The sequence below is a fragment of the Astatotilapia calliptera genome, chromosome 4, assembly GCF_964374335.1.
Source record: "Astatotilapia calliptera chromosome 4, fAstCal68.1, whole genome shotgun sequence".
Taxonomy (NCBI): domain Eukaryota; kingdom Metazoa; phylum Chordata; class Actinopteri; order Cichliformes; family Cichlidae; genus Astatotilapia; species Astatotilapia calliptera.
Genome location: NC_137425.1, coordinates 28689572 through 28833750, shown reverse-complemented (window position 1 = coordinate 28833750; position 144179 = coordinate 28689572). Strand labels below are relative to the sequence as shown.

The window sequence follows — 144179 nt, the reverse complement described above, 5'->3', positions numbered from 1 at the left end:
ACAGGGAACGCCGAGAGCGGGGCTGTGAGAGGGGTGATAGCCGGGCCGAGTGAACCAGAGGGGGGTGGAGCTCCAAAAGGGGTCGAGACGGCGAAGCTGATGGTGAACCAAATCTCAGGCGGACAGGTGGACAGGTGGACAGGCAGGTGGCTCGAAAACAAAAACACGCCGAGTTGTGATCTGGGCACACAGGGAAAAAAACAGTGTTAGGTCCGATGGAGAGTTTGTCATACGAGTTCTTTTCCCGCAGGCGTACGTTACCGCTGAGAGGTGACTACGGACTGGCGTGGAGCAGCAGGTAGGGCAGGATTAAATAGTCCACCTGGTGATCGCCTGGGATGGGATGCAGGTGTGGGGTTAGCAGCCACGCTCGTGGGCGTGGACATCCCAGCAGCACCCCGGACGCCGGGCCGCGGACCATGACAGTTTGTGTGGACGAAAGACCCAAATGCACAGAAAAGGCTGCGTTTTCAAAAATACCTTGTGTGTGTGGATGTAGACTTAGACTTGGGTTTAAGAACCTTTGCCCATGAATGCCAAATCATCTGTCATAGTCATTGTTTTAGGTGAAGTGCCCCTTACTTAACTATTATCTTATTCAAGCCCAACTAATACAGATATCTACAAACAGATACATACATTTGTTCAATGGAGCATGCTCCCAGCACCCCAAGAAAAGCATGGCCAATAAACAGTGGTTCTAATTGTCTAATTAAGTTCTGGATTGTGAATTTTCCAATACTGTCCAAACAAAAGTTACAACCTTTCTGGGGGTTTTTTTAGTTTGTGTGGAACATATGTGAGCTGCTTCTCAAAACATTATGTATAAATGAGCAAAAGATTGGCACTTTAATGTTCTGCTTGTTGGGAATAACTTTTTTTAGTAAAAGTTAATGTTGTATGTACGGTGGCTGGGAAGTGCAAAGCGCAACAAATTAAAAAACCGCAACAAATTAAAAATCCACAACAAATTAAAAAACCGCAACAAATTAAAAAACCGGCTAGCTGGCTAGCGTGTACGGGCCGAACTGGGATGACGACTCTTTTATAGCTAAACTTTTCTCTTCACTTCCAAATCTGGAAAACTATCATCTTATTATTGGAGGTGATTTTAACTTGGTTCAGGACACTCTGCTGGATAGATCGTCAACTAAGGCCTGTTCCCTGAATAAATCTGCTAAAACCCTAGAATTTTTCAAAACTCAGCTGGGGATTGTGGATCCATGGCGACATGCGAATCCCACTACTAAGGCATTTTCCTTTTTCTCTCATCCCCACCGTACATATACACGTATAGACTTTTTTCTTGTTGATATTAGGTTTCTCTGTAAAATTAGCCATTGTCAGTATCATGCTATCGCCATTTCAGATCATTCACCAGTTTCTTTTGATGTGGTATTAGCGACCCCGTCTCGACCCATTAAACATTGGAGATTTAACTCTAGCCTGTTGATAAGGGATGACTACACACATTTTTTGAGATCACAGTTCTCACTTTTCCTTGAGTTGAACGATTCTACTGAAGTGTCAAGAGGTGTATTATGGGAAACGTCGAAAGCCTACATGAGAGGCCAGCTTATAGGATTTGTGTCAAATTTAAAGAAGAAAGAGTTAACTTACACGTCCAGTTTATTGAATAAGATCAAAGATCTAGATGGCAGATATGCATCAAACCCAGATCGTAACCTCTATACAGAACGTGTGAAAGTTCAAGCCAGTCTCAATTTAACCACCACCGCAACAGCTATGGTTCAATTAATTAAGACTAAGCAACACTTTTTTGAATCTGGCGACAAGGCAGGGAAACTTCTGGCTTATCAAGCCCGTGCCGAAGCAACCTCTAAGCTAATCCCAAAGGTCAAGTCTGCTGCTGGTGACATAATATCGGACCCAGAGGGAATTAATGAAGTATTTGTAAGTTTCTATTCCAATCTATACACTTCAAGTTCTCCCCCTCTATCAGAAGAAACTCTCCAAAATATACATTTTCCAAGAATAGATAGAGATCTGACGAAAGGATTAGGGGGACCTATCACTGTAGTAGAGGTACAAGAAGCCATTAAATCCTTAAACACAGGTAAATCGCCGGGCCCTGACGGTTACTCTGCAGAATACTATAAAGTCAATTCTGATCTTATGGCACCGTTGTTGAAAGATATGTATAATGAAGCCTTTTCAAAATGTCAATTACCCAAGACTTTGTCCGAAGCTACTATTTGTTTAATCTTGAAAAAGGATAAGGATCCTTTGTTGTGCAGTAGTTACAGACCAATTTCTCTTTTAAATATTGATTTTAAAATACTATCTAAAATCCTCGCACTTAGGCTACAACGTGTTCTGTCACAAATTATCGCCTTTGACCAGACGGGGTTTATGGCCGGCAGGCACTCATATGACAATTCAAGACGCCTCTTGAATATTATCCATACATCGTGCAACTCAATTCCAGAGGTTGTGGTATCTCTTGACGCGGAGAAAGCTTTCGACCGCGTCGAGTGGAGCTTCCTCTATGAGGTGATGGATAGGTTTGGCTTGGGGGCTGACTTTATTCTCTGGGTTAAGCTACTATATTCCTCGCCATCCACCTGTATTCGTACTAACAACAACTTGTCTTTGCCTTTTCCACTTGAGAGGGGCACTAGGCAAGGGTGCCCTCTCTCACCCCTCCTATTCGCCATTGCTATCGAGCCTCTTGCAATATGGCTGCGTTCAGAGGATAGATTTAAAGGCATTACAAGGTTCGGTGTGACTCACAAACTCTCCCTTTATGCAGATGACTTGCTCCTGTACATTTCTGACCCTCTAAACTCATTCCCGGTGCTTTTTGACATACTGGACCAATATGGTACACTGTCAGGATATAAGGTCAATTATCAAAAAAGTGAGTTGCAACCCCTTAATTCCCTGGCCAGAGCTCTTCCCCACTCAATAGTGCCTTTTAAGTGGACAGAAACCGGATTTAGATATTTGGGGGTTTTTATTTCCTCTTCTATACATAAAATGATGAGGGAGAATTTTCTATCCCTACTAGAAAATGTTGGGAAAGATTGTGACCGTTGGACTTCTCTACCATTGTCAGTGGCAGGGAGAGTTAACCTGATAAAGATGAGTGTCCTCCCAAAATTCTTGTATCTTTTTCAACATGTCCCGATTTTTCTTACCAAGGCATTTTTTGACAAGTTAGAAAAGATTCTGTCACATTTCATATGGGGAGGGAAACAAGCTAGAATTTGCAAGTCTATTCTTCAGTCCTCTAAAAGTGATGGTGGTCTTGGTTTGCCCAATTTTAGACACTACTATTGGGCAGCTAACATACAAAAACTTTTACAATGGGTTCATAACGACCCCCCTGTAACAGCCTGGGTACAAATGGAAACTGCATCTAGCTGTTACTCATTATCATCAATACTCAGCTCACCACTCCCTTTTTCTCCAACCCTTGTTGGGGATAATCTAATAGCTAAGGAAACAGTAACTATTTGGCGACAGTTCAGAAAATACTTCGGGCTACTTGGACCGTCTTTGCTAACACCTTTATCAAAAAATTTTAATTTTGCACCTTCAAACACTGATGCGGCCTTTAGTAGTTGGAAAGATAACGGACTTAGGACTGTTAAGGACTTGTACAGTCAGGACACCTTTCTATCTTTTGCTGACCTATCGTCCAAATACGACCTGCCTAACTCCAACTTTTTTCGCTATCTTCAGGCTAGAAATTTTGTAAAAACGCAGTTCCCTCACTTTCCCAATCGGCCTCCAGAAACAAATCTGGATATCATCCTGCAGACGAACCCTCATCAAAACAGACTGATATCAGTCTGTTTAGATGCTTTGGTCCCCAAATCCATTTCTCATATTAAGCTGAGATGGGAGGAAGAGCTTCAGACAACCCTGCCAGAACAGCAGTGGGATCGTGCTTTGAAATTGATTCACTCGTCTTCAATTTGTGCTCGTCATGCTTTGATTCAGTGCAAGGTGGTCTATAAAGTACACTATACAAACGCAAAATTATCTAAAATCTATCCAACCATCAGTGATGCCTGTAGCAGATGTGGACTATCGCCTGCCAACCATGTCCACATGTTTTGGTCATGTTCAAAACTGAGTGCATTTTGGAGGAATATATTCGACACACTTAGCCAAGCATATGGCCAGACTGTCCTTCCTAACCCACTCTCTGCAATTTTTGGCATTCCTCCTGACTTGAACTTATCTGGTCCCCTCAAACAGGCCCTAGCCTTTACCACTTTACTGGCCCGGAGGCTTATTCTGTTGAAGTGGAAGCTTCCCCACCCCCCAACTCATGACCATTGGGTGAGAGATGTACTCTTTAACTTAAAGCTGGAAAAACTTAGATTCTCTCTAAAAGGTTCTATTAGGGAATTTAATAAAATCTGGAAATCATTTCTCTTGCTGGTCGACACTATTACTTTACTTCCTGAGTCTGCAGTGAACTGAGCGAAGCTACATTATAATGTTTTGTTTTTTTTTTAATCTTATTTATACCTTATCTATTTGTTTTTCCTTTTGTTTTGCTTGGTCCTTTCTCTGTTATTGTTTTCTCTGTTTTTGTTTTGTTTGTTTTTGTTTGTCTGTTTGGTTACGGGGCGGGGGGAGGGGGGGGGAGTTGTGGTTGTTGTTGTTTTTTGGGGGTTATGCTTGTTATGTGTATGGGTCCTGAGGTGTTGTTGTTGTTGTTGTTGTTGTTTTTTTTTTTTGTTTTTGTTTTTATTTATTTTTTGGGTTTGTGTGTGTGTGTGTGTGTGTGTGTGTGTGTGTGTGGGCAGAAACTGGTTTTCTGCAGTGTTTTGTCTATTGTAGACCTGGTAGGGGGAGAATTTGGGTTGGGGGGTTGGAGGGTATAATGGACATACCACTGTTCTGAAATCAAGATGGACTTAGCTGTTGCTAACTTTGTATGTCATTGTTGAAATTAATAAAACAAAGTTGAAATAAAAAACCGCAACAAATTAAAAAACCACAACAAATTAAAAATCCGCAACAAATTAAAAATCCACAACAAATTAAAAAACCGCAACAAATTAAAAAACCGCAACAAATTAAAAATCCACAACAAATTAAAAAACCGCAACAAATTAAAAATCCACAACAAATTAAAAATCCACAACAAATTAAAAAACCGCAACAAATTAAAAATCCACAGCAAATTAAAAAACCGCAACAAATTAAAAATCCACAACAAATTAAAAAACCGCAACAAATTAAAAATCCACAACAAATTAAAAAACCGCAACAAATTAAAAATCCACAACAAATTAAAAAACCGCAACAAATCAAAAATCCACAACAAATTAAAAAACCGCAACAAATTAAAAATCCTTGACGGAAAGGGATTGTCTGAAATACCGGAAGTGGCACAACGATTAGGCTTACTCCATATTTGTAGCTCAGAAAAGTGATTCGGGATGTCAACAAACGTTGAGAAACTCACACCTCACAGCGCTTCCTTATCACCCTGACGGTGCTTGCTGCACTACATAGAGAACCGGAAAATGTTTTGCCCGTTTTGTGGCGTTAGCGTCAGCCTGTTCACCCCTTTTTGTGCTTCCTGTGGACGGTCTCTGGAGCTTTTGCGGGACACAGACCAGGCTGAAGGATCAAACTCCCCGGGGACATCAAAACAAACAGAAAATTCTGAACAAAGTAATTTTGATATATTACTCACTTTTTGTTCTCTTCAGACAGTCTATGCTATTTCAGTTAAATAGCACGTTTATTTACCATTTTGGCTCCGGTTTCTGTTTCTGTTTCCTTATACTGTATTCTCGTCTACGTTTAGTAATGGAGAGTGCTAACCCCGTTTTGATGTCAAACGTTTTTCATTCAACCAGAACAAACATGTCCGTCATACAAGCAGTTCATGGAGTACAAAAAATCAAAATCCAAAGAGCGTCAGGCCTTCAGCTGTGGAGCAAAATTAAAACTCAAGCAACAGAGTAAACCTGTCAAGGTAAGCCATCACAGGTAACTTTATAAACGAGGATTTGGCAATTATTCTTAAAGTGATCTGGCTTTTATTATTTGTTTGTAGATCAATATCGGATTTATGGTGTCACAACAAACCGACTTAAAACCGCTAAGAGGGAAAACACTGCCCTTATTTATTACCCCCGAAATTACAGCCCCTGACCTCCTGAAGCAGGCTGTAGAAAAAATGAGAACATTCAACAAGGACTTGGTGGAGAGACCATATGTCCTTTTGTATCCTGACTGCACAGAGGTGATAAATGTGCCTGGGACAGAAAGGCCATTCCGATTGGCAGACTACAAAGAGGAAATAGGAAAGAACTACAACAGGATTTCTCTATTCATTTGCCCAGAGAGCCACTTCAAACGAGGTTTGTTAATTTTATATTTTGATGTGTTTACATATACAACAACTAATAATGTGTCTACTTTCTCAGCTCTGATTGCAGAGGATGGTACCTCAGACTCGGACCCTGAGATTGTGATTACATCAAGAAGCACAGCTGAGTTCAACCAGGCAGACACATTGGTGTGTACTTTTTTTCCCTCTCCACCATGCCAGAGGCCTGTGAGTGGCCCTGGCAGAGGTGCATGTCCTCTGAGTGCTCTATTTTTTTTCTCTATAATGATCATAATTCTGTAGCATCCATGGGTCTATTATTTTCATTGTGTGATTATATGTTCTTTAAAAAAGTTTTTTTTTTAAGTATTGATGAACTATCTAAATGCGATACGAAGTTGGTGAAAGCTTTGAAAAGTGCATGTTTTTCATCTTAGGTTTTCAAACCACAAGACCAGAGTACCCCTAATGGTAAACATGCAGAGAAGGAGTAAGTTATTTAAGAGCTTGTTCTGCTATATATTAGAGTTGGGCAATACAATATATGTCTTTGTTTTATTTCAGGGAATATTGATCACGATATAAACCGCTAGATTTGTACATATTAAATGTGCCGTTGCTCATGGTAAATGGTAAATGGCCTGTATTTGTAAAGCGCTTTATTAGTCCCTAAGGACAAAGCGCTTTACACATCCAGTCATCCACCCATTCACACACACATGCACACACTGGTGATGGCAGCTACATTGTACCCACAGCCACCGTGGGGCGCACTGACAGAGGCGAGGCTGCCGAACACTGGCGCCACCAGTAGGCAATGGGTGAAGTGTCTAGCCCAAGGGCACAACGACCAAGACTGTCCGATCCGGGGCTCGAACCGGCAACCTTCCGATTACAAGGTGAACTTAAAATTTCACATAAGTAAGATGTGAAATCCTCAGAAGCTTGTTTTGATTTAAATATTTATTTCCTGTCATAAGTTCAGACAGACGGATGTATTAACATATTACATCCGTTTCAGATAACTAAAAAAAGGTACATGTTAAAAACTAAATCAAAAGTCAGGGATAAAGATTTCCAGTTTCAAAAGACAACAAACACCAGATCACTCAATTGCTTGGTCAATTACATTTAAAAACAAAAAAGAATGATTCTAAACATAAATCTTAGTTTACAGTAAGTTTTACAGGAGAACAGACATAAAATTGACAAAGTCTTTGTCAATATCAAATGAATAAGCTAAGAAATAAAAGCAAATTCTCCTAATCTCTCCTTGTATATTTATTTTAATGGTTGGTTTAGATGTAAATGGTGCCCAAACATCTCCACGGGTGGCGCTGCTACTTCACTGTGCTGCAGGTAACAAGTCACCCTAACTGGACATGATGCTGTTCCCAGAGCGATTGGTTGCTGCGCTACTTGATAAGGATTGACTATTCTTATGTCAATGAAAAAAAAGAGTGATTAGAGGAATAAGCAGCATATAAAATGGATGGATGGATAGCTCTATTGCAATAGTCTCATATTTCCTTTGAGAGAAAAGTATACTGCAATACATATTGTTATTTTATTGCCCCGCCCTAATATAAATATTTATTGGTTTCATAGCCTTTTTATAATGTTGGTATCATAAATAATATTGAACTGTATGAGCTTCTTATCTGGACATTTTAATTCCAATACTCTTATTCTGTTTCAGACATGCTCCAGGACCTTCATCTATCATACAGCCATGTCAGGTATTTGGGCAATTTATGTCAGCATGACGTTTTTTGCTATTGCTGAAATAGTACAAAGCTATGTATGTTTATATACAGTATGCAATTTTTGTTCTTTTTTTTCCAGATTGTAATATCTGATACAGAGGATCTTGATCACCAAAACGAAACGAATCCAGTCATGAGTCCCTATAGGTAAATAAAATTGTGTCTTATATGTAATTTTAAATCTGTAACTACAGTACACGTTTGGGTTTGTGAAATGGGTAAAGATAATTAAAGGGTGAATAGAAGTTATTCTAATGTTGGAATTATAATTTCTCAACAGTAAATATGCAGACCTGTGTGCCCCCTACATTGAGGACGAGGATGAAGAGCTGGTTGAAGTTGCTTCACCGATTGATGACAGAGCACTGTAAAATATCAAATACTACTTCAAATAACAATGCTAAATTGTATAGTCTTGCATTCGGTCTTTCATTTTTGTGATTACAGGGAAGACGTTAACATTAATCTACCTGACATCATTGCAAACTTATCCAGTGCTATTCATCATGGAAGTGTCAGCAGATTCAACATCTCAAGAGCAAATGTCTGGGATGGAGCAGTCAGGGGTTTCAGGCGGTTGTCATACTCTGAAACCAATGACATGCTGGTTAAATTTACTGATGATTCTGGCATTCTAGAAGAAGGACTTGATGCAGGTGGCCCAAAACGAGAGTTTTTGAGTCTGCTAATGAAACACATGAAAGATCGTCCCATTTTTGATGGACCCGAAGGACGTCGATTCCTCGTCTACAATGCAAAGGGTATGCAATGATCAGATGTTTGATAAACTTAATTTAAAGACTTTTTTGGACTTTTAAATCAATTTGTTTTTAATTATTATCAGAAGCAACTCATAATAATTTCTTGGATTATTTCAAAACAGCATTAGTCTGTCTATCTGATCGATCTATCTGACATCGATCAGATCTGATCGATCGGTAGAGAGAGGTGTGTGTGTGAGAGAGTTTATCATTTACTGTATTCATTCACAGCTGTAAGGGAGGATGAATACTACCTAGCAGGAAAGATGATAGCCGTGTCAGTTGTGCATGGTGGTCCAGGGCCCCATTTCCTGTCAGAAGAGCTGGTACATTATCTTGCAGGCCAGACTTCAGTAAAAGCAACAGTTGCCTCAGTCACAGATGACGACATAGGGAAAGCTTTACAAGAGGTGAGGACAGCGCAGGATTTGAATGCAGGATAGAACTACAGCTTCTTCATCTGTATGACATTAAAAAATTCTTTCTTTGTGTAGGGAAAAAACAGGAATGAAAATCAGACACGTAAGCTTACATTGTGTATGTCCATTTTTATGGGTTTTTCAGATCGACAGTGCTGGTTCAGTGGATGTCCTGCGTGACTGTGTCATAAAACACAGTACTATGCTACAGGTGGCTGGTTGTCTAAGGCATGTTTCCACAGTTGAGGAAAAGAAAGACATTGTGTCTGACTATCTCCGGTGGTATATAATTGCTCGAAACTCATCTGTAATTGACAGGGGAGACAGGTGAATTATTGTTATGACAGTGTTGTTCATAATTTCCGACTGAAATATTTTACATTCTCCAAGGTTTCCAAAGTTCACAGTTTGTCCATAGTTTGTGCATGTACTATGAACTGGTAAATGACACAAAGTTCTCCTCATTCTTTAGATTTAAAGAGGGTCTTTCAGCACTTAATTTCCTGAGTGCACTCCAGCAACACCCTACTTTGCTTTCCCCGGTCCTGTGTCACATGGAAAAGAAACTCACAGCCCTTGAACTTGAGAGACTTTTCAAACCTGACTTCAGCCCATCTGGAAGTAACAGGAGACGTCTGGAAAGTCAAACTGTGGGCTACTGGTCAGACTATCTGCTGGACTGTGAAGGTTTATACCAGTATTTCTTTTAGTACTCATTACAAGACAATGTGTTGAATTCACATATACATATATAATTTTTTTTTAAATTTTTTGCAGAATCACAAACTGCTGTGTCGTTGGGCGATGTTCTGATGTTTGCAACTGGGCTAACATCACTGCCACCTTCTGGATTAGATCCACTACCAAGCCTACAGTTCCTGGATGACTCTTTATTCCCGATGGCAAATACATGCTTAAACTTATTGAAACTACCAATGATAACTTCATATTCCTTGTTTAAATCCAACATGGATTTTGGAATTCAAAACTCCCCAGGATTTGGATGTTTCTAGAATGTCTGGCCTTGTAGTTCAAACCTGCTGTTGATTTATTCCTCAAGTTTTTAAGTCAAATTTTTTTTAAAATATGTTATGAATAGGAGAAGGTGGGACATACTGGCGGTACAGCACAAATCCATTATAGTTTACCAGGTTTATTGTAGTTTTATTAGATAACCCAGTTACTTACAGCTGCTTCTTCTTGGCATTACATTGTAAATTCTGTAGGTTTTTTGCTACGGGACTTATCCAGAAATCTGTTATGTATTTGAGCATGTTTTTTTTGTTCTAAAATGTAGGTACATCTGTTCAAAGGAGATTTAAAATGCAATCGCTAGACTTGATTTGTTCAAAGTTTTGACAGTGCTATTAAAAGTAAAGGCATTTAAAGGTGTACTGTGTTCTACTCTTAAAAGTTGTAATAAACACACAATACAGTGCAAGATGTGATTTTGATTTGATTTATTATTTATATAAATGTTCAGGACTGTATCTCAACTTCCATCAGCTAAACAAGGACCAGAATTATCAAGACATTCAGTAAGAATATGCTTTTACAAACACAAACTTAAACTTTTGGCGTCTTCAGCCAACTCATGTAGCCTAGTTCAAAAAAGCAGCATATGCTATAGGTTTTGGTAAAAACAACAAAAAGCCAGGTTTTTGTTTTTTTTTAGAAATTTGCAATTTCTATTAACTTCATGTAAAGTTCAGTGGCAGACTCCCAGCAGACGGGCTTTTGAAAATGATTTTGCTCCATTACAAAATTCAGATACTCCTGTATGTTTGAGTCCCCACATACAACTACTGACAGCCTAGACTCAGGAAAAGCGTCCAGTTCAGATTGTTGAATCAGGAATCCACAGTCTCTGGAGCCGTATCTGTGATCAATGGAAGACAATTGCATTAATATAGGTTTACACATAAAGTAATTATTTGATCATTATTATCCGTTACCTGTGGGGTAGGTAGTACAGTTCATTTGGCACACCTCCTGGACATGAAGCTGTTCTTGAGGGACGAATCCGATGAGTGTTCCACAGCTTCACACATTCATCAAGATCCTTCTGAACAATGACAGTGAAGCAAAATCTCAAAAGGCACTGATGCTCGTGACTTCCATTGAAGTGTCCAGCATCTCGAAGATCCGCAAACAGCTCCAACCAAAACTGAGCCCTAAAAAAATTGTTTAGAGATAGTTTAGTTTGTTTACATGGCATCGTTTCACAACACGTCATCGCATGGCACTTTACAGTTCATTTTAACTGAATCATATATAGACTCCAGTCAGTTTAAATGTTTTCTATCGAAAGGGATTGCATACAGGCAAAACTCTAAAACATTTCAGTAATGTGCAAAAGTTAATTTATTTTAGGAATTCTAATTAAATGTGAAATTAGCGATACTGAGTCATTACATACAAAGTGAGGTGTTTCAAGTATTTCTTACAATGTTAATGATTAAGACGTAGAACTTATGAAAAACCCAAATTCAATGTCTCTAACAATTTGTATGTTCTATTTGTTTGGGTCCTTTTTGCATAAATTACTGCCTCCATGCAGCGTGGTATGGATGCTATCAGTCTGTGGATCTGTTGAGGTGTTATGGAAGACCAGGATGCTTCAGTAGCAGCCTTGAGGTCTTAGCCACTACACTATGTTACACCCCTTTCATCCACACTTACATTAGACAAAACTTTCTATTAATGTGCTTTGATAGTCTCTGTGAACATTCAAATTCTTTTAAGGTGTTCTTTATGGAGGGTGTCAATTATGTTTTTTTTCCCACAGCTGTCAGGACAGCAGTCATGTCCATCCTGTGAGTCCTCCTGAATTAGAAAGACCATTTAGAGGCTCAGGAACCCTTTGCAGATGATTTGAATTAATTAGCTCATAGTAGAGTGGCACTTTAAGTCTAAAATATTTAACCTTTTCACAATATTATGGTTTTGAAGTTGGGTTTTTCTTAAGTTCCAAAGCATAATCATCATAATTACTAAATGGGCTAAAAATGTATAGTTTGGCATACAATGAGTATTTAATATCGGTTTTACTTTTTAAGTTGAATTACTGAAATAATAATAATAATAATAATAATAACAACAGTGGATTGCATTTATATAGCGCTTTTCGAGGCCCTCAAAGCGCTTTACAATTCCACTGTTCATTCACTCTCACGTTCACACACTGGTGGAGGCAGCTACAGTTGTAGCCACAGCTGCCCTGGGGCAGACTGACAATAAATCAACTTTTGCACGACATTCAAATTTGTTACGCCTTTAAATATCAGGCAAAATTAAATGTTATATTTACCTTCCTTTTCGATATATGGACCACCAGGACTCAATTCGCTGGTTATTCGTTGATGAACCAAACATGTGACTGGACTCTCCGCTGAAGTGGTCATCATGATGGTGACGTAGTGCGCACTGAACTGCAGCCATAATGCCGTTTTCTGTCCCACAGTCAGTTCTCAGTCTCATCGGTACAACACCAAGGCTCCCAACACATGACAAGTAATAGTAAGCTATAACCACTGGATTATTATTGGTTGGTCCACATTCTAGCCACAAAACCTTGCGTGAAAATCCATCAATGCACCCTGAAATGGCCAAACCGAATGGTTTGAGCTTGTCATAACCATCAGCATGCCACATGTAGTTGGGTCCCAGCGAATGATAGGTTCTCCTAATGAATCTTCTGCGTGTTCTCATCTGGCATCCATGAGGATTAAGCTCCCGGAGTATTTTCATCACATCATCCCTCTTCACTTTAAGATGATGCTTTTGTTTAAGTACCTGCCACATTGTTCGATACCCAAACAATCGCCCAGGTCCTTGAAGCTCCGCTCTGATTGCGTTAATGATCGTTGTTCTGGAGTGAAAATATTTTCTTCGGTAAAGTCCAGCATTATTAAGTTTACTTTTAAGACTCCTTAAACTTATCTTTACACCATGCAAACTTAACATCATGTCCATGATAACACTATATGAGTGACCTTCGTTGAAATATTTAATGCAGTACTGTAGGGTGTCTGATCCTTCAGCCTGGTATGTGTCCCGCAAAAGCTCCAGAGACCGTCCACAGGAAGCACAAAAAGGGGTGAAGAGGCTGAAGCTAACGCCACAAAACGGGCAAAACATTTTCCGGTTCTCTATGTAGTGCAGCAAGCACCGTCAGGGTGATAAGGAAGCGCTGTGAGGCGTGAGTTTCTCAACGTTTGTTGACATCCCGAATCACTTTTCTGAGCTACAAATATGGAGTAAGCCTAATCGTTGTGCCACTTCCGGTATTTCAGACAATCCCTTTCCGTCAAGGATTTTTAATTTGTTGTGGATTTTTAATTTGTTGCGGTTTTTTAATTTGTTGTGGATTTTTGATTTGTTGCGGTTTTTTAATTTGTTGTGGATTTTTAATTTGTTGCGGTTTTTTAATTTGTTGTGGATTTTTAATTTGTTGTGGATTTTTGATTTGTTGCGGTTTTTTAATTTGTTGTGGATTTTTAATTTGTTGCGGTTTTTTAATTTGTTGTGGATTTTTAATTTGTTGCGTTTTTTTAATTTGTTGCGGTTTTTTAATTTGTTGCGGTTTTTTAATTTGTTGTGGATTTTTAATTTGTTGCTGTTTTTTAATTTGTTGTGGATTTTTAATTTGTTGCTGTTTTTTAATTTGTTGTGGATTTTTAATTTGTTGCTGTTTTTTAATTTGTTGTGGATTTTTAATTTGTTGCGTTTTTTTAATTTGTTGCGGTTTTTTAATTTGTTGCGGTTTTTTAATTTGTTGTGGATTTTTAATTTGTTGCTGTTTTTTAATTTGTTGCGGATTTTTAATTTGTTGCTGTTTTTTAATTTGTTGTGGATTTTTAATTTGTTGCTGTTTTTTAATTTGTTGTGGATTTTTAATTTGTTGCTGTTTTTTAATTTGTTGTGGATTTTTAATTTGTTGCGGTTTTTTAATTTGTTGCGGTTTTTTAATTTGTTGTGGATTTTTAATTTGTTGCGGTTTTTTAATTTGTTGCCGTTTTTTAATTTGTTGCGCTTTGCACTTCCCAGCCACCGTATATATGTGATGGTGGCATTTTTTACTTTTATGATTACACATGTCTGGAAAATGAAGTTATATTCTTGTTATGTGCAATAACATCAATGTTATTGTATACGTAGATTAGCATAAAGAAACAAAATAAATCTTCAATGTTGGCGTCCAATTTTAAGTGTGTGTGTGTGTGTGTGTGTGTGTGTGTGTGTGTGTGTGTGTGTGTGTGTGTGTGTGTGTGTGTGTGTGTGTGTGTGTCAGATCTCTGAATCTGACGTAATCCTCTGGATATTGAATGAGCTGACTCTTGATTATCTGTGTCTTACAGGGTTAGGTGGTGCTGGGAATGTGGAGTTGTAAGGGGTGCACAGAAACGGTATCAAGTCGTTCCAAGCTTTTGCATCACTACAGATTAAAACATCCACATTTTGGACGTCGTTCTCACTTTCCATGTACATACCTGCATTGTCCATGCACCTTTAAAACGTGGAATGCCCTTATTGTCCATCAAAATAAAATCCACAGCACGGGGGTCACTACTAAAAAAAAGGCGATTTTCAGTTGCCACCTTTGCGAATGCAATGATTTAGCATCAGAGCGTGATTATTTTGCTCACATATATGCGCATCTTAAAAGAAATGAGACACTTACTTGTATGTTTCTAGGCTGCAACTTTAAAACAAACATTTACTGTACATTTAAATCACACAAAAACCGTAAACACAGACATTATACACCAGGTGATTTTAAACGAGGTATAGTAAGAACAGGAATCGCACCTACAAATGAATTTGCGGAAAATAGTCAGGAGTTTGTAGATCAGTTGGATACTGTCATTCCTTCACATGGTCAGTGTGATACTGAGGACTTGCAAAAAGTCATAGAGCAAAGTTTTGCAAATACTCTGCTAAAGCTGGAGCATTTGGTCCATGTGCCAAGCACAGTTATTGATGTATTTTTAGAGGAACTCTATCATTTGATACGGTCGGCACCTGTACCATTATCCTGTGATATTGTGACGAATATCTTTAATCAAAGAAACCTCCCCATTGATAAAGATCTCATTACAGAAACTATTAATGCAGTTTTTTCAGGTAATCGTGTACTAACGTCCATTCAAAAGGGTGGTCCGCTAAGCACAGCATATCTGCGTAAGCAGTATTACAAGGAAAATTTCTGTGTTTTAGAACCAGTTGAATATATACTTGATGCTGAAAAGAAACACAGTTTCCAATATGTCCCATTGCTGAAATTGTTACAGCAGCTGTTGAGTAGAAAAGATGTTGTTGATGAAGTTGTGAAATGCCATAAACAACAGGTGGGAACAGACTACTGGGTCATATCATTACAAGTCTTCAAGTGATGGTTCCCTATTTAAGGAAAACTTTTTCCTTTCTGGAGAAAATCTAAGGATTTCCCTACGTTTTTATGTGGATGACTTTGAAGTCTGTAACCCCCTTGGTACCTTATCGTCCATCTACTTGTCAGTGTTGTGCAAAACCACTGACGTTAAAACTTATGGTTATGACAAAATCTTGGAACCTCTTCTACAGGATCTGAAAACTCTTGAAGAACATGGCGTTTATGTTCCACTATTAGGAGAGTCAGTCAAAGGTACAGTCGTAAGTGTAATCGCAGATAACCTTGGAGCACACAGTGTTGCAGGATTTATGCAAAGCTTTTCTGTAGAATACTATTGCAGATTTTGCACAGGGAAGAGCAGTGATATTCAGCTGTATTCTGTAGCGTCTGGTGCTTTCACGCTAAGAAGCAAAGACCTTCACCAAGTCCATGTCAAACAAGCCCAAGATACAGGTACAGGCTGTTGTGGAGTGAAAAGAGAATGTGTCTTCACCAAAAATCTGTCCCACTTTCATGTCATATTTGGTTATCCGCCTGATCTTGCTCACGATGTTTTTGAGGGTATAATCCCAGTAGAGTTGGCTCATTGCTTGACAGTTCTTATATCAAAGAAGTTTTTCACTTTAGCCGACTTAAACAATGCGATTCTGAAGTTCCCCTACAAATGGGAAGATAAGACAAACAGACCTCATGTAGTGTCACAAACTTTCTCTAGCACCAAAACAGTAGGAGGAAATGCGCATGAGAACTGGAGCTTGCTCCGGTTCTTGCCTTTTTTAGTTGGATCACTTGTGCCTGAAGATGAGCCTGCATGGCTTGTTCTCATGACTCTGAAGGATATCACAGAACTTGTCGTGTCCCCTGTGCATAGTGATGACTCTCTGGCTTTTTTGGAAAGCAAAATTATAGAGCACAGACAGCGATACCAGGCACTGTTTCCTGATGTTAAGCTACTACCAAAACACCATTATTTGGAGCACTATCCACAGATGATTAGGTTTTTTGGTCCAGTTGTTTGGCTGTGGACAATGCGTTTCGAGGCCAAACACAGCTTTTTCAAGCAGGTCATGAGACACACAAGCTGCTTTAAGAATGTGCCTCTCTCCTTGGCCTCAAAGCATCAGATGATGATAGCTTACCATCTAAGCTCCCCATCTCTTGGCAAGTCTGAACTAGAGGTCTCGGCTGTATCAACTTTTCCAGTGGATTTGCTTAAAGAGGAGATGGCTAGAGTCATTAGGCAAACATTCCCTGACATTCTAGAGATAAACCTTGCACAGTGTGTGACAATAAAGGGCATAATTTATAGGAAGGGAATGGTACTGGCCCACAGGGCAGCTGGTGGGTTGCCAGAATTCTGTGAAATAAACCACATCTGCATTGTAAACCAGAGCATATTCTACATTGTCAGAGAGCTCGGTGGCTGGTACAGGGAGCACTACAGAGCTTTTGAGCTCAACTCAGTATCTGCAAGAATATTCACTCTTGTTTCACTCCGTGAACTCCTTGACACTTATCCACTGGTTGACTACAAGATCGGATCAGTCCGCATGGTGACTTTAAAAAGGCATATAGAAATAAAAGGTGTGCAAATATTTGTAATAAGTTCAGTCACATGTATTTCACTAGATACATTTTTTTTTTTTTTGTATATCTGACCTTTTATAACTGACTGATATGTATGGGTAACTGTATGAAGACTAAACTGAAGTTATTCTTTCTGGGTGTCTGATGTATTGTTGTTGTTTTTTTTCGTCTACAGAATAGCTGCTTGAAATGGGGACCCCTGTGATCCTAAAGATCATCTTGACTGATGGAACCTGTCAAAGGCTCATTCTCTCCAATGGACCACCTGAATCAATTGAGGATCTCATTGTTGAAGTCAAGAGACAGTGTGGTCTTCAGGGCGATTTCAGACTTCAGTTTATGGATTCCTTGTTTGGGAATGAGTTCCTTAATCTTACCTCAGTTTCAGAAGTGGCAGACAGAGGGACTCTTAAAGTTATTGACATGTCAAGACCCACCACTATGCAGCATGAGGATTATATCATTCTTGATCCTGTCCAGGACTCCGAAGCCCTCAGCTGTTCCTCTGTTAATGATTCTTCGTACCTGTCTGGTGGATCTGTGGACACGGATGTGTTGTCATCAAGTGAGTCAACAAGCTCACGATCTTCTTGGCCTGCTGTCTTTTATGTGCCCAAGTTTTCGTATGATGCTGAATTACAACTTCAGCAGGCAAAAATTGCGTACAATCAGAATGGAACTGCACTTATTCCAGATCCCAAGTTGAAGTCAGCCATCCTTGAAGGTTTGGTGCAGGAAATTGTGAAGTATAAAGTGTATGTCAGTGATAAAGAAATGGATCAAGTAGCTCAGAGTCTGATCAAGAAGCATCCCTGTCTAACTGAGACAGGCTCCAACACTGGATTTGGAGGATGGAAGACCAGTTTAAAATATAAACTCTCAAACTATCGCACCCAGCTACGAAAACTGGGCTGCCCAGAGGTGACTGTAAACTCTCTAAAGAACAAACCTGTTGGAAGATGCAGTGCAGCCTTTGGTGTCAAAAAAGCAAAGAGGGCAGAAGTTAACTTTTGCCCAACATACCCACCAGAAGAAACTGAGGAGAGCCTGGAGGCAATGCGGAAAACTTTACTCTTGGACATAAAGAAGAAGAACAACAGAGAGTTGGTGAAATTCAAGATGGAAAAGACTTTTGCCTACAGAAGACATGAAGTTGTTCGTGATGCACCAATGGTAGAGGCTTTCATGGCAAGATGGCCTGCTCTATTTGATGTCCATGAGGTAAAGTTTGACTCACACCGGGAGTTCTTGGAAGAGGTGTTAAGCTAAAATACTTTAGGCACATTTAACAGCCAATTTCTTCAGCATTGGTGATTGTGGCCTTCTTCCTGGTGTTAAACATTTGAAGCTCACTCTTTTGTGCTGATGTTTTCAGATCAATGCTGAGTTTAAAAGAATTACCACAATCCCCCTTCAATCAAAGTTCCTGTCTCAGATGGATCTCCACTTAGACAACCTGGTGAAGCTGTTCAAAAGAAGAGGAGGACAGCTTGGACAAAGACTGAAAAAAGTTGTGGCACAAATGGATAATGTAAGTGATAAAGCCTTAACACAACTATGACCCCTTTTGGACAAAACTTTTAATTGGTTAAAAATTGTAAATGTTTTTCCAATGATAAATGCTGTCATCTTGTACTACTTTTACATCTGCTTGTTTTTGTTTTAATCTACTTAGTCAACTTTATTAGTATGTGTGCCTTTACTTTGAAAGCATTCGTGTAAAGTACAGTACTAAAACCTAAAATCAATGAGAAGGGCTAACTGAAGATACTAATCACACAAATTTCATTTCAGTGTGAAGATGTTGATGCTGGACGTGAGTGTGTCATTAAGGGAGTGTGTATCTACATGGGTGAAGATCCTGACAACCTTATCCGGGAGTATGTGGTAAGTACTTGGGGTATTTTATTTTATTTTTTGGGGGGGTGACTTTCACCAGTACATCATATTGCTCACTTGCCATGGATTGAGTAACATGACTTTTATTTTATTTATGTATTTTTTACAGGACATGGATGAAGACGCCATCAATGAGGCCATTGAAGACACCACTGTTGGAATTTATCTTAAAGAACAAGCTTCAGCAGATGAACAAGAAGACATTGGAGTTGTCCTTGAAGGCATCAGAGTGGTGAAGAATTTGGATAATGTAGCATTTGCTGTGGTAATGCTATTTGGACTCATGTATGCACTAAACCTTGCCTACCCTGCTGACCTCCGCTACACCTTTGAGGTTTTCCAGAAGGTTTTCATGGAACTAAACTCTCCAACAAAGTTCTTGCTCTCAAAAACCGTCTGTTTCACTGAAGGGTCAAAGACTGCACTTCAGCAATTCTTTACTGAACACAAAAGAAAAACTGCAATGTTATACTGCTGATACTGTTTGTTTGGGGTTTTTTTGTTGTTGTTGTTGTTGTTTTTTCTCATGTGACTGCACTTCGAGGTGACACTTTTTTTCTTTTCTTCCTTTTGGTGGTATTGTATTGCGAGAAATGTTTACAGAGGTTTTTTAGCAATGTGCTCTGGGTCAACCTTTACATCCTGCTTATATGTTCAAAAGGAAGATTCCTTTAGGTGTTTGGTATTATGTGACAGTGTCATTTAAGCTTCAATTTAGTAAAAAAATTCTGTACAGCTAAATACAAAATGTGACATGTATGAAGATATATCTTATCCTTAATAGCAGCTTGCTGCCTCTTTGAGTTTTGGAAGACCAATTTAAGCTGAAGTTGTTCTATATATGTACAGACTTGATCATTCAAAGCAGCTTGCTGGTTTCTGTCTCTTAAACTCCAGGTAACAGGAGTTGTAGAAATGTTAAATGCAAAAAAAAGTTATATTTGTGTAAGCCTGTTTGTTCATGGATGCTTTTTGATTCTTTTTCCAAGTAGGCTTAATTTAGTTTCAAACTTTTAATTGTGAAATTAAATACAAATATGTGTAAGATGACAGGATCATTAATAAGCACTTATTTGTAGCTTTCTTGTATTGCTGCTAAGGTCAGTTTTGAGGGGAAATATTTACAAATGTTTTAAATCTTTCTTTCAGTTATATCTGCAGGCAATCGCTAAAACTGTGTAACAAGTTTATATGCTTGCTGTTTTCACTGCTGTTAAAATAAAGGTGAACTTTTCAGCACTCCCATTTTTTTTTTGCCTTTTTTGTCAATAACATTTAGTTTATATTTACATTATTATATTGTACATAGGCAAGAAACCAAGGACTGAATTTTTATGAAGTTGACTTAAAATAATTAAGTAGGATTTAAAGCCATAATTTGTGTTGCAGGAACATAATTATAATGCCTTTATGTTACACAATTTCATTAAGTACCACTGACAATCAAAAATACGTTGGTGTTAAACTTTAAAATATATCAACATTACGTAATACATTGATATTTTGGTAACAGACAAACAGTATGTACATTGAACATGATTTTTTTTTAAGTAATCTAATGTGAATGAAATACTTTGGCTTTACAAGTAATTATTACTTGTTGGAAAGTGGAAAATTAAGTCAGTCATACTTATTCATATTATGTGGGACCGATGTACACAATAAAATCAAGTAAATTGAAAGAACTTTTTTTTTCAGTGTACCCCTTTCATGTAAACATCCAAGGGAAACCCTGGGTCAACTTAAAGAGTTAAGGTTTGTGTCACCACTTATTCTAATAGACAATGTTAGGGTCAGTGAACAAAGATATCCTGGATTTGTTGAACCCGTAGTGTAGAGCCCACTGGGGTATTCCAGGAAGCAGGTTTAGATAACAACTCCATGTTTGTTAACCCTGAAATGATGGAAACACGGGGTGTGTTCCACACATATGCAGTACCTCTCTCCTATTCCTCGGTAAAAGAATTGCTAAGGACTTACGAAATGAGAAGAGCTATTTGCTGAGAATTGGAACAGCCCTACACTTGTCTCTCCTTAACAATGTGATGCCAGATGTCCACCGTATTGAAACTACAGAAGATGGACTACCTTACTTTGCTATGATGTGTTCTAAACCCGGTGTGTTATGGAGGTCATGAAAAGCCTGTGAAAAATATCTTCATTACAAAGGCTGATGTTCTAAAGAAGGAACGTTTACTAATGTCTGCAGTTGCATGAAACCATCGTCTGATCTTAAAAAGTTGCTGGAATTACTAAAGAGGCTCAGAGTCAATTTGTGACTGACAGTTGTGAACAGGGCTATCTTTGCAGCTTGCTTAATGGGATATGGATTTGTAAGCTTTTCACTTCCAGGAGGAGACTTTACACAGTTGTATGCAAAGCACTGGGCACCCCTGATAATCTTCACGATTTTCCTTTAGAAAACATTGGTTCTTTACATCAGCAATTTCATTTAAATATATCAGCAGATGACCACAATGATATTTGACAAGTGAAATCAAGCTTTTAGGATTTACAGAAAGTGTGCAATAATTACCACTGTAACTTAGTCACATATAATTTGTGCAAAATCTGACGCCACGGGGGGGGGAATCAGGCTTTATGCCTGTTGTTTTACACGACAGTAAATAATGTTTGTCCTGTTCTGCATATGTGATTGGTTAGCTGTTCCACACAGATTTCAGGTTCATAGAGTGGAAGAGATTGTAATGATGCAGCTCTCCTTTGGATAAATCCTGAGCTTCACCTCACAGCCCCCTGATCATTCAGTGAGCTAGTTTAAGTCATTGTACCGTTTATAAGGTTGGGCAAACCTGCAGTCTGCTGAGACTGAAGAAGTCACCTGGATGATGATGAAATGTTTCTCCCGCTGAAAACGTCCAGATGAACAGAATCAACTTTTTGGGATTTACTTACCTGGATGATTGAGCATGCATCAAGACATGTGAAACCATGTATGTGTCACAGTTAATGTTAAGCTACACAGCATAACATTAACTCTACACAAGTGGAGGTACACAAACTATATTACAGACATTTTATAACCCTACATTTAGAGAGTAGTAGTAGTGAATGCAAAAAAGTGGGAGGAGCATAGGATGATGTAGCTCAGCTTGCCACAATGCTTCTCTAACTACAGCAATCTTATCTCAACTGGACTACTGTAATTCTCTATATGCAGCTGTTAGCCAGTCTTGTCTAGCACGGCTCCAGCTGGTCCAGAATGCTGCAGCTCGTTTCCTGACACGTTCAAAGAGACACAAGCATATTTCCCCGATCCTCGCCTTACCTTACCTCGCCAAGCTTTAACATTCGCCAAGTTAAAGCTTGGCGAATGTTTTGAACCATTCGCCAAGCTTTAACAGTAGATAATGTGAGTGGGTTGCTACAGAACATCGTTAAGGTCTTAAGTTTTCCCACAAAAAGCAAACTTTTCAAAGGGAATTTAGACATAGAGCTCTCAATATCCAACCAGACAGGAGAAGGCTGTTGTACCCAATCGGCAGCTATACGCATATGGGTGCTCAGCTGATACTTCCTTATATCTGGGAAATAAAGGCCCCCTTTTAAGGATGGAAGACATAACGTGGATATTTTAAGATGAGGTTTCCTCCCTGCCCAAACAAAGGAGCTGAACCAGCCATTTAGAGTTTGGATAGCTTTATGTGGAAAAAGGGTCGGAACCATCTGTATTGGGTAAAGTAGCCTAGGTAGAATATTCATTTTCAGAAGAGCAATACAACCGAGCCAGGATAACGGTAAGGACTTCCATCTCTCTAGATCTAGTTTGACCTGCTCAAATAGGGGGGTAAAGTTACTTTTATACATCTGTTCAAAGGTGTGAGTAACCCTAATCCCCAGATACGTAAAGCCCTGTGTGGACCAAGTGAAGGGAAATGGAGAAGGGGCCCATAGTTTTTGTTTCAGACTGCCCAATGGCATCTCTTCTGATTTATTGAAATTAATTTTATAGCCTGAGATTTCACTAAACTTATTAATAGTTTCAACCAGAGAGGGGATTGATGTTTCCGGCCGAGTCAACACAACAAGTACATCATCAGCATACAGAATAATCTTATGCTGTCTTTGTCCTACAGATAGACCATGTATGTCCGTCTGAACTCGTACTGCCTCTGCCAATGGTTCTATGGCTAGGGCAAAGAGCAAAGGGGAGAGGGGGCAGCCTTGTCTGGTTCTCTTCTGTATCCGGAAGTTGGAGGACCGCACCCCGTTTGTAAGAACTGCAGAGCAGGGATTGTTATAAAGTAACTTAATCCAGTTTATAAAGTTTCCACTGAAACCGAATTGATGTAGTGTAAAAAACAGGTAAGACCATTCAACACGGTGAAATGTCTTCTCGGCATCAAGGGAAATTACCACACCAGGCAGAGATTTTTGTTGGAAGAACTGGATCATATTCAATAACCTACGCATGTTATTATATGAATTGCGCCCTTTAATAAAACCCGTTTAGTCCTCATTAATAAGCGAGGGGAGTAAAAGTTCCAGACGTTTTGCTAATATCTTGGAGAGGATTTTCAGATCCACATTCAACAAAGAGATTGGCCTATAGGAGGGACAATCTTCAGGTAGCTTGCCCTTTTTAAGTATAAGGGATATATTGGATTCCCTTAAAGAACTGTGCAAGAGACCCTTTTTAAAGGAGTCATTGTACATGTTCAGCAGCGGGCTAGCTAAAATTTCTCTGAATTCTTTATAAAACTCGGCACATAGTCTGTCTGGTCCCGCTACTTTGCCAGCCTTCAGCTCTTTAATAGCGTCTAATGGTGTCAAATCCCATCTTAAAACACGTTTTTACTCATTGGCTTTCAACACCGCATGAGAGTTACCTATCTATCCACCTAGTCATCTGTTACCAGGTATTTGTTATTGATGTTATTTGTTACTGTGTAATTTTTGTTTTTTGGGTTTTCTTTTTATCTTTGTAAAGCACTTAGGTCAACATTTTGTTGTTATTAAATGTGCTATATAAATTAATAAAAAAAATAATAAAAAAAAACAGCGATGAAATAAAAGGAAGGTGTACCCAAACAGAGGCTAACCTGGAGTCTTCACACCTCTCCTGCACTTTCCTGTCAGCTTTGTGACAGCAGCACTCAGTAAATCAGCTTAAATTTAACTTCCATTCCACTTCCAGCAGCCAGCATATGTTCATTCACAGGTACTTGTTACGTTTCGGTGTTGTCGGTGTGTTGTTTTTGGCGTGACTGTTATGTGTTTCCTGTTTTACTTTGAAAGTCTGTGTTATCTTAGTGTTTTCAGTTTACGTTTCCCTGTCTCGTCAGTTCTAATTTGCCCCAGCTGTGTTTCCCTCCTGTTGTCCATTTTCCTGATTGCTCCCTCTATGTATTTAAACCCTGTGTTTCAGGGTGTCATGGTCGCGATCTCCCCCGTGTTGTAAATAGTTTGGTGTTTTGTTGTAAATAAATAGTTTGTTGTAAATAGCTGTAAATAGATTTGTCGATACTTTCGTTTTGGGATTTTGGTGGAGAGCCTTAGTGGGGGGGGTTTTGTGTGTTTTTTTTTTTTCTTTATTTTTATTTTTTTCGTGTTGCACTCCGGTTGCCTAGGCCGGGGTGTAACACACTGGTACTGGTGACCTTCAGCGAGACAGTGAACCCTTACTGCTCATCATTGTAACAGCTCTAATGCTAAGTTTGTCTGTAATCCATAAAACAATAGCAGCCAAGAGTCAAAATATTTGTTTATAGTTCTGGATGCATGTCCACATCTTCTGCACAGGAGCCAACTTGCAGAGAGCATAATAAGAGTTCTATATTTTCTTAGTGGAGATTTATATCATTTACATAAATTTATGAATATTCCAGCAGATTTGTGAAAATTTGTAAATAAAACTAAAGGACATTTTAAATTACCATACATTATTTTTAAATTGTTGACATAACACTAAATATCTTGATTTAGTTTAAGTTTTCGTTTTAGCTTAAACCAGGAAGGTATGTACCATGAACTCAGTCCAGACTCTATAAAAAAGATAGACTTCAGCATATGTTAAAATTCACATCATTGGTTACATTATAAATAAATAAGTGGCCAATGATAGTTGTTATGAAGGGGAAAGAAGCCACAGAGACCAAAACGTTTGTACAATGTCATACATTTATTTGCTTGATATGGACATTTAAACATGCACATTGACTCGCCTTTGGAGACAGCCTCCAGTCCCCACTTAAGGGACATCTGTGTTATCTGAATATCCAGGGGCATCCTCTTCATATAAAACTTCATATAAAACACGGATGTAGCCACCCATTGCTTTTTGGACACCTCAATTTGAAGCTTCAGCTGACAGGCTACAGTTTTGGGCCTTTCTTTTCCGACACGGACGTTGTTGCTCAGTCCAGGCATGACACTCAAGTAGACTTTTTTATTTTAGGTCCTACTTAATTATCTAACTTGATAGAAAAAAAGAAAAATAACTTTTTCCAAGTTCTACCAAGCAGCTGGTAGAGCTTTGTTTTTTTTTTCTAAGTGGAAGTTTAAAAACTTAAACTTCCTTCATGAAAGTTTAAAACAAAATAATTATCTTAGGACAAATAAATACACGGCTCCTTTTTTCAAGGATATAATAATAATAACAGTAATAATAATAATAATGTCATCAACATTATTTTTAAGTAATTAAGTATCCTAAGTTTGGTAAAAAAAATAAAAAATAAACAAACAAATAAGTAAAAATCATGACAGTTTAGGTAATAGTAATCCCATGGTCAGATGGATTGGTGTTGCAACTACAGCGATGCGGACGCTGTACCGGTCTGTTGTGGTGAAGAGAGCTGAGTGTGAACGCGAAGCTCTCAATTTAACAGTTGATCTACGTCCCTACCTTCACCAATTGTTACGAGCTGTGGATAGTGACCGAAAGAATGAGATCGTGGATACAAGAGGCAGAAATGAGCTTCCTCCAAAGGGTGGCTGGCCTCTCCCTTAGAGATAGGGTGAGAAGTTCGGCCATCCGGGAGGGGCTCAGAGTTGAGCCGCTGCTCCTCCACATTGAAAGGAGCCAGTTGAGGTGGTTCAGGCATCTGACAAGGATGCCTCCTGGGCCCCTCCTGGGTGAGGTGTTCCAGGCATGTCCCACCGAAAAGAGGCCTAGGACACGCTGGAGAGGTATCTCTCGGCTGACCTGGGAATGCCTTGGTGTTGAACCGGACAAGCTGGAGGAGGTGGCCAGGGAGAGGATGGTTTGTCCCATGTTAACAATCTCACATATGCTGGTAAACATGTTTCTAGCAATACATCATTACATGGTTTGTAATCACATTTTTAGTTTAAAAAGTTAAAAAAATAAAATAAAATAGAGCTAAAATGAAAAGCCTGAATCATTTAATAAAAAAATCTGTATTTATTTGTATTTTTAAGCGTGTTTTAAGCCAATATTAAAACATGCAAGATTTATTTAAAAACAAATTACTGATTAATATTATTATTGCCCATGGTAAATAAAAAGTGCTAAGAAATAATAGTTCTATTATTATTTTCTTACAGAGAATGTTAAAGGGTTAATGTGGCTACCATGGTTCTACGGGTCTAAATTTGCACACCAAGTGTGCTCTTCATACCCAGATCAGACCTCAGGAAGGTTTGTATATTTTCAAACTGCCAACTTGATCCACTACAACATTGAATTGTCTTCTGTTTCCAGGACTGCTTTCAGGCCAGCACATGCGGCACTGCAAAAAGAGTGCTAGCTGCAGTGGTTCCAACTATAACATATATAATTTCTTAAATGTACAAATGTTAGTTTGATTCTGAATGAAAGAAAACCTATAGTGCTTGATGAAAAATAATATGCAATCCATGTGTGTTTACTGAAAAGGAAATTGTGGCCTGTGAATGCTTTCATTTCACAATTAGATTGGACTATCCACTTCAGTGAGATGGGTAATGGCCATACAAAGGTTGGAGTGATGCAAAAGACTCATGCAGGCTACTCAAACCGTTCCTGGATCAAACCAAGAACCAATCAAAAATAACCTTTATGTACATCTCTGGTGAAAAGTGAGCTTACAATTGTTTTTTAAATAAAAATGAAAGGTCAGATCTTGCTGTTCTCCAAGTGAGAGTCAATGTGTTTGATGAGGGCATCATCAGGGTAACTGGTTGGGAAGGTCAGCTGGCACAGAGGGCAGCTCCGAGCAGCATTCTCTTCCGATTCCATCCATAACTGTGGAGATTAGGAAGAAAAAAAAGAATAGGTGTCAAATTGCTTAACCATCAATAATGGTAAATCCTTCATAAAGTCTTCATAAAGCTTCAATCAAAGAGAACACAAGTCCTTCAGCACAGTTTCTCGATGATGGAAAATTGTGATATGATGAAGTAGAAAAGCTTCTTATAGCTTGGATTATTAATTGTTTAGATCAAGTATCACAGAGAATACTTTTAAATATTTTAAGTTAGCCTCGCCCTGGCTCACTCAACAAAATGCCAGTGAGACTTTTTAGAATAGCTTTGGAATAGATGATTTATCCCAAAAGAGCAGCTCACTCTCAGACTGTAGGCTTAATCTCTAAAAGTATAAGTGGGTGGAAGAGTCTCAGCAATCAAGCTCCTTTCCTGTAGAGCCAACTCCTAGTTTGGGTTCAAAAGATACACAACCTATTTAAAATTGCTCTTAAAACTTTCCTTTTTGATAAAGCTTATAGTTAGGGCTGGGTCAGGTGACCCTGAACCATCCCTTCCACTGCTATTGGCTCAGGCTACTGGGGGACTTCCCATAATGCACTGTGGATTTCTTCTGCGCTGACCTCTTTTCACTCCCATTTCACTACTAAATCTCCATTTACAATTTTACGTATAACAAAAAAAAAAGCTATGCAATATACAATATACAATATTCAAGTTAAGGAGGCATAGTAGTGCAAATAGGCAAATAGTGCATTGTATTTATTTAAATTTTTACTTTTTAATTATTTTATTTGCATTTTTTAATCACTAGGGTTTGAGAGTAACGAAATTTCTATTCTCTGTATGTCCTGTACATGTGGCAGAATTGACAAATAAAGTTGACTTGACTTGACTTGTTTTATATGCCGCTACTGCACATCAGCCTTTGTCTTCTCTTTCATATAGTTGAACTTTATTTGTTAAAATAATGTGCAGCATAAAATCCTTTTGCATGCACCAAGCAAAATTTAGTTTGATGAAACTTATGTGACATAAAATAAAATAAATATGGATCATGAATAAAATATGTGTCATATTTGGTAAAAGTTTTCCTTTTCTTGCCCTTCCTTGCTCTCCCTTCTCGTCTACAACAATTTTGCAGCCACCATCACCATGCTGGTAATCCTTGCAGGGCATGATCTGATCTGAGCCTTGTTCTGCTGGTGGTTTCTTCCTGGGCGATTATGGCTCAAGAGTTGGGAGTTCACCTTGTAATCGGAAGATTGCCGGTTCGAGCCCCGGCTTAGACAGTCTCGGTCGTTGTGTCCTTGGGCAAGACACTTCACCCGTTGCCTACTGGTGGTGGTCAGGGGGACCGGTAGCGCCAGTGTCCGGCAGTGTGCCCCAGGGTAGCTTGCCATCACCAGTGTGTGAATGTGTGCGTGAATAGGTGGATGACTGGATGTGTAAAGCGCTTTGGAGTCCTTAGGGACCTTAGGGACTAGTAAAAAATAAAATAATTTCCCCCACGGATCAATAAAGTATTCTGATTCTGATTCTGGGGCCTTAGCACCTACGAATCTAGAAGTTGTCTGATCTGGCCCATATTTCCCTTCTGTCCTCATACTGCGGTTAAAGGTAATTATACTGCCTATACTATGTGCAAAGAAGTCTAGAAGTAGCACTAACAGGTCTTATATGCCTGTTAGGTTTATATTGTTGATTTGTCATTTATGCTTGGAAACAATTGCTCATATATGCTTAGAGGTATATAATCAATTGTATAATGATATAGCAGTCTGCAAAGACTCTTTGTGCCCCCAGAGCACTCTGGCATATGCACACACATCCTAAGGTCATGAGAGAAGTCGTACCTTCTCTTACTGATTTATGGTATAGGAGGACACCTGCTCTGTATCTGTTTTAGCATAAGAGCCCTTTGTTTAGGTGGACCGCTGGGCTCCTAGCACCAGCTTTGGGGAGTCGTTCACAGGGTTACATCTTGACCACACACACACACACACACACACATACACACACACACACACGTACTCTTTGTTCATATGTATGTTAATGAACCTATACATATTCATGTAACCACAATAAAGAGAAGTGCTACGGGGGAGCTAACTGAGAGTGACTGGGGTTCAAGTGGAAGGAACGGCGCTCGTCATAGTTCTCTCCGTCGTGCACGAGCAACACAAAGTGCTCTGGTGACTTGCGTCTTGCTTTTGCTGTTGTAGTAGAATTGTCTCGGTGTTCCAGCAGTAGGCCTGTGCTACACAGACCTATCAATGCCCACTACTAGAATTGCACCACCAGTGCTACACACACATCTTAAGAGAGATTATGGCACACTCCTTTTTACATAGTCTTTAAATCCTTTAGGTTTCTTGGGTGTCACATGGCAAACCCAAAGCTTTAGCTTGAGAAGAAAATGACACATCACAAATTTAAAAGAGCTTCAATCAGCCTAAAAATAGCTTGTTGCTCTAAAAATAGAACCCCCTCCTCAAAGCTAGAACATCTTACTGATCACTGATTCAAGAAAATAAAAATAAAAAAGTCTGTTTCTCTTCGACATGGTAGCCAAGCTGACAAAAAGTCAGAGGTCTGTTGAGCCAAGCATTCCTTTAATCTTATCTAGCAATGTCTTCATGATTTTCTCCACAAATAAAATTAGATTCATTGGATAAAAATGATTCAAACCCATCATAATGTCCAGCCTTTTTAAATATCATTGATATTTTTTAGACCTGTTTTCTCAGAATGATCTTTCTGAGTTAACTTCAGGAATTACTAGCAGACCCATTCTTACAAGACTTCTCTAAGAAGTCCAACTGTTAGTTAATGCTTCCTCAAATGTGATCAGCTCATCTCTAATAATCAGTTACCTACCACAAATCTTTAAGGTAGCAATAATTAAACTATTACTTAAAAAGCTATCACCTGACCCAGCTACCTCAACTAATTATAGCCCAATGTCCAAGCTTTTTTTTTTATCTTAAAAATACTTGAAACATTAGTTAAAGGATTTAACTGATCACCTGCAGAGAAATGGTTTATTTGAAGAGTTTCGGTCAGATTTCAGAATTCAGTACAGAGACAGCGTTACAGTTTACAAATGATCTTATGGCTCATCTCATTTGTGTATGGACAGCAAAGGAAGAATTTCATTGCACAGAGAAATGCTATTTCTTCTGTACACATGAGAATAAACTCTTTGAATCTTGAGTCTCTGCACTTGTCCTGCTAGATTTGCGTTTTTTATTGTTGACCACAATATTTTATTAGGAATTAAAGGGGCTGCACTGCAGTGGTTTGAATAATATCTGTCTAATAGACAGTAAATGTTGTTCATGTAAATGGGGAGTCCTCTTTACACACTTAATTATGAAATGATACCCAACCAGACCTGACTCGTCCGGCCACTACGGCGGCTCAGTGGTCCTTGTTGCTGTACTGCTCACATCAGTGTGGCCCCGGCTCTTTCTACTCATGTTCTCTTCGCCTTCGTCAATACTGATTCTACTGATAATAGATTCTACTGATTCTTCGCCTGTTTCTTTGTATATAGATTTCACTGTCCCTGTTTCTGCCCTGGATCCCTGAAAGTGAGTTTGGAAGTTCGAGTGTGTTTCTGGCAGTGTCTGACTGCAGCGGAGAGTGGTGTCCTCCTTCTCTCCATAGCACTTGGCGGTTGTTGTAAATAAGCCATGAAATTTCAATTCCAAACTCACAGAGTCCTGTGCTTGACTCTGTGAGTTTACTGTGACAATCTTAGAAATATGTTATCTAACCACATGCTTACTCTGGATGGCATTACCTTGGCCTCCAGTAATACTGTGAGCTGACTAAGACATATCCTTCAGTGTTCATATTAAACCAAATGTTTAAGGACTGCTTTCTTCGATTTGTGCAACATCTCTAAAATTAGAAACATCTATCTCAGAGTGACGCTGAAAAACTAGTTCCTGATAATAATAAATTACAGTATTCCAGCCTACAAGTAAAAAATGCATGTAGTCCTAAAACAGTCATTCTCAAACTGTGGTACACGTACCACTGCTGGAACGTCTCAAAGACTTTTTTAAGATCAAATGATTATTTAAAATGTTAAAAACATTCAAGATCACAAAAATTGAGTTTAAATAAAGTTTTGTCTTTTTTGAAAAAGGCATATTCCTTTTTAAATCAGCCAGTAGGCAAGCTTACTAGGCCGGCCTAACAAGTAGCTAAAAGGGTTGACAAACTAAGTCGTCATGGCAAGTGGAGGAATGAAAAATAACGGTTCAAAAGCAATGCAATCCTGGCTCCAAACAGGAAGTATCAGAAGGAGAACTGTACAGAATAGCAGACAGCAGAAACTTTGGACTTTTGAATACAGCTGTGCAGGGAATACCCTGCACTTTCAGACAAGGCGATGTGCTTTCTCCTTCCATTTACGATCACGTATCTACACAAAATACAGAAGCAGATTGGATCTGAATCAAACCTGAGGCTGAAGCTGACCTCAAATGACCAAGACATCACAGAACTGTGTTTACAGAGCCATGCACATTCCTCTCATTAGGTATGTAGGCTAAGTTGCAAATAACCAATGAGTTGATACAGAGCAGTTAATAGCCTCACTGAGTGTTTCAGTGCAGTACATTTGTTATTCACTTGACGTGTTTTTCAGTCAAGTACAGTTATGGCTGTTTATGGCAGTTAAATATTTAGCATTCATATAGGAAATAAAATTATCTCGTGTAAACAGTATATGTTGTTAAATAGGCCTATATCTCACTCTTTTTTTCCCCCTCTCTATCTATTTTGTCTTTTCCACACACGTATTCACACTCCAATAAGCACATCGGAAGCAACTCAAGCTTCAGTATCTTGCCCAAGGATACTTTGATCCTCTGCTGCTCCATTTGGCATGCCAAACCACCAGCCTTCCGAATGGCAGATGATATGTGCTATTTCCTGATCCACAGTCATCCCATTAATTAAAAAACTTGATTTAATTGAACTGAAGCTTTCGGCAAGCTAATCTCAACAAGCTCATAACAGTTATATGATTTTAGAAGAGCAAACATAATGAAAAGAAGCAAAACGATAATATTTGGACACTAACAAAGTGTGTGTCTTTGTTTAATGTGATGACATTCAGTGTCTTATTTAGCCGCTTGTGAGCAAACCAAAACGTAATTCATGAATGGGGTGGCTATTTACTTACTTCAACATTTAGAACAATATAATGAAAATATTCAACATTGCCAAAGAGTCAATGTCACAGATATTTATCAGAAATGGTGTGTATCTGTGACATTAAATTTCTGAGAAGATGCTACTAATTACTAATTTTTTGCAGAGCTTCAAATTACATTGGGAATTTTTCACATGCAAAGTTTGATTTTTCTGCCTTCCTTGCCAGCTCTGTCCAGTGTTGCAGAGTGGAAAGCTGCTTTTGGAATGCTTCTAAAATGACACAGTTGGTGAAGTTTGAATCACTGTAGGCTGCCTGTCCAGGGTCTATCCTGACTCTTGCACTAGACAGCTGGGGTAGGACCCCAGCTTCCTGCAACCCTGAAATTAATAAGAGCAAGAAGATGATGGATGGATCATTGTCTTGAATGGGCACAATCTGCTCCATTGGCTGCATCAGAACCAGAGCTTGGTAAAGTTTGAGTTAACCAGAGACTCTATTCGAGCATCTAACAAAACCTCATGAAGAAAGCCCATCTATGCCAGGAGAACTGGAAATACAAGTTGCTAACTTATTTCAGGGTTTAAATATTACTTTCTCCTGTATTACAGAGTCTTAAGAGTCTTAAGAGTTTGTGCAAGTGTCTGTGAGAGTGTTTTTCTTTTTTTTTACCAAGTTTAAAAGAATATTTCAGTGTCTCATCTTTACTGCACAAACTAAACAGGCAGATTTATTTCTCTGTGGCATCAGCTAAAAGGAATACAGGAATGTCTTTTTAAAGCAACTTACATTTTTTTTCCATACACAAATTATACAAACATAATCTTCAGCATGTTAAACAAATTAAATTACCCGAGGTAACAGAGGGGTTTTGTGCTTCAGTGGGACTTCTTTTGAGCTGCAGCACTGAGCGTGTTGGGTCTGCAGGAAATCTCTTAATAGCTTCATGTAATCCCCAATATTGTTTTCTACTCACATTAATAGATGGCCATGACTGAGCATGCTCAGTGTTCACGTAGGGAGGCAGATGGCATGAGAGCATGGTAGGGCCCTCAAGGGCTGAGAAAGAGGGATGGTGGGACTGTTTCCTTGGAGACTGGAAAGAGGAGTGAAGGGGCTGTTCCCTAGGTGACGATGAACCAGTCCCAACAGCACCAAGAGTATGAGGTGGGCTGGCAACGGGCGATGGATATGTACATACGTCCTGTAAATTTACATAGCACACAACCCCACACATCTTCAATATGACCTCTAACTCTAGATGAAAATCAGTAAACATCAGAATCATTATCATCACCTCTTCATCATCTGAAGACTGAGGTGGTGTTACCAGTGGCGTGGGTTCAGTTGGCTCATCAGTGTGACAGAAGTGGTGAATCTTCATGAGAAGAAAAGTAGGGTTAAGTAGATACTGTAGTTTGGCAGAATAGTAGTCATTTTTGATGTAACTATCATGTTACATCAAAAATGACTAAATGATTATCAGAGTGATTACTTTTCTCTGATAATCCACTAGCCAAAGGCAGCTTAGAAACGAATCCACTATTTACTAAGTTGAACAAACAACCAGTTCCTAGCACAACACAGACTCCATTAGCTAGCTGCTACATTGTGCATCAAGCCATTTGTCTGCATTACCAAGAATGTTAGTGCTAGCAAACACTAGCAATAGGTCAGCAAGTTTTATCTAGTGAAGCCAAATAGGAATATGGCCATCAGTGGAAGACTACTTTGAAGCCCACTACATCTAAAATATCAAGGGTAACCAAAAAGAGAAAATTTGACACTAAAATACCTCATCTTGATTTGTCTAACTCAGCATGCTCAAGCGTCATAAAATCTTCAAATAAACTATGGACTATGGACTGGTAATGGCCAGAGCACCCAGCACTCACTGCTAAAATGGGTTACAAACCGTTGTTTCATCATAACATCTGAAAAACAAGAACTAAGTGAATACAAGTTCTACTTCTCACCTCAGCAGCCACAGGAAAGTCCAGGTCGAGAACACAGTGACAAGGACTGCTGCTCAGGCTGTTGTCACCACACCTTTCTACGCCCCTTCCTCCTCCTCTCTCCACTCCAGCTCCATGAGCTGATGCTGGTCTGACCAAACCCACCAGTGAGGTACAGAGCTGACTTTTGGTTTGACCGTAAGCCTGCATGTCCCCATGGACGTGCCTGGGTTTGGGAAGCGTAGATACTGGGTCCCTTAACAGATGAACTGGGGGCTTTTGGTTGACTGATGTGTTAGATACCTTGGAAACAGGAGGCAAGGATCAGTACAAAATAAAATACATAAAAATATTTCACAAAGTAGTTGTCATTTTCATGTTCTACTAAAATGTGTAACCTAACCTCTGAGTAACTTCGGCGACCCTGGAACTTAGCTCGTAGGCGGCTGCTAGTCTGCTGATGGGAATAGGAGATGGACCCTTCAGTTGAGGACATAGGAGATGGGGGAGTGGGGAGGAGTCTGTCAGGGGAGAGTGAGGCACGCTGGGAAGAGGTTGGAGAGAGATGCTGAGGAGCTGTGCAAGAGCAAGAGAAAGATGAATGAAGAAAGGAAATAACAGACCTGAAAACAACTTCTGCTTAAATGTGTAAGAATTGCAAAGACTATCAAAATCAATCAAAATCAATAGCTAAATTAGTGACTATAGGGTTTGTCCCATAGATAGTTCACTTAAGTTTACTGTGGGTGCTGACATGTGTCCAACAAGTTACTGCATAGCTTCCAATCAAGTAGAATCCAAGTAGAAGTTGCAGTGGTCACGGTATGGTCATCTATACAGAAGGCTGATTATACCTCCTGCAGTCTGATGTAAACAGAGGATGTTTGAACTCTTTCATCATGATCCAACAACTCCACAGCTAACATGAGTTGCTATAAACTATCAGCTATTGACTAAGATGAAAGAAAGATGTTTATTACTGTTTCACAGTAACACTTGAGCCTCAGTACAAAAACTGTTCCAGTAAGTGGGTACAGTACATGCAATTAAAATGAAAAACTTTCAAGCTGGTAGAGACTTTTAGCATATCTACAGGACAAGTCTCTCTGACAAATATTCTACCACAAAATCCACAAATTAGTCACTCTTTCAGGTTGCTTACCAGGCTCCTGTGAGACATGCTGCAGAAGGTCACTCTGCTTTGCAGCCAGACAGCGAACATGACCCAGCTCCTCTGTGAGCTCCGTGTAAGCTAATGCCAGGTTAACCCTGGAGCACACACACACACAGACACACGCATAAGACAATGAACTATAGACTTCTATTTAAATATTCTTTGTAATTAGACTTACTGTTCATCGCCGGCTTTCTTTATCCATTCTACGTCACAGTGTTCACAGTGAGAAGACAGGTCCTGTGACTGACACAGACACACAAGGATCTGTGGTTAGAACTACCAATCACTGAAGGAAAACACGAGATGTGACTGAAAATGATAAATGTTTATAAATTAATATTATTATAAATTAATATTTGGGAGTATGTAAAATAAAGCTTAAAGTCTATGCATGGGATAAATGATTGAAAACCTTTCCTCAGTATCCTCGTATTATCGTATTCTAACAATTTCTGAAGATTTATTCATTTATTTTAATTTAAGGGTTTTTTTTTTTTTTACCACAATAACTCTGAAAGACTGCAGCAAGTGAAAGTCCAGGAGTGTAATTTGTTTGTTGAATTTGTTTTAAAATAACCTGACATATAATGGACAATAGTGCAGCTTATAAGCTTTAACGTTAAAGCGTGGCTGCATGGCAGCACCTTAGTCATGACTGCCTAAGTGTGCTTTGTTGACCCACAGCAGTTGTGAGATCACAATGTCCTGCAGTCCATCTGTACTTGATCATGGCCAGTTAAGCATTTAAAGCAATTGAGAGGTACCTGTCTTTGTGCTTCCCGCAGCTTTGCTACCTCATGCTGCAGCCTCTGGACCTCAGCCCTCATTGCCTTCTCTCTCTGAAAAGCCCCCTCAGCCTGGTTCTGCGCACCCTCCAGCTCAGCCTCCAGCTGCTGCACCTTCAGGTCCAGAAGGGCATCCAGACTGCAGGAGCTCTGCAGTGTCGGCCCTGGACCATCTGGAAAAAAAAAACAAAAAAACAAAAATGAAAAAAAGAAATGACAGCTTCACATATATCTCCCTGCTCTGGATTTCGCAGTGTAACCCAGTTTGAGCAGCGTTAGCAAGGAAATGCTGTTTGGCAGGAAGCCACAGGGGGTGCTGGACGTCATTAAAGAAAGCTGGGAGCAAGGTCCAAGCTCAGGTAAGAATGAACTTCAATATGTTCTGGACCTAAAAGCAAAGCTATACACACTGGGGAGGTTATCATGGGAAAATTTGCTCTAGGCCGAGGAACATCAGCAGCACCTAAGATAATTTTTGCTGGGAGATAAATTGCTTGTATTGCTCCCTTCATCCAGCTCACCAAGTGGAGCTGGATGAAGTGTGTTGGTAACACATGACAAGTGTTACCAACACATTGACTATGAATTGGTGCTGTTGGAGCAGAGTGGAGCCACAGAGTTCCCATTGTTGTTTATTGTGTCTTATGTGTCATGTTTCTGCTCTGCCTGGTTAATGCTGTCATGCCTGTGTGGTGTCATGTTTTCCTGTTTATTTTGAAAGTCCAGTTTTCATGTCGTTGTGTTTTAGTTTACATTTCCTGTGCATCATTATGTTCATCCGAGTCAGCTGTTTCCTCATGTGTCTCCACTTCCCCTGATCACCTCATGTGTGTATTTAAGTCCTTTGTCTATTACTGTTCATTGTCAGGACGTCTGCCAATTTTCCTCATGTCATCTAGTCACAGTCATAGTTTTACCTTTTGTTATCATGGTCAGTCATAGGTTCAACATAATTTATCATAGTTATGCTTGGTGTTTCATAGTTTCATGTTTTCAGCCGAAATAAAGGCTCACCTTCAGTTTGCAAACCAGCTCCTTGCCTCCAGTGTCTGCTTTTGGGTCCGCTCCAACAAACACACCGGCGCACCCCGCCGTGACACTATGTCACCAAAACCAAAAAGGAGATGAAGCAGTACTTGGGGCTGGCTTGTTATTACTGCAGGCTCTTTTAAACTTTGCTTAGCTGACCAGCTTCTGACCTCACCCGAAAGTGTGTTCCAGAACTTTGTGGGTGGTCAACTCTGTTCGCTGTTACCTCCTGCTGTCCGGATCATGCCCTAGCAATTGTTCCATTGCAAGAAAGGATTCCTTTGATTTTCAAAGACATAATTCAACAAACTAGGAAAGGACCGAACAGGAATCCGAGCAGAGAGCAGAGTTAATTCCAAGAATGAAGGTTCAAGTTGGTCCTTAAATACCCTCACTTTATTGTAGCCCTATGATGAGCAGGTGTACCTAGACCACAGCAGAGACCAGCTCCGCCCCAAATGGAGGAGAAAAGGAAAACGTGTCTTCCAAGGTTGGAAAAAACAGGTCTCAAACTCCCCAAACATCCACACTATGACAGGCAGACCAAGGATGCTTGGCAGCACTACTAAGGTGTTTGACTAACGAATGGAAGAACAATCGTAATCATGAAGGATCCTCAAAACGGTCCAGTACCATCAAACCTGCTAATTGCCTGCATCTTCACAACATAGAAGCTCCACTAAGGCATAGCAACCAAGCTGAATAGGCACATGAGTAAACACATGAGCGCGGAGTGCATACTAGAGGGCCATCGCCCTCCGATAGTGGAGAAGACCAGACAGCATTGCTTGGATTGACTACAAGACAGACTATGACCCAATGCCACACACACACTGTACAAGGCTAATAGTGCTCTATAGCATTCATCAGGAATGCCCCGCCCTGCTGTTGGTACAGAAGAATAGCGGGAATAGAATATGTAAAGCAATGAATTTGTGAATGTGACAGATTTTAAATAAATGGAAATCCTGAACTATAACTATGACAGTTACAAACAGTATAGTTTTTACTTGCCCTTTATGGATTAGGATATTTCTCCTACTGCTACCATAGACATTTATTTAAGCAGATGTGCCCCTGATATATAAAGAACCCACCTCTCGGTATGTCTAGACTGGCATGGAGTTGAGACTTATGTAAGTCTTTGCTGTGCAGCTCAGTGCTGAGTTTCTGCAGGGAACTATCTCTCTGCCTGAGAGCTGATTCGAGGATGCGGATCCTGTCCACGTGCTGCTCCACTAGAGTTGTCTGTCTCACACAAATGGAAACACAGCAAATTGCAACTGAAACCCAATCTGCTAGGAAATACCTCAGCACAAAATGTGTTTAACAGTACAAAACACATTATTATGTTTGTATGTATTTACCATTTTGTCTAGGTCTCTCTGGACATTGCTTTTCTCCAGGTGAATCTTCTCGTAAGCTTGGATGACTTCTTCCAGTCTCTCTTCTCTCTCTTTGCTCTTTTGGAGCTGAGAAAAATTATTTCTAACAATTTCAATTAATTCCAAATGAAATACAGTATACTACAGGTATCTAAATTTCAGAAAGATATGTTATGATATAATTTTACATTTTAAAAGGAGAAAGGTTTCTCCCATTATGAAGGCCTCCTAGTTACTGAGACATTTGCCATGGCTCAAATCTGTGTTATTGCTTTGCGGTTCCAAGAGGTAACCCCTAGGACTTTTTTTTAGCATTTTTTTTTTTTCAGTCTGAGGATCTGAAGTATGTCAATGGTATGTCATGATAGTTAATCAAATCTGAAAATGAGAGACTTCCTGAACAGTTAATGTAATATTTCTCTTAAACTCCTTGAATTAGAGCTTCACTGTGCAAGTACAGTGCTTGTGGTCCTGACTGCTGTGCAACATCATAACAGTCTGGTATGTGTCTCATCACTGTTTTGCCTGATTCTCAGCTGTGTGTTCACTATTTGTCAGATTACAAAAAATCCAAACAAGGCTGACAGAGAAAAAACCTCAACATGATTCACATAAGAGACTTGACCAGACACATCTAACTGGTGTACTGCATGTCAAATTTTACCTCCTGAGTGAGGGAGTTGATCCTCTGTTGTAGGTTGGTGGTCTGTGACTGAATAGTGCTGGTATCTTTGATGATGGGCTCACAGGAACAACACAGTATTGTCTCCTCTCCAAACTCAGTAATCATAGGGAACTGGGGGACAGGGCACAAACAAAGCATTCCCAACACAGAAATGTTACTGTATGCTGTTTTGTGTATGGGGTCTAGGATGTGTGGATATGTGTGTGTGCCTGCTGCTCTCCACCTTGACTTCGTAGTGTTCGAGTTTCCTTTTAATGCTACTGTTCTCCCTCTCCAGACTGGCTAGTCGGAGCTTGATGTCATGGTAGGCAGCAGCCAGGGCCAATCCAGACGGCGGATACATGTCTTCTGGCAGACGACTGGGTGGCCAGCGGATGCCATGCGCAGCCACATCATCTCTGAGGCCCTCTCCTCCTCCCAGCAGCCCCAGCTCCCCTCTGCTGAACAGATCCATCATCAGTTAGCTACAAGGGAAAGAGACAAAATGGGGGAGAATTGTAGAAATTCTTCGCTCTGTTAAGTTACAATAAACTGATCCGTAAGGCCAGTAATGTTAGGTTAGCGCTGTTGACGTCCTGAGTTCAATTCCACCATCAGGCCAGGGGCTTTCTGTGTGGAGTTTGCATGTTGTCCCCATGCTTGCATGGGTTCTCTCCGGGTACTCTGGCTTCCTCCCACCGTACAAAGACATGCAGTTATTGGGGATAGGTTAATTGATTAATCTAGATTGCCCATAGGTGTGAGCGCTGTAACCAAAATAATTTCCCCTAGGGATCAATAAAGCATTCTGATTCTGATTACTGCAACAAACTGGAATGGGTGAACAGACAGAAAAACTAGTAGCCATGTGACCTCACCATGCTCCTCCACACCCATTTCACACAACAGGAGCACTAGCAGCAATAAATGTATAAAAGTCTACATCCTGACAGAAGTTAAAGCCAGTGTGTGTGCAGCCAGGAGTTTATATGTTTCAATGAGGTTGGAGAGTAGAAAAAGATCACTACCTGTAATTTGATACATAGAAGTGGGGCCTAAGACTAATTGATGGGAGCTAACCAAAAATACTGCTGAATGGTGATATATTATTCCATCGTGATCCATCATTATCATCAGTTTTGACATCCAAAACTTTGAGTTACAACATCCAACACTATTGTCAGAAATGCAGCCATGACGATGCCTTTTGGTACTCTCTGTACAGTCCATACCTGTTAACAAACAAGAAACAAACAAACAAGAAATTGAATTTGGATTCATCACTCCACCTGCTCCAAATAACGTCCAGTCCAGTTTGTGTGTAATTTTGGTTACTTATCCTTTTGTTCCTATTTCCCTTTATTAGGAATAGCTTCTTGAATGCCACCATTCCACTGAGACTATTTCTTCAGCAAGTAGTAGTAGATCAAGTGATCAGCCAGATCCATCTCTCATCTAGTGTGTCAGTGTCTCCGATTCTGTCTGTCTGTTCTATTATTTTTTATATGTAGATACAGTACTGTTTTGTCTCTTGTGGTGTGTGCCTTTTTATGCTTAACTGATTTATATATGACGGTGGCCGAACAGTTGCCTAACAAACAAGAGATTTTGTTATGGTTTGAAAGGTCTTCAAAAACCCCGGAGAGCAACTCCACCAGAACATCTCCTTGGAAGCAAAATGTAATGAGGGGTGGCTCCCCACTGTTTTCACAGTACTGTATATTTTATTGATTGATTGATTAACTGCAAATATCCATTCCAAATATCCTTAATGGTATACAGTTTGCATATGGATCTTTAACAGACCAACAACAGCTCAGGACAGTTTGTGGAACAGAAACAACATGTAATCTATTGCTTGTGATTCTGGATACTGTTCTAATGCATACTGATTCATATCGGTTTACTTGAAATTAATATTTTCAAATAAAAAAAGGAAAGAAAAAGGAATGGCTGGCAGCAGAGAGTCACTCAAACATGTGACCATGGTTAAAACCACACATTTTGTTCATGCTGAATGTAACAAAAAACATAATTCCAATGCACCCCCTACCACCCCACCCCTCACATCAAAGTCTCTGCCTCTCTCACACACATTCAGCCCACATACTGCCTGTGTTTGTCGTCGTTTTCCCCATTTTGGCTCTAAATTTTCAAATCAATTCACTTAGCTGTATTATTAAGGGATTTTTACAGAAGCACAATCAGCATCAGCCAAGGACAGACCAGAGCAAGCCCGTATGTATTCATCACCTGGTTACCCCTTCACTAAAACACAAACACAGTGGAGTCTACATCCATGTTATCCACACACTGTTTCTACTAGGGCTGAACGATATATCGCATTTGCGATAATATCGCGACATGATCAAGTGCAATTTTCTAACCGCAAAGGCTGCGATTATACTCTGGACATGTCCAAATTCATGGGCTGCATCCTCCTGAGGCCGCATTTGTAGACCGATTACGTCACAGCGACGCGCCGAAGGCTGTCCAAATTACTACCATATCCCAGAATTCATAGCGCGGCCCAGCCAAACTCCAGTTTCCAGCAATGGCGGCCGCTACTAAGTTTTAAAATTACTCATACTAATCTTTCTGGGTCACAAAATAAACTTTTAACATATTTTCAGGCGAGAAAGTAGTTGTGTAAACATCAAATATCTGCTCGGTTTATCAAGATATCCCATATTTGCAAAAGTGCTTCGACGTTTTCAGAGGCGTCTGCTACCCACCAGCTCGACAGCTAGCCAGGAGCTCGAGGGTTACTGATGCGGCCGAGAACGGCACAACTCCCGGCACATCATTTTCAGATCACCGCGGAGTTTCGCTGCTCGGGTTAAACGTAATATATAAGTCACTTAGACGACCTAAAAATGTTATTGTTGGGCTTTTTTCAGTGTTTTGTTTGTTCGTGAGTAAATCGGTTTGGCTGAGATTAAAGTTATTAGATTAGATAAAATAAAACTTTATTAATCCCCCGGGTGGGTTCCTCCTTGGTTTTCACACAGCTGACTAAACGTCAAACAGAAAACTTATTAAACAGAAGTATGAGACAGTCGAGAATTTACACCAGTGTCTGGTTATATTTTAGATAGCAAGAAGCAGACGGCCGAGTTTATTAAACTCCACCGAGACAGCGGTGACGCTAATCAGAAGGCTAGACCGTCCAATTTCACGCCTTTAAATTTTAAAGGCGTGTTTGTGTGTGTGTTTATACAATTGCTATTATGTTTGCACTTTATGTGTAATGTTACTGACTGCAGAGATCAGTAAGATGTGTGCATTTTTTATTTATTAGTTTTATTTATTTAATATTATTTTTTAATTGAATGACTGTCTAGTAGTTCACAGATGTCGAAAAACTGAGTGTGGTAAAGCCACTGATTTTTTTATGTATATTTCTGCAATCTGCACATTGCACTGACTTTCATTTTAATGTTTACACCAGGGTTCCTTGTCAGCACTTTATGCTCAGATGTTTGTAAGCTAAAAATAAACTATTGTGTATGTTCAAATATACTGTTGTGATTGAAGAAGTTAAATAAAAATGTCAGTCATCAATTCATGCATCACCTCATGTCATCATAACAGAGGTCTGTCTTCCAGGAAAGAACAGTTTAAAATTAATGTAATATAGTATTGGCCATACTATATGATGTATTGCTTGTCTTTGTTTAATAATACAGAAGACAAAGACCTTAAAAAATAATCGCATATCGCATCGCAATCGCAATATTGGGGCAAAAAAAATCGCAATTAGATTATTTTCCATAATCGTTCAGCCCTAGTTTCTACTCTATACTTGAGTTGCTCTTTGCTGATGACACAGGCTTAACATCCCACAAGGAAGACACTTGAAACAGCTTGTTACTTGTCTCTTCTATGCTTACAAGGAATTCAGGCTTGCTGTAAGTTTAAAGAAGATGCAAGTCATGGCACGGGGTAAAGATCACCCCCCAAAACATCGCTATAGATGGGTACAACCTACAATCATTCTTTATAGCAGTGAAGCCTCGACCAACTACATGAGGCATGAGAGAAAACTTCCACCTGAGGTGCCTGCAGTGCATTCTGTGGATTCAAAGACTAAACAAAGTGCCCAATTCAGAGGTCCTGAAATCCACAAACATGGACAGCATGTTTGCCCTTCTTTGTGAGTGGCACCTTCATTGTCTTGGCCACATCAGTCAAATGGAACTTGGCTGCATCCTTGAAGGACCTGGCGAGTTGATGAAGGGCTTGCGACCAAGCAAGACCAAGCACCCACGGCTGCACTTTAAAGATGTCTGTAAAAAAGACATGAAACTGTGCAGCATAAATACCATGGCATGGAAACCCGGCACACTTGATCGCTCAGTCTGGCGCCTCACTGTCAGGAGGGGAGCAGAAAAGGCAGAGGAAAACAGGGCTGCACACATCTCTGAAAAGAGAGCCAGAAGGGAGGCAGACAAACACCAGCCTCATCAGACGTCTCCTTGTGTCTGCGACGCATGCGATTGAGACTGCCACTCATGGACAGGACTTCTCAGTCATGCACACTGATGCTGGCATACCTGAAAGAACACCTGTCTGAATGTTACAACATCACTTCTTGACACGGAAGGATGCCGCCGCAAAAACTCTTCTGATTATTTATTGGAGTTTATATGATATGTGGAGGCGCGTGGTCTGCGGTGCCGCTGCATGGACCACAGATGCACCTGAGTGACATCTGCAATCACGCCTCACCAGGTTTAAAGTGTGAACTAGGTTTAAAGGTTCTGTTACAGACACCTTTAATTCTACTACATGAAGTTAATGCTAAAATTACTTCTGAAGTATGATTAAATATAAAAATCTATGGGGTTCTTTGAATAAAAATACAAAGATTATTGTTACTCTTGCCCCAAATAAGTAGAAAAAACAAAGAAAAGAAATGTCACGTTTTTTGGTTTTTTTCTTGGTCTGGCTTCAGTGGGATTTATCTCCTCTATTGGCCAACTTATTATTCCAGCTGGGTATCTGATGACTAGTGGGGCATATGTATTGAAGGTGAGTTAATGTCTTACTTGAAGTAGTATACAGCTTGATGTTATTCATGTACACAAGGTATCTGATGGTCATTCTAGTCCTGAATGTATATTCCAGTCTCTTCCACTCTTCGTGATGAGCTGGCTTAGGGGGTTGAGGCCTATGCGGAATAGCTGCAGGGACCTTGGTATATTCTGCACTTGAAGGTAGATAGTGCCTTGGAGTTGGCCTTCAGTGTTGTCTTCCACGTTCAACACTGAGTTCCTGATGAATGTTATAAGTGCATTATTAACCTTGTATAGTGCTAAGGACTCCAGTATCCATGTGCTGTGCATTGAGTCACAGAGTGCCTTGTAGCCAATACAGACAATGCTCGGGTCTGTCTGGTCAACTGTTCTGTGAACCAATAGCTGGGGCTTTACGCCCTGTTGTTGTTGTTTTTTGTTTTTTTTGCAATATGTCTCTGAAGTGTGCTCATATCTCACTCATGTGCTTATTCAACTTGGTTGCTATGATATCTGAGAGGAGCTTCCATGTTGTGGAGAGGCAGATAATTGGCCAATAGCTTGATGTTGTTTTACCCCTTTGATAGCTATTGTTCTGCCCTGTGTTGGACAGTATGAATGAGTACATACTGTTAGCAGACATTTTATTTGTACTGCAATCCATAGATTGCTATTAGCTTCTTCATTCAGTAGTTGTGGGACAATGTCTGGTCCTGGTGCTCTCCAACTCTTCATGCTGTTGTTGGATACCTTCCTTTGTGAGGTTGCTTTTTTCCTACTCTTAGGCCCACCAGCCACTTGGCATTGGTGTAGTGGGACACCTTTTTCTCTCAGATGTTCTTCTAATATTGCTTATTTTCATTTCTGGGTAGGTCTGCCCTTGAAGCTGACAATACACCATGGATGGATCTTTGGAGACCAGGCCATTTATTCTTTTGGCCTCTGCTTCTCTGGTATATCTCTTGAGCTAAGTGACCAGAGCTGTGAGTCTCTGTGTGGCATATTCCAGACCCTCTGTTATGGAAACCCTGTTGTACCTCTTTATCATTAGTTAACTAACATCCTTACTGATTTTGGCTTCCATTCTTCTTTTTCTTTGTATCTGTGGAGTTTCATCTTATACCGAAGTGCTTCTAGGATTAATGTGGCAGTGATGTAACTGAGTTAAATGGTTTTAGTAACACTGTTAGTAAGAATCTGGTTAGATACCATATTTCTATGATTTTCAGGGCCAAGTACAATAACCTCAGTTTTATCTAAATTAAGAAGCAGAAAGTTAGCGGCCATACAGGTCTTTATGTCTTTAACTAATTGCAGTTTAACTAATTGGTGTTTGTTATCTGTCTTCATAGATAGATAGAGCTGGGTGTCATCAGCATAGCAGTGAAAATGTATGCTATGTCTTCTAATGATACTGCCTAGGGGAAGCATGTATAATGTAAACAGAATTGGTCCTAGCACTGAACCCTGTGGAACTCCATAGTTGACCTCAGTGTGTGAAGAGGACTCTCCATTTACATGCACAAATTGGATTCTATTAGATAGATATGATACAAACCACTGCAGCGCAGTACCTGTAATACCTACAGCATGCTCTAATCGCTCTAATAGGATATTATGGTCAACAGTATCGAACGCTGCACTGAGGTCTAGCAGTAAGGGCACAGAGATGAGTCTACTGTCAGAGGCCATAAGAAGATCATTTGTAACCTTCACTAAAGCTGTTTCTGTGCTGTGATAAGCTCTGAAACTTGACTGAAACTTCAAATAAGCCATTCCTCTGCAGATTATCTGTTAGCTGTTTGACATCTACTCTTTCAAGGATTTTTGATATGAAAGGAAGGTTGGAGATTGGCCTATAATTAGCTAAGACAGCTGGGGCTAGAGATGGCTTTTTGAGTAAAGGTTTAACTACAGCCAGCTTGAAGTCCTGTGGTACATAGCCGATTATTAGAGATTGTCATGGTCCTGGGTCGGTGACCCAGCGTTTTGTGTTTCCTTTTGGTTTCATCTTGTGTTTTGTGTTAATTCTAATTTTGTATTAGTTCTCAGGGTTTGGTGCTTCCGTGTTTTATCAGCCCTACCTGTGTCTGTCCTCTGTGCTCTGTTCGTATCCCCGAATTTGTGTTGTAAAACAGTCTGTGTGTTTCCTGTTTTACTTTGTAGGTCTGTGTCTCGTCTTGTGAATTAGGTTCGGCTGTGCTCCCCTCCTGTGTGTCATTCCCTCATTACCTTGTGTGTATTTATAGTGTGTGTCTGCTCCTACACCTGCTGATTTTGTCTCATGTGTGCCAGAGGCCCCCATGCCTGCTGGTTTTGCCTCATGTGTGCCAGAAGCCCACGTGCCTGCTGGTTCTGTGACTGTTTTCGCTGGGGGGTCCGAGGAGCCCGTCCAGCCATAACCATCATTGGCAGCTTCTGCTGGGGGGTCCGAGAAACTGCTCCAGCATCCTGCTTTTGCTGGGAGGTCCGAGGAGTTGCTTCAGCTTGCTGCTTGCTGCTTCCAAGAAGCCCGTTCGGCCATCACCGCCGTCTATCGCGCCGTCGTCTGCAGCGCCACCGCCTGCGGCTTCCATGCCATCGCCTGCAGCGCTGCCTCAGCTTCAGCTTCGCAGCATCCTCATCCACGCCTGCAGCGTCAAGCATCCTCATCCATGCCTGGTCCAGCCCCAGCATCAGCCTCGCATGGTCCAGCTTCAGCTTCGGCCTCCTGAACTGTTAACGCGCTGCCACTGCCTTCTGCGTGGTCGGCCTTGACTTGTCCAGCGCCGACGGCGAAGCTTGTCCAGGGGTTGGCCACGTGGCAAGCGATGGTGCAGGTTCCACAATAGAAGCTCCTGAAAGCTGAAGGCTCTGCCTACCATTATACTTTTAAAGAACCACAAGTCACCACTATTAGGGTGAGATGGGACTAGGAGGTCTTTACAATAAGATGGAGCCTGATTATTGAAGTGTGTCAGGAGAAGCATTTTAAATGTATCTGTGAAGGTTCTCAGTCATCCAGGTCATCGTAGTCTAAGGAGCTTGGAAATAAAAGAGTCTGGACTTCTTTAAGTTTTCTTGAAGACGTTTCACCTCTCATCCAAGAAGCTTCTTCAGTTCTAGGTGCAATTGGTTGAGAGTCCCAGATTTTAAGCCCTATGGGAGTGTCCGCAAGAGGGTCATGGACCCTGTATCGATCCTCTACCTAATCACACGAGCCAAGGTGTGAAAACGGTGTGGGACACAATCAGCCATAGTGAAACCTAGCCCCACCCTATCATGTGATTTATATTATTTATTGAGGTCAAATGGCCCAGGATGTGAGTGCTATATGTTAAGGTGTCTGGGAAGGGATCTCAAAAGCTGGATTATAGACATCAGACTGTTGGTGTCGTAGCCACCTCCTCTTTCACTCCTCTTTCAAGCCATCTGTTTTCTCTATCCAAAATTTTAACATTGGCATCCTTGAAAGAGAGACCTTTAGACTCAGTTGTACATCTGCATCTGAAGGATAAATGATCTCTTTTTTAAAATCCAGATAACCCAGGGGGGAAAGCTGTTTGTGAGTCTGGAGGTGTGAGAACCTTATAAACCTAAGATACCGTCTGGAGGGCAACGGGTCAAACAGGTGGCAGGCAAGATGCAAGAGGCCACCTGTGATGGCCCTTGTTTTCCTGAGACAGGAGCAATTGACGGCCTCCAGGGTGGCGGAGGACAGCTAAAATAAATAAAATAAATAAAAAATAAAGATTTTTTTCAGCAGTGTTACCCTATGTGCATGCTTCCTGTTCTCATCTGTGGGCCAGACACCCAGGCAATAGGAAACCATGCTCTCCAATGAGGTGCGGTAGACAGTCAACAGCAGCTTCTGGTCCAGGTTGTTCTTCCTGTGTTTACAATAAAACTTGTAAAAACCTTAACACTGCTCTGTATTGTGTCTGTGCTTGAATCCACTCATAAGTAGAGATGGCACGATACCACTTTTTTATGTCCGATACCGATACCGATATCATAAATTTGGATATCTGCCGATACCGATATGAATCCGATATAGTGTTTTTTAATCACCAAAACTGTTTTTTAAATATCTTGCTGCATTTTGTATAAGTTCATACTCAAGTTTAAAACAACAACTACACTAAAGCTATTCTGTTATACCTGTATGCAAAAAAAAATATTTCATAGTTCAGCAATACTGATCAATCTAATAAACTTAAACCTACACCATCCTCCCTATTCTGGTATTTTAAAGAGTACTTAGCATATATATTAAGCAACCTAACTAATAGAGTTCCAACTCCCAGCAACAATAAAAATAAATAAATAAAAAATAGGGAACCACCCCTCACGCTCCACCTCATGATGCTTAATCGACGTAATCAACCTTAATTTGATGCAGTGTGAAAAAAAAATGCACAGAAATCAATTATTTTTCAAGAAATATTAAATAGATTCAACATCTTTCTTCAACAAAATTGCAGACTGCACAGATGGTACCTTCCCAAAGGAAAAAGTACTATAGCTTACTAGGGTATATATATTAGACTTAATAGTTACTATATACAGTAATTGACTTCTATTCATTTTACATCAAATTAAAACTTTGGGTGTCAGATAATTATTTATTAAAAGCTAGACATTTTAAATGAGAATAAGAAAGAAAAGTATGTCTTTGTGCCCCCTTTTCCCTGTTCATGCCCTATCGGCCCCCCTGGCTAAACTTTGCTAGATCCGCCCCTGCACAGTTACCAGCGTCAGCTAGTAGAAAAAGATCCTCGAGTAGAAAGTAATATTAAATAAATTCTAACAACAGCTGATCAAGCTTAAACGTGCTGCTGTTGTTCAGCCGCTGGTTTCCTCTTTCTGGTGCAAAGTGGGCCAAAAGCAAACTAGAGTCACGGACTCGACAGAAAAGCCGATCAGCTGATCGTTAAGCAGTTTCATGATTGAAGTAGCAGCAAGAAGAGGCAGTCGTTTGTTAAGCTTAACGCAGGAATGCTTTACAAACATTCAGAGATGGACTTACACACTTGCTTTACTTCTCTCGGGATAACTTTATCGGAGATGAAATGCCGGGTTGCTAGCGAAGCTCCACATGCTATCCAGACCACTGACAGGTCCCGCATGCCACAGCCGCTCTATCACGTGATGCATACTGCTCCGACTGCTAACGTTCTGAGGTGAGTTACGGCGTGTTGCAAGTTTTGTGAGGTGCTTTCGTGATATTTAATGGATCGGATTACATTTTTTTATTTTTCTCCGATATCCGATCCAGTAATTTAGGTCAGTATCGGACCGATACCGATACATAATATCGGATCGGTCCATCTCTACTCATAAGTACTGGCCTTCAGGTGCCTTCACACCGCCGACTCCATACAATGACTAACATAATTTGCGGCTATGCAGCAGAAAGATTCAGTGTTGTCAAGAAAGTAGATACCAAGCCCACTTACACAAGAACCACTTACACCAGAGCCATCAAGATCCAGCTGAGGCAAGAGCTCCATACCTTCAAAAAACATATAAGGTGTAGTGAGAAGAAAGAAGAAACAAGCTGACCTTCAAGACATCCTAAGGAGGTAGAAGGTTGGGGACCCTTCGGAGAGCAGAGTAGCAAGGATCTTCATGTTGACCGTCACTTCTAGGACAGAAACATCAGATTGTCATCGGCAGGAAAAAGGGATTATAACCAGATGTACCATCTTAGTCATCCGATAAGAGCATTTATGGATGACCTGACTGTTACAACAACATCAGTTCCAGGAGTTAACTGATGTTGTTGTAATATCCAGGAGGTAAGGACATCTTGCAAGGCCTTGAGAAACTTCACCTTTACCTGGGCAAGGATGAGCACTAAGCCCACCAAATCAAACTCTATGGTGCTAAAAAGGGGGAAAGTGGCTGACAAATTCCATCTTTCTTAGATAGGATTGGCATCCCCTCCATATCAGGGCAGCTAGTGAAAAGTTTTAAAAGTTGTATCACTGAACAGGCAGAGAGAGCTGTGGAGGTGGCCAAGTCATTCTTCAGGCAGAAGGATTTGGTGGGTACACTGGCATCCAGGAGAGCTTGCTTGTTCCCACCCCCCCCCAAAAGCCTCACATGGACAAGGCTAGAGAAAATGAGAGAGACCACATAATCCAAGAAGAGGACTGAGCAGATGTGAAGGAAGAGCAAATGTGTAGGACAGTGGGGCTCAGGCAGCAGGTGGCCTGGACAAAACGTAAGCTACAGTGGAAAATCACCTGAGGAACATCATGCAAGCGGATGTCCATTGTGTCTGATTCCTCATCCATGCCCTACCAAGCCCAGCCAATCTCTATTATGTGGGGCAACCATGAGACACCAATCTGTCAGCTATGCTCAAAAAGGGGATACTTAGAACATCTACAGAGTAGATGTCCAAAGGCTCTGCAGAAGGTTGCTACCACTGGCGTAACAACCAAATGCTGAAAGCAGTGGCAGAAAGCATTGGCAATGCAATCTTCTCTGGGAAATAACATCTTGCCACGAAGAGGAGAATTGCCTTTGTCAAAGCTGGAGAGAAGTCCTGCCAACAGCAAAGGACAAGGTCAGGTCTTCTCTACACAGCCTGGAAGCTACAACCCCATTTGGGGAAGCAATTGAAGTTCCCCCAGCACATTGCTAAAACATCCATATCCATGATCCATGGACGGTTGCTGCTGGGATGCAAGCTGGGGTCTGATCAACTTCAGCTGGGACTGGATTTGGAAGTGGATTTGAATGTGTAATCTCTTTTGTTTACTTTATTTTTTCTTCTTTTCGCACTGAGAGAATTGCAACTCAGTTTCGTTGTTTAATGCTTCATTGCTACAATGACAATTCACTAGCAGGGACCACTTCCTCGGTAACGATGGGCAATGAGGGATGAGGAAGTGTGTATAGTGCTGCGGTTTGGGGAAGGCCTTGAAGGGGACTGGCAACGGCTCTCGGGCCGGGCAGATCCCCATGTACTAACGAGAAATAAATGGAGGAAAGGAAGAGAGGAGAGGAGAAGAGGAGAAGAGCAGAAAGAAAAGGGGGGGGGGGGGGCAGGGGGAGCATGAAAATGAGAACAGCAGGTATTGGAGGGGGGGGGGGGGTTATAGCCTGAGGCCGGAGGGGGAGTGAAGGAGGAGTGGTCCCGCTCCTGAAATTCAGATGATATCTCCACTAAAGAGTCTGTCTCTGTTTTCTGATGTGCTGGTGTCATGCGTTGCTGTGTAGCAGGCAGGTTGAGACCCAATATGCAGAACTCAGAGACAGAACTAAACTCAAAACAACTTTACAAAAAAGTAGACGGGGCAAAATTACAAGAAACTCAGGATACTAATGGGGAAATGCGAAACACACAGGGAACACAGTGATGGGAGGTACTGTGCCGAGGCTTCAGAGCACATGTAAAGACATATAAAGAATAAAACAAGATGCATAAACACAGACAGGGACGAAGACAAAAGAACGTGACATAGACAAAAGATAAATAAACATGAAGACAAGACTGACTAAGCACGGAAGATCTAAGAGAAAGGCAGACTTGACAAAGGGAACACAGGAGGACAGAAAAAACAACCCTGAAGAAAATCTAAAAATGATAACTATAAATACCAAATATGAACAAAAACACAACCTAAGTAAAAATCCCCTCCATACAACTCAAAACTGAACACTTCAACAAACCAAGTCAAACAGAGAATATCACACACACACAGCTGGATAAGCAATTCCAATCCAGGAGGTCCTATCTCACAACTTACAGAACTCAAAGAATCTTTGCTAACATCTTGTTGTCAGATACTACAGTCTAGCATAGTCCATGACTCCCCATGTTTCTTTTGGCAGTAAAAGGGGGACCAACAGAATATAAGGCAAGTGGCCATAATGTTATGCCGTCTGTGTCGTTATATTCCTCTGTTATTGGTTGGCTTGTACAGGTTTCAGTAGCATTTAAAGTAGGAGAACTAGTAAAACTGTCTGTATTGTACTCTGTATTTTTAATCCCTATACAGATTGAATGTCATATGTGGCTGTGTGACAGGCAAGGCAGAACCCAAACACAGGACTCGAACACAAGGGAATTAGTTTTAAGGTGGCAGCTATGATGGCCAAATTAAGCTTTCTGAAACATTGAAGCTTGTATTCAAAAAGGTTTCATTACTCGAAGCTGTTCAACAGTCCTCTTTTGTGCCATCTTGTGGCCAAAAGTATGAAGAGCAGCTTGAATAAACAGCTTGAAATGAACTGCTTCCTACAGAGCTGAGTTGACAGTTTCTGTTTAATATCATGTGACTGAGGTGCTTTGAACATGTTTTTATGTATGTATGAATGTATGTATGTATTTATGGGGGGGGGGGGGGGGGGGGAGTGAAAAAGAATGATTATTTGATTAATAAATACTTTTGATAAATAAACTTTTTCTTAAACGTGCTGTGTTATGGTCTCCTTTTGTTTGACTTCTTGACATTTGAAAGCAAAACATTCTTTATAATAATATACAACACGCTCTTATAATAGGTTGGGAGTATGCTTGTGCTGTAAGGTCCCCATTTCCACATGGTTATGTAATTAACCAATGCACAGCTACACTTGTATATAATATATTATAACTTATATCTATAATGTATTTTAGGTACTTTTTTACCTTGGGGTAGAATTTTTTAAAAACTAGTAAAATAAAAACAACACATAAGACTGTTCTATTTATTTTTTCTTTAGGAATAGGCAGAATGTCCTCTCTTTCTCGCTGGCTCCATGTCTCTCAATATGTCACACACTTCGCTCTCTCACACAAAATCACAACAACACAGCACAAATCCTGCCAATGATTCCCTTCATTATAAACCATGGAAACAGGTATTGAAGCAGAGACGTACCAAATGAAGCTTCACACATCACTGATCATGTGACTCAGGTTAGCCGAACCAAGCCTCGACACTGCTTCAGAAGCAGTGTGTTGTTTTTGGTTTTCTGCACCAGAGCCTCCGCTTCAAACGGAACATCACTAAAAAACTCTAACGAGGGAGAAATTAGGAACTGGGAACTAGAAAACATGGAAAGTATAGGGTACAGGGAATCACACAGCAAACAGGGATGACGCAACAACAAGCAGGGGGAGACTAAAATACACACAGGATAATTAAACGATGAACTAACAGGACAGGGAAAGCAAAATTGAACACACAGTAGTACACAGACACTGTCAAAATAAAACAGGAATTAACGTCAGCTGATTCAGTCCCAACTGACCTATTTTAAAAAATGTGTCTCATTACCAAGAAACATCTCATGATGGGTAAAAACCAATGAGCTCTCTCCAGACCATTGAAACAGTGGCGTGTCTAGAAAATTTTTGTTGGGGGGGCCAGGTAGGGGCACAGATTTGGAGAAGGGTGGCAGATGTAATTGGCAGATAATGTTTAAAAAAAATTCTACCAACCATTAACCATAATTCAATAACCCTGTAAACCTAATAACCGAATGCGCTTTTAACTCTTATTAGAATGAGATTTTAACCACTACGGTGCAAAGTTTTTAGATACTGTGTTGATAAAGTACAAGAGATACAATCAGTGCTTTGTCAGTGTTTACTCAGCATTCAAGGACAGCAATATTTGCATAGTATTTTTACTGACACATAGTGCACATATGTTTTGGGCAAAAACATTTTTTAATATTAAAATACGAACATTTGTAACAAACAATTGACAAATTAGCCAATGCCAATGCAAAACTTTATCTGCCTATTAAAAAAAGAAGATAATCTTCTCACAAACTGGTGTTTGATTTTGAAACAGGAAAAAAGTGGGGAAACAACTGAAAAGACTAACATTTGAATGAAACCTGAAAGCAAGTAAATACTTTCTATGCTGCCTTATGGTAAACTTTGGTAATATTGATGTATGAAGAACAACACTGGCTGATGATGAAATACAGTCAGCTGGCATGGTGACACTGCCAGTATTAACCTGCAGGGCTGGACTGGGACAGAAAATCTGGCATTTTGACTACAGACCGGCCCACCAGGTATAATAATAATAATAATAATAATAATAATAATAATGGATACTTTATTGGGGAAATTATATGGGGAAATTACTTGTTTTTCTCTGCATTTGACCCATTCACTCAGTGAAGCAGTGGGCAGCCCACTAAGCAGGCGCCCGGGGAGCAGTGTGTAGGGACGGTACCTTGCTCAGGGGTACCTCAGGGTAGCCGTTAAGTGGATTCAAACCGCCGACCTTCCGATCATGGGGCGACCACTTTACCTACTGAGCTATCCCTGCCCCATTAAAGCCATAAAGACTTTGAATGAAAACAAATGCTGTTGTGACAGTGATGTACACTGTCTTTCTGGTATATGTATGATTTCTATACATTTTACGTCAGATAAAAACTATGGTTGTAAGATTTAGATAATTATTTAATAAAAGCTAGATATTTTAAATGAGAATAAGAAAGAAAAGTATTTCTTTGTGCCCCCTTTCCCTGTTAATGCCCTACCTGGCCCCCTGGCAAAAACTTCCTAGACCCGCCCCTGCACAGTTACCAGCTGTCAGCTGCTTAGAAAAGGATCCTGGTGTTATTTGTCTCTCAGAAACAGTTCATAACTTCCCTTCAACTCATTCATGTCACCTAAAAGGTAAACTTGTTTCTCCATCATCTGTTCAGCTCTGATGATTCAGTAAGGACATCTCCTGGTTTCATCTTCATGTTTCCCTCTCACCACATATCCAAACTGACATCATGACCAGCAGCTTTACAGCTGTGGCTCCAGCAAACATCAGCTGATACTAGAAATTAATATTAAATAAATTCTGACAACAGCTGATCAAGCTTAAACGTGCTGCTGTTGTTTAGCGCGACATCAGCAGGTTTCCTCTTTCTGGCGCAAAGTGAGTGATAAACAAACAAGAGAGAAAAGCCGATCAGCTGATCATTGATCAGTTTTATGATTGAAGTAGAAACAGGAGAGGGAGGGGGGAGAGAATGAGAGAAGAAGAGGCAGCTGTGCAGCGTAACGACAGAATAACTCCAGCTTTGTGTCTTTTTCCATTCTAGCTAAAGTCCGGGACAAACTGCGTCTCTTCTCAGCTCAATACGAAACGTGTAATATTTTCTCTGAATGAGGGACCATCCCATTTTTTTAAGGAGCCGTTGGCAACTCTACTAACTAACCTTATGAATAAAATAAAGTTCACTATCAGTAACATCACCCACCTAAAAACTCCATCAAGCTGGCTAGAACGCAGTACGAGTTATTGCAACTGACAGTAAAAAGTCAGCACAACGAAAATAAACTGCACCTAAACTTAGTTTATATCTGACCCAGATAGACTGCAGGTCATAACTTCTTACCTGAAGTTCAGTTCACCTGACACTCGGACTGGTGGCCTCCTCGGGGCTCTCCACCTGCCTCCCCTTCCCTCATCCACCTGCTGGCCTCTGTGGGAGCCCCGCCATAGATACCACCAAACAACTGAGTTATTTTTACACATCTGCCAGCATCTGGCCAGCCCACCACCTGTCATTGTTCATGCCATTACAAAAAAATAAAATAAAAAAAATAAGCCACCGGGCATATGCCCGGTATGCCCGATGGCCAGTCCTATGTTAACCTGCAACCAAATCTGCAGCTCCATACAGCAATGTTACGACTTAGATTATATCTTATAACTCATAACTCTTATGTTAGCTGCCCTCAGTAGCATACTGTCTGAAATATACGACGGCTGCAATAATTCTTTAAGTGTTATTTTCTCCTTGGGATTCTAATTTCACCGAAGTTTACTAAACTCAACAAACTTAATATTACTTACCGGGACATTTATTCTGTCTTCATTTTCTTTCACCGAAAAATTGTTTCCTGCAGTGCCGTCTTTCGTGCTTGGCTCTCCTACCTTTGCTAACGTGATGCACATAGCGCAGAAGCCGATGCTGCATTCACTTACACTCGGATATCTGAGCTTCACCGTGAAAACATAATCGTACATTTGTTTGAATTTTATTGTTTTACCTTTGGGGTGGCACCTGGGGTGGCCAGTCTGGTTGGGGGGGTGGCCTGTGCCCCCCCAGGCCACCCCGCTGGACACGCCATTGCATTGAAACCTTATTGTTGCAAAACATCTTGATGGGATTTGTCACAGAAGAATTCCTAAACTACTGAATGTGCCAGTGAGCACTGTTGGAGCCATAATCTAGAATTGGTAAGAACATCATTTTACCATAAGCAGGCCACGACCAGGTGATCCCCGCAAGATTTCAGGAAGGCAGTGAAAAGAATTATCAGAAGAGTTTTCCAAGAGCCAAGGACCAGTTGTGGAGAGCTACAGAAAGACCTGAAATCAGCAGGTAGAATTGGTTGAAAGAAAGCAATAAATAATGCGCTCAACCATGTATGGACACTCACCACACCGCGTTTACAGTTTGCTGACCAACATTTAGACAAGCCTGTGAAATACTGCCAGGATATAGCCTGATTAATTAAGACCAAAACTAAAGCATTTGGATGCCATAATACACACTATGTTTGGAGGTAAAAACAGACTGCATGTCGCCCCAAAAACACCATATCAACAGTGAAATTTGGAGGTAGGAACAGCATGGTATGTGGCTGTTTTTTGGCATTCAGCATTTGGGGGGGGGGGGGGGGGGGGTCATATAATTGAAGGAAAGATGAATGGAAAGATGTTCTGAGACATTTTTGATTAAAAAAAATCCACTGCCACCTACCAGGATGATGAAGGTGAAACGAGGGACGTGTCAGCAAAACAACAATCCCAAACACACAGCCAAGGAAACGCTCATTTGCTTATAGAGAAAGAAATCTTTGCAAGCTCCTTTGAATAGAGAAAGAAAGTAAACCTCCTAGACTAGCCCAGCCAATGACCTGACCTGAATCCTGAAAACTTTTCCCTGTGTCATTTCTGCATCATTAGTAGTAGTTAATTATGTACTTCTATGGTTTGATTTATTTGCATGTGTGGGTTTGATGGGTTGAGACATTTGATGAGAATTTCATGTCAGTAGCACTTTTAGAAATATATTTTCTTAAAAAATTGGTGACGTGTTCAATACTTATTTTACCCTCTGTATGCACTCACCAGACAATGTATTAGGTTACCTGTTGAACTGCTTATTGCAAATTTTAGCCAATCACATGTCAGCAACTCAGTGCACTTAGGCATGTAGATGTGATCACAATGATTAAAGTCCAGCCTTAGTATCAGAACAGGGGGGAAAAAAGGTGATTTAAGTGAAATTGCATGTGGCATGGTCATTGGTGCCAAACGGGCTAGTCTGGCATCAGTGAGTATTTCAGAAACTGTTGATCTACTGGGATTTTCTCACATAACCATCTCTAGGTTATGTAAGCACTGCTCATATAACTAGGTCTCTATTTTAGACCATTCTCTTTTTTAAAGCATGACCATCCAAGTGTGCACAGAAAAGGCACATTTAAGTCATGCTTTGCTATGCATCATTATGCACAAAATTCAAGAACTGATCATGCAAGTGTCACAACAAAACTGTTTGATTATTAGCTATAATGTGATTGATGATTTTAGTCCAGCAATTTTATACATTCAGTAATAGATGAACACTCAATGCTGGCCGTCAGTGAGAGCACATTTAATCTTTTTCCGAAATTTTATATTAATTTAAGCTTCAATGTATTCTATTCGGTAAGCTATTACAGTGCTCATATGCAGTGGATCATTAGTTTTGGGGAAGAACAGTATTATACTATTTTGGCTGTAGCGCAGGTGATCTACTAATAAGTTAGTGGTCCATCCTCACTGCTCCAGTCTGCATGCCTAAGTAGCCTCACACACTGAACACCAAGTTTCTCTCTGATGTATTCACTGGAGAATGAATGCATGTAAATGTTAGATAGAAAGCACTTACTAACACCTGTAGAATATGTGTGAATGGATGAATGAGTCGTGTTGTATAAATAATGTAGAAAAGTGCTATATAATAACCAGTCCATTTATATGATCAGTTTGTCTGAGTTATAAATAGGCCATCTCAGCTCATTTCAAAAGCGATTTCAAAAGTAGGGTCATGTCTGTACTAACCTTATTGTGTGAATAGCACGATTTGTGATTTGCACATTTTCGAAAGCCCCCCCCCCACACACACACACACACGCACGCACACTTAAGAGGAAATTAGCTAAGGTATTGACAAAGTGTCCAAAACCCGACAGTACTTGAAGGCAACACGTCTAATGCGATTGATAAAGCCTCGCATCTCCATTGCTCCTTTAGTCATAACTGCAAATAGTCACACACGCAAAAACACACAGTCTCACTGTGTCAAGTGTATGTCATTATATTTCTCTATCCATGCTTATATTGCAGGGGGATATTGCAATCTATACAATCTATTGTCGAGCCGGCTAAAAAAGAAAATAATCTTTCTGTGATGTAACAATAAATTAATGTGTGTTTTTAAAAAAATCGCTACAACGGTGTTGCTGATGCTTTTCCCCGAGAGCATCCTCCGTTGCGCCACTAAAGCATGTCATCCTGACCCGTTTCGAAATGCAGACATGTTTTAGCCGGTAACATAACAGGACAGCAGATACAGTAGATTGCAGCAACACGCACAATATCGGAAATTAGAGAGAAGACGCATGCGGCACTAAAGCTACTTTTACTCACGGCTCTGAAGAAACGCCATGAACATGATGGTATCGTTGATCCTGAGGAGGGTCGACATGACTGGAGTCTGACATCAGCAGTGTGTGTAGCGGGGTTGAGTGTACTTCCCCCTCCCCCTTTTAACAACATGGGGAGGGTAAGCGAAAAGATGAATACTGAGGAAAACCAGCTCGCAAAACTTTTTTACTAAACTGTCTAAAGGGGAGTTATTCATAAAGAAACACTTTTGAACATAGGCTTTCTCACATTCTATGACCAGCCTCACGAAAACCCTGTATTGGGTATGGGGAATGAGAAGGATGGATGGATGGATTGCATATACAGGGGTTAACAAAATCATTTTGGACATGCAACAATCTGTGAGATCTGATCTTCGTCTACACACAACACAATATCCATTTATCCACCTTCTTCCTCCTACACAACTTAGCAAGCCTGCCCCAGATGGCAGAGGACGAGAGGCAGGGTACACCCCGGACAGATCGCCAGTCTGTTGCAGGGCAAACACAGAGAGACAGACAACCATTCACTCACACCTATGGTGTGGCCACTTTAGAATCACCATTTATCTAACCCCACTAACTGCACATATGGTGACTTTGGGAGGAAGCCGAGTACCCAGAAAGACCCCACATAGACACGAGGAGCGCATGCAAATCCATCCTTTCCCTGACGCTGGAATTGAATTCAGGACCTGGAGGCAACAGTGCTAACCATCCCATTGTATTCAGACAAAAACAATCTACCCTTCCTCCTTTCATTCCTCCCCTGATGACATTTAATTTTCAATTTTATTTATAAAACGCCAAATCGAAACAACAGTCATCTCAAGGTGGCTAATATTGTAAGGTAAAGACCCTTCAATAATAAGGATACAACCCTAACAGTCAAAGGAGCCCTTTGAGCAAGCATTTGACAACAGTGGGAAGGAAAACTTTTAACAGGAAGAAATCTCCGCCATCACCATTTTCAGGGAGGGACAGCTATCTGCTGCTACCAGGTGGAGGTGATGGGAGGAAGAAGACACACTGTGAAAGAGAGCCAGAGATTAATAAATAACTAAAGATTAAATTCAGAGAGGTGTATAAACACATAGTGAAAAAAGATGAGTAAAGAAGAAATATTAAGTGCATCAAAGGGAAGCCACAACCTAGGCCAATTGCAGTTTAATTAAGGGAGGATTCAGGGTCACCTGATCCAGTTCTTACTATATATGCTTTATCAAAAAGCAACGTTTTAAGCCTAATCTTAAAACTAGAGAGGGCCCCTGCACTGAAAAAAAGAACAGGTTGGATTTACTTAATTCAATAGTGGACATTGGTTGCACACAATTGCTTTGCTTTGGCGGAAACTTAAACAACTTATTCATATTCAATAACCTGTGCATTTTGTGTTGATGAAACGTGATTGAAAAATGTTTAGATGAAGTAAGTTGAGCTCTTGGAATATTTTAATCCTTCACAATTTTGTCATTTTATTCCAACACTATTCATTAACTTTTACCCCAATACTACTTGGTCACTTAAATACTACATGTTGTCTTCATATTACATAATGTTCAACAAAGTCCAGAGTCTAGTTAACATTTGAACCCAGGACCATAATAAATAGCATACACGTGGTGTGTGTGTAGTTGGCTGCCTGTCATAACTCCAGTGATTTACCTGCAGTTTGAAATCTCATGTGATCTTGTGAATTTCATGTCCAGAAACTAACCACTCTTACTAGAATATTTCATGTCATCTCAACAAGAACAAATTAAGTTAGTGAATTTCATACAGATACATGATTTAACTAGAAAGTGCATTTTCTGAAGAAACTGCAGTGTGAATGCTTGAATCTGAATGTATGCACTGAAATGAATTAATTGCTGAATTTTGAGTTAAAAATATTGAATGAGATTAAAAAACAACAACAAAAAAAAAAAACGAATTTAACCTGAAAACAAAGGTGCTGAACTGCTAAAAGCTGAAGGTTACACAGAAGAAGGAGTTGGAAAAAAACTGAAAATGTTTTAAATGTAAATTAGAAAACCCTAAGAAATGAGAAAAGAACATTTAGAGTCAGAAAACATCTGAATGAATATTAAAAGGTCATATTCTTTGAATCACTGAATGACTCAAATGTGATCCCTCCACTTTGATCCACACAGTTTAAAAAGTTTAAATGCCTGAGCTTTGAAAGATACGGTGTTGGAAAGAGAACAATAATGGCGACAATTTGAGGGTAAAATGATGGCTGTAACACTGTGGACACAGCAGCAGTTGAAAGAGAAGTGCTTAAGATGAATCTTGGTACAGTGGCAGGCAGAGCTCGTTAAGCAGGCAGGTGTGAGCCTGGTTGCTATAGTGACCGCACCCAATGGCTCCATACACACGTACACAGACATGCGCCTCACTTTTGCTGCTTAAAATGAACAGAAAAGTCAGGCCGAAACAAATCGCTCCCAAATGAAAAGTAAAAGTCGTATTGACAAAATTCTTTCACCGTGAGCGACAGCAATGTCTAGTCTACCTAATTCTCAGTTTTCATGCCTGTGGAGCTTATTATATGGACGTGGTGACAGTGGAAAGACACCATGCTCTTCTGATTTTCAAACCAACCTTCTGAGCCATTTTAACATTAGAGTCTATGGAAGAGTTGGAGGGAGGAGGCTGTGCATTGGTGACATTTATGAAAGAACCATAACACCTAGTACAATAGTAAACACATTGGATGAAAGAGGACAGCCATGGCTACGTTTTGAGGGTAAAATCATACCTGTAGAGCAAACGCTGCGGACACAGCAGCAGTTTTAAAAAAGATTTTAAGATTAATTTTTTTGCTCCTCTCACTCTAGCAGTTGAGCTGTCTCACTCTAGCCCCAACATTCCGTCCCATACACACCCATTATAAACTCTGAAACGGGTGAAAAAACATCATGAAACTTAAACTGGAACTGAAGAAAAAGTATAATAGATATTGAAAAGATAAATACAAGTTGAATAGTTGAATGTCTTGTCTTCGTTTTAAAGTTTGAATGGTGGCTCTATGTCAATGTATGTGGAAGTAGATACAGTTTAAAGAGGAGGAATTTGAATGAGAATTTGAAGGGTCTCTCCATTGAAATACATTATAAATTTTTGTTAAATAAAGTTGAATAAAATAAAAAATATAAATGTTAAAAATGAGAAAAATAGAAGCAGTGTTGTCCAAAAGAATAGGAATCTAACGGTGTTTGAATGGTTTTTCTAAGTTGAACGGTTTTGAAGGAGATAGATTACAAAAAACGTACGGAATACAGAATAATAATAAATAAAAAAATAGAACTAGAAAGTGCATTTTCTGAAGAAACTGCAGTGTGAATGCTTGAATCTGAATGTATGCACTGAAATGAATTAATTGCTGAATTTTGAGTTAAAAATATTGAATGAGATTAAAAAACAACAACAAAAAAAAAAAAACGAATTTAACCTGAAAACAAAGGTGCTGAACTGCTAAAAGCTGAAGGTTACACAGAAGAAGGAGTTGGAAAAAAACTGAAAATGTTTTAAATGTAAATTAGAAAACCCTAAGAAATGAGAAAAGAACATTTAGAGTCAGAAAACATCTGAATGAATATTAAAAGGTCATATTCTTTGAATCACTGAATGACTCAAATGTGATCCCTCCACTTTGATCCACACAGTTTAAAAAGTTTAAATGCCTGAGCTTTGAAAGATACGGTGTTGGAAAGAGAACAATAATGGCGACAATTTGAGGGTAAAATGATGGCTGTAACACTGTGGACACAGCAGCAGTTGAAAGAGAAGTGCTTAAGATGAATCTTGGTACAGTGGCAGGCAGAGCTCGTTAAGCAGGCAGGTGTGAGCCTGGTTGCTATAGTGACCGCACCCAATGGCTCCATACACACGTACACAGACATGCGCCTCACTTTTGCTGCTTAAAATGAACAGAAAAGTCAGGCCGAAACAAATCGCTCCCAAATGAAAAGTAAAAGTCGTATTGACAAAATTCTTTCACCGTGAGCGACAGCAATGTCTAGTCTACCTAATTCTCAGTTTTCATGCCTGTGGAGCTTATTATATGGACGTGGTGACAGTGGAAAGACACCATGCTCTTCTGATTTTCAAACCAACCTTCTGAGCCATTTTAACATTAGAGTCTATGGAAGAGTTGGAGGGAGGAGGCTGTGCATTGGTGACATTTATGAAAGAACCATAACACCTAGTACAATAGTAAACACATTGGATGAAAGAGGACAGCCATGGCTACGTTTTGAGGGTAAAATCATACCTGTAGAGCAAACGCTGCGGACACAGCAGCAGTTTTAAAAAAGATTTTAAGATTAATTTTTTTGCTCCTCTCACTCTAGCAGTTGAGCTGTCTCACTCTAGCCCCAACATTCCGTCCCATACACACCCATTATAAACTCTGAAACGGGTGAAAAAACATCATGAAACTTAAACTGGAACTGAAGAAAAAGTATAATAGATATTGAAAAGATAAATACAAGTTGAATAGTTGAATGTCTTGTCTTCGTTTTAAAGTTTGAATGGTGGCTCTATGTCAATGTATGTGGAAGTAGATACAGTTTAAAGAGGAGGAATTTGAATGAGAATTTGAAGGGTCTCTCCATTGAAATACATTATAAATTTTTGTTAAATAAAGTTGAATAAAATAAAAAATATAAATGTTAAAAATGAGAAAAATAGAAGCAGTGTTGTCCAAAAGAATAGGAATCTAACGGTGTTTGAATGGTTTTTCTAAGTTGAACGGTTTTGAAGGAGATAGATTACAAAAAACGTACGGAATACAGAATAATAATAAATAAAAAAATAGAATAAAGATTAGAAGAACAATACTGTGAATGCTTTTCAAGCATTCACACTAATAAAGATTAGAAGAACAATACTGTGAATGCTTTTCAAGCATTCACACTAATTATTGTATCTGGGACTTTCTGTCATGACGAATTGGGTTAAAGGACTCAGGTGCGAGACTCCTTGCAGAGTGACAGTGGATTTATTCACAGTGAAAAGGTGAGTCAACAGTTCGAGTCAGTAATCCAAAAAGGGCAGTGCAGTGATACGGTGGCTTCTCCCCGTGGTGACAGTGCAGTGACAATCCAAAACAACTCCTTGTGCCCACTCCTCCGATCCCTGAATCCTGGAGGCAAATGAGAAAAACACACGCACAGTAACGAAAACGTTCTCTCTCCTTCACAAACTGGGTATGCTAGTCGCGACTACGCTGCCCGTTTTAGTTCAACATTCCAGCATTGGTTGTGACTCGACCGCACCGTTAAATAGGTCTGCTTCAGATTAGTTGTAGCCGGCGAAGTGATTACGCACAGGTGCGACCATTCCAGCTCAGGACACTCCCCCCGGGTCAGCTGCCGTTCCGTGCCACGGCTTCCGGAAGTACATGTTCCAGCAGAAAAAACACACATGCACAGGATGGAGAGGAAAACACGACAAAGTACACAAACACCACCAAAAATTGGCAAGGCGATCGGTGAGGACCGTCTAGCCGTGACACTTCCCACCATTTGACCTTAGAGCTAAAGAAGCACCACTAATCCAGAAGTAGTTATCTCACTTGACGCTGAGAAAGCTTTCGATCGTGTAGAGTGGAGCTTTCTTTTTGCGGTCTTACAAAGATTTGGTTTCAAGGACAGATTCATTTCATGGATTCGACTGTTGTACAAGGCACCCCAAGCCAGTGTCTATACAAATGGTGTTTCCTCTGGCTACTTCTCATTGTCACGCGGAACGAGACAGGGTTGCCCCCTGTCCCCCCTACTTTTTGCTATTGTAATTCAATCCCTATCTATAGCTTTGAAGGCCCTTCCTCATTTTCATGGTATTTCCCGGTCAGGCCTTGATGTAAAATTGTCTTTATATGCAATGTTTCTGATCCCTTATCTAGTATACCATCGATTGTGTCTCTATTAAAAACAAGTTCGGCTCTCTGTCAGGTTACAAAATAAATCTTCTTAAAAGTGAGTGTTTTCCCATAAATTCTTTAAGTCTTACACTTAAACAATCTGACATTCCTTCTAGACTTAGCCCTGCCGGCTTTAAATATTTGGGAGTTAACGTGACTCGTAATTTGACTTCTCTACACTCTTCCAATTTCTCCCCTTTAATGACTCAAATTCAATCAGATTTTCAGAGATGGAAATCGCTACCTTTGTCCCTAATTGGTCGGATCAATGCTGTAAAGATGAACATTTTGCCTCGATTGTTATTTCTGTTTCAGAGTATTCCTATATTTTTACCTAAAGCTTTTTTCAAAAAGTTAGACCAGCTAGTTACATCGTTTTTGTGGGGAGGGAAACATCCCAGGGTGAGGAAATCATTATTACAGAGACTGACATTTGATGGTGGTCTCGCCTTGCCTAACTTTTTATTTTACTATTGGTCCTCTTATATTCACAAATTGACCCATTGGCTTGAATCTGCTGTGGTGCAAACTGGAGCGCCTGTCGTGCACTTCCTCATCCTTAGAAGCTTTATTGTTCTCTCCACTACCACTTAAGCCTTCTCATTTCACCCAAAATCCCGTGGTACAGTCTAGTCTAAGTACATCTCTGCATCAGTACACATGCCCATCACACAGAACCATCTGTTTACTCCTGGCCTCATTGATGGTACCTATGTACAGTGGAAGCATCATGATATTAATACGTTTAAGAATCTCTTTAAAGATGGCACTTTCTTAACTTTTTTAGACCTGTGTTCTGAAACAAATCTTCCAGCTACTAATCTATTCCATTATTTTCAGGCACGGCATTGCACTTCTGCTCTCCTCCCCTCCTTGTCATGGGCTGGGTCGTGTGACCCAGTGTTTGAGTTTTGTGTATTTTTGTATCCATTTTTGATCTAGTTAATTTCTAGGTGGCTATTTAGTCCTTTATTTCTTAGTTGTTTCTGTCATCTCCCCCTGTACTCAGTCTCCCTGATTCGTGTGTCTACCTGTCATGTTTCATGTCTGTGTGGTTATGTTAAGTTCATGTCATGATTTATCTTCATGTCTCTGGGTTTCCTGTTTTATTTTGAAAGAGTCTGGTGTTCTTTGTTCACTGCATTTAGTTTTACTCTCCCCTGTGCTGTAATTATGTTTCATTCTAGTCAGCTGTGTCCTCATGTGTCTCCACTTCCCCTGATCGCCTCAGGTGTGTATTTAGTCCTCAGTCTTGCGGTGTTCAGTGTCGCGTCGTCTGTGTTCTCACCTCCGTGTGTTCACGGTCAGTCTTTGCAGTGATCATCATAGTCTCTGAGTCTTCTTAGTTTGTCACAGTATTAGTTTTCCCAGTTTAGTTATAGTCTAGTTTAGTCACGCTATCCCTGCTTTGTTTGTACACTTTGTCTTCAGCCATAATAAAGGCTCGCTTTCTGTTAAGTTCACTCCTGTCTACTCACTTGTGTACGCACCTGGGTCCATCACACACACCACCGCACGGCCTGTCTCCGCAGACCGTGACACTCCTAAACTCTTCTTCCAAATGTCCAACCGTGGGAGGAATTCTTATCCCTTAAACCCAATAAGAAGTCAATTATATATTTAATATATAAACAACTTATGGATTTAAATGTCCACTCAGTTGTTAAAATTAGGGGGGCTTGGGAGCGGGAGTTAGGAGTAATTTTTTCGGATCAGCAATGGGAGAAAGCAGTATCCAGTGTCCGTTATAGTACGTCCTGTGCCAGGTTACAACTTATGCAGTTCAAGGTGTTGTACAGGGTTTACTATTCAAAGTCTCGTCTGTCTGAGATTTACCCACAAGTGATGGATCAGTGTGAGAGATGTCATGCCACCCCATGTGACCAAGGTCATATGTTCTTTCTGTGCCCAAGACTCCATGGCTTCTGGAGTAAGTATTCAGTTATTCTTTCCAAGGCTCTTGGGACCCAAATCTGCATGGACCCTTTTCTGGCTGTTTTTGGGCTTCCAGTCAACACTGGTCTAACCGACCCTACACACTTCAAAATATTAGCCTTTACATCACTTTTGGCTAGACGTTGCATCTTACTCCTTTGGAAATCTTCAAAGCCACCTTCAGTTTCTTTTTGGTTTAGAGATGTGATGTCATTTCTTAAATTGCAAAAGATAGGCCTTGTGGCGAAGGGCAAATACAGAGAATTTTATCGTATCTGGGGCCCCTCCGTAAACTATTACAAGTCATTAAACGCTCTACCAGCTGATTAATATCATATCCCCCCCCCCCTTTTTTTTTGTGTGTGTTTTGGGGTTTGTTGTTTGTGTTTGTTTTGGGTTTCGTCTTAGGTTTTGTTTTGTTTGTTTGTTTTGTCAATTTTATTTAAGCGTGTGTGTGGGTGTGCCTGTGTGTGTGTGTGTGTGTGTGTGTGTGTGTGTGTGTGTGTATTATTGTATCTGTTCATGTAAGAAAAACTAAAAAATATGTGAGGGGAACAGATTGTATTGTCATTGTAAACTAGTGTACACTTGTCTCTCAATAAAAATATGAAAAAAAAAAAAAAGAACTGAAGAAGCTTCTCGGATGAGAGGTGAAACATCTTCTAGTAACTTAAAGAAGTCCAGACGCTTTAATTTGCAAGCTCCTTTGACTACGATGACCTGGATGACTGAGAACCTTCACAGACATGATTTAATTATGCTCACCATAGAAACATGAAATTATTTTGTTACACTTTACAAATGACAAGTTAGACTTTTGTAAACTTAACAACCATTCAATTTCCTTTTTTCGGTAACAAAACTAGAGGCAGCTGCTCAACTTGACTGAGATGGATGCCTCCCTCAAACCATGATCCAAAGCGCGCAAAATGAAATCACGTGCAGTGTCAGATTTAACATTGGTATATTATTATAAGGTTATATAAGGTACTACGCTCAAAAATTTAATGGAAAATAAAAAAATTAATGAAAATGATTTTTATTGGTTAAAAATAAATTGCTTTATTTTAGCATTATGCAGTTCTGTTATTTGAACTTAATGTAAAATTGGACAAACTTAATTAGTTAATGATGGATCAATTTATTTACTGAAGTTAAGTCAAACTGAATTTAATTGAATTGATCCAACAATCTGGACAGGTCGCCAGTGTATCGCAGGGCTAACACAGAGAGACAGACAACCATTTGCACTCACAGTCACACTTATGGGTAATTTAAAATCACCAATTAATTCCACTAACTGCATATCTTTGGAACATGGGAGGAGGCCAGAGAAACTGGAGAGAACCCATGCAAACATGGGGCCTTATGGTGGATTTGAACTGAGGAATGTTATGTTGTGAGGCAACAGTGTCACTCCACAAAGCAGGAAAGCTGCGACTACAAGCCTTGTTAGAGAATTTTCCTTATATTTTTGCCCTTGACAGGTTAAACCACAATAAATAGCAATAGCATACACATGGTGTGTGTATGCTTTTCTGCGTCTTACAACCCCAGTGATATTCCTGTGGTTTGAAATCTCACGTGATCTTTTGATATCATGAGTGCTTCAACTAACCACTCTTGCTAGATTACATCATGTCATCGCAACAAAAATATATTTAACATATTTTAAGTTGTTGAATTTCATGCTCATCATGAATGATTTAATTATGTTCACCACCAGAACATAAAGTTATTTTGTTCAAATTACAAGTTAGATTCTTGTAAATGTAACAACCATCCAATTTCATTTTTGGTATTGGTCCAATTTTCTCTGTCGTTCATGGGCAGGGGAAGGAGATGCATCGGTATGGTTGATGAGATGGAGTTTCAGGCTGTGATGGTCTCCTTTGTCAAGTGGTGTCTGCAGCTCAACATAACAAAGACCAAGGAATTGATTATAGAGATTATAGGGTTAAAAACTCCACTGCACTCTACAGGAAGTGTCACGGCCGAAGCCAAGCGTGATCTGGACCCAAAAGCAGATTCAAGACAGAGGCACTGAGTGACATGACATGAACAAAGTTTATTTACAAAAGGCACATGAATATAAACAATGAAACACTATGAAAGTAGACTATGAAGCACTATGAGTGTGTATTTGAGCTGACTGTGTAACATGAGGGGGGCATGAGCTATGAGTGGCGAGGCTGATGGTGGCTATGATGGTGCATGCATGGGCAGCAGGTGGGAGTCGCGTACTCCACTGCCACTCCCTTACTATCTGCACATCTTCTACCGAGAAAATAACAAAGTACAGTGTTCTGCCTTTTATAAATTAGACTGGACTATACAGTTTTATAAACTGCCAGAGTTCCCTCTGGTGGCTGCTTTGTAATATTGTTTTGATTACTTTGGAAAAAGACAAATAAAGGATGCAGAAAATCCAAGATGGCTGAACATAATGCCAAAGTATTACTGTTTTAAGCCGATATGGACCTTAAAATATTGTTGCTTTGGTCGAGATTTGTCCATAAGTATGAGTGACAATAAGGTCAAGGTCAAGTTTATTTACAGAGCACATTTCCAAACAGTCCATGCTGCACAAAGTGCTTAACAATGTAAAATCCCACTAAAATAAATAAAATGCAAAACAATGATGCAGTAAAATATAGAAAAACAAAAATAAATCAATAAAACAACTAAAACAACAACTAAGGTTTAGGTCAATGTATGTTAAAAGCCAGACCATCAAAATGTGTCTTTAGTAACGATTTAAAAAGTTCACGTGTTTTTGCAGATCTAAGATTAAGAGGAAGACTGTTCCAGAGTCTGGGGCGATAAAATAATAATTGTCTCTTTGTTTTCCTTAAAAATGGTATGATGATTTGTACGTTTAAGGGAGTTATGAACTTTTGATCTTTTCAGCTACCAGTAATTGTGTAACAAGCTTGTTTGCAATGTTAGTTAGGTAATACAATATTTTGTATGTTTTCAGTTTTACGACGTCAAAGAGAAGGCAACAGTCGAGGACATTAAATCAACACGAAAAAGGAAAATAAGTCTTTTTATTGGAGCATCGTTATCTCGTTGTCTAGCTGGTGAAAACTAGAAAACTCAGGGCGAGGATAGCACATACAGAGGGCCACCTCAATGTTGTGTACTGCTGGGATATTTATAACTGGAGCTATTTGTAGCTATTAGAGCTATTTCATTATATTTTGTAACTTTGTAATGTATTCCAATTTTTCATTTGTTTTAGTTAGTTACTGTTCTTACTACCTTAAAACTGAAGTTTTAATCATTGGTCCCAAGGCTCAGAGAGAGAAACTCTTGTCTAAATTAGAGGCATTTTCACTATGTCCTTCGCTACAAGTGAAAAACCTGGGTGTTATTTTTGACTCTGAGCTTGGTTTTATCCCACATATTAAACATGTAACCAAAATTGGATTTTATCATCTAAAAAATATAGCCAGAGTCCGCCCTATTCTCTCTCGGGCCAACACAGAGATGCTGATGCATGCTTTTATTACCAGTCGCATTGATTACTGTAATGCCCTGCTCTCTGGTCTTCCTAAGAAGAATATTTCAACTTTACAACTTTTGCAAAACTCGGCAGCTCGTGTGCTGACGAAGACCAGAGGGCGGGCCCACATTACACCGGTTTTAGAATCGCTGCATTGGCTCCCCGTGTGTTTCAGGATCGATTTTAAAGTTCTTTTATTGGTTTTTAAATGTCTTAATGGTCTTGGGCCTTCTTATCTCTCAGATCTGCTTTTACCATATGAACCCTCGCGGACCCTGAGGTCCTCTGGTACTGGCCTTTTGATTGTCCCTAAAGTCAGGACACATACTCACGGAGAGGCAGCTTTTCAGTGGTATGGTCCTCGTCTGTGGAACAGCCTGCCGGAGGAGCTCAGGGCCGCAGAGAACGTACAGGCTCAAGACCCACCTTTTTAATTTAGCTTTTACTTGGCGTTTATTTATTTTATGCTTATTTATTCTATCCTGTTATTCTATTATTAATTTGGGCTTTACCTAATATTTATTGATTTTATTCTTATTGATTTTTTAATCTTCTTACTCTATTTATATTTATATTTATATTGTATCCCGTTCTTATTTATTTTATCTTTTTACCCTGTATATAGCCTATTGTGGCATATCTCCAGTGTTTCCTCGGAGGGGGCTCTCTGCACCGGGGCTGTGATCGACCGTGGCTGCTGGGTCTCTAGGGGTCCTCTCAGCCTGGCTGGGGGGCTTCTTTGCCTCCCTCCTGCTGTGTGCCCAGCCTGGAGGCTGCGGTCTGTGACCGGCTCCCGGTGCAGACGGCTCCCTGTTATAGTGTTTCCTCACTTGGCTCATGCGAACCCAGCCCAATTTTTACTCTTTAAGTGTGCGCGCGTGTGTGTGTGTGTGTGGGGGGGGGGGATATGTGTGTATTCACATCATTTATGTTAATGAGAGTGTGGGGAGTGAGTTGGAGGGTGGGGTGGGCTGCTTTTAACTATGTAAAGCACTTTGTGCTACATTTTTTTGTATGAAAAGTGCTTTATAAATAAAGACTGATTGATTGATTGATTGATTGATTGATTGATTGATTAGAGCAACATTGAGAACAAAATTTTCTCAGGGATTAAAAAAGTATTCTGATGATGAAGACAATGTTCAAACTGGCCCAGCCAATCACGTGACCTAAATGCAAGTGAACTGTTGTGGAAAGAACTAAAGCTTTGAATTTATAGAAGGGAATCTTCAGGATTTGAATATTGTTTGTGTGGAAAAATGGGACAAAATCACATGTGAGTAATGCATGCAACTATCCATACAGGAGGCATCTCAAAGCTGTCATCACCAACAAAGGCTTTTATACAAAGTACAAAGTAAAGTATTTGTACAAAGTAGTAAATATATTTCAGTAAGTGTGTTCAATACTTTTTCCCTGTATCATTTCTGATTATTACACACACATGGACATCTATGGTTGGATTTCTTTGCATGTGTGGATTGGATGACGTCTGGTGAGAATTTCATGTCAGTAGCACTTATATATATATATTTACTTAGAAAGTTACTGATGTTTTCTATATTTATTTTACCTGCTGTATGTGCTAGTTTTCCCCTTTAAGGCCTGTTCTGCCTACCATTCTGAGACCTAGTGCCCTGGAAGAGTATGATAATTCAGGTTAAACTAAATTAAGGAGCAAATCTATTGAACATAATTATTATAACTAGAATAGATGCGTGGGGCACGATGTGTGCAGAAAGAAAATGGCCTGAAAGTGGGTCAACTGTGGTCTTTTGTAAATATAGATCTAGAAAATATTTGCTAACCAAAGCTGAAATTTCATGGTAATCATTATACATGTTTAAACCAATGAAACATTATTTATTTATTTATTTTACAAATTGGGGCAGGTTTAATAGAAAATCATCAAAGAAATTGATGATTTCAAATGAAAGGACCCAATTATTGAAAATGAAAACATTTCAATTCATAGATAAAAAAATAATAAAATAAAATCTAAATTAAAACCATAAAAATGTCTTATAGATTCAATCATACCTGCTAAAACTTGCCTGGTGACCCATGCATGTAGAGATGAGTGGAGGAAGTCATATGAAGCATTTGAGGCTTCTTCCTGATTCAAAGCCTCAAAGACAGATCATACCAGAGGTCAGTTGCAGTTATGGCACCCAAAAACTACAAACGGGTTCAGTGAATCACAAATGATTCACAGAACTCATTGACTAAAGTTCAAACACAAAAGAAATTCAGTCTTAAGCAGCTGTGCTTTTATTATAAAAATCAGTGCCCGCGAATCAAAGTGTTACATTTTGAAATGTAAATTTACTGATTCGATGTAGAGCTGCAGCTATCGATTATTTTAGTAACTGAGTAATCAAACGATTCATTGAATAAGAAATAATATAAATTATTTTGTCTTATTAATGAGAAATAATAAATATTCAAAAGAGGAAAAAAACTGTTTAACTGCATACAACATTCAGTTAAACATGCAGTCAAAAAATCCCAACTAAACCCTACATGTCATGTTGAAATTTCTTTTTTGAATAATTTCTGAAATGCAAAAAATATATAAATAATCTCAAGTACAGTCAAAGTTAAATAAAATAAGATATATATATGAAATCTATGGCATAATAAAATGATCTTTCCTCTGTCTCCCTCGAAGGCTTTCTGGTGTTAAGAGGGGCATAGTTTTAGTGCTACTGAAAACAAATGTTATGATGGAGCAGACTTTAATTAATATTAATAATCCGGTGTCCAACCTAACAACCCTCAGGTCTGTGGCTAGGAGTTTAATGGCCCATGTACATTTTTATTGGCTGCCTCTTTGCTCTTCGCAGTGTGTAAACAGACTCCGAGTGCGTTTAATTGTGCCAGAGTCATCATCACTGTTGCTGCTGTATTAGGAGTGTTGTCGCAAATGTGGGTGAAACGCTTGCATTTACATCATTTAACACATCTGCGGGCTACAGAGCCACGCACTGAACGAAGCATCAAGTTGATTAATTCATTTGATTGACTGAACAGGTATTCCTGATGTGTGCCCTGTGCTCTATGTGTGGATGCATGCTCAATCATGCAGGTAAGTAAATCCCAAAAGGTTGGTTCATCTGGACGCAGCGTTTTCGTCACTCATCCAAGTGACTTCTACAGTCTCAGCTGACTGCAGGTTTCCCCAACCTATAAACAGTACATTTGCACACAGTGGGTTTGGTGCTGTGAGGAGCTCAGATGATCATGTGCCAACAGGTTTATTTTGCTCATAGTGAAAGGTAAGGAATGTCAGAAAAATTATGCATAGTTAATTGTAATCAAATATTGACTTGCTTCATTGCTGTTGTGCTTTTTTTAATGTAAACTCATGTTTTGCAAAAAAAAAAAAAAAGTGTACGTGATGGAGGGAAATGGATATCTTTTTTGAATTCAGCACTCTAAAAAAAAAAACCCCAGAATTTACAAAAACTATCCCATGCAGCAGAAAAATGTTTTTTGCAGACCTGTGTTACAACTTTCACTAATGTTTACATTAACTTGGATTGTGAAGTCAGGGTTGGTGTGGCTTCACTGCAGAGTCCATTTCTTATTAATGGGCTGCATGCTACAGGTATTTAAGGTGGCATTATTTAGACCATTGCTTAAAAGACCATGGCTATAACCTTAGTCTTAGCTAACTGTAGGCCAATCTCCAACCTTCCTTCTATCTCTAATTCTTGAAAGAGAAGTGGTAAAACAGCTAACTGATCATCTGCAGAGGAATGGTTTATTCAAAGAGTTTCAGTCAGGTTTCAGAACTCATCACAGAACAGAAACGTCATTAGTGAAAGTTACAAAAGATCTTCATGTGGCCTCTGACAGTGCTCGTTCTTGTAGACCTCAGTACAACACTGAATACTGTTGACAGTATTATTTTATTACAGAGATCAGAGCATGCCATGGGAGTTAAAGGTACAGAACTGCAGTCATTTGAACCATACCTAACAGAATATAATTTGTTCATGTAAACAGAGTCCTCTTCACACACAAAACTAATTGTGGAGCTTCACAGGGTTCTATGCTAGGACCAATTTGGTTTCACTTAGGCAGTACTATTAGAAAACATAGCATATATTTTCATTGCTATGTAGACGATCGCCAGCTCCATCTGTCAATGAAGCCCAAGGACATATGGCAATTAGTTCTTAAGAGACTAAATTCTGAAAAAAATTCAGATAAAACTGGTGTGCAAACTAGAAAAAACAGGAACCAAAGTTGTATTTTTGTTTTATTTTTTCACTTCGTTTCAGCAGACTGTCTCAAGCTAATTCAAGCTGAATTTCAGAGCTCATATACTGTCATTGAAATAGCAGTAAAAACCAACATAAATATATTCCCACGTACCAGGTTTACCCACCCACCCCAAAAAAAGCCCAAAAGACAAGGGACAACTGTGTCCTCACCAGCACAGTACTGGTGGAAAACAAATAGCTGTTGGTTGGATAATTCTTTGATAAAAACAGAAAGGGGCACAAATAAACAGAGATTAGATGGGTTTGGATAGGTGTTTTTTTTTATTTTAAAACTTTCTATTAATGAGGTCTCAAAGTGTAAGCAGGGCAAAGTGCATCTCCTACCAGTAACTTACAGCCTAAGTGCTGAGCTTTCATTCAAAACACATTTTCATCTGAATCTCCATGTCAGACAAACAAAAAGTTTGCTCCCTGTCACCTGACAGAAGAAGAGAAGTGGTTTTTATCTGTCTTTATGTTTCATCTCGTTTCTGCGTTCAGCTCACAGACGGTGGGTGGGGTGGTGTGTGTTGCAGAACAGTGAACCTTCCCCTTTGCGCTACAGCTGTTCACTTCTTCCTCACATGTTGGTGCTCATCCTGGTCTGACTGTTGGCTGGTGTGAGTTCACCCTGGCTGCCTTCTCTGGGTGGAGACTGAGAACAGGAGGAAACAAGTAAGGCACTACTCTTGTTCAACAGCATAGCTATAAACTCTGTAACATTGAATAACAGGTGAGGTTCAAAAAAGAAAGAAGACTTTAAAAATCTTATCAGAATATTAAAACCCCGAGTCCAACAACCATCAGGAGCTAGTCTTAGTTACTGCCAGCAATGTTGACCAAGTTCTTGCAAATGTGGTCGAGGAACCGAATGGCTGGTGGCAATGAGCCAGATACCCCGTACTCCTGAAGCACCCACTACAAGGATACTCCAAGGGCCTTGACGAACTCAGAGCAAGTCCCATCCGCCCCAGGTTCCCTGCCATTAAGGAGTTGTTTAACTACCTCAGTGATTCCATTGTGGAAGGCGTGTCAGTGGAATTAAGTATTCATTCACCAACCACCTCTATCCTTAGTTAAAGTCAGTAGCACTCTACCCGCACTATGTATCATGCCAGTAGATAACTGGTTTCTCCTCCTGAGTCACCCAATCCAATTTTAGAAACCCCCCTCTGTTAATATTAATACTGTAATCTGTACCGTTCATTAATTTACAATCAAATACATTTTAGATATGCCATTAAAAAGAAGCTCATCACCAAATCACACGAAATTTACTGTAGTCAGACTTGATAATAACCTCTATCGCAACACAAAGAACATTATGAACAACTGAAAAAGAAAAAAAAAAGTTATTCACTACAATGTGAAGAGAAGAAAATGTCTCTACCTTGACGTGAATCTGGTTGCGCAGCACAGCAGCACGGAGAATCATGGCTTTGGCTCGTCTCTGGAACTCTTTGCCCATATGAAGAGACTTCTCAAATGTGGTGCTCCTTTGGTCGACATCCCTCGCATACAGAATCTACGAGCAGGTCAGAGTCCCAGTTTGTCAGGGTTCAAACAACAAAGTACCTGTGGCAACGGTTTGATGTGTGCAGCGTTTTCACCTTGCTGTGGGAGTCGATACGTGCATTAATGAGACCCTCCAGTATGAGCTGGGTGAGCTCGTCCTCCAGAGCTGTTACTGTTGTGTTGAACGCCTGAGCCATCTTGGTCATGTCTGCTGACACGTAGGGGCTGAAATACTGGGAGGAGGAGAAAACAGAAAACCCACACACAAGAAAAATATCAGTGCTCAAAAACATGACACTTGAAAAAGTTAGTACAAAGTACAAAGATTTATAGTGATTACATTAGTTTGGTCAATCATCTTTCTCAGAAATGCCTGTGCATGTTAAACAGTATTACATGTATATGAGATGCTTCCTTGTAACCAACACTATCATCTTCATTTACAGATCACAACACTTCACTAGACCTGTCAGCAGCTGCAGTGCCATCGTGTTACCACAAGCCAAACACGCACAGCACAGTACTGCTGACTGGATTTAGGCAATCAAACTGTGAGACAACACTGCCACCATCAAGTCACAATAACTGCAGATGAAACAGATTCTCCCTAAGATTCATCCAGTACTTAGATATTCAGAAACTGCGTAAATCCATTAACAGTGACAGTCATTATGACAGACAAGTGAAACTAGTAAAACTTTCAAATACCTAATATTTTATGTGACTATTTGTTGTCTCAAATATACACATTCCCTTGTCTTTGCTTTGTTTTTTTGAAGCCAGTGATGGTAGGATGTAATGTGTTACTATCGGATAAAGGTGGCAGCACTACACCAATGCAGGGGGCAGATCTATCTTATGGAGGGGCTTCATCCTGCCACGGCTACTATTTATACACCCTGTTTTGTCCCCCCCCCAAAGAATCAGCAGCAACTTGATTATCCTGTGCACGGTCAGTGTGTATGCAGTATGTCTCACCTGAATCAGGGCTCTGTTTCTGATCTGGCTGTACAGTGTCTTGACATGTGGTGCCAGGTACATGTCCAACAGGAGGTTATCCTGCAAGAAACAGCACAATCATATACTGCACTTTCTGTGTGTGTGCGCGCGCTCATATTATGCAACAGCGGGAGCACACACTCTCCTTTGACGCATGTGTAGTGTTACTTCAGGGGTGGGCAGTTCATTTTCTCTACTGGCCACATTAGAAAGTGAGGAGGCCACATCAACAAGCTGAACTCAGTTCTGGTCACTATTAATTTATGTTTCTCTTTTCTTTTTGGTCTTGAACAAATGTATTAAAGTCAGGTACAATGTCTGAGCCTTCCATTCTGCATCAGAGCTCTGAAATATACTCACCTCTCTCTTTAGAAGACTCAATTTTGGTTCTTAGGTTCCTACCCTTTAGTACTTTGAACAGGCAAAGCCAGCTGATAGCTGTGTAGTGGCCTACATCACCATGTGTTACATGTCTGTGACTCAGTGCTCTTACCCTGATAAAGTTAACTATTTGAAATGGACTGGTTCTTAGCAGTTTTCTACCCTACCTGAGTACTCAAAGCGCTTTATGACACATGCCTCATTCACCCACTCAAGTGCTTTCTAACATTCACCGTGCAATAGATGCATCGGAGAGCGACCTGGGGGTTAATATCCTGTTCTAGGGCTGTTCGATATAACGACATATATCGGATGACGATATAAAAACGTCTATCGTTTCATTTTACGCTATCGTTTGTTTCGTGGTGTCGCAAAATAAACTGTTTACGGCAATATTTTTTTCATCGTTTTGATGGTCACTGTAGTGGCTATATTAATTTCTTAAAGTTCTCTCTTTCTCTTATATTTAATATAACCACACTACGGACGGACAAGCGCCTGTTTTTAATGGGTTGTCGTTAGCAACAACGACGGTAACAGCATCGCGTGTCTGCTTGTTTATTTTCCACATAAACCTTTCACAATAAAGCTCAAGATCCTGTTGAGAATTTTCAAAATAAACTGAATCATGTGAGAAAGTATGCAGAGTATTGACGGATGAGAAGCAAAAAAAAAAGAAAAAAGAAAGAGTCGTCAGGTGCTAAAGAATAAACCTTAGACTCAAACGTTAGAACAGGCTTTCCCCGCAGCACGCCGTGTAATAAATACTCACAAAGAAAACGGCGGCCGTTACAACTTATGTCTAAAAATGTGTAGTTTCATGCATCGGTTAAAACACCAGGTACACGACGCCCAGCTGGAAACACTTCACCTACCCGAGATTCACAGAATTTACAGAAAATATTAAATTTTTTGTGATTTATATCGTTATCGGGACGATAGATGTTTTATATCGGAATATAAGATTTTGGTCATATCGCACAGCCCTATCCTGTTCAAAGATATCTGGTATGCCCTAGGTGTCAAACTCTGGCCCGCGGGCCAAATTTGGCCCGCAGCCTTATTACATTTGGCCCGCGAAGCCATACCAAATTACTATTAGAGCTGGCCTACTGGTATTATACAGCTAATATATATATTGTTTAGTATTAAGCTTTGCTTGTTCCATATTCAGTTTTTCAGCAAAACGTGTTTGAGTCCATAAGAAAAGATTCATTCTTATATCTGGAGGAAGATTTTTTTTTTCAATAAACATTAACGTTAGCCCGCGACTTTGTTCCATTTTGAATTTTGGCCCACTGTGTATTTGAGTTTGACACCCCTGTGGTATGCAGACAGAAGCAACCAGTGATTACAGGATTAGTAGCACGTTTAGATGACCTGCTTCACCTCATGAGCTACAGTTCCTCATCAACAACATGGTTAATTTTTAGCACTGATATACACAACACATCCTGTTGTTTTATACAGTGCAAAACTCAAATTATTTTCAGCTCCAAGTTCATTTTAAAGTTAATTAACAAAACTGAGTAACTGAGTTGCATAAATATCATAGCTCTCGTCCAGAACTAGGGTCTGCTTTGTTTTTCAACCACAGCTCCAGATTTCCTGCACTGTCCTCAGTCTATCTCAGTCTATCATATTCTTCCAAACACACTTTGATAAATTCAGAGAATGAGTTAGTGTTGTGTGTTTGTAGTGATAGTGTGATGAAGCCCTTTCAGTCTGTTGAACCTTTCTGGACAGTTATTTGCCTACAGGCAGATCACACCATTCAACTGCTTATTTGGAAGTACTGACATCTGCTGGTCATTCGATGTACAGCAGCCCTGCTGTGATAATAGATGTGGACCACATACCAGTGGATATGCAAACGTAATGATGTGTCAGTTGTAGAATAGCTATATGAAGTGCTGTATAATATACACACATACACCTCTAACCATCTGTGAGAAGATCTGTTATTATTGAGCGATAGCATATCAAAATGCTCCCAAACTGCTGATATTTTTTGCCTTTTTGGTGGCTCCATAATGTGCTTACAATCTCCTTCCAAGCTCATTATGATCCTCAGAATCACCTCAGATCCAGTTCATACAAAAATGTACTTCCCGTGTCTTTTCATCAGCTCAAACAGGGCCTCGTTTATCTTTGGTCAAGTGATATTCTGAGGAAAGATACGGGTCATGACACAGGCTTCCTCGGCTCTACACGGGCCTCAGGGCTTCAGTGTCAGACATAACAACACTACCTGCTAGCAAAGGTTCAGCTTTCCATTTCTAGTGAGTGAAGTTCTTGTATTTCTCTGAATGTTTAGTTTTGCAATGGAGACTCAAAATTCAATCCTTAAGCACAGTAATTTGTGCTACCAGAACTTGCATGATGTATACCTTTATACATTTGAATTCTAACCCACTGACCTCTTAAGGGCCAGTAAGGGACAACTAAAGGACCAGATGTGGCCCAGGACCCAAACAATGGCCAGTTTTTTGTTAGTTTAAAAACCTTTCATGCGCTAACCTTCATTTCATCCAGTAGCTTGAGACAGGATGCATATTTAGACTCGTAGAACTTGAAGATAATGTCACGAATTTGAGGTTCCAACTCTAAAAATAACTTAAAGGAGCTAGGAAGAAAAAAAACAGATACAAAGTATTAGCATGGATTGCTGTCCATCACTAGAACTGATTTCTATCCAAGAAATATTTGTACACCAGCCTACCTGCTGGAGATGACGTTGCGCTGAAGCTCCTGTCTGTCAAACGTGGCCAAAGCACACAAGCCCCCATACACAGCTACATTACTGGGCGACAGTAGCTGCAGGGAATACACATAATGATATTTCTCCCAGCAATTAGACTCATGCATAGATGCTCATATTATGTCCTACATTTTTAGGATCCAAACACACTGGTTGAGGTGTACATGTAACCATGTAAGTTACTAATACATGGTTACAAATGAAAGAGGATAGAAGACATGTGGGTGATATTCCTTTTTTTAAAATCTGAGATGCTAATGCTTTAGTGCAACACCCAGTGCAATGTTGCATGTTACATCTTCAGTTTTCATGTACGAGCTCACCTCTGGACAGTCACAGTGGTCAAAGGAAGCCTGCAGGAAGCACTTGGCAGCTGGCTTGTATTTTCGAGAGGCCAACTCGGCCAATCCTGATGTACCAACAAGCAAGATGAACAATATACTGGAAATCAGGTCACATTTTTCCAAACTTTATAAATACAAGACCAATCTTGGTTAACAGAAAGCAACCTCTTCAAAAATCACTCACACACACACACACACACACACACACACTCACCTGCAGCACACTTTAATTTGGTGAGGACAGCTTGATTTTGACTATCTCGCTCTCCTCTTTGCTTTTAGGGGGGGAGGAGAGCAAAAAGAAGAAATTTACTATAAATATTTTATTACTCTTCATAAAAGGCTGGACACAATATATAAAATAAAAGAGATGCTGAAGTATGTAAACTGTGCTCACCTCTGCAATTTCTGGTGTGGACTCTGCCTTATTGACGTAGCTCAGCACGTGCGACCAGTTCTGGAGGTAAACACTAACCTGTGAACGCACAATTTAAGTCACAAAGACTTTGTTTACTCACGTGCTTAATCAGACAACTCAATGTCTGTAAAAAACAAACAAACAAGCAAAAATAACCCAAAAGATTCTGTTGTGTGTAACAACTTTTCCAGGTTTTCGAATTCTGTTAATTGGCTGAAGTGCTATCTGTAGAAAACTACAGTGACACTGAAAGTGTCTTGGCACAATTCAGTCTAAGTTATATAGTTCCCAGTACGTATAGGTCTGTGTACTGGGTACTATAGCTGGGAGAAAGTCTGGAAGTGCTGACGTGCACACAGATTTCAGTAAAGTGAAACATCTTGGGCAAATACTCATATACTTTTCTGATGTGCAGAGTTTTGCCAGAACCAGGTTTCTAAGTTCAATATAAACTTCATCTCTCAATTGTAATAAGAATTGTGATAAGGCTAATAATCCCTGGACAATTGTGTCAATGGAAACAGTGACTGCAGCAGCAGAGCACTGTGCTTCCTTCCTGCTGTACCTTGATGACATTCAGACACATGTTAATGACATGCTTAGCACTGGTGCAGTAGTCTCTGGCTCGAGAGTAGCACTTCAGAGCATTACTGAGGTCACCACAGTCCAGATAATGGTCCCCCAGGTCATCATGGCCTCTCCTGGGGAGAAGGGATGGAAGGTGAGGAGACGGCAGACATCCACAAAAACAATGTTATCTGAAAATGACCAATCTGCTCATCAAAAAACTTTGACCCTCACTAGTTTTGTATATATTTATTATTGTTCCAGCAAAAAAGACTGAGACAGCACCTCTCCTTCTGCTTCTTAGCTGGATTACTGATCTTATTCAATGTTCAGTTGGTCTTAAGCTTAAACTTTAGATTAACAGTAATGCTTTTGCAACCACACCTGATGCTCTCTTTGATGGAGTTGCCCTTGTAGTTCTTAAGATCCGTATCTAGTTTCTCCAGTTTAAGCAGAGCCTTTTTTCTGGTCGATTCAGCCCAAGCTGAGTCCAGGGGAGGGGGAACAACCCCTCCTTCAGGAACTGTGTCTGGCACACCCTGCACTTCCCTATAGGTGGAGCCCAGGAGAAAGAAAGAAAAAGAAAGAAAAAAAAAAAAAATCACACAAATATTTACAAATCTAGAAATTGAACAATTTGGAGGCTGGGAGTTAAGACTTTCCAAGCCTAATTTTAAATGCAGCAATGCGGTTTTGCTTATCCATAATGAAGCACATGTGATATACAACACCTAAGTTTTTGTTTGTACTGTTTGAATCATGCTGTTCTTTGCTACAACGCAGGATTTAAGGATTTAAGGAATTGGGAATGTCTTGTTAAAAAAAAAAAAGCAGCTCTGTCCAAAAGGAAGCACCCAATTGCTGGGAGAGGACTAGAAAGAATACCGTGTGGCCTCTGTGAGTTTGCGGTGAATCTCTTCGTAAGTGTCAACATTGAAGGTCCTCTGAACAAAGGTGAGCGCCATCTTCAGGGCCTCCACTCGGAGCTGAGGGCAGTGCTCAGCAATGAACTGCAGTCTCTCAATGCGCATTAATCCACTATAACTGGTCGCATACTGCTCCAGATCCTGCACAGACAAGGAGTGAAACATCTGTTCAAAAACATGTCAGAACTGCTTCGATTAAACAGTCAGGTAACACTTTCATCAGTGGATGATATAGCTCCGCATGTACAAGGATTTTAGCTAACTTTCGTTCATTCACACCCAGAACAGTTAACAGAAACAAGAATCAATTAGCAGCAGGAATCTGCGTCACATTAAACATTACAAATAAAATAAGAGATATTTGGATATATGTAACAGTTTGTGAGACAATACCAGTGTGGGGTTCTCCACAATATAGTTGGTGTCTGGAGCATTCTGCTGGTCCTCCTGGGGATCTGCATCAATCTGCATGGGCTCCACAGACCCCTTAGAAATAGATCACATACATAGTTTTGTTAGATTCAACAACAGACCTGATCTTGGGACTAGATAATGCGTAATTTACATCAGGAAGCCCTCTCTTCAAAGGGCTTTTCATCAGTAGTTCACTGGTGCTTAAACTCGTACTGGTAGTTTACTATGTCGGAGTAACTGTACAGGAAACAATGTCCTATAATGGATACGCAATATGTTCAGTAGAATAAGTGGGCACAGCCCCCGCCCTATTCCTTAATGCTTTTATGCCTTTATGTTGAAAATGCAAAACAGGCGCAGTGATTTATTGAAACATATACAAACATAAGCTTTTCTTGGATGGCAGCAGTCTTTTGTTCCATTCTCTGTCAAGATGATACCACACTTTAATAATGTTGAGCTTTGGAGAGGACAACCCCTACATGACAGGAAAACACAGTGGAATGACTAAGGCGGAGCTTCCCAAAGTGCGGGGCCCGCCATTGCAGGGGGGGGCGCGCAGTATGAAAGGGGGAAAGAAACCAAAAACCGCTTGGACACTGCTAGCACGGGGCGCCCACATAAACGCAAATATGTTTCCAAACCAACTTCATTCTAAGCCAAAGATTAGAAAATATGATGAAGCACATCTTCCCTTTGGCTTCACCTGCACAAGTGCCAAGGTAGATCACTGGACTAAGGTATGATTTTACTGCATTGGCAGTAAGATAGATAAATAGAACTTTATTAATCACTCGGATTATTAAACTGAAAGAAATTTGAATAGTAAAAAAAATTAGAATAAAAATTAAAGGGAAAAAAGAATATAAACATAAGAATGAATAAAATATATATAAACATAAGCAATGTAGCAGCCAAAACGCCTATTGCACAGTATTTCGACTATTGTCAGTCTATTGAACAGTGATTAGTTGTTATTTAGTGTTTATTTGTGCAAACACTACTGCTTATTTGTCCCCGCCCTCCTTTGTCCTCCTGTTTTCCTGCCCCCAACGAGGAGTTAAACAGTTTGATGGCGTGTGGGAAAAAGGAGTTTTTAAGTCCTAGACATGGGGAGAAGCTAGCTGACGCTGAGCAGACTCCTTTGGTTATTTATGACCATGCAGAAGATGCCCAACACTGTCCATAATGTCTAGCAGTGTTTTTAGTGTCCTCTTCTCTGCCACTGTCACCAGAGTGTCCAGCTTCATGCCGACCACAGAGCCAGCCTTCCTTATTAGTTTGTCCAGCCTGGATGAGTCCGTCTTTGCTGTGCTGCTCCCCCAGCACACCACAATATAGAAGAGTACACCGGCAACAACCGAGGAAAGCCTCCTGTGGAAATACAGTCTGCTTTGGCCTTTTTTATACAGGTGTTGCATGTTGTATGACCAGTCCAGTTTGTAAGTGTACATTTTTCAGTTACAGCTACATTTTTCGCCAATCTTATGTTTTCTAAAAAGGTCTTGCATGGTTGAAAATCTGACCTTCTGCATTCATAATTATAACAACTTTGGTCGAATCAAATACCACACACTGAAATGCAGCATCTCTGTATCTCTCAAATCCTGTATCAGGTCTTTACTGGATTTATTCCCATTTCTTGAGGACATGACTTTCACACAATGTTCATCTCCTGTAGGTAGTTTTTATGCCAGACACATCTGTTGTCCAAGCAGCATTCCAAAATAAGCCAAATTTTGGCTAGTAACTCTTTGGGAAACACACCGTTTTTGCAAAACTACAATTTTATGCTTGTCAAATTATATTACAGAACAGGACAATTATTAGTCTCCCTATGAGTTTCTTTCTTCTTCTTTTTTTTAAATAACCTGAAGTGCTGTTGTCAACATTTCCAAACATCTTAGTTTTACTTTGGCTGCTTAGAGTATTTGACTTTGCACACAGAAATATGATGAAATATGAAAACAGTAGGGCCAAACTTTACAACTCTCTGATCTTAACAGCTAAATGTGAATCCTTTTTGCTGGATAACAGCCTGCAGTGATTTGTTTTCAACACACCTCCCAAGCAATCCCAGACCATTGTTCAATGGCAATTCTCTTAAGTGCCTCCAGCAGATTTTCAGTGATATTAAAGTCAAAAATTTGTGCAGGCCAGTCAGAGAAAATTAGTTGAGATTTAACAAGTCAAGATTTTGACTTGTTTGCGATTAATTTTGTTGTTGCAGGGTGGGGTCAAAATCTCCCCTGTGGCAACCAAAATGGTACTGAGGATCAAGTAATTTCCTGCGTATCAACATCAAGTATAAAATCCTAGTATCCCAACAACCCCTAGCTTCCAGTATGCATAGTTTTTGTTGAGCAAAATTCAATCTGGCTTGAAGATGTTTCGTCTGTAGAAGTGACATTTTTCTTGGTCTGCAACCTTAAAGTTAATTTCTTTGGAGTGTTCTACTGATTGTCTTCTTTGAGACTACAATTCCGGACTTGGCTAAATCATTCACTGGTATTGTTAGACAATCATTTTCTTTCCAGAGTCTTTTAAATCTTTGGCTTCCTACCTCACTATTCTTGTTCTGAACTTTGTAGCCAACTTTGAATTACTTGATGGTATTTCTCACTTTTTAACACTCGAAAACACTGATGATGTTGTATATCCATCTCCTGCTTCGAGAGCACCAACAACTATTTTTCTCAAATGTAAACTGTTTTCTTTTGTTTTTGGCATGACGCTTTCTCAAGTGACAGCTCAAACCCTTGCTGAGCTTAACTTGATTTTACAAGCTTTGAGCATTACAACATTACAGCACATCATTGCACATCAGTGGTTTGGCTATGGCTCAATAAAAGGTTTTTATTATTGAGCTTCAGCTCACAAAGATAACTGCATAAAAGCTATTGAAACAATGTATTCATGTCCAGCTGTTGGACAGCTGATGCATTCTCTTTCCGTAAGCAAAGAAATAATGTACCTTCATATAGCTTCCTGATTGACAGAGCTAACTCTAAACCTCAACTTAGTGACTGAAAAATTTGAGATACTCAAATTGAAATTTTAAGCTATTTTCTTACAATTGTGCCATTTTCTAGAAATCCTGACTTATTAACTGAAGATTTTGAAATACCCAGTTCAACATTATGAGTTATGAATAGCAAATGATTTGTGTTGTGGTTTTGTGGTTTTTTCCATTGCCATAAACAAGCTTACATGGGCCTGGCAGAGAACGAGACACAAATATCATGCTTAGGATGGACGGGTTCCTGATGTAAACAACAGGCATTTAACATTAGCTTGGCGCTAGCAAAGTGATACACTGAAAGATGGTATATACTGGAGTTTATTGACGTTGAAATTAAGCTATTCTTGACAACGGATACTTCTTACATATGTAATAATTGTGTTGTCTACTTATGGTGCTAGTAACTGCTATCCGGAGCGAACGAGCATGACAAGCTGCCAACAACAGGATATTAGGTATACTTCCGTTAGCTTAAGGCTACGACCATAAACACAACTGGTTCTTTAGTGTACTCCAAGTGCTGTGTTATACAAAGACTGAAACTTGCCATGTCTGTGGCTCACTTTAAAAGCCAACCGCGAGAGTCACGCGTCGTTTTATCATTTAGGTGCGTTAACACCAGCGCTGTAAATGTTGTTAGCTAACCGAGGCCTTCAGTCAACTGTAATCCTTGAGTTCTGCTCCACTTCATAAAGCTTCATATCAGTTTTACGTAGAAGGGCTTCAGGGAATGTGCATTTTAAGATGCTTCGTGACATTTTAAGGGCCACTCCTCATTTCGGCATATGGCATTGCACTAATCAGAAATTACCTCTAGATGTCTTACACATTAGCTGTTCCTTCGCTGTAAGTCTTTTAACATGTAAAAGAGATAAGTGGATTGTGTTTTACACACTTATGGTGCCTAGTACATGCCTATTAAACACAATAAACAACTACTGCGTAAGTGGTCTGTAATTGTGATTTTTAACCACGACAACCGTAACTACAAATTCAAAGCTAGCCTGCTAAACGCTAGCTAAGGTGGCAGAGTTTCCAGCAGTCTTTGCTACAAAAAAAAAACAAAAAACATTTTAAACAGCATTTTAAACTCACCTGAAAGTTAAACACTTGCACGGGCAAAGGCATCTTATGTTTGTCTCACTTAAGAATTGGTGTCTTTGAGGGGGTGGGGGTGGGATTGTAGCATGAAGACATAAATGTCTGGCGGACAGTTCAGCAGCCAAGCCGGACTGGGTTGGATCTCCAACTACTGGTGGGAGGTGGGAACTGCAACGGTAACCAATTAATTAAGAGCAAGGAAACTGAAAAAGAAAACATTGGTATAGAAAAATATTGAGATTGAAGAAAAATTAAACTGAAAAAGGAAAGGCTGACATTTAATGAACACAAATTTGTGTTTTACTTCTGTTGTTTTACATTTGCAGTTATTTTCCCTTTTTACTTTCACAATTGTTTTTTTTTTGCTTTTTTCTATCTGTTTTTCAGTTTAATCAATGACTGTTTTAATCATGTGTCGCTGTTTTGGCCAGTGGGGGAGGGGACTAAAGGCGGGTTTCTGCTGAGTCTTTACGGTAATTTGCATATAATTTGCATCCAGCAGACAATTAGCTAACTACCTTAACTGAACAACTTTGTAATGGATGTTACAAGTTAATTAAACTGAAAAATGGATTGAAATTGAAAAAATGGATGGAAGCTGAAAAAAAGATAGATTGAAACTGGAAAAAAAGTTGTAAGCGAAAACAAAAAAATTACAGTTTCAATTAATTGCTTTTCACTATCAATTTTTTTCAGTTTCAATACAAGATTTTTCAGTACATTTATTTCAGTTACAATATTTTTTTTCAGTTTCAATATTTTTTTTGGTTTCATTTCAAGGTGGCATCGTTCTGACCCCATACTAACAAGGATCAAATATATTATGTGGGTTAAATAGCTGATTTTCCAATCCCTTCTATAAAGCTGCTATAAAAGGTGGAAATTAGTGAGTCAATCTAACCATTATCATTAAGATGAAAAAATGTATACTAACCTCTAGATTTAGGCAGTCCATCATTATGGCTCACTCCAAGCTTTATCAAAGTTTTGCAAACGAACCAGTTTATGTTGCACTAAAATGCCTGGTTGTAAATAACACAACATTTGTATGTGCCAGCTTGTTTTCCAAGAAGCTTCAGAAAAACAAGCAAGAAAACGTGATTTATAGATTCAATATCTGATTTAAATGTTTACTGTGTAGGAACAGTTTATGTAATTGTTGTTTGAAATTAGTACTGAATGCTGTTCCAGATCTTTCCAGCCCACCTTAACCCTTGGGTTTCACATATGTGCACAATATAAATATGCAGCATATGTATCATTACTTAAGTAAAAAAAATATGCCATATGATGCTTCTTTTCAGCACATTTGACTGAGAGACAGTTGATAAAGAGTGGTCAGGCAGCTGTAGCACTTTGACTTTCATTTGTGATGGGTCAAACGATAAAGGACTCTCAGTGGGTGTATCAAAGCACAACTAGTGAAGCCCCGTATCAGCATGTGTATTGCTATAAGAAAAAATCACGTGACAGCTGTCGTTTCGTACACAACGATTTTTATAAAGTCATTGGTTGTACAGTGATGAGGTATGAAACTGTGTTTAAGAGCAAATTCGTGCTGAGAGTAGAAGAGGAGGAGACTATCTTTGGTGCTGTTTGTGACTTTACGTTTTAGGGTCATCATCACCGGAACCGCAGAGGAAAAGGACATTTTCTCCAGTCTGGGATCATTTAACACTGCCTCCACCCCTCACATACACTCCGACTGTTATAAGCGCGTATATATCCTAAAGCAAAACTAAACAAAACATTAACTTTGATTTCCTGTTCTCAACTTATGCATCCTTGTAAAAAGTATTTTTGTAAATTCTGCATTTGACAGACTATAGTCTATTATATCGTTTTGTTATAATTAAATTAATTGGAATACAGAGTTATCTTTCATTCAGTTAGCACTTTACCATCAGCTGGTTATGTAAACAGGACCATTCATCACTCATTTGGTGTCTAGATATCAGAATGATTGAGCAAAGTTCAGTCCTTCTCCACACTCTTTATAAACGCTGGCTGCAATCATTATTTAAATCCAGCAGTTGTCGCTGCAGCTAACAATGCAACAATGCACTCAAGGCGAGCACAACATGCTGTCTTGATTGTAGATGCTTTGTTTGTTTGTTTGTTTTATTAGTTTTCCTTACACAATTCAGTCTTTGGCTAAGCTGATATTTGTTGGTATAAACATGTTATATTAAAATAAATAATAATACTAATGTTGGGAAATCATCCATTTCTACTTCTTTATAAATAAAATGCAAATGTGAACATTTTCTTCAGTTATCTCTCTTTAGATATATTTCTTTTCACAGGTCCATGCAGAAATGCATTAGGGAAATTAATTATTACATACAAGGCAACAAGATTTCAGTTAACATTTATTGTAAAATCTACTTTCTAAGGGAGGAAGAGGTCTTTGCCTTTGCAGGGTTGTTGTGACATTACCCTGTTGATGAGTTTAAAATGTGAATTTCATGTAACCTTTCACTTTGTTTTATGCGAAACTGGTCAACTGCATAATTTAAAAAGCATTAAAAAAAAGAAATGTAAATTATGTATGTTGGTGTTATCAATCCTCATTTGGCTGAAATTCCATTATATGCATGATAAAACTGGAAAATCAATCTGTTTATCATTTTAACAGTCAAAACAAATATTCAGATGTTGTGTTATTGCATGAAAATACCAGGTAGCTTGGCACATCCAAGCTTATCCTATGAGTGTTCGGTGGGGCTGAGGCAGGCATGCCATTCCATCCTCTTCATTCCCAAATTTTGGAGGTAGTCTGTGTGGGGGCAAGTCTTGCCATCTTGGAGTACAGAATTTGGGCCCAGACTATCGAGATATGGGATTGCCACTTGTATCGTATCCATATCTCTCTGTATTGAGATTGCTTCCAATAATCACAAGCCTTGTTTTTCCTTCTTTTTTGCTTGTCCTGTTTGGCAGTGTAGCAATCAGAATTATTGTCTGAAGACCAAACAAAATGCCCAACAGATTAATTTTCCCAAGTGGACCATTACAGCTTTTGTTCCAAGAAACACACATGCGATTTAAAATTGAGAAGTGGGCACTTGCACCAGAGGGGAGGCTGATTAAACAGACTGTCCTCAGGGTGCCATTCAGTGTACCCACCCCAAGGCCCTATTTGTGTATGTGATGAGAGTGTAAGTAATGTAGTAGTGCCTGTTAAGGAATAAAACTGAGGCATCGGTGGCCAGGAAGGGACAGAGGAGGAATACCTCCCCTGCAACTCAGTGATGCACCTTTACCTCAAGGTCCTGCATGTGTGGTGGCATGATGAAGCAGGAAGAGGGAAGCAATTAAGGATGGAGGGGAAATGATTGGGACAGTTGGAAAGTACCTGGAGCCAGCTCCCCCCGCTGGCCCCCATGGACACCCCTGTTCTCCAAAATCCACCGAGAGCAGGGGTCCAGGCTCATCCAGTCTGAGGCCCACAGTGGCAGCACTATAGCCTTATTTTTCCAGTGAGGAAGATGCCCCTGGACATATGACAATGCCTCCATCAAAAGCTGTTACTCTATCAGTGCAGCAGTCAAAATAGTGTTCTCTGCTTCTTCTCCACACTTTGACCCTTTGGACCCATGTACTAGGCTTACTCCAAATAATGGTGTAATTGTGCAACTTGGTTTTGTAGAACACTGGCTTAAAATTTCCCCAATTAGGTATGGGCCCTTTTCAGGTCAGTTAAACATGGCATGCTTGGAGCAGACTGATCACATAATAGACATCTATGTTAATAGATGCTGATATAGCACCAGCACTTTACCAGCATTTTCAGTAGCACAATAAGTATTGGTTTGGCATCGACACAGAAGATTTGGTAACTTTGTGGCAAAAACTATGCAACCATTCAAAAGTCACTTAAAAAAAACTCTCTTTCCCATTCTGATGCTTGTATTAAATTTCAGCAGGTTGTATCAGTCATGTCTACGCGCCTAAATGCACTGAGTTTCTACCACATGATCGGCTGTTTATTCAATCATTTATTTTGTGAGTTGCTCTGAATTGTTGAGTCTGAAGCTATTAAAGCACAGATGGACAAAAAAGTGCCTGTACAGGTGGAAATTACAAATCGTATCTGCTCATGACGGCTACAGTCCATCACAAAGAGAAAGTGACACTGACCATTTTAATCTCTCCCTCTCTGTGTCTAATCCTGTGGATGCTGATCAGTGCACTTCACTATCTTCTGCTGTACGTCACTGCTCAAAATCCGCACCCTATTAATAGCCAATAAGCGATTAATTGTTCATTCACAAGTCATCTATAGGCCTGCTGACACAACTTCACCACCAGTGTTGGATTTTAGCTATATTATGATTATTAATTATGCTGTGTGTTGTAAAGCATTAGTTATGCTTTACAACACACAGAGGTTCAAGTGTTCATAACTGTACAGCAATGTCACTTAATTATTATTATTTCAAAAGCATAAACAGCAAAATCTTAAGTTTATATACTACAGTTTCAATAATTAGTAAAGGGGATTATTTGCCCATTATCCACTATGAAATGCTGGTATATTTTAGCTCGCTCTAAGACACTGGACTTGTCTCTTGAGTAATTGTTTTAAAGAAGCAACTCTTTCATTGAGTCAATTACTAAACAGCCCTATTTTTGATTAATCTGCTCTTTATCATGACTAAATGCTGCTTCAATAATTAATCTCACTTCTATTCAACTCTGCACATATTCAACTCTGTATATTTTATATATTTTATTATTATTATTATTATTTTTTTTTTTTACTATTTAATTTGTAAAAATGTGTATACACACACACACACACACACACACACACACACACGTAGGAAAATATTTAGTATACACATCCAGAAATGCATACACTATTATATATTGTACATATATTTATTAGTTTCAGGTTGGCCATTCTTGTATTTTGCTCGTTTGTGTTGTTGTGTTTGCACATCTCTGTTGCTTGTGGGGCTCGCACACAAGAATTTCACTCGCATGTGCTGTGCCAGTGTGCCTGCACATGTGATGTGACAATAAAAGTGATTTGATTTGATTTGATTTGATTTATAGTACACACTGAAGAGGGAGAGGCAAAGCAGAGATCCTCAGACCTATTTTTTCCCAGCAAATGCCTAGTTGAGGAATCCAGCCTCTCAATTGTATCCTTACTCTACCTCAAGTCTCCTTCTGGTTAGACAAAACACCTCAACTGGCTCCTTTTCATGTGAGGAGTAGCATCATTACTTAAACGCTGTGCATGAGGTGCAAGAAGAACATGACTGCACATTCTTTGGCATCATAATAAGACATCTGTTTGAGTATGAATGTTATATGAGAGCACTTGGGCATAGAAAAAAGAGCTTATATGAATGGGTAGATTGAGTAGAGAAGTGTGACACAAGAATCAGTCCTTTTATTAAACAGTCTTTTGTCTTAAGCATCTGCATTAATCTGCATTGTAAATAAAACTTTGAACTTTTCTTCAGAGCCCTGTGCTTGAGTCCAACTTAAACTAAGGTTATGACACAAGGGTGGCTCGAGAGGTAGAACATGTCATCTATAGATCTACTGATCCCTGACTCCCCCAGTCTACATGCCAAATGGCATTGGGCAAGATACTAACCCAAGTTAGTATCTTGCCTAATGCCAGTCTACATGCCACAAAGCTACATTGGAGTACGAATGTGTGTGAATGTTAGCTAGAAAGCACTTAAAGCATACAAGAAAGTACTTGTGTGAATGGGTGAATGTGGCATGTTGTATTAAGCGCTTTATAAGAATCAGTCCATTTAGCAGAAGAGTCTGTTAAACTAACAACCATTTTGCCACCATCATTTTTATAGGCTGACATTCAGGATAATTCATCACCTTTCAACTTTCCATCACATTTCCATAAAAGGATAGTTGTTGTTGAAGGTCTAGATGGGGCAATCGTTGCTCAAGTGTTGGCAGTTCGTCTTGTAATCGGAAAGTTGCTGGTTCGAACCCTGGCTCAGACAGTCTAGGTTGTTATGTCCTTGGACAAGACACTTCACCTACCACCTACTGGTGATAGCCAGAGGGGCCGATGGCATGATATGGCAGCCTTGCCTCTGGGTCAGTCTGCCCCAGGGCAGCTGTGGCTACAACTGTAGCTTGCCTCCACCAGTGTGTGAATGTGAGAGTGAATGAATAGTGGAATTGTAAAGCGCTTTCAGGGTCTTGAAAAGTGCTATATAAATGCAATCCATTAGTATTATTACATTGATAATGTGTTGATCTGGGGCTTCTCACAGAAAGAACATGATTCTCACCTGCATACAGTATTCCCAAGCATAGAAAAATGTAAGATATCATCAAAGGAAGTTAAATTCCTCTGTAACATTTTCCCAGAAACTGGAGTTAAGCCATATCCATTCAAGACAGCAGCAACCAGAGAAATGCCTGACCTACTAACAAGACTGAACTGCATAGTTCAGTGAAGTTCTACTGCAAAGGTGGAGCAAAGAATGGACTTCCTGTCTGGACAGTCAGAGCGAACATCTCAGAGAGGACAGTTCTCTTCGACTGAAGCACACATCGTGCACTTCATGTCCTTGAAGTCCTTGTCAGGGCGAATGACCAGAAAGCAGATGTTGTGAAGGTGCCAATATATTAGCTTGCATGTACCGCTTACAGCACTGCCGTTTCACATCATCATCAACATAAAGATCATTTCTTAAGATATGACCCAAGTATTTCACTTTGCTCCCCACATTCAATACTTGGTCGGTTAAATAAAAAGATGGAATATTTAGCTTGTGATCCTCCTTAGTTGGAGCAATCACAATAACACTCTTTTTAGGGTTAAAAGCAATACTGGGCACCATACCTAACACAAACTCTAAGTAAGTGCTGCAAACCAGCACTGTAGGGAGACAAAATGACCAAATCATCAGCATACATTAATAACAATAACGTTACCCACAATAGACCCAGTCTTACATGCATTTAACTTGACAGAAAGATCATTAAGATACAGACTGAATAGAGCAGGAGACAATATTCCATCTTGTTCAGACACTACTAGATATCTTCCCAGTGAGTGGTCTAAACCACATGCTTTTTAGAGGCATCCTCTCTATAACAAGTTGTACTTCTTCAGGTCAAATAATTTTGCCATTATTGAAACCAACTGTACTACTGTTAGTAAAATCTATTTCTTTCCAAAAAGCATACACCTTAATGTGCTGAAGCTCTTTTTTGCCATAGAATTTGCCCTCATCATGCAAACATTCCTTTTAATGAAGAGGCTAAACACAAGCTACAGGTACCTTGGTGTTCATCTAAACAATAAACTGGACTGGACTCATAATTCAGATGCCCTCTACAGGAAAGGGCAGAGCAGGCTGTACCTGCTGTGGATACTCAGGTCTTTTGGAGTGAAGGGCCCAATCCTGAAGACCTTCTATGACTCTGTGGTGGCCTCAGCCATCTTTTACGGTGTGGTCTGCTGGGGCGGCAGCATCCCTGCGGGGGACAGGAAGAGACTGAGCAGGCTGATCCGCAGGGCCAGCTGTGTTCTAGGATGCCCTCTGGACCCAGTGGAGGTGGTGAGTGACAGGAGAATGGTGGCTAAGCTGTCATCCCTGTTGGACAACATCTCCCAGCCCATGCAGGAGACTCTGACAGCACTGAGCAGCTCCTTCAGTGGCAGGCTGCAGCACCCACGGTGTGGGACGGAGCAGGTCTTTCCTCCCAACTGCTGTCAGACTCCACAACAAAGACTTTTGCAGCTGATCAAACACACACATCCACACATGTGGAATAAGACTAAGTGCAATACTCTTTTTCTGACAAAGTTGTATTTTTACTCAGTTGTATATAGCATTTGAATTCTATTTTTATCCTATTGTATATTTTATTCTATTGTATATAGTATTTTATTTTATTTTTTCGATTCTATTCTGTACAGCTGTGTACAGTATATTATTCTTATTGTATTCCAGTGTTCTCCAGTTTTTGCTATATAACTTTGCACTGTCCACTTTCTGCTGTGACAAAACAAATCTCCCACGTGTGGGACTAATAAAGGTTCTCTTCTCTTCTCTTCTCTTCTCTTCTCTTCTCTTCTCTTCTCTTCTCTTCTCTTCTCTTCTCTTCTCTTCTCATAAATGAGCAGGTACAGAAAAAACCTCCACAAAAAGGCCACAGATCTATTGCCTTGTTGGGATACTCTTCAGAATGGCTTCAGCCCAGGTCAATTCTTTATGGGGCACCTGCTTCATTCCACTGTGCCAACCTTACAATCTCTGCTCAACCTATTGTTTCCTGACAGTGCTGCTGTCAGTGAAAGTCAGAAAGAGAGCAGAAATGCAAATCAGAAATGAGTCAATAAGTGCCAGCATATGCATGAGCTCTGCTACCATCCACCTGGGAAACAGATGTGGTTGACCAGCACCAAAGTGACAGGGACTGTAGTGTGTGAACATTCAACACCACTTACACTGAGCTGTACACCAGTTTATTACAATGGAGTCCACAGTGTAGATCAGGCTGAGCAGTTTTCAAACCATGGAGAGTGGACCTGTAAATAAATAAGAATTTATTCTTGGTTTGAAAAAAAAAATCAAAATGGTTCTACTTCAGTAGTGCCACTTTGTTACCACAACAATCCTTATGTTAGTATGTATAATCAATTTGTTGCTATGTGAGGATGGGCAGGGGATCCTCCGTGATGTTTTTTTGCAGTAGAGGGTTACAATGCTAGTAACTGCATGTCGCAGGCAATAAAAGCTCATTCGCTACCACTCATTTTCCTTGAATACAAACCTCTTAATGATCAGTACTTAGTAAAACACGTAATTTTTTTTTTAAACTATCCTAGATGAAAGTTAGAGATTTTGAATGCTTCTTCACACATTGTCACATGCATAGTCCGGAATAAACCTGTAATAAACACTGAGCTGATTACATGATTCTTATGTAATTCCTTCTTAGTGAAAGTGATGCTTTTTCTGCCATCTCCCTTTTTACAACCATCCCCAGTGTTCCCTAAAACTTAAAGGATGTGTTGAATATTATAATCATGTTTTATTGTGCTGATTGGTAGTGCTAAACAGCTGTCAAAACCAGACTATATTTTGTGCTTTAGTGCGGCTCTCCTGTATATATCCTTCCCGTATATACATGTGTACAGAGGAGGCTTCCCACAGTTACAGCGTGGTCCTCTGTACCACCCAGTAAAACATGGAAGCGCGCCAGACTGTAAGAAGGCTGGCTGTTGATTTGATTTGGCTCCCTGTAAAATATCGCAAACCTAATACAATCGCGTGAACTCGGTGATCTTCTCTCGTGCACTGCTGTAAGCGCGCGCGTACGCTGAGGCAGTAGGAGCGCGTGCCGTCAGTCCCAGGGGACGATGAATTTGCGGAGGTAGACTGCGTTTTACTCACTCTCCCTTCAAGTGGGTTTGAGGTTTTCGTACCATTTTTTAAGTGCAAGTAGGAGGTGATGTTAAGCTCCTGGCGCGCACACAGATGTGTTTCTAAAAGCCTACACTGCGGTAGAATGAGCGACTCATTTACGACCTTCTACTATGATGGAAACTTAAATTCAGCTGAATGACTTTATGGATTAGCGCGTGCTGGGGAGGACTGGCTATGTAACTGACACGGGGATTAATCAAGCTCGTCCAAACCGCATCCATCCATCTGGAAGGAACGTTAGTCTCTGCAGACTCCGTTCTTCTCCATTCATCCGTTACTATGTAAGACAATGGTACCAGTTCCTCTGCAAAAACACGCGCGGTTGCTTAGTTTCTGATGCTTGGCTGTGAAACAATCTGTCGATCAGCACCAAAACCCGGTTTTCTCCATTTCATATGGGCGAAGACGAGGAGTGCTCCAGCGCCCCTTCACGCCGCGGAGAAAATGCAGAGAACGGAAAGAGCGGAGCAGCTCTGGACCCAGAAAGAGAAAAGAGGTATGCGGAGCTGTTCGAGCAACTGGACTTGAATAAAGATGGCAGGGTTGACATCAATGAACTGAAGACCGGACTGGCAACTCGTGGTTTACAACTCCGAGAGGCTGAGAAGGTGAGCAGGTGTTTTTAATGCGGCACAGGCTGAGGCAGACGCACGCGCACGCTGTACGTGAACTAGTTTATAGTGTTTGTAAAAAAAAAAAGTAAACTTATCTTAAGGGTAAAGAGTGTGGAAATGGTTTCTTCTGTATTTTAGGTTTTTATTTAATCAAGTTTATCTTTGTGTGTTTGTGATGCAAGGGCGTAGATTTGGCATGGACGGAAGGGACATGTCCCCACCAATATTCAGCGATTATTGAATTGTCCCCACCAATAATTTGATCTATTCGAGTAAAGAAAATCAAACCCGATAGAAAGAAAAAAAAAACCCGATCTGTCAACGTCTCATTCACCCAGCGGTGCAGAAAGAGTTAAATTACGTCCTCTACTGGAGTCCTACCTCATGTGACAAATATGGCCAATGTGATTGGCTGTGCCTTTCAGGGAGCTCTGTTTGGTTTTACCAGCGGCAAGCCTGCGCTCAGTTTTGCCAACTTAGCGACTTTGTCGCTATATTTAGCGAGTTTTCAGACCCCTTAACGACTTTTTTTCTAAAAAAAAAAAAGTCGCTAAAAAAAGACGTGAAAGCGCGTATCACTTTTACTCTCAACAAGCAGCGGGTGCTGTAACGCAGTCAGTTCTTCTTTCACTCCTTTACTCTTATGCTGTTTTGTGGATCACAAGGTTTAAAACTACTTATAAACACACACACACAAAGTAACTCCACCAGAGTGCCTATTTCGGGTCACTTTTGCCGGTCCAAGCCCAGGTAAAGGAGCAGGGTTGGAATTGTGACATTAAAAAAAAACAATAATTGCTAAAAGAAATTTAATTTGTAGTTCTAAATAAACTCTAAATGCATTTAGGACGTTTTTTACTCACTTTATGTCTCTTCCACGATGTTATTTCTCTCTCCAACAACATAGGTTACAATTAGATTAGCATGACCAATTAGGCGATGACGTCATTTAGCGACTTCTAGCGACTTTTAGGACAACCAATAGCGATTTTCCTTACTGAGGAGTTGGCAACACTGCTTGCGCTGCGAGGAGGAGAGGAGGATGGCAGCAAAAAGGAAGAACCTGGATATAAGTATTTTTCAAAGAAACCTGCAAGTCACTTAAAGCCAAATTAACTCATAATATGTGTCCGTCATAATAACGTTACAGGCTATGCTAGGCTTTGGCCCACATCAGTCTAAAATTGTATGTGACCACGAATAACGTGTTTTGGAAACTAACTGCACAACAGGCAGCACTATTAGTTATCTCAGTCTCCCAGAGTAGCATTTCTAATTTTGATTGAAACTGTCAGAGAAAACGGCAGCTTTGAGCAAGCCAGGATATTAGTTTACAGAGGCTGTTAAAATTATATGTCTAACATTAAAATGTTGGTGACACAATAATTTCATCCTAATGGTACTGACATATTCATAAGGTTAATTTTTGAGACAAAATGTCATGAGGTAGTCTTGTAGTGCCACCTTGTAGTGCAGTTTGCACAAATTGTTTTAAAAATGCACTCACCCTACAAACATTACTGATGAGTCAAGATCTGCACAAATTGACAGAAACACCGAAGCAGCTACTCATTTTATTCTTATTGTCATGTATGTCCTATTTGTCAGGTGACAGAAGAACCAACACAAAGCTCGGAGAGTAATGGTGATACAAGATCACAGGTGAAATTGGATGATGACTTGTTGGTTCATTACTGTATTTGAAGCACATGTGTGACTGCATGTATTTGGAATGTCTCACTGTTATTTATCAGGTGACAGAGGCAGCTCTGCCATGCTGTAGCTCGGACAGAGGTGAAGAGGTGAGGTCACAGGTGACTGACTGATGATTTGGTGCTGTAGATTAAATAGTATTTATTATCATGACAATTGTTAGGCTGCTGATGTAAATTGTTTCATTAGTGTATATTTGACAAAGAATCTGAATTGACATGTCTCACTTTTTATATGGCACGAATCAATGTGTTATTTTATCAGGTGGCAATATGTCGTAGTGCAGTCAGAGGGGAAGAGCCAGGGCCAAAGGTGAGGCACATCAAGCACAGAATAATAATTGTAATCTGAGGATAAAACGCATGTACTGAGGCTGAAAGAAGCTTCAGTGCTCTCAGAAGACTAAAAAGATGGCTAAGGTTAACAATGACTCAAATGAGATTAAACAATGCTGCTGTATGCCATGTCCACCAGGAGAGACTGGACAGTATAGATGTAAAACAAATATGCCAGCAGTTTGTCTCAGTTAACAAGAGGAGAAGGCATGTGTTTGGCTCCTTCACATAGTGGACATTGAGTTGTTGTGTGGGACACCAGTAGTCCATGTCTGTTGCTGTAACAGTAGTTCATGTTTAGAATAGAAAATCTCAGCTCACTGATTTGATCGGGGCAATTGTGTGCCTAAACTGTTGCATAATTTTGCTGAGAGATCTTTTACTTTGTGGTAATCTTAAATGAGTAGTTTTATGGACAAAAACCACCAGGTCATTCAGTGTTCCCTTAGGGCCAAAATATAACAGATGTTGGTGTACTATAACTGAAGTAATGATGTTAAGTCCTTAAAGTCATATTCTTTTATTGTCATGACTGTATTTGAAGCTATTTTTATTTTTGTATGATACCTGATTTATATGGATTATGGCTGAAGTAAACTAAAGCCTAAAATACTTAGTCATTTGTTTAATAGTACTTTAACATTATATAAGTCACATATAAAACTATGAATTGTGATTTTAAATGGTTTAAAAGCACGTAGAATAGCACATGTAGGCAAGTATATTTCTCCTCTTTTTATTAAGAAGCAAAAACCAAAAGGAAAAAAAAGAAACAGGGCAGAGTTCAGTGGTTGAATCATCCGTCCCCACCAATGCCAAAACCAAATCTACGCCCTTGTTGTGATGTCTTACTGAGGACACTCGACGTCAACGTGGTACGTGGTAAAAGTTATGTCTCTGAACAGAAGAATGAATAGAAGAAAAGAACTAACTTTTGAAATCCTGATCGTGGAGTACTTAAAGAAAAATAATATAAGGGATTGAGCTACTTTATGCTGGGGAGTCTAACAGCTGCATCCCCATTTTAAACCAATGTCAGAAATGGCAACAGTCTGTTGAAATAAATCAACTTTGTCACACATTTAGCAATAAGTCCAAGTTTAATGACATTGCTCAGTTTTTCTTGGACTCAGTAAATGAACTTTTTCTTCATTAGCCATTCAAATAATACAGGGGATGCTATACGCTTTATATATGGACTTCTGAAGATCCACAAGATGCATGTGGGTTATACCCATGAAAACCTTGCCAATCTTCTCTGCCAGTGACAAAAACGTATTCTGCTACTGACTCTTGTTGGGTGCTGTTTATTGAGTTGGATAATTGAAGACATATTGGCAAATAAAGAATTTGTTAATTTAATAAGCAAGGGCCTCGGTATCATATGGAAGAACAGCCTGGCACCTCCCCCTCATGCTGGTCACCAGCTTGGTCACACACTGCTGTGGGATGGCATTCCACTCTTCAACCAGCTTTTTTGCAAGTCAGCCTGTGTGATTGTGTTAGTCATTCTGGCTTGAGCAACATGTCCAAGCTGATCCCACAAATGTTCAATGTGGTTGAGATCAGGACTGCAGGTAAGCGATAGCATCCTCTCCAAATTCTGGTGGTAGTGTCCAATAAACTCCACTCTGTGGGGGTGAGCACTGTCAAAGTTCAGTCCCAGACTGTTGAGATATGGGATTGCCATAGAGATGGCCTCCAATGATGATAAATCTTGTTTTTACAGTGAGGGAGATGCCGCTGAACACAATCACACTGTCTCCAGCAAAAGCTGTTACCAATGAACATAGCATTCTCTGCATCTTCTCCACACTGTGATCCAACTGCCATAGGCAGAATCTGGACTCACATAAGGTTCCTCCACATTTTCAGCTTCCAGTGAACATGTTGTCAAAGCAAGAGTCAATAGCAGACTAAGGTGTTTAGTATTGGCAGAGAAGATTTGGTAAGTTTTTCATGGACTCATCCCACATACTCAACTCTGCTATTCAACCCACAGATATATTTTCCTTACAAATGTGGCACCATTTAAAGGGAAATAACAGGCTTTCCAGTATAAGATTTATTGCCAATTAATACAGCAAGAAACAATTGAGCATGCACACATTTTCTTACTCTTTAAGAAAGTTTAGTTTTGTTTGCCTCAAGACATAGCTCAGGTACTGAAGCTGGGCTTTATTTACCTTACTTACTGTCAGTGTTGGTCAAGTTACTTGAAAAAAGTAATCAGTAACTAATTACTTATTACTTGACCAAAAAAGTAATCCCGTTACTTTACTGATTACTTATTTTCAAAAGTAATTAATTACTTAGTTACTTAGTAACTTTTTAAAAACACGATTTACAACCTGAATAGGTGATAAAGCGATAGATCTTTCAGCCAAATTCTACTTTTTCTGCATAATCCATCATACAAAATGTAATCAAATGGAAAAGTCTCCTTTTAAAACTTGTTTTATTAGTTTTAATCTTTTAACTTTATGCATCAAGCAAAAATTTAATTATATGCAACATTCTCTGACTGGAAGAAATTTGTTTAATATTTAAACCTATTTTCTACACATTCCAGCACATAAAATAATTTTTTTGTGTGTTTTTACACTCACTCTTTCAAATAGATGCAAGTAAAACACAGCAGCAAATAAATAAAGTCAAAGACTAGCGAGAGAAGTGACTGAAGAAGAAATACTCAGTGCATCATGGAAATTGCGCAGCAGCCTTTACCTGTTGCAGCATAACTAAGGGAGGATTCAGGGTCACCTGATCCAGCCGTAACTCAGCAAAAATGAAAGTTTGAAGCCTAATCTTAAAAGTAAAGATAGTGTCTGTCTCCTGAATCCAAACTGGAAGCTGGTTCCACAGAAGACGGGCCTGAAAACTGAAGGCTCTGCCTCCCATTCTACTTTTAAATACTCTAGGAACAACAAGTAAGCCTGCAGTGTGAGAGCGAAGTGCTCTAATAGGTGATATGGTACTATAAGGTCATTAAGATAAGATGGGACCTTGTATGTGAGGAGCAGCATTTTAAATTTGCTTTCAGGAAAGTTTTCAGGAAACACTGTGAAATGTTCAGTTTCTAGGCCATATGTCAGAGCAAGATCTAGAGTGTGAGAAAAGTAGTGGGTGGGTTCTTCTACATTTTGAAAGAAGTTAACTGAGTCTAATAATAAATAATAACAATGCCCTGTTAAGTATTTTTAAATGGTAAATGGACTGATTCTTATACAGCGCTTTTCTACTCTCCCGGAGTACTCAAAGCGCTGTATACAACAAGCCTCACTCACCCATTCACACCCACTTATACAAGCACTTCTAAACTCAAGTGCAACTAATAAACATTCATGCACATTCACACTCCGATGAACGCATCGGAGGGCAATTTCGGGTTAATATCTTGCCCAAGGATATTTGACATGCAGACTTGGGGAGCCAGGAATCAAACCACCAACCTTCCCATCAGTAGCTGATCTGCTGTACCACCTGAGCCGCAGCCACCATTTTTAGCATCTACATTGACGTTAAAATCACCCACAATACTTATTTTATTTGTGTTGAGCACTAAATTTGATAAGAGTGAGAAATCATACAGAAACCTTGAGTAAGGCATGGTGGGCAATAGATATCAACAAATAAAACTATTTTTGAGTTTTCTTGGGTGGACAAGGCTAAGCATCAGGCTTTCAAATGAATTGAAACTCCCTGGGTCTGTGGTTGATTAAAAAGCTGAGGTGCAAAGCTTGCTACCATATCCTCCCTTTGCCTGTGGTTTATAGATTCTGACATTTAGTATAACTCTGGGGTGCTGATTCATTTAAACTAACATAATCATCATGCTGTAACCAGGTTTCTGTAAGATTTGTTAATCAATTATTAATTGATGTGCTAACAGGCACTTAGAAAAGAGAGATTTAAGGTTTAATAATCTAGATTTTACTGTTTTACTTGTTGCAGTTGAGAATAATATGTTGTTCTTTCTTTGTCTTTTTTTGTGTTTAAATCATTTTTGCTGATTCAGTCCAGTAGTGAAATTTGCTAGTTACCAGCACTAATGTCAGGGCAGTACACTGATTAGTGTGTATTTCCTGGATAGCTAGTTAGCTAGCACTTTTACTGTATCATGCTGCTGAGTGACTGCTACTCGTCAAACACATTTCATTGCAATATTGACCCTGTGCTAACTTGCATATGACAAATAAAACTGAAAACTGAAACTGAAACTTTTACGGTTAGCTACGTTAGCTAAAATGGTCATTCACTCTGATTCTTGCTGCTGCTCCTAATGAGGAATTTCTGTGTGTGTATTGATTTTGTTAATGTACTGAACAAAGTTTTGAAATAAACTCACCACAGAGCACAGGGAGCCACCCTGTGCTCTGTGGTTGTGAATCCAGCATGGTAGACAGGACAATGGAAATGGACTGGCTGACTTCAACTCTCTTCTCCTCACTATTTACACTCCCTGATCCCACCGTTTGCCCCATGTCATTTACATTGTGAACACATCCTAATTTAAGCCTTTTTTTGGCTTTAATTCCCTGTTTACTCTGTGCTTTCTCTCTTTCTCTGGACTTACAGATAGTCCTTGAGAGCGACACCAACCATGATGGTCTGCTGGATTTCCAGGAGTTCTCTCAGTACCTCCAGACTCACGAGAAAAGACTCTGGCTCATGTTCCACAGACTGGACCGTAACAATGACGGTGTGTGCATGCTTAACACACAGTAAATACACCACCCATAAATAATCTCTTTACAGGCCCCAATTTCCAATGCTGTTTGTACTTTCTGATGTGTTTGGTAGGGCAAATTGATGTGGGGGAGATCCAGCACTCACTACAAAAGCTTGGAGTGGAGGTTACCATGGAACAGGCCTCCAAAATACTGCAGAGGTACCATGTCTGAAATGGAAATTTGATTTTGTTTGTATTTCTTTACACAGTGATCTATTACAGTCAAGTCTTCTCTATAGTTTACCTCATAAATCCCTCCATAAACTGCAGTTGGTTCAAAATACAGCTGCTCGTATTATTTCCAGAACTAGATCCACTGAACATATAACACCTGTTAAACAGCTCCATTGGCTCCCAGTTCACCTCCGTGTCAATTTCAAGATCCTGCTTCTCACTTTCAAAGCGCTTCATAACTTTGCTCCTCCATATCTATCCGAGCTTCTCCATACATACTCACCCCTTCGTACACTCCGCTCTTCTTCAGCTTCCCTTCTGTCAGTTCCACCTGCTCAGATTTTACACCATGTGCCATTGTAGCTGACTTGGTTGAGCAGGTGATCCATATGCCAAAAGTCTACAGGTGCCTGGGTTTGATTCTATCTCCCTTGTGCTCGCCCTACTTTCCAGTATAAAAAAGGTTAAAACTACATAAATGATTTAAACTCAACTGGCTAAGTCGGAGGATTAGCTTTGAGGATTAAGGGAGTTTACAAAGCCAAAGATTTTGTGGCAGTGGCATTTGTGAAGGCCGCATCTTAAACAATCAGTAGCAGTTAGTGATAGAACTGAACTTTCAGGTGAGTTTCCAACTGGAGAAGGGCCCAGGGACAAGGCTGGCATATAGATGGTTAGCACGTGAGGGGATTTAGGACACAAGAAGTGCACGTAATAGTAAGGATTTAGAAAAGCAGCTACTTGACTGCTGTAATCAGAGGATGATGAAGTGTTAATATCAAAATATTACTAACAGTGAAAAAGAAGTGCACAATAAAAGAAAATAATATTAATGGACTTGGGTTGCAAGATGGCACCTGTGTTTGGCTGTGCCTCTGTCTATGTGTTTGTTTATTTTACATATTGTGCAAGTATTTTTGGTACAGTTTTGCCCGGTGTCATCTTCCTTTTAATATATGATGCATCTGATAAAATCTGCTATGGATAATTTTCAGAGTCAACAAAATGAGGTTGTTTTTCCAGTGCTGCTTGAGCACTTCGCCTTTGCTTAGGAGGCTTCGTCAGAGGAAGCGGGGGAAAAGAGCTGGTTTCTTTGTACTACTTTGTCGGCTTTGGAGAGAAGCAGGTCTTTGGGAGCTTTACTCCTGGGCTGCTGCCAGTCAGATTCACCTGAGGCTTGTTGAGGCTGGCCTGTTTTTCACATTGTCATCTGAAAGTGTGGAAAGCCATGGGAAAAATCTATTAAAAAGAGGCCTGTGTTGAGCTGGAAGGCTCAGGTTGATCAGGGTCAACTGGCCTCCTATACCACCGGAGTGAAGGTGTAATTTGGCAAGCCTTGGATTGCTTTGGAGTGCTTTGAGTGCTCAGAGTAGAAAACCACCATATAGGAACCAATCCATCTGCCATTCGCAGATATGGGCAGAGAAGCTGCCTCTGGCTAGGAGATGTGGCCGTCTTGAAACAAGTATTTATAATCTTGATGGCCGAATTACATGAAAACTTGTTTTAAACAGGTGAGAGGGAATGATGTCAAACAGATGGCACCTCCAACAACTTGCCTCACACATTATTGGATCTGAGCATCCTTAGAAAGTAAAGTCTGCTCATCCTCATCTTGTACAGCGTCTTGTACACTGTTGGTTCCTCCAGTCAGGTGAAGTACCTGTAGCCGTCCCCGTTTTCTAACTCTTCACCCGCCATGTTGATGGGCCTAGTTGCAGTGTTTTTTTCCTCCGAAAGTCAGCCAACATGTCATTTGTGTTGCTGAAATTCAGAAGGAGGTGATTTCTTCTTTCTTCTTAATACATCCAACCACTGCAGTGTCATAAGAGAACTTCTGCAGGTGGCATGTTTTAGTCTTGTAATGGAAATTTGAGGTGGACAGGAATGGAGACAGGACTGTCCCCTGTGGTGCCCTAGTATTACTAACCACCACATCAAACAGTGGTACAAATTAAGGGCTCTCTGACAGATAGTCAGCAATCCAGGAGACAATAGAAGTGGTGAGGCCCATCCTGAGCAGCTTATTATTTAGCAGAAGTGGGTGGATGGTATTAAAGACACTGGGAAAAAAAACATGATTCTAAAAATGCCACCAGTACCATCCTGTTAAGAGTGAGCATGCTGAAAGAGGTAGATAATCACCTCCACAAGAGGGTGGTACGCAAACTGAAAGGGGTCAGGGGATGTTTCACCTGCAAGATATGATGGGCAAGAACCACTCTCTAGCACCTTCATGACATGTGACATCAAGGCATTTGGTCTGAAGTCATTAAGGCCAGAAGGAATGGCTTTCTTCGGTACCAGTACTAAACATAACGTCTTCCATAGTACACTCAACAAAAATATAAACGCAACACCTTTGTTACTGCTCCCATTCCCCATGGGATGGACGTAGAGACCTAAAATTCATTCCAGATACACAATATAACCATCCCTCCCAAACAGTGGTCACAAATCAGTCCAAATGTGTGGTAGTGGGCACATCTGCTATATTGAGATAATCCATCCCACCTCACAGGTGTGCCACATCAGGATGCTGATCTGACATCATGAGTAGTGCACAGGTGTACCTCAGACTGCCCACAACAAAAGGCCACCCTGGAATGTGCAGTTTTGTCTCACAGCAAAATGCCACAGATGCCACAAGCAATGAGGGAGCGTGCAATTGGCATGCTGACAGCAGGAATGTCAACCAGATCTGTCGCCCGTGCATTGAATGTTCATTTCTCAACCATAAGCCGTCTCCACAGGCGTTTCAGAGAATATGGCAGCACATCCAACCGGCCTCACAACCGCAGACCTCGTGTAACCACACCAGCCCAGGACCTCCACATCCAGCAGGTTCACCTCCAAGATCGTCTGAGACCAGCCACCCAGACAGCTGCTGGAACAATTGGTTTGCACAACCAAACAATTTCTGCACAAACTGTCAGAAACCGTCTCAGGGACGCTCAACTGCATGCCCGTCGTCCTCATCGGGGTCTTGACCTGACTCCAGCTCGTCGCCGTAACAGACTTGTGTGGGCAAATGCTCACATTCGATGGCGTCTGGCACGTTGGAGAGGTGTGCGCTTCACGGATGAATCATGGTTCACATTGTTCAGGGCAGATGGCAGCTGAGAATGTCCCAGTTCTTGCATGGCCAGCATACTCACCGGACATGTCACCCATTGAGCATGTTCGGGATGTGCTTGACCGGCATATACGACAGCGTGTACCAGTTCCCACGAATATCCAACAACCTCGCACAGCCATTGAAGTGGAGTGGACCAACATTCCACAGGCCACAATTGACAATCTGATAGACTCCATGCGACGATGTGTTGCACTGCATGAGGCAAATGGTGGTCACACCAGATACTGACCGGTTCTGGGTCCCCAGACCCCCAATAGCGCAAAAAACTGCACATTCCAGGGTGGCCTTTTGTTGTGGGCAGTCTGAGGTACACCTGTGCACTACTCATGATGTCAGATCAGCATCCTGATGTGGCACACCTGTGAGGTGGGATGGATTATCTCAATATAGCAGATGTGCCCACTACCACACATTTGGACTGATTTGTGACCACTGTTTGGGAGGGATGGTTATATTGTGTATCTGGAATGAATTTTAGGTCTCTACGTCCATCCCATGGGGAATGGGAGCAGTAACAAAGGTGTTGCGTTTATATTTTTGTTGAGTGTATAATGTCTTCACCTTCACCAATTGCTATAACAGTGATCAGACAGGAGACAAGAGGATGCAAAGGGGTCTGCATGGGATCCTACAGCCATGTTGGTGTAATTAACTGGGAATGCTTTTTATTAGTGAAGAAATCTTCCACTTAGGTTGAAGAGATACTGCAGGGGGCAGATGGTTGGGCATCACAGGACTTCAGGACCCTGGAATTGATGCAGCCAAGGGCCTGGAGCTTTAATTTAAACCCCTTTTCCATTAGTACCTACTCGGATCGACTTGCCACCGTTCGCCACAGTTTTCAGGGTTTTCCATTAGGTGATACTGTAATAATACCTGGTACCAGATACTAAAATAGTATGTGCTCTGAAGGGGTTCTAAAGCAATCTGAAGAGGTACTAAAATGCATGGCACCAATTGGCCGGTCAGTGGCATGACTCAATGAGTTATGAGAGCGTCTTATTCGCCAAAATCAAAACTGCTATTTTTTAAACCCGGCATCAAGGGAGATGGCATAAAGGGGGCAAATACTCTTTCACAGCACTGCATGCTTGCCCGTATGGTGCTTTTGCCCATGGCCATTTGGGACCCTTGAGCTCCTGAATACATCTGTTATACAAATGTCAGAAGATGTGATGTCACTTTGTCATCCAGTTAATGAGGGCGAGAAACAGTGAGCATTAACCGGCCCTAACCTTCTCTCTTTCTCCCAGTATGGACAGAGATGGGACTATGACTATTGACTGGAATGAATGGCGTGATCACTTCCTGTTCAACCCTTTGCACAACATGGAGGAAATTGTCCACCACTGGAAGCACTCCCATGTAGGAGTGGTTTTTTTTTTGTTTTTGTTTTTCACTTTTAAATGTTATAAATGATTATAAATGATTAATAAATGTTAACATCCTGACAGTATTTATATTTTCATGCTAATGGGTTATTAGGATGAAAATATTTGGTCGTATTTGGCCAAAACATAATCAAGTTGAACTGTGAACTACACTGTTTTCATTCATACCTCATATAGATGTAGATTATGTAACAGTTAGCATGTGTTGGCAAGATGCAGTGGCGAAGAACGAGCAAACACAAACACAGTTTCTATCTTTCTAATGTTGTTTTAGATGTTTGACATCGGGGAACACCTGACAGTGCCTGATGAGTTTTCAGAGCGGGAGCGGCAATCAGGTTTGGTATGGAGGCAGCTGGTTGCTGGAGCCATGGCAGGGGCAGTGTCCCGGACAGGAACTGCTCCACTGGACCGTCTCAAGGTCTTCCTGCAAGTGGGTATTCACACTGTCCTGCCACTGATACACACATTTAGTTTACTATATAATGACCTGAAAAGAGCCAGAGACATTAGTCGACTTAATGCTCTGTGTAATTTCCAGTGATTGTTGTTATTGCTACACCCAGTCCTTAACGGACACATATTGTGAAACTCCACCTCTGTGAAGAGGTTTTTTTCCAAAGTATGAGTTTTGAACATTTGAAGCCTTCTTATAGCCTCTTCAGCAACAAGATTACCTTCCAGCTTTACAGCAATTACTTCCCCGTCTTTGTATGTGCATTCTGAGTAGATGCTTCCATGTGGTTGTTCACACAAAACTAAAACAAAGATGCCAACAGGTAAGAAGGAAGAAAAACATTAATAAACATTGAGAAAAAACCACTAGATGATCCATTAGAAGTTCAAAAGTTCCATATGAACACCAAGATTGGTCACTTTTGTCATTGGCTGTGTGTGGCAGGCAGGAATGGAGGACCCAAATACAGTCTCTCTGAGGCGAAAAGTGAACTCCAAAACAGCTTTATTGCTGGACACAAGGAAAACTAACTAAACTGAGGAGTACAAAATAACCTAGACAGACAGAACGCAACGTGAATGAGGGAGAACGCAACGGAGGACAGAAGAAACAAAGGGCTTAAATACACGGGGAACACAGCTGGGGCTAACATCACACAACGAGACAGGACACAAAGCTGAACATAACACGTGAGACGAGGAACCTTCAAAGTAAGTGAAGCAAAACAGAACATGGCCCACATGGAAGTAATGGGAACACAAACTGACATACACACACAGACGAGACCAGAAAATAACAGACGTGAAAACACAAGTGAGACAACGAGACACAAGAACACAGGGAAGGCACCATAAAAAAACTGAGAACTACACATCAGGAATACTAAATATAACTAGGGGAGCTAGAAATACAAAACTAAATAATAGAAACACTAAATCAAAGAACGTAGATGAACAAAACCGTTTTCAGAAGCCACTGGGCAACTGTGGGTGCTTCTGACTTGAACCAGTAAATTTTTATCATTTTTCTTGCAGTCATGAGGAGAAAATTTAGGAGAAAGCGCTGCTCATAGGAGAAACCATCAGGAAAGATATCCCAAAAAAAGATAAGAGTATCCATTGGGAGGTTGACTGACAATATGTTTTGCATAATGTTCTTAATATCCATCCAGCTCTGTTGTATGCAAACACAGTCCCAAAAGAGATGCGTCTGGTCCCCCCAAACCCCACAATTTCTCCAACACTTATCACCAGAGATGGGCAGTAAAAAAATTGAAAAAAGTTGGAAAAAGTAACGCGTTACTGTAATCTGATTACTTTTTCAAGTAGCAAGTAAGGTAAGGGATTACTATTGCCAAAAAAGTAATTAGATTACTGTTACTTTCCTGTAAGCACGCTGCGTTACTGCATTACTAAAGCCGTGATTTTTTTGCGAGTGTCTCATGACAATGACGTAAGCGAGTGCAACGTTCGTTGCAACAGCTGTGTGCAGATCAACAATGGATAATATGTAGAGTGCAGGAGAGCTTATGACCGTGCAGCGTTTAACGCGTGGAAGTACTGACCTTACTTTGAGTTTGATTCCGTAAAAAGTGACAAAAACATTAGCGTCCACTGTTCACTGCGTGGGAAGAAAACTTATTTTTACAGCGAAAAAAACCCCTAAACTTCAGAGCAAGCACCGAGTATGCTGCCACGGGAATGTGAAATTCACAGAGAAACTCACAGATTCTTCCACTGACCGCTGCGGCACACCTGCACCAGGGCAAACCTCCGCCTGCCGCACTCCTGCTAAACAGGTGAAAATAGAGCAACAGGACCGCTGAGTCTTTGATTTTATTTATTTTCTACTGTATTTCACTTGCATCTATTTGAAAGACTGAGTGTAAACACAAAAAAAATATTTTATTTTATGTGCTGGAATGTGCAGAAAATAGGTTTAAATGTTAAACAAATTTCTTCCAGTCAGAGAATGTTGCATATAATTACATTTTTGCTTGATGCATAAAGTTAAAAGATTAAAACTAATAAAACAAGTTTTAAAAAGAGACTTTTCTATTTGATTACATTTGGTATGATGGATTATGCAGAAAAAGTAGAATTGGGCTGAAAGATCTATCGCTTTATCACCTATTCAGGTTGTAAATCATGTTTTTAAAAAGTTACTAAGTAACTAATTACTTTTGGAAAAAGTAATCAGTAAAGTAAAGGGATTACTTTTGGGGTAAAGTAATCAGTAATTAGTTACTGATTACTTTTTTCAAGTAACTTGACCAACACTGCTTATCACTGACACTACTTTTGGAAAGAAAGGTTTTCAGTGGAGTTCTAAAATCTTAATTTAACCTTTCTCCGCCCACCTCTCAAAACTCAGATCTGACAATGATGGAAGGAACTCAACATTTCCATTTACGGGAACAGCTTGAGACATGGTTGAGTCTGACCCTTGGTTGTGTAATCTGCCAGATAAATTTAGATGTAATGCTTTCTAATAATTTGAATGCAGACTGTGGGATCAAAATGGGTAGGTTCTGAAATAGGAATAATAGGCGTGGAAGAATATTCATCCTTATACATTCAATCCTCCCCATAAGAGTGAGTGGGAGTAGGTTCCATCTGTCCAAGTCCCTCCTTGAATAACCGATCATAATTGAGTGCAAGTAACTGATTGGTTTTAGGAGTAATAATTATCCCCAAGTATCTGAAACCCTGTTTAGAGTGTCTAAAAGATACAAGATGATCTAGCTGTGTGGGCCAGTTCCCAACAATCATTAATGTTGCGTCTGTGTTTCCACATGCCCCGCTAGTTTAGAGACTTATTCCTCATGAAGAACACAAGACATAACAGAACATCTTCAACCGGTCTTTAACTCGCTAACGAGGGAAGCCTTGGTCAGAACCAGGCGGTGGAGCAATGCTCCTCTCCTTTCTCTAGCCCAAATCCTCTGTGAGCAACACAAGGTGGTGAATAACACACCCTTGGTAAATTCAAAAACCCAGAAAAATTGGCTGGCGTGGGTGGTCAGGATCAAAGGAATGGCTTTGATCCTACTGCTTGAACTAAGACTTTACAAATTTAAGAACCACAATGACAACATTCAACAATTTGACTTAACAATTAACTCCTCAGATTTGTTTGTATTTATTTTATAACCTGACACTGTACCATAATCTTTAAGATTGCTCAGAAGGGCTGGGACAGAGGTGACCAGATTCTCTAAAAATAGCAAAATATCATCTGCGAAAAGTGACAGCTTATATTGTGTATTGGTTTCATTTCTAATTCCTTGTATGAGAGGGTTGGATCTGATCAGTTCAGCTAACGGTTCAATACTGAGAGCAAATAAGGACGGCGCTAACATTTCACCCTGTCTAGTGCAGTGGCCTAGAGAGAAGAAGTCAGTGGCCATTAACCCTTACCCGAGACTTGGGATTTTTATATAATGTTTGGACCCATGAAATAAAAGTGACATTGATGAAGTATTTTTCAATTACATGTTTCAGCTTATATTATTGAATCTCATAGCGCTGCATACACACTTATAAAAGGTGAAGTTTTACTTGATATTTAATATTGCATTGTAATAATGTACACCTTAGTTTGCCCTTGTGTTTTGCAGCTTTGTGCATTTATTCCACTTACTTCTATGCTCCTGATGTTCCCTTAACAAGTTCTTCCTGTTTCATTTTTTAATATCCTATCTAATCTAATGTATGTTGCATTTGGGTTTGTTATCTAGTTTTCCTAATTAGTTGCAGTTCCCTGGTGTTCCCATCTCCCTAATTACCTTGTGTGTGTTTATAGCCCTCGTCTTCTATAGTTTATTATATATTTATCATCCTGTTTATTGTTTCCTGTGTTCACCTTAGTTTCCTAGCTCCCAGTATTTTCCCAGCATTGTTTTATGGATTCTGGTTCTGGTTCAATAAAAGATTTCACACCACATTGCTGCTCACTTCTGCCTGTGTGCTTTGCAGAGTGTCATAGCCTCCTGCACATCCCATTCATCCTGCTATAGATAGGCTTAAGCTGCTGTTGGATCGTTGCTTGTGTTAAGAAACTGAAGACACTTTTAGTCAAAGCCACCAGACTCCACTGGAAAAAATGACAATTTTACCTGCGATGCAAATAACCTGTTGTTGCCTCGATCATTTTTTGGGTGACTGATGTTTTAAGACAGTAATTCTAAAATCGACTGTGTTAAACAGTCACACAGTAACCTTGTGTCCTCCAAGATAAAGTTAGAGTTTGGTTTCATTTTTGTTCCTGTAAGTTGAATCTGGTGGGTTTAAGAGAAATACCTCTCCGTCAATCACAGGGCTCTTCCTGAAAGACAGAGATGCAGACATTCTAATTTGATTTAGAAAAAGAGGACCAAACTAGGGGTTAACATTAATAGTAAAAAAAATGATCTGTGTGGTATTTTGGGCTGAAACTTTAAATATACAGTAACTTATGACTATGATTTATTTGTCTGGAAGTGGTATTTATTGAGACATTCAGGTAAACAGTAGTCAGGATTGTATTGCTCTTGTATGCACATATCTTATGCTTGTACTGTGTGGCAGCTGAGCATCAGCCAAAGCAGTGATGACACAACATCAGACTGTCCTGCACTATTGTTATACTGTTATATGTTGTACATACTTCACACTACAAAGTCTGTCATTATGACAATAGCTCATAATGACAGATGCCTGCAAGCTGCATGCATCATATTTTAATAGAACGATCTGGATATAATTTTGAGGCTATGGGCTAAATAATCCACCCCTAGTTATACATATGTCACATATCTTTTATAACAGCTGAGAGAAGGGCACAAATACTGTATGCTTGAGTATCATAATGACAACAAAGTTGACTTGGATGTGATGAAGTTACTAGTTCCAGTCCAGTTTTTACATGTTAGCTTAGCTAATAGCCATCACCATTTTGTCCGTCTGTATCTGGAAGTCCCACAGGATCTTAGCTCGGTCATTCTCCACCACCCTTGAGGGCGTCTCCCATTTTGACCTCGGGACTTCCAGGCCATACTCGGCACAGATGTTTCTGTATACTATGCCACTGTATACCAGCCACTTGGTTATGGCGTTCAATGTATGCCCTGCCTGCTAGCATCTTGCACCCTGGTGTTATTTGCTGGATTGTCTCAGGGGCATCTTTACACAGCCTGGTGTTATAGACCCCAGCCTCTATGGATTGTGTTCAGAGTTTGTTCCTGTGCGGCCATGATTAGTGCCTCTGTGCTGTCTTTCAGTTCAGCTTTCTCCAGCCACTGGTAGGTTTTCTGGATGTCAGCCACCTCTGCTATCTGCCAGTGGTACATAAAGTGCTGGGGCCTGTCCTTCCATGATGGTTCTTCCTCTTTCTCCTCTTTCTTGGGTTTCTGCTGCATGAGGTATTCACTGAGGACCCGGTTGATTGGGGCCATCTTCCTGATGTATTCGTGGATGTTCGTTGTCTCATCCTGGATTATGGTGCTGATGCTCACACTTCCACTTAGCATCCAGCCTCAGGGTGCTGGACTTGGAGTGAAACCCTCCATGCATGGTCAGGAGCTTCCTTGTCTTGATGTCAGTGGCTTCTATCACTTCCTTTGGCCAGCTTATTATCCCAGCAGGTTAAGGATCACAGGCTTTTTTTGTTTTACCTTTTTAACCATCAAATTTTATAATATGCAATAAAACAAGAATCTACAACTTTCTTTTTTTGCTCAAATGTTGCTGTTAGAACTTAAATTCATATAATTCATAAATTCATATAAATCACTAAAATATTTTTATAATTATCAGAGAAAGTTCATTTTGGTGCTTATCAGTTTTCCTATACATATCAGTGAATGTGTAATTGAGATGCATTAAATTAGCAAGAAAAGCACTATGAATTTCAGCCAGTTTATTAATATTAGTTTAAAGTGGTTAATGTGCTGACATATCACCAACCTACTCAGTGCAGCACCAGTGTATCTATGTCTACATTAATAACATTTGAAGTTATTTCTAAGCGATTTGAAGAGTCTGTTGTAGTGAGCAGAGTTTCCTCTGAGTCAGATGAACAATAAAACAAAACAAAACAGCAAAACAAAGCAACACTGGGGTGTAGAACCTTAAAGATAAGACAAAGATGACAAGAAAACCAGAGAGAGAGAAAAGAAGAGAAACAAAGTGAAAATGAGACAAAAATCAACAAAGCAGCATATTCTTAAAGAGAAGTAATGCACTGGCTAGCTCAGCAACACCAAAAGGCCTGTTCTTCTTCAACAAACATGTAGAAGAACACCAAAAGAGAGGTTATACTTTCATACCATCTGGCTCTGCCGAGAACACACTCAAGGAAGTAAGCATATCATTGTCAGAGTCTGCAATCAAGAGCCTCGTTCATGAACGTAAATATAAAAGGTCCAAACAAGGACTCAAGAACAGGTAGAGCAGAGTAGACTGTTCCAGAAAAGCATTGAAAAGAGCCTTCTCAATTGTGAAAAAGAAAACAATATTTGGACATAAGAAAGATTTCCTTGTGCCAGAATGATGGAAAGAGGAAAAGTATCAAAAAGGCTGTGAACAGCTCTTCAATATAATCTATTAAATATGACAGAGGAAGGTCATTACTGTTTATTGATAGCAAGAAATGCTCTTGATTATTAATGGCTGTTAAGTGAATAGCACACTAACATCCATAGGCTGCACTGATATTCACTAACAGAAATGAAGCAAACCACATGGTGGGTAGTTTGAGTGGGTGGTTGGGCTGTTCACAGCAAAAAAGACACAGAGCCAAGTATGTGGTGAGAGCTGGAAATATTTTAGTCACTTAGGTAACAGTGGGTATTTATCCAGGTTTAAATCTGTCCTCGTTGCCCTCATGTCTTCATGTAAGCATTATTTCACTTTGTGTCCAGTCACAGTGACTACAATCTGCAGATTTGTAGCAGATGCATGAGCTGCTTGATTATGGCAATCACTGTAACCACAATGTGGCAAGGGTGTGGCCCAGGAGGCATCCTTGTCAGATGCCCAAACCACCTCAGCTGGCTCCTTTCGATGTGGAGGAGCAGCGGCTCTACTCTGAGCCCCTCCCGGATGGCTGAGCTTCTCACCCTATCTCTAAGGGAGAGGCCAGCCACCCTTCGAAGGAAGCTCATTTCCGCCGCTTGTATCCGCAATCTCGTTCTTTCGGTCACTACCCACAGCTCGTGGCCATTGTTGAGGGTAGGGACGTAGATCGACCGGTAAATTGAGAGCTTCGCTTTTACACTCAGCTCCCTCTTCAACTGTCGATCTCTGGCTCCAACCAATTACCCTCAGGGGTGATATAAGCTGGAGAAGAGCAGTGTGGAAGAGGAAGGAGAGGTTTCTGGTGGTTTTCCCTCTGTGCTGGTCAGAGTGGGCTACTGACTTAGGTGTGGAACAGCCTGCTGCGTGTGACCAGCCTTCTGGTGTGTGGCTCTGGTGTGTGAGTAGTGCTTAACTGAGCAGTGATTGCCCATGAGTGATGGCGGCCTTCATTAGTTTGTGTGGCCTGCCTGGATATTGTTTGTTAGCAGCGTTGCTGTCTCTTTCTGTTGAAGCCTTATTGTTGCTTTCTTTGTTGAGTGGTCATTACCACTTTGGGTTGACCTCCCTGATTTCTTATTAAAAAGCAGCGGTGCTGTCTCCTTTTGTTGTTGCCATTTGTAATTATTGAGGTGTTTGCCTACAATAAAGATCTCTTTTATATTAAATACCTCTGCCTGGCGTTCTTTTCATTCCACCTGGATCTAACTGTTACTGTCCCCCACCCTCATCGCCTAGCATTTAAGAGGGGACGTAACAAAGTGGGGGCTCGTCCGGGATCGGAATGAAAGGAATTGGGTTGATTACAAGTGCGTACAGGTGTTTGTGTGTTGTGTGAAGGTCATTTGGCAACTGCTGCTCTCCCCGGCTAGCACAGGGGAGTGCCTTGCGTTGGCCGCGGGATGTGTGGGCCATCCTGCTACAGTGCAAGCTGGTGGGCAAGGCGCAGGAAGTTTGTTCCTCGTTGTCCGCTGAATGCAGCTTGGACTACGACAAACTGAAAAGTGCAATCCTGTTAGCCTATGAACTAGTTCCCGAGGCTTACAGGCAGCGATTTCGGGGGCTGAAAAAGGTGCAGGGTCAATCCTTCCTGGATTTCGCAAGAGAAAAGAGTATCCTCTTTGATCGGTGGTGTATGGCCTGTAAAGCTGCAGACCTAGCTTCGGTACGGGAATTGATTCTCATTGAGGAGTTCAAAAATTGCGTCACCGAGCGGATGGCGGTATATCTGAATGAGCAGAAGGTCTCTACGTTGCAGCAGACCGCGACCCTGGCTGACGAGTTCGCACTCGTCCATAAAACCAGTGTTGTTAAGCATGAGCGACGCGACATACTAGCAAAGGCTAGTGGTGAGCAAGACACAAGGAGAGAGGTGCCTGTGCCTCGTCCCAGGTCAGACCGGAAATGTTTCTATTGTTTTAAATCCGGCCATTTAATAGCGGATTGCGAGGCCTACAGGCAAAGACAGCCAGTTTCAACACCACGTAAACCAAAAGGAATGGGGCTGATTAAAAACGCTTCTTCTGGTAGTAGACCACTTAGCACTGAAACGCCTGACGAATGTTTTAAACCCTTCATTTTCAAAGGAGCGGTGTCACTCTCTGGTAAGCCTGGAGATGGGCGTAATGTGACCATTCTACGTGACACAGGTGGTTCACAGTCCCTCATACTGGCTAGCGCCCTTGCCTTTGATGAAAAGACCGCCAGCGGCACTGATGTTATTGTTAGAGGCGTTGGAATGACTTATGTGCCAGCCCCCCTCCATTGAATTTGGGTGCAGAGTGACCTGATAAGCGGTGTTTTTCCTGTAGCTGTGTGTCCTTGTTTCCCGATTGATGGTGTAGACTTCATAATGGGCAATGACATTGCAGGCGGGAAGGTTTATCCTACCCCAGAGGTCATAACGACCCCTGACCCAAGCCCCTTGCCAGATGCTTTAAACCGGCAGCACCCGGATGTATTTCCTGTAGGTGTTCTTACCCGGTCACAGGCCCATCGGCGGGGAGAAGTGGTTGACTTGTCAGGGTCAGTGGTCGGCTCTATGCTGGAGATGGATGTGATGCCCTTGGAGGAGGAGGTGGGTCCTGATGCCAAGGAACTGGCTCAAGAAGTGGCTGAGCCTGCTCCTGAACTCGCAGCCCCCCCTCTCCTCACACGGGAGGCCCTTATTATCGCTCAGAAAGAAGACCCGTCGTTAACCAAATGTTTTGCTGCCGTAGATGAGAGTGATCATCCGACAGGAGACAGGAAGCAGACGTTTGTTGTTTTTGATGGATTGCTAATGCGCAGGTGGACTTCAAAGCCAGGGGAGGACTGGAGTGTAGTCCAACAGATAGTGGTCCCGGCTAGTTTACGTCAGCACGTGCTACAGTTAGCCCATGACCATTCATGGTCAGGACATTTGGGGATAACTAAAACATATGACCGTATTCTGCAGCACTTCTTCTGGCCGGCAATGAAGACAGATGTTGCGAAGTACTGTAATACTTGTCATACGTGTCAACTGGTGGGCAAACCAAATCAAACTGTGCCCCCCGCCCCACTATGTCCAATACCAGCTGTTGGTGAGCCATTCGAGCATGTTTTGGTCGATTGTGTTGGTCCGTTGCCAAGAACACGAGCAGGCAATCAGTTTTTGTTGACCATAATGTGTTTGTCCACGCGGTTCCCCGAAGCAATTCCTCTGCGGAGGGTCACCACTGCAAACATTACTAAGGCGCTAATCAAATTTTTCACCACCTTTGGTCTTCCAAAAACAGTGCAAACAGACCAGGGAACTAACTTCTTATCTCGAGCATTCAAACAGACTTTAGCTTCCCTGGGCGTCTCTCATTCTGTGTCTAGTGCTTATCACCCAGAGTCGCAGGGTGCACTTGAGCGTTGGCACCAAACACTTAAGGCTATGCTAAAAAAGTACTGCCATGACACGGGCAGAAGCTGGGATGAGGGTGTCCCCTTTGTACTGTTTGCAATACGCAATGTTAAGCAGGAGTCCTTAGGGTTCAGCCCAGCTACACTTGTGTTTGGCCGCGAGGTGCGGGGTCCGCTAAACGTGTTGAAAGAGAGGTTCCTTAGTGGGGGTGCTCCAAAAACTAACGTGGCAGATTTTGTAAAGACATGTAAGGATCGTTGGCAACGTGCTACCTCATTAGCTAAAGAGGCCCTGTGTACTGCCCAGGCGTGCATGAAGACGTGGCATGACAGAAAGGCTGTGAAAAGGCATTTTCAGGCTGGGGACAAGGTTTTAGTGTTGCTACCGGTGCCTGGTTCTGCTCTTACGGCCCGTTTCGCGGGACCGTACGTCATAGTGAGGAAAGTGTCTGAGACAGATTATGTTCTCAGTACCCCAGAGCGCAGGAGGAAAACACGCCTGTGCCACATCAACATGTTAAAACCCTACCATGATAGGGAAACCCATGAGACTGTTGCCAGTGCGGCAACCTCCAGCTCTGTCTCCGCCACCGTGCTGAGTGTAGAGGCCAGTGCTGACGACGATCTGCATATTGTTACGACCCGTCTAGGGCCAGGCCATAACATGAGCGAGGCACTCGCTTCCCCCCCAAGACCCAAGCAGTCACACGAAACCAATCCGTTAGATATGAGGTGATTTATTTACAATGTGAATAAAGAGAACCAAAACGGGAGTGTCAACACTTCAGGGTGAGCCAAGGCCAAAACAATAAACAAAACAAACCTACACAAATCCCGCACCCCTGACCTTACCAAAACAAAGTCAAAAATAAAGACAGAGTCTGACCTCCTTAACTAACTCAAAACAGGAGAAAACGGGTGATCAAAAGAAATGGCAGCTCACCCCTACCCACTCCACTTCCACAACTTTCAAGCGTATACTGCAGCCAGCGGCTACCACAGGACTACTGCTGGGTGATGAGGAGAAACGCGAGGGCCTCTCCCGCTGTAGCACTCCAGCCTCCTTTTAATGGGCGGGTCCTCCAGCTGGATCCAATCACGCCGGGGCAGTATATCCACGCACCAATCGGAACAGGGCCCTGGCACAGCTAAATTAACATAGAAAAAACACAACACCTGCACAAACAAACACATGGACATACAAGTTCGTAACAATATACTTTCTGAGGGACAACAGTGTGGACGGTTGGCGAATTCAGCTTACTTAGCCGAAGTAACGGCCCACCTGTCTCATCTGTCCCCTTCACAATGCGAAGATGTGCTTAATCTACTGCACTCCTACCCCTCTCTCTTTGGTGATGTGCCCTCGCGTACTAATGTTTGTGAACATGATATCGATGTTGGGGACGCAACCCCAATCAAACAGCACGCGTACCGCTGCCCTATGGGAAAGCGCGAGGTGATGAGGAAGGAGGTCAGTTATCTAGCGGAGAATGGTTTGGCGAAACCGAGTCACAGCCCTTGGATCTCTCCATGTTTACTTACGCCCAAGTCTGATGGCACCCCACGTTTCTGCACCGACTACCGTAGGGTAAATGCAGTGACTGTCGCCGATTCTTTTCCACTTCCTCGTATGGAGGACTGCATTGACAACATAGGTCCTGCCACATTTATTTCCAAACTGGACCTTCTTAAAGGATATTGGCAGGTGCCTTTGACCCCCAGAGCCTCTGACATTTCTGCATTTGTCACACCCGACCATTTCATGCAGTACACCGTGATGGCGTTTGGCATGAAAAACGCTCCGGCCACATTTCAGCGGTTGATGCAGCTGGTTGTAGGAGACGTGCCTCAATGTAATGTGTACTTGGATGATGTGGTGATATACACAGCCACGTGGGAAGAGCATGTGGCCATCCTACGATCAGTATTTCAGCGACTGGCTGACGCCTCGTTGACTCTAAATCTCGCTAAGTGCGAGTTCGCCAAAGCGACAGTCATGTACCTGGGGAAACAGGTGGGTTTCGGGCGGGTACGCCCAGTGGAGGCAAAAGTCGAGGCTATCCTCAGCTACCCGGCCCCAGCCACTAGGCGGGAGTTAAAACGGTTCCTGGGCATGACTGGATACTACCGCTGTTTTTGCAAGAACTTTGCGGTAGTTGTGGCCCCTTTGACAAGGCTATGTAGCCCCAAAGTCCCTTTTGAGTGGTCAGGGGAATGCCAGCACGCATTCGAGTCTGCAAAATCCCTCCTTTGCAGCGCCCCAGTTCTGGCTGCCCCTAACTTCTCTCAGCCTTTCAAGCTGGAAGTCGACGCCAGTACCACCGGAGCTGGTGCGGTGCTGTTACAAGACGACGCAGAGGGTGTGTGTCACCCAGTCTGCTACTACTCTGTAAAGTACAAGCGCCATCAGCTAAACTATTCCACCATAGAGAAAGATGCTCTAGCGATGCTGATGGCCTTGCAGCACTTCACTGTGTATGTGGGCTCTAGCTCCTTTCCGGTAACGGTGTATACAGATCACAACCCCCTCACTTTCCTCCAGCGCATGTACAACCACAACCAACGACTAATGCGCTGGGCTTTGCTGGTGCGGGATTATGATCTGGTTATCCAGCACAAGAAAGGGACTGAAAATCTGGTGGCTGATGCACTCTCACGCAGTGCATAGTGATGAGTTTCTTCTGTGTTTTGTATAGTGTGGATTTAGGGTGGGGGGAATGTTACATCCTGGGAGGCTGTGGGAGTGTGTGGGCGTGGTGTTGTCTTCTCTCTCTCCTCCTCCTTCGTTCTGGCCCCTCCCCTTGTCTCTCTCTGCCCCTGCCCTCTCCTTTAGGTCACACCTGCTGCTCATCTGCTCTCGTTACAACCAATTACCCTCAGGGGTGATATAAGCTGGAGAAGAGCAGTGTGGAAGAGGAAGGAGAGGTTTCTGGTGGTTTTCCCTCTGTGCTGGTCAGAGTGGGCTACTGACTTAGGTGTGGAACAGCCTGCTGCGTGTGACCAGCCTTCTGGTGTGTGGCTCTGGTGTGTGAGTAGTGCTTAACTGAGCAGTGATTGCCCATGAGTGATGGCGGCCTTCATTAGTTTGTGTGGCCTGCCTGGATATTGTTTGTTAGCAGCGTTGCTGTCTCTTTCTGTTGAAGCCTTATTGTTGCTTTCTTTGTTGAGTGGTCATTACCACTTTGGGTTGACCTCCCTGATTTCTTATTAAAAAGCAGCGGTGCTGTCTCCTTTTGTTGTTGCCATTTGTAATTATTGAGGTGTTTGCCTACAATAAAGATCTCTTTTATATTAAATACCTCTGCCTGGCGTTCTTTTCATTCCACCTGGATCTAACTGTTACTGTCCCCCACCCTCATCGCCTAGCATTTAAGAGGGGACGTAACAAACGTGGTTAGCCTACTCAACGTAAATTACACACGAACAACATTAAGCAACTCACGCAGAGAAGAACGGCTGCTGCTGCATCATCATCCTCATCATTTCTGCTACACTGGCAGGGCTAGGGGCCAGGACTCTCCTCTTCGTGTTTTTGGGGGATGTTGCATAACAGGCAACCCACCCGCAGTAGATGTGCACAGTGTGAGGTCTCGCAGCAAGCTATCAAATACGGCGCATTTCTGGGCTTTAAAAAAAATACGCTATGCGTCTCCAGGTGTTTCATCGAATTTGAGGTGTTACCTCCTTTGACAGTATCACAGTATCAGCTTAAAGCACTTGTTGCAGGCTGCTTAGTTTGCATATTTTGCTGTGAAGTACAGCCAGACTTTTGACCGCTTCGCCTTAGGCTTTTTAAATCTGTAGCTCTGCTCTAAAAGAACGTACGTACCTGGACCCGCCTACTATCCTCGGAAACGTAAAATGATTGGCTAGAAGTGTATCACAGCTCAGGAAAAAAAAGCACCGAAATAAAGCACCAAAATGTGCGCTGCTTTTCGGTCTGGTTACTACCGTTTATGTCAGAACCGGTGCCATCATGGCACCGGACACCGGTACCCATCCCTAGTTCCAAGTATGTTTTACTCCTGGGTGCGTTGCTCAGGCAAGCAAACAAACTGTCTCGCTCTCTGTGGCTATATGGCCACAGCCCAGAAGAATGTGTAGACAGTGGTATGTGTGCACAAACATAACAATTGGTCTCATTATTTATGTGAGCAGTTGTGTTCATAAACTGCCACCAGTAATTGGTTGAAATCCCATGCAGGTACTGGGTGTGGTTTACTATGTCCCAGTGCGCTCCTGTCAACCCACTCAGGGTCAACAGGCTCAAGAAGGTGCACAGCACATTCCTAGACATTCTAAATTGGGTTCTGGATCTGTTGGTTTCTTCACCAGGATTGAGACGAGAGGCCCTAGAGACTTTCTTCCCCCTTTGTACTCCGGTCTTTTCACCATTACCCAGACTCGACCAGGAAGCACCTTCTTGCAGTGCTCTTGATGTATCCAGGTGTATCTCTCAGCAATCTTCACTGCTGTGGGCGTCGTCAGCAGCACCTGATAGGGACCTTCCCACCGTGGACTGGACCAGCACTTCCTTTTTATGGCCTTTATCAGCACCCAGACTCTCCAGACTTCAGACTCTACTCCTGTGGAGAAACAGAATCATCTGGCAGATCATTTGTTCTCATGACTTCTTTACTTTTTAACATTTTAAGCATCAAATCTGCTAATGTGTTCTCCTCTTGTGACTGTTTGAGGCTGTGGACAGATGTCTTTTATACAGATGATGAGTTCAAACAGGTGCCATTCATACAGGTAACGAGTGGGGGACAGAAAAGCTTCTTACAGAAGACGTTACAGGTCTGTGAGAGCCAGAGATTTTCCTTGTTTGAGGTGACCAAATACTTATTTTCCACCCTAATTTACGAATAAATTCTTTACAAATCCTACCATGTGAATTCATGGATTTTTTTTCACATTCTGTCTCTCACAGTTGAAGTGTACCTCTGGTGCAAATTACTGACCTCTGTCATCATTTTAAGTGGGGGAACTTGCACAATCGGTGGCTGACTAAATACTTTTTTGCCCCACTGTACATCTTAACTAATTCTATACAGCCTAACCATGTCCTGCCTTTCTCTTCCATTGTTTTCCTAAGTCTTAGCTTTACTGTCCCATTAGTTCTATCTACCAACCCTGCACTTTGTGGGTGATATGAACAATGGTGTTTTAGTGTTATCCCTAGATGCTGTGCCGTTAACCCAATCAGTTCATTTACAAAGTGTGGGCCATTATCACTATAAATGGTCTCTGGAATCCCGTGTTCCGGGATGATATTCGTACATATTGCTTTGGCAACCGAAATAGCATCTGCTTTCCTAGTTGGGACAATTTCTACCCACTTTGAAAAAGGGCACACTATCACTAGACAGTACTTATAGTTATTACAGTTGGACAGCTCTATAAAGTCCATGTGAATAACTTGAAATGGGTGAATGGGTCTGGGGAATTTCCCTCTCTTAGGTCTCAAATTACCCTGAGAATTGTGCTTGCAACATTTAAAGCATTAAGTCCTAGAGTATGAAAATGTTGCTCTACTGCTGCCATCATCCCCCCTGTTGAGACATGGCACGGCCCATGGCTCAAAATCACAGCAGTCTTATAAATTCTCAGGCAGTATTATCACATAGATAATAAACATCATCTTGCAAGCTTGCACTTTTTGTGAACCACAACTGTTTTTCCTGCCGTATGTGGGCCTGCATGTCTGCCAATACATCTCGTGTAATAAGAATGTCTGCTGGTGCTGCACTGCTAAAATGTGAACACCATGTGCTCCTAAAGCTGTCTCTTTTGCAATCTTATCTGCTAAGGCATTCCCTAATGTGACTGGATCTTTCCCTGGGGTATGTGCTGCACATTTACAAACAGCAATTCTACTGGGCATTAATACTGCGTCCAGCAGATTTTGCAGGAGTTTGGCGTGTTCTACAGGTTTCCCTGTCGAGGTTGTCATACCTCGTCTTGCCCACTGTGCTGCAAAGAAATGTAATGTAGCAAATGCATATTGGCTATCAGTGTATATTGTCACATTTTGTTTCTCTGCAGCTTTACACGCTTTCGTTAAAGTTGCTATCTCTGCTGCTTGAGCAGATATGAAACATGCTAACTGTCCTGCACAGATAGCTTTCTCACTATCTACTACAGCAAAACCTGTTTTAGCCTGTCCCTCTGCTGTTTTAAAGCTCAAACCATCAACAAACCAAACCTTTCCCTCACCAAGTGGCACATCTTTTATATCATCCCTTGGCTTACACTCCGTCTCCACGTGCTCTCTATACTCATGAGGAGTGCCCTCTTCCTTCGTTGGCAAAAGGGTTGACGGATTCAGAGTTGTGCACCGCTTTATGGTTATGTGTGGTTGTGAGAGTAACAGTGACATTAAAAACAAGTATCTTGCGGGTGACAGAAACGTCATTTTAGTCTGCAGTAGTAAAACGTCTACCTCGTGTGGAACTAGCAGTGTCAAAGGGTGAAATAAAACTATTTCCCGGAACATTGTACAGCCTGAGCCGCTGCACATACTGATCTCACACACGGAGGCAAAGCACAAGCAACTAGATCTAATCTTTTAGAATAGTAAGTTACTGCTGTTAGTTATTCCACTGTCACCTGGCATTCGTGCTCTTCACAGAACCACAAGTCCATCGCTGAACTTCTTCCTGCCCGTCGGATGGCGCTTGGCACGCTCCCTTCAACCTTAAGGTTCTCATGTTCCAATGCCGCGGACGATTTAAGGCAGAGCACGTCGTACACCTTAGTTCTCTTCCTCAACGTCGAAACTCTTTCACTTCATTTAAGATTTTGCTGTTCAAAATCTCCTCATGACAATCTTCTGGAAGCCCAGTAGCACAGGTCTCTGTGGGATGTCTGCTGTGCTGAAGATGATCTCTGATCCTCCTGAAGCCTGGCGTCTTGTGGACGATCCCCTCAGTCACTCCTTCTCGTCATGGCACCTCATGACACCTGCAAATCAAAAATTGACTCTCCTCTCGCCACACGGCTCTCGCCATGTATCAACTGCCACACAATGAGACATGTACAAGAATGTTGCACATTCTCCCTAAAAAAATATTCTCCAGGCTCCAGGGTCCCTCTTGGAGTAGCTCCACTCCAAACCTGTAACCCTGTGTCAAAACATTAGTCAGTGGTTAACTGTTAAGCTTATTTAAGTCCCAGGTCCACCCGGAGCCTGTATCCTAGAACAACTTCACATTTGCAACCAACTGTAGCTCATAAGTGTAATAAAGTATTCAGCATCATAGAGACAAGTACCGTTGCAGGGTTATTCTAAACTCATTAAACCCCTACCTTTTCCGTAATTTGCTCCAAATCATTGAACATCTCAACTTCATTCCACATTGTAATCAGTGGCTTTCCTTAAATTTGTCACTCACCATGAGCTCAATAGTGATCAGCCCCATGTAACTATTCTGTAACCACTGCACATCTGTTCAATTGTCACTTGTCTGTCTGTGTTGAATCCTTTACAAGCACTCTTAAAGGAAAGAGCATTAGCCAAACACACGGATCATCCTGGTGGTCAGGTGTCGGTCACCCAGTAAATCATACCAAACCTAATTGGCAGGCTCAACTTTGTAACAAAAGACAAATCATCAGCCAGTTTAATCTCAAACATTCATCCAATCAGCCACACCACACACAACATACAGCGTAACCCTGTTGTCTCATCACATAATAAGTTTCTTCTCATGTAACCAAATGTGCGCCATGTTAAAACTTCTTCACACATCAGAAACTCAACAATCAGCTCACTCAGCTCACTCATTCATGACCCCTCATCAGCATTCTGTTTTCCACCCCTATGATGCAATCATCTGTCCTCCTATAATATTAGACACTAGACTATGTATCACTTTCATCTTACTAGTGACCAGGGCCGTGCAGAGAGGTTTAAAGGGGCGGGTGCTCAAAGCTAAAATGGGGCACATTGAACCAGGCTGAATAACAACAACACACATTCATCAAGAATCTAATATGGGCAACAAGGCAAAGCAAACGTAGCCGATGCTTTACCTGATGGGTACAATGTTGCTGTTGAGGGGTTGCTGCTCCTGCTGCTGATAGTGCTGGAGGGCAGGGCTGTGTTGATCTGAGACTGTAGACATTAAAAAGTCCATAGGAGAGATGGTAGCTGATTAAACAAGTGTCATGAGATAATAACAAAATGCAAAGATTGGTGACAGCGCTTGGAACCATAAGGCAACAAAAAACTGAGAAATAATTTAGGCTCTGCCTGTGAATCACTCTTTGCTTCTCTTCTTCCTTCCATCCCATCATTTCATATATCACTCTCCACTTGCTGTCTATCTGAGAACAAGGCACAACTTGCTATTGCAATAACCTATAATCTAATTATCCACACCTAACAACTCTTGCACTTAATCTAAATGATGACAGAAAAATGTTATAGCACTGCCTTTAGTAGCCTCCCACAGCTCCTACTGTTTCCTCCTCATGTCCTTACCAGCCATGTCTGGACAATGTTATATCATGAGTAATATTTTTTTTAAAAATCCATCTAAATAAAACACACACATGCACGCACACACAGTGACATTTTAGACCTTCTTCAGAATACTGTATATACTATGGGCATCATGGTGCTGATCCAGAATCCTTACATTATTATTTATTACTAGAGCTACAATAATAAAGCAAAGAGGAGGGGGAAGTAATAAATATGAAATAATGTCATTATGAAGATTCCATTTGTTTCACTATCCACTCTGTGCAGGGCAAAGCTTATTACATTTTTAAACTGTAGAGATACAATCATTTTACTGCTGTAAAATCCAACTTTTGTCTTATTTAAAATATAAATCTAATATAATCTGCTTCTTAATGTATGTTCTTTAAAATACAGCGTGTGTTTTTAATATATTATAATTATAATAATGCATAATTATGTGGAAGTGCATATTAGATCGTTTTTTAGTGAAATATAATCCCTCCAGAAAGGCCGGAAAAGCCCGGAAACTTACTTTAAAACTAAATATGTTCTAAATACTTTAAAACTAAATATGTTCTAAATACTTTAAAACTAAATATGTTTCTAAATACTTTAAAACTAAATAGGTTCCCTAAAACGGTGACAGAGCTACAAACCCATGACAGCCTTACACCGGTAGCCAGCAGCTATGACCAGCACTACTTGTGCAGTTAATAAAAGGACAGGTAATGTTTGTCGCGCTGTTGCACACACAGCACACTGGTTTGTTTCAGTTCGTCAGTTGCAACAAGACAGCCTACCAACGTGTACATAATAAGCTAATACTCCTGGGTGCTACACAATACAGTGTGCGCTGTACACCTACTTACTAGTTTTGTCGCATCAGTCTGTGTCTCTGAGTTAACTTGTGTTTCTCCTACAGCTCCGGACCGCAACAAATGCGCGTGCTCTTTGTGAACTCGTTCCCGGCTCGTAACCAGCGCGTTCTGCCGACAAGGGCGATCATTGGTTAATAGTGATCATGTGACTGATGCAAGCAAGATTGTATTTAGCAAAACTGTGATTAATAGTTAAATATTATTGTTGAGGGGCACAGACAGGACTCCGCACTCACACACACATTAAAACATAATAAAAATTTTTTTTTAAAAAGTTGCCTCAACAAAAGGGCACTTTTGGCACCCATCAGGAAAGGGGCGGGTGCTCAAGCCCCTCTAGCCCCCCCCCCCTCTGCACGTGCCTGCTAGTGACTTGGACAAGATGACAAACAGAATCTCATGCTTAGATGCTGTCTGGTCTTCATGAGTGTCATTGTATGTGTATATGCATGTAGGGTTAGTATGGTTAAGACATTTTCTGTTTGTGTGGGTTTTTATGTACCTCTCTCATCAAGTTTTCATTATTCTCATCACCGCATAAACAACACACATCTCTCTGTTTTTGAACTCTCCTTTCTTAAAAACAGAAAGTGGGATTGCAGTTGTTTCAGGCTGAGAAACACCAAACACTCCCCAGTTCGAGACCACTTCACTCACATACTTTCACACCTCTCTGTGGCTCACACACACCATGATGTCAAACACAATCACGTGCCTTTCGCCAAAACAAAAAACGTGATACTGATGTTACAAAGGTCTCACACACATGAATCAGGATGCAGAAAAGCTGTTGCCCATCTGAGGTGTGAGGAAGAAACTGAACTCACAGATAGCTGCATGCTCGAGTTATCATAGCTCTGTTTCCCTCCCTCTAATGCGTTCTCAACCGGCTTCTGCTCTGAAAATGTGTACCTTGCTCATCAGCTTAAAAGTGACTGCATACAAAACAACAATCAGACTCACTCAAACAGACCACGTCTGGCCCGCACACACAAAATAGACACCAACAAGAGCTCTGACAAGTGCTGGTTTCTCCAGCGTTGAGTGCTGGAGAAACCAGCACTCAACGCCCTCAGCGGCGGAGAAAAACCTTCCTTTCGATGGGAAACCTGCTTAACCCTCCTTAAAAAAAAAAAAAAGACACTAGTGCCATCCAACCCGAGGAGAGTTCAGACACAAACTCTCCAGCCTGGCGATAAAGTTAAGCACCAGGGCTTTCATCAGGCATCCCAGATGCTGGCTGCTAGCAGACTTCGGCAGCGTCATCTCCCTCCTCCTCGGTGGACGCAATGTGTTGGGATCTGGCTCAAAGGACCAAATAAATGTTGAGTCTGCGCTTCCACAGATCCCGCTAGTTTAGAGACTTATTCCTCATGAAGAACAAAAACAAGCCAGAACATCTTCAACCGGTCTTTTACTCTCTAGCAAGGGAAGGCTGATCGGAACCAGGCTGTGGAGCTTAACGCTCCTCACCTGTCACCAGCCCAACTCCTTCAAAGAGCAGCCCTCCTCGTAGTGTGTGTGTGTGCATGCATGTGAGAATGTGTGTGTGTGTATGCGTGTTCTCCTGCTCCCCAAAAGGATCATAAAAGCAGGAAGCTTACAACACAAGAAACAGATCTTTCAGATAGGATGTATCTACAATAAAACCTCCCCCAGCACCAGTGGCTGGAGAGGTGGTCAGAGACAAAGGAATGTCTTTGATCACACAGTTTGAAACAATGTAGAGATGGTAAGCATAAAAATGACAACATTTAACAATTCACTTTAACATACACCATCACCACTTTTCACCGCTAATGACATAATTGTCATCCACAGTGTAGAGTGTTTTCAGCAAACAGCAGAGAGGTACTGCTTAAAAATGTCTGGTGAACATAGTTCATATCATAAGTAAAATTTACTCAGGGCCAGATGAAGACCAGAAACAGAGCTAAAAGACATTTATCACATGGGATTAAATACAGCTTCAGATGAATGCTCCTTTTTTTACTTCAGATACTTTGTAGCCAAAGTCTGTATAAAGACCAAAAACAAGTGCTGACTGTGATCCAAACAAAAAAGAATCTTTGGTGTGCAACATTTACATCTATATGGCCTTAATAAGGAAGATATTTACCTTTGTATTCTGCTTATATACCCAACTAGGGTTGGATAAGCACGCTAACATATTTGGTTGGTGGCCAACAGCGTATTTTTAAAACATAGTACAGATTGTAAAAAAAGAAAAATCAGCTTTACTGTCATAATTTGAATTTTTAGGTACATGGCTCCACAGCTCGAGAGATTAATCTGTGGTTTGGCCTGAGGGGGATGATCCAGGAGGGAGGTGTGCTTTCACTCTGGAGGGGAAATGGTATCAACGTCCTGAAAATTGCCCCTGAATCCGCCATTAAGTTTATGGCCTACGAACAGGTCAGTGGACAAACAGTGAGAAAGTGGAACTATGTCTTCTGTTCTCTTAAGTGTTTACTTAACTCGTGGTAGAAAAAGTAGTAACTGTATATTAGTTTACAGTGGGGAAAAAACAATAGTCCACTCTGTGTCCTTCTGAAATCTTTTATTGCTTGTGGTTTCCCCTCCTCCTGCTCCTCACTCTTCCTACTCCAGATCAAGTGGCTGATCCGAGGTAATAAAGAGGGGGGCAGTTTAAGGGTACAAGAGAGGTTCATTGCTGGGTCGCTTGCAGGAGCTACTGCCCAAACTATCATCTATCCCATGGAGGTGAGTTTAAAATTTGTGTCAGTCATTTCCTCTTGAAGATATGTTTCTTTTAGATAGATAGATAGATAGATAGATAGATAGATAGATAGATAGATAGATAGATAGATAGATAGATAGATAGATAGATAGATAGATAGATAGATAGATAGATAGATAGATAGATAGATAGATAGATAGATAGATGTTCAATGTTCCAAACATGAGCTCAGTAATGAGTAGCTCCACTATTATTGTTGATCACTTCAAAAATTCCTTGCGGCATGCTTGATGGAAGCTTTTCCATGAGGTGAGTGGGAACATTTCTTCAAGTGGTAAAGACGGCCATCTGAAAGGAATCTACTGTCTGGATCTGTTGTCCATTTTTGTAAACTTCCCTTGCCATCCATCCCCAAAGGTTCTCAGTTGGATTTAGATCAGGGGAACACGCAGGATGGTCCAAAAGAGTGATGTTATTCTTCTGGAAGAAGTCCCTTGTCCTGCGGGCATTGTGTACTGTAGCATTGTAGCACCCCAGACCATTATGGCACCCCCTCCACTGTGGAGCGTGGAGAACATCTCAGGTGGGATCTGCTTGTTAAGCCAGTAACATTGGAAACCATCAGGACCATCAAGGTCACATTTTTTCTCATCACAGAATAAAACCTTCTTCCCCCACCCCACCCGACACACAGTCACACACACCAAACATATTAAAGATTGTAACTTAACATATTTTATTGTGAAAACTGTTGTTGAATTTTAAATTGAGAATAGCAGACAAATCAACAATACAGCTCTTCCAGTAATGGCTAATTAATATTGTACTGAACACAGCCCAAAAGATTGAGTAAACCACATCAGTGTCTACTGTCTGTTTACTATCATAGCCAAGTGGCTAACAAAGGCAACCAGAAGTTTTCCCAATACCTACTAATGAATGTTATCTTGTTTCAGGATACATAATACCTGCCATTATCCAAAGACACATCTGCTTACCCGTGTCTTTTGTTCGTTTCTCCTCTTCTTTTCTTTTTTTTTCTAAACTGAGGACCTGATGGCTCTGACCTTTTCTTGTCAATCTTCCATCAGTAATTTTGCACTCCAGTATCAACAACCAAACCCCACAACATACACTAATAGACACCTTATGCACAGATTCAGGTTCTATAGGTTGTTTTTTGTTTTTTTTGGATTCCACACAACCCAGGAAAAATAATTCATACATAGTGGGCTTGGATTGACAATATTACGAATGATTATTATTATTATTTTTTTAAATATTTATTTATTTTTATTTTGTGAGCTTGTTATTAGATGCTGCTCCAGCCAGCCAGAGAATCACTTGCTGTCCTACCCCTCGCCTCCATTTACGAGGTGCCCTTACTCCTTGCAAATGGGCAATAGAAAACCATTCGGTGCCTATGCAATCCCCAAAATTTGCTGGCATGATGTCGGGGCAGCGTGAGTGCAAGCAACTTTTTTTTCCCCCCAATGCCATGATGCAACCCCCACCACAATGCTGCCCTGGGCAGCTGCCCATGTTGCCCATATCTAAAACCACCTCTGGTCCCATGTTTGGTGCTCTGTTGCAAAGTCCAAAGGGTCAGTTCTGTGGGTATTTAAGGAGGCCTTTGAAGATGTTTTTTGTTTTTGAAGCCCTTCAGTCTCAGATTAACATTAATGTTTCCTTTGAGCTTCAGTTTAGTCACAGGAGAGTTTCACACGATCCTCTGGCCCCGTCTTAGGGATAGGCATGAAGCCTCTTTCAGGGTCAATTAAAGGTTGTAGTCCATCCAAATTTGACAGTTTAGGGCATTACATGAATTTGGAGTAATGGTGCTGCAGGGGCACATGTGTGGGCTTACTCAGTTTATTTCCATTTTTAATATACCAAAAATCGTTCAAACTTTTTCTTTAATCTGTTCTCCCAAATTCTTAAACATCTTAACATCAAGCTTAACAGGGCTTCAGCCTATCATGCTCAAAGTCAGGGGAGCTTCGGGGTGTTTCCATCAAACACGGAACTCCCACTTAATGCAATCAAATGGGGGAGACTGCGAGGAGGGTTTGCCATGGTTGATCCTGGCTAATGGAGAGAGCACACATTTAGCCCTTATAAATTATTGTTTGGACATAAGTAGTTAAGAGGAGTCAAACCCTCTTAAAGGTGGTAGTGGTGGCTAGCTCTGTATTTTGTTTGCAGCTGGAGAGGCATGGCATAGGAAATCTGGCTTCTGCTCAGAGTAAAAAGAAAAATGTTTGGTAAAAGACGTTTCACCTCTTATTTAAGAGGCTTCTTTAGTTAAACTGAAGAAATGCTACCGTAAAGTACAACTGTATCAGTGGAAGAATTAGAAAATAGGTGCTTAAAGAAACCATAGACCAGTTCTACCTTCTTTGACTCATTGAAGAAGAACCTCTTGCTACTGTTTCTACTTACTCCTGTGTTAATTTTGGATTTGTATGCGTTTTTTTCTTCTATTCCCTATGCTGGATAGGTGCTGAAAACTCGCCTTACATTAAGGAAGACCGGACAGTACTCAGGTATGGCTGACTGTGCCAGACAGATTCTGAAGACTGAGGGTATCCGAGCATTCTACAGAGGATACCTGCCCAATACAATGGGCATCATTCCATATGCTGGCATTGACTTGGCTGTGTATGAGGTATGTACTCCAGGCTTTTTTTTTAACAACATGGCGGCGCGTGCACACGCAGCGGCTTCTCTCTCTCCCAAACAAACTACTTTTTCGTGTTTTTCGTCCTGTAAGTTGCAGTGTTTTTGTAAGTCTTTGTCGCGTCTATCTGTGTGCAAGCGAGGATATGCCCGAACACTTCTTCTCGACATCGGCAGAAACAAACTTTTTAAGTTAAACTCTGTGGACATCGAGAAGCTGAAAGATCTGGGTCTGCTCCGAAGGCCTACTCAATCACCGACCCCCACTCCTGCACTTCGCCCACAATGGATGCGCCTCAAGCGGTGTGAGAGGAAGCAGAAGAGGGGTAAGCGCGGTGGCATCCGAGCTAGGCTAGCGGCTAGCCCACACAAACCCGCCATCCCCTCTATCGTTCTGGCCAACGTACGCTCGCTAGAAAATAAACTGGACGACATCCGACTGCTACGTTCATCTCAAAGGAACGTAAAGGACTGCTGTGCTTTTGTGTTCACGGAAACATGGCTTAGCGACAGTGTCCCGGACCGCGCCATTCAGCTCGACCAGCTAACATGCTACCGTGCTGACAGAGTCATCGTCGCGGGAGGTAAGACCCGCGGGGGAGGACTTTGTGTTTACATCAATGATGCCTGGTGTCGCGATGCTGCTGCGGTCTGCAAACACTGCTCACCAGTGCTGGAGTTTATGGTTATTAAGTGCCGGCCATTCTATCTACCGAGGGAATATACAGCCATACTACTGTGCGCTGTGTACATCCCTCCCTCCTCCAATGTCAACAACAGGAGTGAGGCACTGAATGAACTGTACCAGCACATCAGTGAGCAACAGACAGCCCATCCTGATGCTTTTCTCATCCTGGCTGGGGATTTCAATCATGCAGACTTAAAGTGCGTGTTTCCAAAAATACAACAACACATAGACTTTCCAACAAGGGGAAATAACACACTGGACTTTGTTTACACCACCCAGAGAGGAGCCTACAAAGCTTTTCCCCTCCCCCACCTCGGCGCCTCAGACCATATCACTGTCATGCTAATGCCTGCTTACAGACCGCTCGTTAAAACCACCAAACCGGTTCGTAAGCGGATACAAGTGTGGCCAGAAGGGTCTTCAGAGGCTTTACAGGACTGCTTTAACACCACAGACTGGGACATGTTTAAGCAGGCTGCCACCTATAACAACACCACTGACCTCCAGGAGTACGCAGAGACTGTTACTGCCTACATCAACAAGTGTATTGAGGATGTAACAGTCACGAAAACCATAACTGTCCGGGCAAATTAAAAACCATGGATGACAGGAGAGGTCTACAGGCTGCTGAAAGCTCGGAATGTTGCCTTCAGAGATGGAGACGAGGCGAGCCTGAGGACAGCTAGGGCCAACCTTTCCCGTGGCATCAGAGAGGCTAAGAGACAGTACTCCAGGAAAATATCTCATCACTTCAAAGACAGCAGAGACTCACGGAGCCTGTGGCGGGGCATTCAGACCATCACAGATTACAAGCCCCCACCACAGACCTGTGATAGCACTATCCCCCTGCTGAACGAGCTGAATACTTTCTTTGCTCGCTTTGAAGTCCAAAACAACACCACTGCACAGAAGACCCCACCCCCTCCTGGTGACCAGGTGATGACTCTGTCCCTGGACAGCGTGAGGAGATCCCTCAGCAGGATCAATGCACGAAAAGCTCCGGGTCCTGACAACATTCCTGGTCGTGTACTGAGAGACTGTGCAGTGGAACTCACTGATGTCTTCACAGACATCTTCAACATATCACTCATCCAGGCTGTCGTCCCCACATGTTTTAAAGCCACCACAATCATTCCGGTTCCAAAAAAGTCATCTCCCTCCTGCTTTAATGACTACCGTCCTGTTGCACTTACTCCCATCCTGATGAAGTGCTTCGAACGACTAGTCATGAAACACATCAAGACTGTCCTGCCCCCCTCCCTGGATCCCTTCCAGTTTGCGTATCGGCCCAACCGCTCAACCGATGATGCCATCTCCACTGCACTCCACTCAGCACTCACACACCTGGACAAAAAAGACTCATATGTTCGAATGCTGTTCATAGATTTCAGTTCAGCATTCAACACTATAATCCCCCAACAGCTCACTCAAAAACTGGTCCAGCTGGGGCTCAACTATGGGCAGAAATCTGTGCCATCAGAAACTGAATTTGAATAAGTTAAATTTGAATTTGAATTGCTCAGATTGAATCTGAATTGTAACTTGAATAAATGCTTTTGAAAACTGAATTTGAATTAGTCTAATTTGAAATTGAATTTATGGTTTGAAAATGATCATCACTAAATTGAAATTGAATTTTATATTTTGAAAATGAATTGATTTGCTTTGAAACTGCATTTTATCCTTTAAAAATTCAGCTCTCGAATACTTTCAGTTTCACTTCTCACCATTCAGTTTCAGTTCTACAATTCAATTTCAGTTCCAAAATTCAGTTTTTTGGAACTTACATCCGGTTCCGGTTCAAGCGCAGATTAATAGAACTACGTTTTACTAGCGGACCGAAAGTGTTACTGACGGGAATCTACAGCGTCTTGAGCTGAATTAAGACTTCAGAAGTCATTCGTCATGTCGAATGACCAGCGGATAAACTCTCAGGTTGGTAATAAATGTATTACATGTATAAGAACAAGCGTCATGTTAACAAATGATAGCCGTACGGTAACTTTTACGCTTATTGTAGCTGCTAGCTAAAAACGCTAATTTAGCGTAGTTTGCCCTGAATTCAGCTTTGACAACAAATATGATCGACTGTTTCTAGTAGAATTCCAAAGTTGTCATCTTGGACCCTCTCAGAGTACCCCCTCTGTATGCTTGCAGAGACCCCTACAGTAGGGAAACATGCAAAACGGTGTCCAAACCTTTGTATTTTAGCTTTATGTCTTACACAGCATCCCAACTCTTTAGCTAACTTAATAACTTTAGCTAAAGTGAATAGTTAGTCTAATTCATTAGTGCAGCATTACTGGATCACCTCTGTTTGAAGTGATATAATATGATATACAACTATCACTGAAACAGCAAACTTTGTAAATAAGCAAACAACACTTCTCATTCTCTAAACGTTTGGCCACAGCACTACTCTGCCTGGTTTACACTCAATGTCATTTACCCTTACCTGAATACTGTATATTGTATATTGTATAGCTTTCTTGTTAATTTGTATTGTATTTATTTAAATTTTTACTTTTTAATTATTTTATTTGCATTTTTTAATCACTCTCTTATATTTAAATGTTCATTGCTATTTCATCTAGGGTTTGAGAGTAACGAAATTTCTATTCTTTGTATGTCCTGTACATGTGGCAGAATTGACAAATAAAGTTGACTTTGACTTTGACTTTGACTACTGCTTTCTGTACACTCTCTGTGTATAAAGAGTTACTTCAGATCAGAAGCATTAGCATGTTTGTTCCTTTCATGGGCCAGCTGAGTCTCGCCATGTGTGGTTATGGCACCGCCTCTGGGCAGATTCCTCATCAGCTCACCGCACCTGTTCGTGATTTGAAGCAATCAGCCAGTGGTATTTAAAGCCAGCATTGTCAACTGTCCTTACCCGGTTCTTCTGCTAACCTCTGTTAGTACAGGCCACCTCAGTTGTCTATGTTTTGCTGTTTCCATGCATTGCTAACCTGTGTTCTCCTTCTGCTCCTAATATTTTCCATTTGATCTCTCATACTCACCACTTGCATTTGGATTCCACACCTGAACACTGTACTCCCACGCACGCATAATGTAGATATAACAGGTGGTCATTTGAGTTATTGTTGTCTTCTGATCTACTCATTCTTGTTTGACTTCTGGCAGACAGATTGTATTTTTGCCCAGAGAAGTAACACTTACTCACTTAACTTCTCTGTAAACCCTAGAGATTTTTGTGCAGAAAACTCCCAGTAGATTCTAAAGAAACCCACCCCATACCATCTTGCACTAACAACCATGCCACATTCAGTACTTAATTCCCCATTCTGCCCCATCCTGAATTTCAACAGGTCATCTTGACCATGTGTTCCTGACATATTTGGCTGATTACATATTTGCATTATTGAGCAGCTAAACAGACTATCTAACAAAGTGGTTGTCAGTGTATGCGTTTCAGTTCATTTCTTTCCCCTTCCTTTTTCTCTTCCTCTTTCTTTTAACTTTTAACTGCTCTCCTCTATTAGTGTCTTAACATTTTTCACTGCTCATGCTTTAAGACCCTGAAGAATGCCTGGCTCCAGAGGTACTGTGTCAACTCAGCAGACCCAGGAGTTTTGGTCCTGCTGGGCTGTGGTACTGTCTCCAGCACCTGTGGCCAGCTAGCGTCATATCCCCTCGCTCTCATCCGGACTCGCATGCAGGCACAGGGTGCGATATGATGTAAATGATAGATTGTAGGCAGTTGTAGGCCTACAAAACATTGGAACAATTTAGCAATAAGTCTGTCCATATATTACTCTCTGTAGCTTACATTGTTCTCATTTTTACTTTCAGCCATTACTGAGGGTAAACCCAAGCTGACCATGGTGGGTCAGTTCAAATACATCATATCTCATGAAGGTGTGCCAGGTCTGTACCGAGGCATCACGCCCAACTTCCTCAAAGTTATTCCTGCTGTCAGCATCTCCTATGTGGTCTACGAGCACATGAAGAAGGTCCTTGGAGTGGTTTACTAGACTGATGCGACAAACACAACTGTGGAGGCAGAAACACATTTGTTAGAAGAAGCAGAAGTGGAGAATTAAGCTTCTCGGGCCTCTGAAGAGAGAAGATGAAGGATCAGTGCACCGATGCCATAAAACATTTGTGGACACCATCAACTTCCAACTTTTTTAAAGTGCAGGTACTAGGTCAGCAGGATAAATTTATTGATCTAGGAGAGGAGAATGAGGCTAATGATGCCCACTCTAACAGTATTATGTTATGCTTGAGGAATCATCAAAAGGTTCTTAGGAATGAAAATTCTTACCCTATTCTTTTCACCCTTATCCAGATGGACTCACTTGCGGCTGCTATTTTTTGTGTTTTCCTTCTCCATCCAGTGTCTCAGCACATTCCAGTAGAACTCCACGTTTACATTGTCATAAATTTATAGTGCACAGTACATGTCACAAAAAAGGACAAGGATTCTCCTGATCTTGTTTCTCACTTTTTTCCATGGCCCTTTTTCCAGAATGTTTGGATAACGTCTCACACAAGCAAGAGTTGAATCTCAGACTTTTTGTCCTGTAAGCAACATTTTGGGTTGGTTTAAAGGTATCAATATGTAGTATATCAATATCTGATAATGATTTAGGAAAGGTCACAAAAAATACTGCAAAATACATGAGATTCCAACAGCGGGTTATCAGATTCCAAAAAGGAGGACTTCTCAGAATTTTGTCGAAACAAACATGAGGTAAACAGCTGGGTTTGCTTGTTCAAGTTATAAAATAATATAGAAGCAGTGTGTGCATGTGAGCTGCAGCATGACTTAGCTGTGCATTGCTGTAAACCTTTGAAACCTTTAACTGTTTTGCTGCTAGCTGTTGCTGGAAACTACATTGAAATAAATGGAGAAGATGGATTTCTTGCATGTAGTGAAAATGTGGATGTGAACACAAAACTTGGTTTGATATGAAGAGTTTATGCTCCATTTTTTTTCAACAGTGTTCCTTCCTGCAAGTTTCCAAAAGGAACAGGATGAGAAAAAAAAATCTTAGCTTAAACAAACCTAGCTGTAATCTTAAAAGGACTATAGGCCATCTCCTGACCTATGACAGACGGGATATGCTTCAAAATAGAAAACCTATGAAATGTCTGAACTTAGGAAATGTACCATTTTAAGAAAATATTAGCTTATTTTAAATTTAATATAAGCAACACATCTCAAAAGATTTGGGTGGGGACAACGAAAGGCTAAAAATGTAAGTGGTACTAAAAAGTAATAGCTTGACAAACTAGCCACAGGTCTGCAACATGACTTTTAAAAAATATAAAATATAAATAATATAAAAAATAAAGCAATGTTGGGAAGAGGTTCACCAGTCTGCAAAAACACTATGACTACAAATTGATGATTTCATGGAAACCTTTTGTTGCAGGACATAAAATGACTTGAAATACAGTATCTTGTCATCTACAGTACATAATAACATCAGAAGAGTCTAGAAATCTCGAGAAATCTCTGTATACAAGGAACAAGACCAAAAATCTATATTGAATGCTTGTGATATTCAGGCCTATAAAAACCAAACAAAAACTGATTCTGTAATGGAAAACTGATAGGGGTTCGGGAGTGCTTTCAGAAATGATTGTCTGTGAAGACCGTCTGTTGTGCAGATTAAAATGTTGTCATATAAAGAAGCCCCCATATATGAGCATCATCTTCTGGACCAAATTCATTTAAAATGGACTAAATAGACTGACAAACCAGAAAACCATTCTGTAGTCAGACAAATCAAAATCTGAAATTCTTTTTGAAAAACATGGAGAATGCATCCTCCAGACCAAAGAGGAGATGGATCATACAGATTGTTATCAGCACACATGTCAAAAGCATGCATGTCTGATAGCATGGAGGTATATTAGCACCTGTGGAATTGATAGGTTCCACATCTGGAAAGGCATCATCAATTGCAAAAGGTATATAAAGGCAGTGTTGGGGAGTAACGGAATACATGTACTGGCGTTACTTAATTAAAATACAAAATATGAGTAACTGTATTCCGTTACAGTTACAGTTTAAAAAGGTGATATTCAGAATACAGTTACTTTGTTGAAATAAATGGATTACACTGCAGTATTTTCCTGTTTCATATGTTCGCCTATGCTCTAACGCCGGTGGAAACCCAAACAAAACAGGCATTAAGAGGCTCTAATGCCTGTGTCTCAATCTTGCGGCCCATGTTACCTCTGCTTGCGGCCCGCATAATGACGTGAAGAAATAGTTTTTCTAATTATTGTTCAAAAAATGATTTAATATGAAGTCAATAGGCAGTGTTACAGGCATATCTCTAAAGAATGTAGCCTCATGGGCAGTGTAGCCCAGTTGTAAGTAAGCTATTAAGACTCGACTGTACACTGTGTTTGTGTTTTCCTCCAAAACAATAAGCAGCCTTTCAACGCCTCTCTCTGTCTCTCACTAGCAAAGTTGACCCAGACAACAAAGTAAAGCTAGTTTTCGGCTACGAACCCGACGTATTAGCCAGAGGTCCCTGTTTTATATACACACAAAATAGTTTTCTATACACGATCGCTGCAAAAGTGCAGCCTTACCTAATGTCCACCCTACTGTTACTCATTTATATTAAGGTGTAAACCTCTAGTTGGTAGTGGTATGGCGAATAACCTTCAGTAAAAGTAATAAATCACACAGCAATAGTACATTCATGTAGTTGTAAAAAGCATGATAATATATTAAGTAATCCAAAGTATTCAGAATACGTTACTCTCACTGAGTAACATAACGGAATACGTTACAAAATACATTTTGGGGCATGTAATCTGTAATCTGTAGTGGAATACATTTTAAAAGTTGCATTTTTAAGTCCAGCAACTTCTTCCATCAGTTCCCAGATCTGTCCCAACATTTGAGATGTGTTCTGACATCAAATTTAAAATTAGCTAATATTTTTCTTAATATGGTGCATTTTCTCAGTTATAACATTTAATGTTTTCAATTTCTGTTTTGAATAAATAGGTTTTCTATATGTGAATAAAAATGGGTTCATTAATTTTGAAAATCCTTGCATTCTGATTTATTAACAATTTCCAGCATCCCAACTTTTTTGGAATTAGGGTTTTTTAAGACATATCAGATTAATCAAAAAACAGTATATCTTTACAGTCATGATTCAGAGTCTTGATGTCTGACTGTGATGCATTCTAACCGTAACCTTGGACCTCAGTGATTGGCTGGTATAGTGTTGAATATTACGAGGTTAAGTCCTGCAAGTTGTGTTAGGTGTGCCTTTCTTCCAGGACATCCCCATCTTTACTGTCACAAGTTAGGTTTGTTTCAGGAATCCTCCACCTCAGTCATCTGGCTGTAAGACTTTGCTATTGTTATTGCCCCACAGCCAACAAGCTGGTTAAGAAAACTAATTGTTCCCTCAGTAAGGGCATCTTTGGGTGGTTATTTGGATTTTTTGGCTAGGTTTTGTTAAGTGTATCCAGCCAACGGTTACATTTTTTTCTGTCAGGGTTTTGTGAGTTGAATAAAGTAAAACCACTGTGGTTTATAACCTGATCATATCAAAGAATTACCTGCATACTGCACTAAGAAGCAGGGTTAGTGGCTATTACACACTGAAGTGCTGCTTCCGCTCCTGATTGACCCTGTTTGTCCATTAGCCTGTGGTTAATAGCCAGAAGACGGGCTCACCTGGGTACCTAGGGCTAAGCAGAAGTGAGAAGTGAAATGAGGCTCCTAGTTTATGTATTTATTACTTCTAGACTGGACTACTGCTATTCTTTCTTATCGGGATGATCTAAAAGCTTTAAAATTTATATTGTCTTCTCTTTATTTGCTTCCTGGTAAATTTAGACTCAAATTTTAAATCCTTCTTGTCACATACAGGTCCCTGAGGTATCAGGGCCTGCTGACTGTGCTTCACATGAGGCTGAAAACTAAAGGAGACAGAGCTTTTGCAACAGTGACCCCCAGACTTTGGAACTTTCTCCTTCTGAGCTTGAGATCTGTGGATCTTGTGGTCTCTTTCATAAAAACACCCAAAAAGTCATCTTTTTTCACTTGCTTTTTGTTAACTTTTGTTTTTATCTTCTAGCATTTTAGTGTGAAACAATTAGAGATGCTTATCTTGAAATGTGCTATACAAATAAAACTTTACTTGCTCTCAACCATGTTATGTATTCACCATTAGTTACCACAGTGGTATAGCTAAGAGAGCCACTGTCGTGAAACAGAAAATGCAGATTTTAAGCTTGACGCAGCTCACTGAGATATGAATATCACGTTGTAGTACACATCTGTTTTTGTACTCAACCATATTATTGACTCAAGTGGTAAAACAGGGATAGCTCAGTAGGTAGAGTGGTGGCCCCATGATCGGAAGGTTCGATTCCCCTGAACAGCTACCCTGAGGTACCCCTGGGCAAGGTACCGTCCCTACACACTGCTCCCCGGGCGCCCAGTGGCTGCCCACTGCTTCACTGAGTGAATGGGTTAAATGCAGAGAGGGATTTTCCCCACGGGGACCAATAAAGTACACTTTCTAAAGTACACTTTCTAAAACAAGTTTGTTTCCACTATTAGGGAGAACAGTTTTCTTACATATTTTGCAATGTACTGGGCTTTGTTGGTTATTGAACTACTTAATTCAGATTTCTTTGTATAGCACCAAATCATAACAACAGTTCCCTTAAGACACTTTATATTACATGGTAAAGACCCTACAATAACAGAGAGGAAACCCCAACAATCAAATGACCTAATGACAATGGCCTTAAGAACATCACCTTCACTAAAGCTGTTTCTGTGTTGTGATGAGTTCTTAAACCTGACTGAAATTCTTCAAATAAGCCATTCCTCTACAGATCATCAGTTAACACTTTTACAACTACTCTTTCCAGATTTTTTTAGATAAAAGGAAGGCTGGAGATTGGCCTATAATTAGCTAAGATAGCTGTGTCAAGTGAGTTTTTTAAGTAATGGTTTATTTACTGTTATCTTAAAGGCCTAGCTCACTTTTATGTACATAATCATCATCGTAAGCAGACAGTGGCTCTAATTCTACATAAAAGTTGTCCCAACAAAATCCTGATATAACAAGGCCCACCCATTGACTTAGGGGCCAACTCAGACATGGGTGTTTGCTTACCTTCCTATTTGCATGTCTCCAGTTTTCTAGACTCCAGGACCAGAAATAAGGAGCGCCCTCACTTTGAAATATATCCTTTTACGCTCTTCATTCCCTTAGACAGTTATCTATTTTTATGATTTAACCTTCCTGCCTTCTTGGGACCTTTTTGTGCCACTGCTATGTGTTAAATGGCTGCCATTTCCACTGTGTTCAGTGGAATATAACCAAACTTGCCACAGGATAGTTTTTACCTGTCAATGTTAATATTCCAGTGTGAATTCCTTAAATCAGCCTAAAATGGCTGAGCAGCAGAAATCCCCACACCCATCACCCTGGGGACCATTTTCTGCCCATTGACTTCCATTATAAACGCTATTTTTCAACCCCAAATTATCATCATATGATTTTATTTTTTCTTCTTTTCTTGGATGTCAATGAAGACTCAGGGCCTTGAAGTTTTAATT

The 144179-nt window shown here is 40.7% G+C and overlaps 5 protein-coding genes across 6 annotated transcripts; 3 read left to right on the top strand and 2 right to left on the bottom strand.

Annotated features, from left to right (window-relative positions):
• Positions 1 to 7387: 7387 nt before the first annotated feature.
• Positions 7388 to 10872, top strand: LOC113016877 (G2/M phase-specific E3 ubiquitin-protein ligase-like). The gene is made up of 6 exons (XM_080301022.1): positions 7388 to 8067; positions 8174 to 8241; positions 8375 to 8461; positions 8542 to 8855; positions 9420 to 9601; positions 9747 to 10872. Exons 2-5 carry the CDS (start codon positions 8228 to 8230, stop codon positions 9452 to 9454), a joined length of 450 nt encoding a protein of 149 aa, XP_080157148.1. The 5' UTR covers positions 7388 to 8067; positions 8174 to 8227; the 3' UTR covers positions 9455 to 9601; positions 9747 to 10872.
• A 6563-nt stretch (positions 10873 to 17435) lies between these two features.
• On the top strand, positions 17436 to 20872 carry LOC113019932 (uncharacterized). The gene is made up of 3 exons (XM_080301021.1): positions 17436 to 18476; positions 18631 to 18786; positions 19050 to 20872. Exons 1-3 carry the CDS (start codon positions 17445 to 17447, stop codon positions 19182 to 19184), a joined length of 1323 nt encoding a protein of 440 aa, XP_080157147.1. The 5' UTR covers positions 17436 to 17444; the 3' UTR covers positions 19185 to 20872.
• Positions 20873 to 26518: 5646 nt separating this feature from the next.
• Positions 26519 to 59284, bottom strand: LOC113021310 (TANK-binding kinase 1-binding protein 1-like). Its single transcript, XM_026165906.2, has 13 exons — positions 59161 to 59284; positions 39736 to 39976; positions 39492 to 39623; positions 38810 to 38914; positions 38540 to 38690; positions 36393 to 36586; positions 35804 to 35871; positions 35614 to 35720; positions 34855 to 35027; positions 34473 to 34754; positions 33794 to 33874; positions 33473 to 33700; positions 26519 to 27363 (listed from the first exon to the last, which is right to left on the bottom strand). Exons 2-13 carry the CDS (start codon positions 39967 to 39969, stop codon positions 27235 to 27237), a joined length of 1884 nt encoding a protein of 627 aa, XP_026021691.2. The 5' UTR covers positions 39970 to 39976; positions 59161 to 59284; the 3' UTR covers positions 26519 to 27234.
• Positions 59285 to 74426: 15142 nt separating this feature from the next.
• On the bottom strand, positions 74427 to 87406 carry gps1 (G protein pathway suppressor 1). Its single transcript, XM_026165905.2, has 14 exons — positions 87245 to 87406; positions 83107 to 83199; positions 82673 to 82854; positions 82172 to 82336; positions 81786 to 81921; positions 81200 to 81277; positions 81017 to 81077; positions 80782 to 80867; positions 80420 to 80514; positions 80218 to 80323; positions 77296 to 77376; positions 76413 to 76550; positions 76193 to 76327; positions 74427 to 75457 (listed from the first exon to the last, which is right to left on the bottom strand). The coding sequence occupies exons 1-14, from the start codon at positions 87275 to 87277 to the stop codon at positions 75383 to 75385; spliced, it is 1464 nt and encodes a 487-aa protein (XP_026021690.1). The 5' UTR covers positions 87278 to 87406; the 3' UTR covers positions 74427 to 75382.
• Positions 87407 to 96537: 9131 nt separating this feature from the next.
• On the top strand, positions 96538 to 142753 carry LOC113021306 (mitochondrial adenyl nucleotide antiporter SLC25A23-like). Of its 2 annotated transcripts, none has more exons than XM_026165903.2 (10): positions 96538 to 97298; positions 103931 to 104054; positions 104156 to 104243; positions 108651 to 108762; positions 109063 to 109221; positions 130788 to 130940; positions 131136 to 131249; positions 133727 to 133894; positions 138130 to 138280; positions 138407 to 142753. In XM_026165903.2, the coding sequence occupies exons 1-10, from the start codon at positions 97086 to 97088 to the stop codon at positions 138586 to 138588; spliced, it is 1464 nt and encodes a 487-aa protein (XP_026021688.1). In that variant the 5' UTR covers positions 96538 to 97085; the 3' UTR covers positions 138589 to 142753. The 2 variants fall into 2 exon arrangements, with proteins under 2 accessions (XP_026021688.1, XP_026021687.2); XM_026165902.2 differs by lacking the exon at positions 96538 to 97298 and adding an exon at positions 98948 to 98966.
• Positions 142754 to 144179: the final 1426 nt, after the last annotated feature.

Bases quoted from the DNA above. Each gene is read 5' to 3' on its own strand.
- LOC113019932 (XM_080301021.1), top strand. From the start codon at position 17,445: ATGGGGACCCCTGTGATCCTAAAGATCATCTTGACTGATGGAACCTGT. The intron at 18,477-18,630 runs GTAAAGTTTGAC...TGATGTTTTCAG, and splicing joins CTCTATTTGATGTCCATGAG to ATCAATGCTGAGTTTAAAAG. The intron at 18,787-19,049 runs GTAAGTGATAAA...ATTTCATTTCAG, and splicing joins TTGTGGCACAAATGGATAAT to TGTGAAGATGTTGATGCTGG.
- LOC113016877 (XM_080301022.1), top strand. The intron at 8,462-8,541 runs GTAAAATATCAA...TTGTGATTACAG, and splicing joins CCGATTGATGACAGAGCACT to GGAAGACGTTAACATTAATC. The intron at 8,856-9,419 runs GTATGCAATGAT...TGGGTTTTTCAG, and splicing joins CCTCGTCTACAATGCAAAGG to ATCGACAGTGCTGGTTCAGT.
- LOC113021310 (XM_026165906.2), bottom strand. From the start codon at position 39,969: ATGATGGATCTGTTCAGCAGAGGGGAGCTGGGGCTGCTGGGAGGAGGA. The intron at 39,624-39,735 runs GTGGAGAGCAGC...CCTGTCCCCCAG, and splicing joins TCGAACACTACGAAGTCAAG to TTCCCTATGATTACTGAGTT. The intron at 33,701-33,793 runs GTGATGATAATG...GTAAATTTACAG, and splicing joins AGTCTTCAGATGATGAAGAG to GACGTATGTACATATCCATC.
- LOC113021306 (XM_026165903.2), top strand. From the start codon at position 97,086: ATGGGCGAAGACGAGGAGTGCTCCAGCGCCCCTTCACGCCGCGGAGAA. The intron at 97,299-103,930 runs GTGAGCAGGTGT...CTGGACTTACAG, and splicing joins AACTCCGAGAGGCTGAGAAG to ATAGTCCTTGAGAGCGACAC. The intron at 104,055-104,155 runs GTGTGTGCATGC...TGTGTTTGGTAG, and splicing joins ACTGGACCGTAACAATGACG to GGCAAATTGATGTGGGGGAG.
- gps1 (XM_026165905.2), bottom strand. From the start codon at position 87,277: ATGCCTTTGCCCGTGCAAGTGTTTAACTTTCAG. The intron at 82,855-83,106 runs GTATTGTCTCAC...TTGTCTGTGCAG, and splicing joins TTGTGGAGAACCCCACACTG to GATCTGGAGCAGTATGCGAC. The intron at 81,278-81,785 runs GTACAGCAGGAA...GTGCGTTCACAG, and splicing joins TGTGTCTGAATGTCATCAAG to GTTAGTGTTTACCTCCAGAA.